The sequence below is a fragment of the Coptis chinensis genome, chromosome 9 (assembly GCF_015680905.1).
Source record: "Coptis chinensis isolate HL-2020 chromosome 9, ASM1568090v1, whole genome shotgun sequence".
In the NCBI taxonomy this organism is placed as follows: domain Eukaryota; kingdom Viridiplantae; phylum Streptophyta; class Magnoliopsida; order Ranunculales; family Ranunculaceae; genus Coptis; species Coptis chinensis.
In genome coordinates this window covers 72,139,108-72,283,286 of record NC_141464.1, presented here as the reverse complement: position 1 = coordinate 72,283,286, position 144,179 = coordinate 72,139,108, and the positions used below count along the sequence as shown (strand labels likewise).

The window sequence follows — 144,179 nt, the reverse complement described above, 5'->3', positions numbered from 1 at the left end:
GACTGAAACTGAGCAGTCTGCAGTAATAAAATCAAACCTTTACTCTTTTGTGTTGATTCCAAAACCATTAGAATCTAGACTTACAGATATACAACCTCATACTTTGACCCGAGTTCATACTCATGTTTAAGATTATGAAAACTGACTTCAATATATGATGACTGTTTGTGCACATACTCTGGACATGTAACATTGTAGGAAGTGTATAGGACACTATACTTTGTAGATTTGTGTGAAACCAAAACCTAATGAAACCTTGGAGAGTCTTTTATCCGACTAAGTAAGCCTCACTTAATTTGGATGAGTGATGGAAAAGATATGACCTCAACAATTCTATGCGTCAGATATTTTATTCGTCAAAAAACAATTTTCTGCATAGGGTTTGACCACAATTTGCATAAAGCTAAGGGGAGAGTTAGAGTTTTTGTAAAGCATGAAAAGGTGAGTTTTATGAGTCTTCTTTCTAACTTAATTGGATTGTCACATTCCGAGTTCTGTGGAGGTAGATATAATGTCAGGAAGTTTAGTTGACAAAAAACAGTGCGTCAGAAATCAGTTTATATGCACTGTGTTCAAGTCCAATTTTAATATAGTTAGAGTGAGAGTTAAAATTTTTGTAAAACATAATCGAGTAAGTTATAAGAGTCTTCTTTTCAACGCAAAAAGCCTTGTCTCGTTTGGACACCTATGGAAAGAGTTGAGTCATTCGGAAGATAGTCTGTTAGAAATCTAGTTTGCTGAAATTAGGATTTTTACCGTTTTTGACCTAAGTTTTCTTCTAGATGGGCTGAGGTTGGGACTTCGAATTCTACATGAAGAAGTAAGTATACCTATCCTAGTTTTCAAATAATCAAGTGGTGTATCATTTGGATAACTATAGAAAAAGTTATTTCTTTGACAAGTTGGCTAGAAAACCTATAGTGTTATCCTTATGTACGTGCATGAACCTGTTTTGGGAAATATGTCTAGTAATGAACTAAGAGTCTCTTAAAATCTTCTTGGGTGTTTTATATAGTGCTTGTAGCCTACTTTTAGAATGTGGTTTTATTTGGAACCGACATGGTTCATAAGATTATTATTTTTTTAGAATCAAAAGTAACGAAATATCTATTTTTGAGTTTTTGGATTTAAAGGTTCATAGTGTATCTATGGGTATGAAACTTTACGTATATGATTGTGGGAGTATTTGAAACTTTTTTGTATGTGATTCTATATAGTATAATTGTTGTTTTTCTTAAAGGTACATACAAGAATGTTGATATTTATTGGTTAAGAGCTACGTAAGGCTTGATTCCAATCTTGAAAGATTTGGATACGTAGGCAGCTTTGAGCAGAAGTGCTACCACTATATTATATATTAATTTTTATATTAACTATATGTATATAATGTTAGTATTTAATTGTGTACGTGATTGTGGATGTTTGAATTGTATTTGATTGATGACCATTCGTATTGCGTTCAATGATATTTAAATGCGTGATTGATTTGCATTGATGAGTGAAAATAACTTTTTGCATGTGTGATCAATTGTTTTGCATGATTAATTCTAGTACAATGATAAGTGAGCTGAGAATAATATTTTCAATGAGTCGACCACACCGTTAGAACTCTCCACGCCTCAGGATTTGGTAATGATATATTATGACTTGAGATGTCATGTGATAGAAAGGTATTCATTGAATGTGCCATGAATGACCTATTAGTGTTATGATAGATATTCCTTGAATGTGGCGGTAATAATGACCCAAGGTATTCATTGAATGGTGCTATGAATGACCTATTAGTGTTATGATGGGTATTCTTTGAATGTGGCGAGAATGACCAAAGGTATTCATTGAATGTGCCATGAATGACCTGTTAGTGTTATGATGGGTATTCCTTAAATGTGACGGGAATGACAGAAGATATTCATTGAATGTGCCATGAATTACCTGTTAGTGTATGATGGATATTCCTTGAATGTGGCAGGAATGACCCAAGGTATTCATTGAATGTGCCATGAATGACCTGAGATATTGAATGCCCATAAGAGGCTGTGATTATGCACATGGAAAGTCCAGAGATGGTTGTGACTCACAAGTTATGTGTTTGCAAGATGTAAATATGTTCCTGGAGGCGAAATCCCCGCTTGGGACATATGTCTTGTAATGGTACTCGGTGTGAAAGAGGCACACAGGTATGAGTGATTTGGCAAATGTACGAAGTGCAAATCGTGGAGTACGAGCTAAAGGTGAGGTTAATAAATAAGTGATTAATAAACAAGATACATTGTGGAATTGAATGAACAAAAAGTATGTGAATTTGTGTGATGTTATGGATGTGAAGTGTAATTGTGAATAATATTAGTGAATGTTTGTGATATTTTATGTGATTGTGAAATGACTATAACTTGATATATTATTACGAAAATATTAATGACTTGTGATAGTCAGAGATTTATGGTTATGCACGCGAAAACTTTATGACGTAATGATGTCATGTGAATGATTACCCTTGATATATGTAATATGATAAGTGGTATTCTCCGAATATACGAGACGAACCAGGTTGTATCAATTAGACTTAAATGTCTTAAATGAGGTTTGATTATGAATGGAAATTTGACTGGCTGAGATATATCATTTTATTGTGAAGTCTAACTCTGTTTTGCAGGATGGTAGGATCTACTAATCTTTTATACAGGACGTAAATATCCTACCCTAAGACGATGTGTTGGCTTAAAGGTAAGGTGTATCAAACTCATATTTAATTAGGTTAGCATATGTGCATTTAATAAGTGGAATGTAAGTGGTATTTATGTTGTGAGTTATTTTGGAAAATGGGAATGATGAGTACTGTTATATGAGATTCTTGGAATTGTATATTGGGGGTGAAATCTTATTTGGGAAGAAACTACATATGATAAACGTTAAATTGTGGTTTTGGTTTTACTTAAGTCCGAGGTCCACAGTCCGAAGACCAAAGTCCAAAGTCCAAAGTCCATTGTCGTCCGTTTAGTCAAGTTAACTTACTCACGTGGGTTTGGCAGGATAGGCCGAGTAAGGGATCGTCCATACCTTAGGGTTCGACAAGGTTTACAACTTGATTTACAACTTTTGGTGAGTAGGATTTTAGGTTATTTAGTTAGTTTAAGTAAATTAACAGTAATGCGATTAACATAAATTAATAGTGATTGATTTCAACGTAAATAAATAGAGATAGAGAAACAGGGGAAGGGTTAATCGTACTCATGCAAGAATCAGTTTCAACAGTTATATTACCACATCACTACAGCTCTAATCCGTCTAGAGTTCATAGACAAACCCGAGTCGGCGTCAAGTATTGATCCCTAGCGAAATGCACACATCTCTTAGCTCATCTCACTAGCATAAGGAGTTGAACTAATATTTCATCTCTGGAATATTATTTCAACTCCTGATTCGATTCTACATCACCTGGACAAATCAGAGAGCTATCTGATACCATAGAGTCTCGCGCGAGACATTTTGGGTCTCTCGCGAGACTGTTCTGGAGCATCAGCACTCCAAACTTTGATAGTCTCAATCATTTTGGGACCGAATGTATAATATACACCTAATTCCTAAGTAGTGATTCTGGAACATTAAAGCGTCAATCCGAATCCTCACACGGGTATCATAACCCTCCCCCTAAGGGGGGGGGGGGGGGGTTAGCTCATAGTCATTGGATGAATAATTGAACTTGCTGTATAAAATAAATAAGTAAATGCAGAACAAGAATTAAACTTGAATATAAATAACTTTTATTAAGAAAGAATAACTTACAGTACTGAAGCTGGTATGAAGCTACTGGAAGGGAAAGCAAGACAACGTACTGGAATTGAAAGCAGAAAATGAAACTACTATAAAACAAAAACAAAAACTATAGGCTAAAACTAAAACTGAAAAATTGCAGCCTGGAGACTGGAGACCCCTTCACATATATATAGCCTTCATCCCCTTCTCGTTAATCCTTCCCTTTTAATTTCATTTTGTCCTTTGTTTTTTTCTTGTTTGTATTCCTTCCAAAGTTTTGTTTACGAAACAAAACTTGCAATTAATGTTTTTTTTCTTTTGCCCAAATCAATTCAAACTTTGAATTGATACGTCTTTTCCTTTTGCAAGGTGGCACAAATTTGTGACCATCACTTGCCACCTGCGTATGTTGACTCGTCATGCCTTTTGGGCCTGCAAAGTGGGTCTACATGGTGTGTCTAGTGGCGGCGCCGATTTTGGCGTTTTTACAACTTTCTGTCTTTGCGTAGAGTTCGTCGCCCTGGTTGCTCTGGCAGCTCACTAACCAAAGTCGGCGTCTAGGTTTGAAAGATGTGAGCTTCGGAAGTTTGCTGCTCCTTTTCATGTGGACCCATTCTGTACTGGTTTTGTCCCTTTGGAATCTTCGGCTCTAGTCAGGCTTTGTTGGGCTTCATCAATGAGTGGGAAGACTTCAAGTATTCCAAAGATTCCCGTGCCGATGCATGTTTTATCATCATATTCACGTTAACTTCGAAAACCTGCAAAAGTACGAAAATATAATTATTTCATGATTATTAAACACATAATTAACCAAAACACTATGTCTCTACGGGGTTTAGTATTACAGTTTTAGGTGCTTATCACACCACCCCCAAACAACACTTTGCTCGTCCTTAAGCAAAGAAGAGACATTAAAATGATAAGTGGCCAAAATTGTTTTGTCCTAAACTAAATCTCATTCACAGAGTGCGGTTGCATTGACCGTATGCAACAAGGCCTTAAACCACTAGGAATTCCCTAGTGGACGAGTTATAGCCTCATGAGAGTTTTCCAGAGAAGATACTCACAAACTTCATTTATACTACAACAACTCAGTAATAAAAGCTTGTTTCCTTAATTAATCTCAGATATCTATACATCTCACTAGCGGAGGAAATAAGGGCTAATGCTTTCGAAATTCAAGTTAATATATATACAATAATCAAAACATCTACATATGTGCATGCATGCAGTGATCTTTTACAATGAAATGTACGAGCTGGGCCATTTTTGGATCCTTTGGATAGCGTCCTTAAGTAGGTTCTCACAGGTATGTGTCGAAACACAATTTCTCTCTTATTTTTCTACTCAAATTTTGCTAACTCCAGTGTACAGTGGGCACACGTTTCCTCACATACTCAATGATAGTCAGAGGAGCCGAGGTCGAGAATTCACAACTACTACTTATTATCATATCACATTACTTCTAATTGAGCTAGAGGCCTTTATTAGGTTTTATGGGGCTTAGGTGGTAGTGTAGAAGAAAATGGAATGGAAAATTCAAAAATGATAAGTATGAGAGAATAAGGTATTCGAGATATTTATACTAGAGAAATCCTTATTTTCTTTCCTGCTTCTAATATGGGTTTCTATACTTGGCTTTTTTAAGCTTTTGTATTCCCTTTTTTATTTGATTTTGGGGGAAATTCTAACTTTGATATTTCTTTTGATTTATTTTGGAAACATATTTCTATTTTTCTTTTTCTTTTCTTCTGAAGCAGGTAACTGGGTTTGATTTGTGACAAGTTTTTCTCTTCATTTTCCCGTACTTCATCCTATTTCTCATACTCATCATCTAGGTGGGCTTATTTATTTGTGGTTAATATATGGGTAATGAATTTTTTTAGTGAAATGGAAAGGATTAATGAAAGGTTCAGTGGGGCGACTAGTGGTAAAATTTTTACAGGTGTGAATTTTTGGCTATATCGATCCAAATAAGGCCTAAATTCTCGCCTAGGATTCGGGTAGTGATTAAATAAGTAGACGTGTGAATTCTCTATTCGGAAAAACTACTCCTCTGAGTCATTACTCACATATCACACATTTTGAGGCTATTTAGTTAGATTTCACAGGATATGGAATTTAAGTTGTCTAACCGTGGGTCCTAGAAACTTACTGCTATGTACATTTAATGATAGTCAGTGCATGAATGTTCATGAAAAGATGTAAAGATTATTGCATATGTATTAACTTAAGTTTCTAAGAACAAATCCTAATTCTAATGCTAGAGTGAGATTTCTAAATATTTGTCATCACAGAAAGGAAATGAGACTTTGTCACTAAATACATTTATTTAGACATAAAATAAAACTATCTACAACTATGCATGCTTAATTTTTGCGAAAGGTTCTCACCACCTCCAAACAGTCGGATGCTGTGTCCTCAAAGTGTCAAGAGGAAGAAAGAATATACCTGAGAGGCTTTGAGCAAAAATATAGTTGACATCTTCCACAGAAAATTATGATAACACACTATATATTATACAACATAAAAATGAAAGCACACTGTTAGGTTATTTATTTTTCATATCAAAACGTAAAACAAATATGTGCATCAACTCACATTGCCCCAATTACGAACTGGGGGTAGGTCCATTCTTGCTTCGTCTTTGTAGAAATGTCATTCCTTTGCATCACGCCAATCTATCATAATCTTCCAGACTTCGCTCCACTTCCTCTTTCTGGAAGTGTCCAGATGAGCTATCATCTTATCATCATCAGGAAAACAACGAACTTTCTTTAGATACCTTGCAAGGCACCGCCATACCCGAAATTGCAAAGAACAAATTATCTTGTTTGTTGGACACATAGAGTCTACCTTTACCCAGTCATGAAAAGTGGCTGTAAACTATGGGAAATACATCCTCATTATCCTGCATGCTGTAATTGGCAAAGTGATATAGTGTTGCCGAAAAGACCGAGCCCTCTTAAGGTTCTAAATTACTAGGTCTGTGATGTCGAAGGCGGTATGTTGCTGGGCCAGGGCATGGAATGTCTTACAAGCTGATTTTAAGGCAGTGGAAAAATGTCAATCCCCTATGATGTTCAGAAGAATAAACAACATGGCAGTCCTAACATTCATGGTCATACTGGCTAGTGGAATAATGATGTCTGGCCATCGGCCAGTTTCTGCACGTTCAATGACTTGGGCTAGGCCATCGCCATAATGGGCGGCGAAATCTTCCCAAGAATAGTCATTAAAGTTGTTTTGTATCATGTATTGAATGGGGATGTCTGGCTGAAGAGGAGGAAGGTCCAAAGCCATAGCAACTGCTGGCTCGTAAAAAGGGTGTCGGGTGTTACCAATACGGATTACAAATCCGTTCAACACCAAACCATGTACAGCAGGTAGATCCTCCATATGATCATAGAAATAAGTTGCCAAACCTGGAGAGTATGTCTGCTCAGGGTGTAATATGAAGGAGTTCCAACCAACTTGTGTGATGAAGTATCTGAAAAGATGTCCATATGCAGGAGAATTCAGCAAAGCATGGAAAGATTGTTCTGGAATCATCTTTGGAGATGCCATTGTAGAAAACGTGTGAAGAAAGATGCCACCCTTGTGCTCCTGGAGGATCCAGAGTAGGTGGAGGAATGTCTTGTTGATGTCCGATGGCTTCGAGGTGCCAATGACGTTCTGTCCCAGCCATTGAGTCACGACCAACTGGTTAGGTCGCACCGAGAGCTGATAAGCGCATTTCTCATCCATATTGTACTCGCCCTCGATTACCGTTGATAGGGTTATATACTAAAAGCATTATTTTTGTATTAACTCTAATTCTTTATATTTTGAATGAGAATCATATAGGCAAAATGTTATGCATATTATATATGTTATTAGTTATATGCATGCGTATAATACTTTATGTTGTAGATGATATGGTGTGTGGTGACACACAGAATATCATATCATCAGTACCTTATAAAGTATAAGTAAACGTTCACAACTTAGATGGATTTAGACAAACCATTGGTACGGTTGTAGTATAATCTGGTATTAGTCTATCTTGACTACAGGATTACACAAGTACACTTTGTGTGTATTGAACAGGACCAAGTGAGGTTATACTGACTATATAAGAGAACAAATACATCTGTTATTATGGATGCTTGTCCTTTTAATCCGGATATAATAACGGGCACTTACGTGCATTGTACATTGCATTAAATCATCAATGAGTGAGATTCATTTGTGAATCAACAAACTCGATGGATTGGGTAATGACATTGTATGTAAGGTGTGTTATTGATTATAGAAGGAATCCGTGACCCACAGGAAGTCGGGTTGATGATGTCCCCTTGAGGAGCTCATAAGGATTGTCATGTAAACCCTGCAGGTGGATTTATTCCGACATGACAATAAGGTTGAGTGGTAATACTCAAGGAAATAAAAAGTTGATTAATGTAGTTGTCAGTAACTTGCCTTAATCAATGGGGATTCGATATCTTAAACACAGGGAGATCAACAAGCATATAATATGGAGCATATAAATGTAACACGTAATTTGGGATTAGGGCGGTATTGCAACAATAGACTTTAATGGAATAAGCCATTTGTTAACAGACTTGGGCCGTGTGTTTTGGGCGAACATGGGATGCCCAAGCCCGTCAGGAGGCCCAACCCTAATTTCTCCTCATGGTCCCTGTTGTAGCCTATAAATAGAAACCTCTTTCTCTGGCCGTTTTTTACACAAGAAAAACTCAGGTTTTGCTCAAGGAAAGATAGATCCAAAATCGGTTCTAACTTTGTGAGTGAGAGAGGCCAAGAGAGAAAGAAGAGGTTGGAAGATCGTTGCCCACACAACGTCCATTCTAAGGATAGGAATACAACAAAAGATCAAGAAGTTGCTGATTCATAGATCTTGGATTCTCAGAGTTATCTTAGCCAATCTAAAGGTATGAATTCCTAAACCAAACTGTGAACACCCTTTATTCCGCTTCCATGGTGGAGTCAGACACGCATTTCTACTTGACACTCCTCCATACTATGGCTCAACAGTTCATAAATCATTCGGTGCGACCATAACGGTTCCTACAAGCGAGTCGAGCATTAGGTCGTAAGTCCATGGATACACGGACTGCTGCTGAGTCAGCATGTGGTCGACCACAGGTATGCCCATTACATTCGAGATCAAAGCGGGTGTGACTTTGCGGCGCACACCATCGATGGTGACCCAAAATTGGTCGCCATTAAAGCTCCTATTGTCATAAAATTTCAACACCAAATCTGTTGAATAGAACCCACAATTGGAATATAACAAATACTCCCATGCTCTAGAGTGTATTTCCATATCGAAGAATGGAGCAAACATCCCATTTTCAAATAGATCTCCAAAAAATTTCTCTACCGAAATTCGCCTGTTTCTGGCCATTGGTGATCGTATGAAGAGGATGGATATTGATTTGAGATGAGGGGGAGAATTGGGAGTTGCTTACGGAAGGGAAATCGATTCTGAGTTGTGGGGGTCTCGTGCAAGACTTGGGTTTAACGTGGGTCTGTCTCGTGCGAGACTAAATCATGAGAGAACAAGATCCAGATTTTGGGGAAGATGAAGGTTAGAATTATGACGCGTGTGGTTGGGTGTCTCGGGTTTAAATGGGCCGAGAATACGAGATTTGGTTGGGCTCAAAAAATTTCCCAAGCCCAAATCAAGCCTAAAGCCCAATTTAAGCCTAAAAAAATATAAATGCTCACCCACGACTCGTTCGGACTTCGAATTGGATAAATGAGCTATCGAAATGATCGGCACAAAAAATTGCATCCAATTATATGAGTCATTCTCAAAGGTCACAAGAGTTTTTGAAAAAAAGGAGGGGTGTTTTATTTATAAATAAAGTTTTTATTTCTATACAAGGGAGATTAATGTGAACAACACTGGATGTCGAGAAGAGTCCCCATCTAAATTCATAGACAACTATCATCTCGACTCTGGAGTGAACCCAATCTAGCCAAACTGTGGCTTTACCTTTATTTATTATGGGGTTAGGGGTAGGACGGTACCATCCCGGACCGTGCGCGCTACGGTCTAATAATATTGCCCTTATTACATACGGCTATCCTCAAACCGCCCTAAAGGGAACTCAAAGTAACCAATTCTAGGGTTGGTCTGGTGGAATCCATTGCCCGTACATGTTCCAAGTATACAACATCCGAGGTTGAACACGAATCTCTATGTGCACAACTTAATGCAAGGAGAGTTTTTTTAAAAGGCAACAATATATACATATCTACAAGGTGAGTCTTTTCATGTCAGATCATCAAGACAAATCGAGTCTTTTAACGTCAAATTCTTAAGACGTTTGCGAGTCTTTTAACGTCAGATCCTCAAGATGATTCCTAGCCCGTGGGAGAAATGGCGCGGCAACAAAGTTTATCCTGCGCAGCTAGTGTCAGACAAAAGTATACCTTATACCGGCTAGTATTGGAGAGGAAGTCAAGACCTGGACAGAAAGGTGTTTGACAATGCATACACCACCCCATCCTTCGCGCATGACGTTTACGAGCAAAAGTACTACAACCATTACCTATACGTGATGGGTGAGACTTACACCAAATGATTAGATGAAGTTTGCGAGGCAAAGAGTAGAAAAAGGAAGAGAAGGAAGGAGGCGAATTTTTTGGTACCCATCGTTTACCAGTAGGAACATTTGCTCGTGTTGCAGAAGACATTTATACTCAGTTCTGAAATAGAGTTTTTGTGGACTATGGTTCCGGCGCTTGCAACCACACAATTCAAAGAACTTTGAGATCATAAAATAGAAGATGGCCCGGCTACCAAAATGGCATACCCTCTACAAAAACAAGATTGAGTACAACAACGAAACATCTAGTCTAAGTAGACTGGATCCTGAAGAAGAGTTTGTTCAATAGTTGGGGAGCGTAACTCGTGGTAATATTTGAGGCGTTGTCCATTTACTTGAAATTCGTTGTTATCTTGTGGATTAAGCAAAGAGATTGCCCCATAATGTGTCACAGCTGACACAATGAAAGGACTAGACCATCGTGTTTTCAATTTACCAGGAAAAATGTGTAATCTGGAGTTGTATAGTAAAACTTTTTGGCCAATTTCAAAATCTTTACGCAAAATATGCTTGTCGTGCACTCTTTTCATATTAGCTTTGTAGGATTCTGAGAGATCATAAGCATCACTCTGAATCTCCTCAAGCTCATTTAATTGCAGTTTTCGCTTCTCGCCTACCGCGTTGATATTGTAATTGAGGCTTTTGATGGGCCATAGGGCACGATACTTAAGTTCAACTGGCAGATGACAAGGTTTTCCAAAAATGATGCAGTAAGGAGACATCCATATAGGTGTCATAAAGGTCGTTCAGTATGCCCACAAGGCATCTGATAAACAGAGAGACCAGTCTTTTCTTGATGGATTGACAGTTTTTTCCATAATAGACTTTATCTTTCTGTTGGAGACTTCCACTTGGCCACTCGTCTGTGGGTGATATGGAGTAGCAACTTTGTGAGTCACTCCATATTTCTTTATTAAAAACCCAAAAAATTTATTACAAAAATGTGTACCCTCATCACTGATGATAGCTTTGGGGACACCAAACCGAAAGAAAATATTTTCTTTTACAAATTTCACGATAGTTTTATGGTCATTTAAGCGACATGTGAGTGCCTCAATCCATTTGGACACATAGTCCACAGCGACTAGAATGTAGAGAAAACCTTGAGAAATAGGGAAGGGTCCCATAAAATCAATCCCCCAAACATAAAAAATTTCCACATAGGATTTAGGGGCATCATATTGCGTTGGGTAATTCGACCTAGGTGCTGACAACGAATGCAAGCTTTGCAATGTTCGTGTGCATCGCGAAAAATGGTAGGCCAATAAAAACCACATTGTAAAACCTTGGCCGCAGTTTTCTTCCCACTGAAATGACCACCGCAAGATTGTTCATGGCAAAAAGATAACACATCGGTGTGTTCCTAGTCGGGAATGCAGCGACGAATGAGTTGGTTGGAACAATACTTAAAGAGGTAGGGGTCATCCCAGAAATAATATTTTACAGTGGATAAGAAATTTTTATGATCAGGACGTGACCAAGAGGAAGTAACTTCCTCAGTAACTAGGTAGTTAATGATATCCGCGTACCATGGAGAGGAGAAAATGGAGTACAAACATTTGTCTGGGAAGGAATCACATATGGCTTCAGAATCATTGTTAATGTCACCAACTAGCCTTGATAAATGGTCGACCACGACATTTTCGGTTCCTTTCTTGTCTTTGATTTCTAGGGTGAATTCTTGCAAGAGAAGGATCCAGCGGAACAATCTTTGTTTCGCGTCTTTTTTCGCGAGTAGGTACCGAAGTGCAACATAGTCAGTATATACGATGGTGGATGATTCAACTAGGTAAGGGCAAAACTTATTCAAAGCATAGACAACAGCTAAGAACTCTTTCTCAGTTGTTGTGTAATTACGTTGAGCATCATTAAGAGTTTTACTAGCATAGTAAATGATAATGGGTTTGTCATCACGTCGTTGGCCTAGTACGGCGCCAATAGCAAAGTCGTTAGCGTCACACATCAGTTCGAATGGTTGAGACCAATCAAGGGGTTGAATGATAGGAGCGGTAGTCAGTGCGGTTTTTAGAGTTTCAAAACCTTGTTGGCAATTGAAATTGAAGTTGAATACCACATCCTTAAGTAGGAGATTGGTTAAGGGTCGAGCAACTTTAGAAAAATCCTGAATGAATTGCCTGTAAAACCCATCGTAGCCTAAAAAAGCACGGATATCACGAACTGTTTGGGGGAAAGGTAGCGAAGCAATTTTAACAATTTTGGCTTTATCAACCTCTATCCCGTCTTCCAAAACGATGTGACCTAGAATAATTCCTTTGGTCACCATGAGATGACACTTCTCCCAATTCAGTACCAGATTTTTCTCTTCGCAATGCATAAACACTTTAGAAAGGTTGGATAGGTAGTCTTCAAAGGAATTTCCGTAAATGGAAAAGTCGTCCATGAAGACTTCCATATAACGTTCCACTATATCACTGAAAATGTGAAGCATGCAGCGTTGGAAAGTTCCTGGGGCATTGCAAAGACCAAAATGCATTCGTTTGTATGCAAAGGTTCCAAAGGGACATGTGAAAGTTGTCTTTTCTTGATCGGCGGGATCAATGACAATTTGGAAGTAGCCGGAATAACCATCAAGAAAACAGTAGTAAGCATGACCAGCTAAACGTTCTAGCATCTGGTCAATAAATGGAAGAGGGAAGTGATATTTACGTGTTTTGGCATTAAGTTTGCAATAGTCAATGCAAATTCTCCATTTTAATGGAATGCGAGTGGAGATGCATTCACCATTTTCATTTTGTACAACTTGAATGCCGGACTTTTTGGGAACAACGTGGACAGGACTAACCCAGTCACTATCAGAGATAGGGTATATGGTACCCGCATCAAGTAAACATAAAACTTCCTCCCTCACTACCTCTTTCATGGTGAGATTAAGGCGATGTTGCGGTTCTCTCGATGTTTTTGTGTCGTCATCCAGATGTATGTGATGCATGCATACACTAGGATATATTCCTTTGATATCATCTAAGGACCAACCGATAGTGGAGCGGTGAGCACGAATGACATGAATCAAACGTGCTTCTCTGTCGGTAGTCAAGTGAGAAGAAATTATTATACGGTGACTACCATCGGGATCGAGATGCACGTACTTCAAATCAGAGGGTAGGGGTTTTAAATCCGGAGTTGGAGGAGTGGGGATCAAGGATTCGTGAGGGGCTGTCTCTTCAATGGAAAAGAGCGATTCCGGTTCTTCTAAATCAATTGGTAACGCAACAGTAAGGTCAAATAGTGGTACTGACTCTAATAATGCGTGGACATCCTTAATGTATGAGTCATCGTCAAACTCATCAGGATTATCAAAAGAAAGAAATTGGTATACCTCGTCTGGGGGAAAAGAGTTTGCAAAATATTTCTGTGCCAGACTATCAACCAGGCTAATCTCACCCTCCATTATAGGATCGGGAAATTGTTTCATTAACTTAAACACGTTGACTTCGACAGAAAGGTTCTCGAAAGATAATGTCATTGAACCATCCCGACAATTGATGAGAGCATTAGTAGTTGCAAGAAATGGATGTCCCAAAATGATAGGAATGGAGTTACAAGCTACTTCAGTATCTAGAATGACAAAATCAACTGGGTAGTAAAAATCTTGGACTTTAACTACGAAGTTTTCTACTATGCCCTTTGGGTACTTGATAGAGCGATCTGCGAGTTGCAGAGTCATATTGGTAGGTTTTAATTCATAAAGACCTAACTGCTTAAATAAGTAGTAGGGACGTAAGTTAACATTGGCGCCTAGATCTAAAAGTGCGGTAGCGGTATACTTGTCGCCCAACGTGCATGGTACAGTTGGTCGACTTGGGTCTTTGTATTTAACCACACCATTGGTAGTAGTAATTGAGGGAAACTGCTCAGTGAGAAACACTTGTTGAGGAACATTCGTTCGTCATTTGTTGGTGCACATGTCCTTCAAAAACTTGGCATGCTAGGGCAAATGCTTAAGCGCATCTAGAAAAGGTAGGTTTATAGTCAAGTTTTTGAAGGTTTTATGGATCTCATCGAAATATTCGTCAGGTTTGTTCTTTTCCAAACGGGCAGGGAATGGAGCTTTTGGGCGGAATCGCGCATATGGATCAGTGACGTCTTTCCTTAGGGACATGGATGTAGATTTGGAAGAAACAACTTCGTCCGCTATAGGTTGCGAGGTAGGAGTTGGAAGGACCTCAGCCATGGCTTCTGTCGATTCGACGTCTGGCATACGTATATGATTGTCGATGGTTTGGCCAGAACGAAGAGTGGTAATGGCATTTACCTCACCCTAGCTGGGAATACTAGATCCGGGTGCATTGTTGAGTTCAAATGCAGTGTTTATAGGCTTTGGGTTTAGAACTACTTGGCTAGGAAACACGCCCTTTTGACTTTTATCCTGTGCTAATAGCTGAAGAGACTGTTGGATAGATGCTAGGATTTGATTCTGTTGATTCATGTAAGTCAGAAAAGTTTCAGCTGTTTTATCGTTAGTGGATTGTACCAGTGGAGCAGCAGGAACAAATTCACGGTTATTGTTTACGGGTTGATTTTGGTAGCCATATCCTTGATTAGTGGGAACAAGGTTGTGGTTGTTTTAAAATGACTTTGCCCTATATTTGGTACCATATATTTGCGTTATTGGTACCCTATATTTGCGTTGTTGGGAAAATGACTTTGCCCTTGCTGGAATTATAAAGGATTTCCTTGACGGTAGGAATTGTAGTTCGCGGGTGGTCGTACAGGAGCGTTGTTGACACCCGGATGAGCTTGTTGTTGGGCAGGGGGACCCCAAGCCAAATTCGGATGTTGTCGCCAAGGTGCATTAGGGATGTTGAAAGCACAAGCCTCTTCGGATGGTTGGCCGGGGAGGGCACTCGTATACCAAAGGATAATAAGAATCGGCGTGCTCAGGACTTAAGCAAAAAGGACATGGGGAAGCGTTGGCAGCCATGACTTGTTTGGGTTTTTGATCATTTACTTGAACCGAAAGAGCATCGACCTTTTTGGTTAGGGACTCAATTAGAGTTTTTAATTCCAGATCAGGTTTGAACCTAAACATAGACGTAACTTTAGTAGGAGTGTCTTTAGAAGATCTGGAAGAATCAGTGTTACCCCAATGGGTGCTTCGTGAAGCCTGTTTCTCAAGAAAAGTGTATGCTTCAAGAAATACTTTGTCTATGAAACAACCACCGCTTCATGATATCTAATGTTTCCTTTTGATGGTCGATAGACCATTAAAGAATGAACGGACTAAGACAGCGTGTCGAGTTGATGATGGGGACATTTGAGAAGCGGTCCAAGAAATCTGCTCCATGCTTCCAAAAGGATTCCTGGGGGTGCTGGCGAAAGAATTGAATCTTCTGAAGCATTTCTGTAGTTTTCTTCTGAGTATAGAACTTTATCATGAATGCTTGTATGAGTTTGGCCCATGTGTCAATGGATTGCAGCACTTCGCCTGCGAGCCAAATTGAAGCTTTATCAGCTAAGGTGAAGGGAAACAACCTAAGCAAGACTTGTTCATTGGTAATGGTCGGATGGCGGAAAGTGGTGGCTACTTGCTGCATCCGACGAAGGTGATTGTATGGTTTTTCATGGTCTAGACCATGGTAAACAGGTAACAAACTGAAAATGTTTGGCGGAATGCGAAAATCTTCTACAATCTCATCAAGTTTAATGTAGGAAGCAGGTCCTTCTTGTAAGGCAGTATAGAAATCCGAAAGGGGTTTCTCGACTGTGGAATTTTCCTGGGCCATAACTAAAGGAGATAATGGCAACGGAGATACTTGACGAGATTGGTTTACGGAGGAAGAACTATATATGTCTAGGAGATAACTTAAGCAGTTGTTTATTGTATTTCTGACGACGATATGTAAGTTCTAATTCCTTATTAGTACCAGACCGTAGTCTCATACAAACACAAGTTTTAATTTTAGGCTCATAAGGAACGGATTATGACAGGGGAATTGAGAATTAAGGAAGGAGGGAGGTGAAGCACGTCTTCCTGAGTTGTTGCTAACTTGAGCAGGTAGGCTAGGATAACGTGTAAATATTCCAGCAGCCAGGTCACCTAAGAGAATTGAGGGAGGTTGTCCGTGCTAGCGCGTTCCTTAATTAGGTAACCTCATTCTCGCAAGTTTGCTAGGTGTATTATACGGAGTATTATTAAGATGATTATGATGAAATTTTTATTATTAGGATTTTTTTTATTATTTTATTATTATTATTTTATTTTTAGTATACATAATTAATGATTATGGAGACGTGATTACGAAACATGAAATTAAAGATGAGAGATGCAAAAAAAGAAGACGTACTAAACATACAATTAACACATGCTAGTTTTACACAGGAAGTCTATACATGCAACTCTATATTACTTAGACGTGAATAGAAATACGTCTTACACATGCAATAATCTAGAGCTACCGATACGTGTAATTATATGCGAGCTAGGGGAATGTCGAGAATGAACTCGTGCAAAGTAATACCGCATACGTGAATTGATGTAATATACACATATAAAAATAATTAATCTAAGAAGGTGGTTTGAAATTACGTAGACATCCAAATATATTTGAATCATTTTAAACGTATTAATGTCAATATGTCATGGCAAACCACACTTACGTAGAAAAGATTCTATACATGCAAAGAGTTCTCATGCCAACACACAAATATGCAAGGTAAAACAGGTTATAGCAATCAACCAAATAATATCCTCGACAAAGTTTGAGGAGTTTTAAGAATTCAAAACCTGGCGTCCCGTGATTCCTCGTATAATGATCGAATTACTCCTGAGCTCGTGAACTTACTGGATGGTGGATAAACAGGACTAGAGAGTCTAAAATAGTACTGAGAAAGAAAGTGGCCGGTACCTGAAAACCGGAGTGTTGATACTCCAGGTTAGTCTCGCGCGCTACTATTATAGTCTCGTCCGAGACTGTAATATAAGTTCAGTACTTCAACTTCCTACAGAATACTTAGACTGTGCTAATAAAAAATAAACAAGATTTGGTTCACAGATATCTGTTAGTAGAAAAAGAAAAGTTGGGACAAGCAGGTCCGTAACACGTTAGTATCGCAAAAAAAATCGAAATAAAAAAGATGAGGGGGTAGGGGATGGAGGGGGTTTTTACGTGATGTATTCCAGTTATTACGTTAAATGTCCAGAGTCCTTCGGTGTGCAGCGGCGCCATTTGATAAATGATAAATTGTGGTTTTGGTTTTACTTAAATCCGAGGTCAATAGTCCGAAGACCAAAGTCCAAAGTCCAAAGTTCGTTAGTCGTCCGTTTAGTCAAGTTACCTTACTCACGTAGGTTTTGTGGGATAGTGTAGGAACCGTTATTTTCATAATCAATATTTCTACAAACCGCGAGAACCATGCGCAGCGGAATCAATGGGTTCTCACGATTTGTGATTGGAAAACATACCTTTTAGATCCGATTTTGATAACTCTGAGAATCCAAGCTTTATGAATCCAAAATCAACCCCTTGATCTTCTGTTGTATTCCTTTAGGACAGATTGGACGTTGTGTCGGCAACGATCTACCAATCCCCTTCTTTCTCTCAAGATCAGAAACGAATTCAGATCTACTTTTCTTGCCTCTTTTTAAGAACAATGAATAGTGTATTTCGGCCAGAGAGAGAGTATTCTATTTATAGGCTACAACAGGGACCATGAGGAGAAATTAGGGTTGGGCCTCCTGACGGGCTTGGGCTTCCCATGTTCGCCCCAAACACACAGCCCAAGTCCGTCAACAAATGGCTTATTCCACTAAAGGCCATTGTTGCACTACCGCCCTAATCCCAAATTACATGTCTGCGTTTATGGGCTCCATATTATATGCTCGTTGATCTCCCTGTGTTTAAGATATTGAATGTCCGTTGATTAAGTCAAGTTACTGACAACTACATTAATCAACTTCTTATGTCCTTGAGTAGTAGTACCACTCAACCTCATTGTTATGTCGGGAATAAATCCACCGCGGGGTTTTACATGACAATCTTTTGAGCTCCCTCAAGGAACATCATCAACCCGACTTCTTGCGGGACACGGATTCCTTCTATAATCAACAACACACCTTACATACAATGTCATTACCCAATCCATCAAGTTTGTTGATTCACAAATGAATCTCACTCATTGATGATTTAAAGCAATGTATAATGTATGTAAGTGCCCGTTATTATATCCGGATTAGGAGGACAAACATCCATAATAACAAAGGCGTTGTTCTCTTATATAGTCAGTATAAAGAGAAACAACCTCACTTGGTCCTATTCAATACACACAAAGTGTACTAGTGTAATCCTATAGTCAAGATAGACTAATACCAGATTATACTACAACGGTACTAATGGCTTGTCCAAATCCATCTAGGTTGTGAACAATTACTTATACTTTATAAGGTACTGATGATATGATCTTCTGTGTGTTCACACCATATCATCTACAACATAAAGTATTAGACACATGCATATAACTAATAACGTATATAATATGCATAGCATTTGCCCATATGATTCTCATTCAAAAAATGATGAATTAGAGTTAATACAAAAGTAATGCTTTTAGTATATAACCCTATCAGATAGGTCGAGTAAAGGATCGTCCATACCTTAGGGCTCAGCAAGGTTTACAACTGGATTTACAACTTTTCGTGAGTAGGATTTTAGGTTATTTAGTTGGTTTAAGTAAATTAACGGTAATACGAGTAACGTAAATTAATAGCGATTGATTTCGACGTAAATAAACAGAGATAAAGAAACATGGGAAGGGTTAACCGTACTCATACAAGAATCAGTTTCAACAGTTATATTACCACATCACTACAACTCTAATCCGTCTCGAGTTCATAGACAAACCTGAGTCGGCGTCGAGTATCGATCCCTAGCGAAATGCACGCATCTCTGAGCTTATCTCATTAGCATAAGGAGTTGAACTATTATTTCATCTCTAGAATATCATTTCAGCTCCTGGTTCAATTCTACATCAGTTGGACAAATCGGAGAGCTGTCTGACACCATTGAGTCGCGCTCGAGACATTTTGGGTCTCTCGCGAGACTGTTCTGGAGCATCAGTATTTCAAACTTGGACAGTCTCAATCATTTTGGGACCAGATGTATAATATACACCTAATTCCTAAGTAGTGATTCTAGAATATTAAAGCGGAATCCGGATCCTCACATGGGCATCATAACCCTCCCCCTGAGGGGGGGGAGGGTTAGCTCATGGTCATTGGATGAATAATTAAACTTGCTATATAAAATAAATAAGTAAATGCATAACAAGAATTAAACTTGAATAGAAATGACTTTTATTAAGAAAGAAGAACTTACAGTACTAAAGCTGGTATGAAGCTATTGGAAAGGAAAGCAAGACAACGTACTGGAATTGAAAGCAGGAAATGAAACTACTAAAAAACTAAAACTAAAACTATAGGCTAAAACTAAAACTGAAAAACTGCAGCCTGAAGACTGAAGACCCCCTCACATATATATAGCATTCAGCCCCTTCTCGTTAATCCTTCCCATTTAATTTCATTTTGTCCTTTGTTTTTTTCTTGTTTGTATTCTTTCCAAAGTTTTGTTTACGAAACAAAACTTGCAATTAATGTTTTGTTCTTTTGCCCAAATCAATTCAAACTTCGAATTGATATGTCTTTTCCTTTTGCAAGGTGGCACAAATTTGTGACCATCACTTGCCACCTGCCTATGCTGACTCGTCATGCCTTTTGGGCCTGCAGAGTGGGTCCACGTGGTATGTCTAGTGGCGGCGTCGATTTTGGCATTTTTACAACTTTCTATCTTTGCGTAGAGTTAAATCAAGCCAGGTTTGCTCTGGCGGGTTCACTAGCAAGTCCCGTCGAGTTTGAAAGATGTGAGCTTCGGAAGTTTGCTGCTCCTTTTCATGTAGACCCGTTCTAAACTGGTTTTGTCCCTTTGGAATCTTCGGCTCTATTCAGGCTTCACTGGGGGTGAGTGGGAAGACTTCAAGTATTCCAGTATTCCCGTACTTCGATGCATGTTTTATCATCATATTCATGTTAACTACGAAAACCTGCAAAAGTACGAAAATATAATTATTTCATGATAATTAACCAAAACACTATGTCTCTACAGGATTTAGTATTACAGTTTTGGGTGTTTATCAACATACCATTTTGAGAAAACAGAACTAACTTGTCTTCCAAGTTGAAATGATTGTAATAGTATATTCCTTTATTTGAAATATTGAACATGTTTTTATTTTAGTCTTACTCATACCAACAAATTCAATTTGCTGACCCATGTTTGCTTTGTTTTACAACGTGGATGTGTTCTTGGAAATATAGATGATGGAGTATAGTGGATGAGGACACTTGATTTGGATTTGTTCTTGGAGTTTTCTGGTTTAAGTTTTTCTTAAGTGTATGGTTTTGTTTTGAGACAAATGTAATAGAGTTAGTTAGTTTCTTTGTAGTTTAATAATATGATTGAAGGATTGTTCCTTTTGGTTTTAAATTTGATCTCAGATTTTAATATCGTGGTTGATAATATGTTATTAGGATTTCATTTCATCCTGGGTTTTTAGATGATTGAATAGGGTGACGATTGAGATAATTATATCTTGGATAATTCCCTATTTTAAATATTCTAGAAATTTTGAGTGTGACATTTGCTATCTGATCTAATTAACTATTGAACTTCATTCCGATCCCACCGGATGTTTAGGTATTTATCACCGCTAGTATGACTCATATGAACGAATCGATATTTCCAGAGCCATCAAAGGTTGTTCCACAACGATTTGAGAACCAAGCATTGGTACCACCTTATTGCTTTATATCATTCGGAGGAGGTTCATGTATGTGTCTTGGGAACGAGTTTGCAAAGATCACAACTTTAGTAGTGATACATCACCTGGTTGATCACCCAATTCACATGGAAGTTGTGCTTCAAGGATGAAAAAATGACTAGGAGTCCGATGCAAATGCCAATATTCGACTTGCCTATCCGAATTGAGCCAAGGAAAGCAATGTATAATCGCTAAAATTCATGTAAATCTTACAGCATTTATTGTCATTATTGACTAGCTAGAATGTCGTCTTGTCACAATAAAATGGATACAGTCCACTAGTAATATTATGCTGTGTAAGATGAACAGTCCTAATTGTGATTTGGTCTGGCATTGTGTTCATGGGTTAGTTTTGGTTATTATTTGGTCGCGGTCTTTTATTTAGGTGATTTAATCGGGCACTCATCAAATTGCATTGGGCAACCTCCAGCCCAAGCCCGACAACTAAGTCCAACAACAATAGCCAATACACCCCACCCCCCCCCACCTTAATGCATACCGGCTACATGGTGAGGTTGGTTGAGTGTACGCTCAAACTACATGGTGAGGTCAGTTGAGTGTACACTCAAACGACCTGGCGAGACCGTTTGAGTGTACACTCAAACGACCCGAGGGGTTCGTTATGGCGAGACCGGTTGGATTGGTTGTTAGGCCTGGGCTTTGATAGCAAACTTGTAATATTTCTTTTTTTGGGGGGGTTGCCCAATCCAATTTGATGAGTGCCTAATACAGGACCCTTTATTTATGTTGCACAATAACACCTGTATGAACTTAGTGTTGTTGCAACTTGCAACATCATTTAGAAAGCTTGATTTCTTTATGTGAAATGGACATCAACAGTTATAATATAAATTATGCTAATATCGACCAGTTCATCTACACCAAGGAAAATTATTTAGAATTTTCTCTTTTAGTTATATAATCGGAAAAAGGTTTGTGCAATTGGTGCCTCAAAAACACTGGGAGGTTAAAGATAACCTAAGAGATACAGTTGGGCTGCCATTACGCAATGTAGGCAATAAGAAAACTAGCACACAGTCTAACAACCAATGCGAAACAATATGCAAAAGAAACCAAAAGAAGAACTAATTAATAAATCTTTCACTTATGGGAAACATAATCAAACACAAATTGGTATTTAATTTGATCTTTAAAGGCTCTCTGCCATGTCCATTGTAAAGGTTATGTTTCGTTAACCTTACTGATATAGGTGATTGGAGGGGAGAAAGGTGTTTAAGGGATTGAATTGGCTGAGTTTGTGTGGACGAACTGCCTACGTATCAAGTTCTCTCTCTGCTGGGGGAGACTTGAATCAGGTCAAACATAGTTCCTCATCCTCTTTATATATAGGCAAGGTTCCCGTGCTTTCCGCTCTCCCACATCATGTCAGATCCAGGTCTCGCGAGCCATGATGACGAGTTAAGGGCATTTATTGTGGTGTGTACCTGAAGATCCAATCTTGAAGATTGTAATAAAGACATACGTTATGAGCCGTTGCGGAACAAGAGGAGTGAGTGCTATGCAGGTCGTGGTTGGACGAGATCGTCCACTCGACTCGAGTCACTTTGAAGTGAGCTCGCAGGACGAATGGGTGAGATCAATTGGTGGTGTGGTCACTCTGGGTGTGAGTTGAATATGCTGTTTGCCTGATTTTAGTCACTATGAAGCAAACTATGAGGACGAGAATACGAAGTTGGTTAGTAGTTATGTGTGCGTTGGACACGTGTGTGATATTCATTGGATGTGAATATTACTCCTTCACATCCATCATATCCTTCACAAAGATGTTATTGGAAAATACCCTCCAGTAAGCACCGTGAGACCGCAAGATCTTATTATAGCTTCTGAAGTTTATTTATATGTAAAGGTTGTTGCTTATGTATCTATCTAATAAAACAGAAAGGAGTGGGAGGACAGATTCCATGTCATAAGGTGAGACGTGGTCGACACGTACACCCCCTAACTATAGCCACTAAAAAATCATAGAGGGTGAATTAAAAAGCTTTTATGGGGTGAGTTAAAAGGTTTTTCTCAGCTCACCCATCCCACACAAAAAGAGTCAACATTGGACAAAATTTTTATGGGTTGAATTTTTTATGGGCTTGGAAATATGAGCATGGGCTCAATTTAAAAAAAATGGTAATAGTGGGGGTAGGCATCCAAAAATCAGCCAAAAGTCAACAATTGTGGCTGAGCTTATAAACTGTTGGGCCTCCAAATTTGACATGGTACTGCATAATTGGCTGACCCAATTGATGTTGTTAGGCTTATGGATAATAGGCAATTGGGCTGGCCTTGAGCCGCAACTAGTTGTTTCGCGCCGAAGGCATGACAAGTTGTTTCGTGCCGAAGGCGCGGCTAGCCTTGTGCCGAAGGTGTGACGTGTTGTTTAGTATCGAAGGCACGCCAGACGCCCTTTGCTACCGACGAGTTGTGTCGGGGTAGGGCGGCGAAGCGTCGAGGTCTCGCGGGCGTGAGCAGGCGGGCATATCCTAGTATTTAAAAAGACACAAGGGACCAATTAAACTAAACTATGGCAGTAAACCAGGAACAAGCATACCAATAATTCAGCAACTAACAAACTGTTGGGGAATAACGATTTTAATCGATCCCTACTACACAGATAACTTGTAATATGAAAACACACAACTACTCTAGACAAATTCTAAATATCCAATACAACCAACATAGCATGCCCAACTCTCTAAACAACTATTAACAACATATAATAATGCAAAGAAAATATAAAGCATACCACAACACACAAATGTACCGTGGTTCGGCCAATGATGCCTACTTTCACAAGAGCTAATCCTTTTATAACATGGGAAGGAAGATTACAATCACTCCTCTCAAGTCCCTCCACCTTACTAGATCACTCCTCTTTCTTTACAGGCTTTTCTCTCTGCAAAGGTTTTCTCTCAATCTTGATTGCTCTCAAAATTGGGTTTCAATTTGTGTTGCTTAGGTTTTCCAAAACCTTGTTTTTGGTTTTTATCCCAAAAAAAGTTGATTCACGGTTACTGTAGATAGAAACTGCGAAAATAGACATGAGCGCAGGCGCGCTCTCGGCCAGGTCAATTCGAGCGCCTGCGCCCTCTTCGAAAATCTCAGGAAAGTCTAGTACCGATGTTTCTGAAAAAGTGAGAAAAAAACTATTTTCTTTTTCTCTCTAAGGCTCCCTTGGGCAAGACCACTTCCGAGCTTTCGCTCGTTAAAACTTTTTCACGCAAACACCTCCGGATTTTCTCCTTCTTCCTCATGTGAGGGATAACTCCAACAAGGGGGGATACCTCCATGTAATTTCCAAATCAACAGGAGGAGTGTGCTACCATTTCGGCAGTAGCACAACAAACATCAAACCTACCTTTCGGTAAGACCTTGGTCATCATATCCAACCCGTTCTCGTCGGTATGAATCTTCTCAATGCATAAATGCTTGTCTTCGAGTACTTCTCTAATCTAATGATAACGCACATGTATGTGCTTGGATCTAGAATGAAACTCGGATTCTTGCTTAAATGGATGACGCTCTGACTGTCACATAAAACTACAAGATGTTGCTGCTTTAGCCCTAGTTCATCGAAGAACCTCTTCATCCATAGCATCTCTTTGCAACACTCGATGTGGCATAATATACTTTCGGCTTCTGTGGAGAGGCAAGACACTTTTACAACTTAGATTGCCAAGAAACTGCTCCCCCTGCAAAAGTAAACAGATAACCGAAGGTAGGCTTCATCGAGTCAACATCATCTGCCATGTCTGCATTAATGTAGCCTTCAAGTAAGGGCTTACTTTTACCAAAACACAAACATGCTTTGGAAGTGCCCTTGAGATATCTCAATATCCACTTAACACCTTCCTAATGCTTCTTACCCGAATTTGACAAAAATCGGCTTACAACACCAACGGCGAAAGCAATATCTGGTCTTGTATACATCAAGCTGGCCACTGTGGATACATAAAGAATCTTTTCCATTTGACTATGCTCATGATCACCCTTTGGACACATCTCTTTGGTCATGCGGAATTGTCCAGCAAGCGGACAACGGACTGGCCTCGCTTTATCCATGTTGAATCTCTTCAACACCTTCTCAATGTAGCTTTCTTGAGAAAGTCACAACTTCCCACTCTATCTGTCATGAGTGATCCGCATCCCAAGTATCTGCTTTGCTTGACCCAAATCTTTCATCTCAAAGGACTTACTCAAGTCTTTCTTCAGCTTGGATATCTTGTTGATGTTCGGGCCAACTATCAATATATCATCCACATACAACAAGAGCACTATGAAATCCCCATCTAGAAATTTCCGAACAAACACACAATGATCAGAAGCAGACTTCTTGTATCGTTGCTTCGCCATAAAGGAATAAAACTTTATGTACCACTGTCTCAGTGCTTGCTTTAACCCATACAAACTCTTTTTCAGCTTGCATACTAGGTGTTCCTTTCCTTTGACCTCAAACCCCTCTGGCTGGTCCATGTAGACATCTTTTTCAAGGTCTCCATGAAGAAAAAATATCTTGACATCTAGTTGCTCAACCTCTAGGTTCATACTTGTGGTCAGACCCAATACCACCCTGATAAAAGTCATCTTAACTACAGGAGAGAAAATTTCATCAAAGTCAATACCTTTCCTTTGACCGAATCCCTTCACGACAAGGAGAGTTTTGTGCCTTGGGTGTAGATTATTCTCCTCATGCTTGACTTTGTAGATCCACTTATTCTTAAAAAAAATTCTTCCTTTCGGTTTCTCAACTAACTCATAAGTGTGATTCTTATGCAAATAATTTATCTCATCATGCATGGCCTTCAACAACTTCTCTTTTTCTGTACCTTCAATAGCCTCTTAATAGTACAGAGGTTCTCCACCATCAAATAGTAAAATATACGTATGAGGTGGATACCTGGTTAAAGCTTGTCTCTCTCTGTCAGACCTCCTTACCCCACCTTCTTATGGCTCAGGAGAATGCACTTCTGCTTGCTCAGGTGGTAGTTCATGCACTTTATCTACATCTTCTATATCAATAGATTCTATCCCATCATGAGCAATAGGATCATCATCATGAACTTCAAACCCATGGTTTTCTGCATTCTCAATGCCTTCTGCACGTTCCACAGTAGGAACTTCTGGTTCTTAATCAACAAGATCATTAGTGAAAGCTTCTAGCTTTTTACCATCCTCAAAATCTACTATGGTTTGGTCTTCCAAGAACACAACATCTCGACTTCGGATTACCTTCTTGTTAATCGGATCATAGAGTTTGTAGCCAAACTTCTCATCCCCATAACCCAGAAAAATGCACTGCTTGGCTTTGTCATCAAGATTAGATCTCTCATCCTTGGGAATATGAACAAATGCCCTGCACCCAAATACCCTCAAGTATCCATAATCAATATCTTTGTTTGACCATACTCTCTCTGGATAATCACTATTCAGAGTCTTTGACGACGATAGGTTGATTGCATGCACAACGGTACGCATTGCTTCTACCTAGTAACTTATAGGTAACTTAGAGTGAGACAGCATGCATCTCATCCTCTCTACAATGGTACAATTCATCCTCTTTGTTATACTATTTTGTTGTTATACATTGTCTTTTCTGTTAGACGGGAATCTTTGGAAAGACACCCTGTGTTGCTTTCCTACCAAACAGTGAGTGCATCTATTTAAATACGTACCTTATATGTCTGGCAAGGCCTTTTGTTTGGAATGAGCTTCCATGCCTTTTTATCCCATATACACAGTCTCTTATGCCATAGTTCAGAGGAAGTTTCTTCTTCTGCCGCATTTACTTCTGCTTTACACAAACTAGTATGTGTCTTGTAAAGAGAGCAAGTTTTCTTCCCTTTGGCTGCTATAATGGAACCTCTGCTCAGTTTAGATACCCTGTTACCAAACGAGTTTAGAATGCCATCATCATCTAACTTCCCAGCGGAAATTAAGCTTACTTAGCCGAATGTCAGGGACATGTCTTACATTCTTGAGTGTCAAGGTGTAGCCGACATTGGTTTCTACATGAACATCACCAATGCCTACAATCTTTGAGACTCCACTGTTACCCATCTTTACTTCACCAAATTCACCACAGTTGTAGGTAGTGAAGAATCCCCTATGCGATGTGACGTGATAAGATGCTCCTGTATCTATCACCTACTCTGTATCCTGGCATGAGGTACTAAGACAGCACACTCCACAATCTGACACAATTCCAACTAGATCATCGTCTACTAGTGTGGTAATATCTCTACATGTGTTTCCATTCCTCTTTACCATGTTTTCATGTACACAGTTATTTTTCTCATCCTTCTTCAGTGTTCTGCAGTCATACTTGAAGTGGCCCTTGGTGGCATAATAGTAACATTGTCTCTTTGCCTTAGGAGTTCTAGCTTCACCCCTAGATTTGCTTCTGTCATCACCTCTAGAATGAGATGGTTTTCTACTTTTACCTCTCCCCCGCTTCTCTGTGACAAGTATCTATGAGTGAGAGGAGCTACTTCATGAACCCCTTCTTGTCTCCTCATTCAATAATTCCCCGGTAGCCATCTTCATGGAAATAACTCCATCCTTAGCGGCTCCATTAAGAGAAACTGTTAAAGTCTCACAGCTGTTGGGTAGAGAGTTTAATAGTAACAAAGCCTCAACTTCGTCACTCATATCAATCTTCATCAAGTGCAACTGATTGATGGTATTCTGTACTTCATTAAGATGCTCAGACATTAAAGAACTTTCTTTGTACTTCGTGTTGGCAAACTTCTTAATGAGCAACACTTTGTTTCCAACCAACTTCCTCTCATAGAGGTCGTCGAGTTTCTTCCACAAGCCAAAAGCAGTAGTCTCTTGGGATAACATGGTGGAAGACATTGTTGTCAATCCACTACTGAATGTACCATATTGCTTTTCTGTCAAGCTTGCTCCACTCAGCCGCAGCAATCGATTCCGATTTTTCTCCCCCATTCTCAATAGGTTGTGCCAAGTCCTTGCAAGAGAGCAAGTCTTCCATCTTAGCTTTCCAAATAGTGTAGTTTGCTCTATTCAGACTAGCCATTCGAGTGTTCACAGAATGGTCCATCTCTACAAGCTATTTCAACTCAAACATTCTCTCAGGAATTTTGTCAAACACTTTCCGAACAAATTTTAGATAACAACCTAGGTTAATCTAACCTGGCTCTGATACCACTTGTTAGGGAATAACGATTCCAATCGATCCCCACTACACAGATAACTTGTAATATGAAAACACACAACTACTTCAGACTAATTCTAAATATCCAATACAACCAACCTAGCATGCCCAACTCTCTAAACAACTATTAACAACAGATAATAATGCAAAGAAAATATAAAGCATACCATAACACACAAATGTACCGTGGTTCGGCTAATGATGCCTACTTCCATAAGAGCTAATTCTTTTATAACGTGGGAATGAAGATTACAATCACTCCTCTCAAGTCTCTCCACCTTACTAGATCACTCCTCTCTCTTTAAAAACTTTTCTCTCTACAAAGGTTTTCTCTCAATCTTGACTACTCTCAAAATTGGGTTTCAATTTGTGTTGCTCATGTTTTCCAAAACCTTGTTTTTGGTTTTTATCTAAAAAACTGATTCGCGGTTACTGTAGATAGAAACTGTGAAAATAGACATGAGCGCGGGCGCGCTTTCGGCCAGGCCAATTCGAGCGTGTGCACGCCCTATTCGAAAATCTCAAGAAAGTCCAGTACTGATGTTTCTAAAAAAGTGAGAAAAAAAACTATCTTCTTTTTCTCTCCAAGGCTCCCTTGGGCAAGACCATTTCCGAGCTTTCGCTCGCTCAAACTTCTTCACGCAAACACCTCCAGATTCTCTCATTCTTCCTCATGTGAGGATAACTCCAACACAAACTTTTATTCTGGTTCGAGACACCAGCTGGCAGTCACCTAAGTGATTCTCGTTCAATATGTAGCCTTATATCGCTGCTAACTAAGAGCATCTTTAGGAGTGATATCAACCTAGCATCAAACACCAAATTTCCAACAATTTGGTGCTTTTTCAACTTCAAGAGAGTCACATGTTGATGAAAACACCAAAAAAATACCAAACCAAACACCAAATCGACCAATATTTGGTTCCAGCTTTGGTGCCGTATCAAATCACTCACGCGGTTTTGCCAACACCGCGTGGGCTTGGGATGCTAAATGGGCTTCTATGGCGCAGTTTTGGCAAAACCGCTTGGGCTTGGGCTTCTATTGGCGCAGTTTTACCAGCACCGCGTGCGTTTTTTCTGAAAATTAGAACTGTGGTGCATAGAACTTGAGAAATTATGAATTGTGCATAGAAGTTAAGAAATTAAGAATTGTGATCCAAAATCAAAAAAATTAAAGAAATTTAAAAATTAAGAATTGTGCAATCCAAAATCTATGATTATGATATAATATCCAAAATGATCCAAAACCTATCATATTACATAAAATTTATTTAGCTCTCTTTTGACGCCCCTTACCACTCGATGCCTCTCCTCTCTCCATTTGGATATTCCAAAACTGCTCCTCTAAGTTCCTAACCTGAGAATCAAGATCTTCTTTGTCTGCACGAAGGTTAACTACCTCAGCCTGAAGTTCCTCATATCTCTGAAGTTGTTGCGTGTGCACCTGCTGAATATCCTCATACGCTTTTCGAGTCTCGTCATACGCACATTGGGATTGCTGATATGTCTGAGAACATGTTTCCTCCCTTTCTTGGCTATAATGATACACATCAGTCCTCATCCTATCAAACATACAAATCTGGTTCTCATATCTTTCCCGAATCTCAGCCTAAAAATCCAAGAAAATGCATTGTGAGTACATATTATATATATAATGAATAAGAAAAATAAAATAACTAAACTCACCGTGGTATACTGATCAATTTGCGGCTCTAACTCATGGCAACGAGCATGAGGCACCTCAGGAATGGAAATGTAAGTAGCCTCCCCATCAGGTCCACACACGGCAAACATCTGAGGATTACCGCGCATACAACCGAAATTTGGATGATATGCATTCGAGAGGTTGTGGGTTAAAGCAGTATGGCGGATGAGGAATCGTAGCTCACGCCTCATCCCTTCTAGGCCCACAAACTTCGAAGTTGCTAGCTCGACCCGGCCGAGGGGCAACAACGGACCCATGGAGACACGGTTCCGCCATCTATAATACTGATCAGCAGTCTGCTCAACAACAAAAGAAGGCACATCCGGCCAAGGACCACCACTGGCATGAACTTCATGAACTTGAGTTCTACCCCACAACTTTGCATCACTAACATCTGGCATGGGAGCACATGGAACTCCATAACATCCAGTCATCTGCCTCCAACATTTGTCGCCACAGTATCAAACCTTACAGTCACGTGCGGCAAAAACAACTCTGTGATGTGACAACACACAAGCATGTTGCACAACTGGATCGTCAAAGGCAGTAGTCAAACGCCAAGGTCTCCACTCAATAGATGACAATGATCTAATATCAATCTGAGCACGAGCCATATAGACATTATTTCTAATTTGCCACCTGTTACGAGTCAAGTGAGGCCCTGACCAACTACCAAATCTAGGGCGAGTATCAGCAGTCATGTCTATGTTAGGACAAAAAGTTTGAAAGTACTCATAAAACCAAATCTCTAAAAGTCCTGTGAATCCTGCAATCTAAGGACTTCTACTTCCGAATGTCTGTGAAGCTTTATCTAACGCCGCTATCAATGTGGCATATACTGAGCTACCCAGGTCATAATCTCTCATAGCATGCAAATCAGATACATAAGCATAATATCTCAGTCGTACTGTAGAATGACCATTAGAAAACAAAACATGCCCAATAAAAAACAACAAAAAAACCCTAACATATACATCAGCACCCTCACTACCAAGTAGAACAGTCAAAGCTAACTCCGCTCATGTATCAGGATCCAAAAGGGGTTCCATATATGCAGTCTTAATATGAGATAGCTTAATACCAGAAGAATCATAAGAATCTGCATCCAAGCGAGGAAAACTCATAAGCATACTATCCATATTCTCATAATTTGTATGAAAAGGTATCGGTTGACCTATACCGATACTCAACCCATAAATCATAGTGAAGTCTAGTGGTGTGAACCCTAACTCCGCACAAGGAAAATAAAATGTATGAGTTCTACTTTACCATCTTTCTACTAAAGCTATGACCACTGCCCAATCAGCCTTCTCATAATCCACATCAACCAAAAGGCCACAGGTGTATACAAAATACTATCTCTAATGTGTACAAACTCATCCAAACTCTTAATGACCTTCCACCACTCTCTAACACCAAGTAAAGCCGATCTAACTTGGTAGTCAATAACATGCTGATATTATAAAAAAAAATGCGTATAAGATAAATAATTAATTGGTCCAACTCAACTAATTAATGCATAATATTCAAAATATTTAATCAAAACTAATTAATTACCTAAGTATTAGCCACTGCACTCGACACGTGTTTTGTATCACGTGTAGAAGACACAACTTCCATATCAAGTACTTCACCGAGTGCAAATTGCCAATTGAAGTCGTTCATCTGATACTCCAGTATATAGGGATGTCTATCAGTCGGCGCGACATTCTCGGGCTCTTCTCCCCCACCGTATTCTACTTCCTCAGGTTCTTCTCCCCCATCGTCAATGTCGTCTGGGTACTGCCAATCATCACCCTCGAAAAGTTCAAAATGATCCATATAAAATTTCAAGAGTTTAGGTAGGTTTTTGTTTTTTTTTTTTTTTTAGGAGAGGGTTTATAATTGAGAGAAGAGTTGAAAGTGATTGAACCGCGCGGCTTTGGTCCTGCTTATATAGAAGTAGCACTCAGTGTTTAGAACACCGCGCGGTTTTCTCAAAACCGTGTGGGCTTAGGCCTGTCAGTTGGGCTTTAGTGGCGTGGGCTATATGGCGCGGTTTATCCAAAACCGCGTAGTTTGATGTCGAAAATTTGATGTTGCTCCTAAAGATGGTTGGTGTTTTTTTAATTTGGTGTTTTTTTTATTCAAAATTTTGGTGTTTTTTTGATTGCTGTCCTAAAGATGCTCTAAGCTAGAGGGACAGAAGATACTCTTGTAGTCTTGTGTATCTAAATCTACTTCAATCCATTTGGCCTAAGCTAGAGTGTAATTAATAAGAAAAAATTTCTGCATGCCCGTATTATACAATAAGAAAATAAATGCATTAGAATAAGAAAATGAATACGTTCTTACGAAATAATCAAGTACAAATTGGTTCCTAATCTCGGATTTCTAAACTTTGATTCCATGGATGGTGTAGACAAAAACGTACAGCTCACAGGGTTAATACTTAATGGAGCTTGTTTCTCCAGATACAGTTGACTAAGTAAAACAAAATATGGAATCCTCACTGGATGCTTTATAACGTATCTAATAAAAAACCGTGGGACAGACATAAGACCTTTATTATTAATCTAATATATGTAGGGTTATCAAAAAAAATAAATAAAAAAAAAATTCTAAGACCATATAAATAAACCAACTTTTTTTTAGTAACCTTTATTATCATTATGGACGCAACTTGCAAGTCTGATCCAGACTTTAAACAAACTTTAACTCAATCAAATAATTCATACTAAGGAAATGTACTGTTAGTGATTCAAAATTGACCTGTCAAGATTTTTGTTGTAGGTGTCATATTAAAAGTCTGGGGCTCGTACTCCAGTATCTTATTTAAAACAGGCTTGTCAAAAAAAATTACCTGTCAGTTGAAACCAACGAATGGGCAATGTATCAAGTTCTCATTTCTGGTATGTTGCTAAAAAAAAAAAAAAAAAAACTTAATTCCATTTAACTTGAAAAATGCTCTACAAACGCTGCCCAAATTTGATGTGTCCAAATTGTGGAGCATTTTTAAAGTAAATGTCAACTATGGGCTATGGCTATAAAAAAATGGTTCATGCACACACTCAAACTCGCCCTCCCTTGATCTAATCTCTCACTCCACCTACCATGGAAGTTGCATTTTTCTTCACTGCAATTCTTCTCCCTCTCCCCGTCGTCTTATTTCTCTTAATTAAAACAACAAGAAGACATTCATCCAACAGACTACCACCTGGATCTTTAGGTATCCCCATTGTTGGCCATAGTATTGCCTTCATTCGAGCTAGGAAGGCGAATAGATTCGAGAAATGGATTGAAGATAGAGCGAACAAATATGGACCAGTTTCAAAACTTACCCTCTTTGGGACTCCAACAGTTTTTATTCACGGACAAGCTGCAAACAAGTTTGTCTTCAATAGCTACGATACGCTTAATACACAGCAGCCTCAAGCGATGTCAAAAATACTAGGGGAAACGATGATGTTGGGATTGGGTGGCGAAGATCATACGCGTGTCAAGGGTGCAATTATGACATTTCTAAAGCCAGAAGCATTGAAACAATATGTTGGAAAAATAGATGGAGAAGTAAGGGAGCACCTTGGATTGCATTGGCAAGGAAAGCCTGAGGTCACGGTAAGTCATAAGACTCATAACTGCTGCACCTTGAAATGTTTGTGTTTTTGTTTGGAAATGCTCTAGTGTTAACTTTTCTAGATGTTAATAAACTATAAACCTATATCACATATGGAATATGTCACACTCTAAATTTCGACAGAATTCGGAAAAACAATATTTGTTCCCGACTCTTCGATCTTCGAGGTGTGACGCACTCTCAACTCCCAAAAACCCATAAACAGTTTAAATATGCGGATAATTAAAAACCAATAAAAATTTTAACTTAAACAAAAAATTTCTTCATTACAAAAAATTTACAAATGAAAATACAAATAACATTGTCTCAACTGAAAATCTATATCACCTCAAGGGAAAACAAAACTTATCTTGAATTGCGACGCTAACGCAAACCACAAGCGGCAACGAACCTTATTCAACACTAAACCGATCAAGACTTATCAACTATATTCATTTAATGAACACACCCGATAAGCAAACATGCAATCGGGTTGACGATTATAAACAATCTTTGGTGTGAGTAGCTCTAAAATACAACATATACTTATACATATACATACACAATCCATAAGGCGCTTAGTTCCTCCACCGAAAGCCTTTAACTTCCAACAACTAATCGACATTCTTAACTACAATAAGTAAGCCGGGTAGTTCCTCTACTAAAGCGCATTAACTTCCCACTAACCACACAACAAACCATAATGCGATAATAAAAGGCATTTAGTTCCTCCACCACGGTTTTAAGTTCTAACTAAACTAATAACCCGTCAAGCATATTTTATACTTACGCGATTTCATGCTCAATTCTGAGTGGGTTCGCCTGCGAAGTAATTAGTTTGACCTACCCTTCTTTCAAAACCATATACAATCATCTATCTAAAGATATATCATTAACCAACATATTACCATAATTATATTAATTAAGACTTTCTTTAGCGTGTCCCTAAAATCACGCGTCGTATCTATGTCTTATCTAGTTTCCGCTACCACAATCGCTTCCTAACGCCCGAACATGTACATCTACATGTCTCCCCTTACATAACGAACCACTCGTGCGTAACTACCTCGAATCGGGATGCCGCGACACTAGGTAACCCTCACACGAAAGCCATTATGCAAATCGCCGCCACTATTCGGCATAAAATATCGTGGCATCTCGCTCTAATTTTGCGAACGGAATAATCAAGCCACTATTCAAATTCGCCCGGAAATTCAGATTCATTTGAACGCCGGAAGGGCCAATCACATTATTTACGTCCGAAGGGCCATTCATTTCAAGCGCCGGGAAGGGCCAATCATATCACACATACCATCACAAGGGCCAAATCACATGAGTTGTGGTAGCTAGGTTCTAAGATTTTTGTTCGTAATTTATTCAAGTGTCATATATTTATATCTCGAATAATTCTTATTCTATCTCATGCCAAGATATATTTAATTGTCTTTGAAGCTCAACGTTTCCGTTATAATACAATCCACATTATCACATGCCAATACTATTCATTGCGATATCCAAATATCTATATATCAAATCTCCGAAACTTATTATTTTACGTGCCAATTATATATTGCCCTACACCATATGGAATATCTCAGCCTTCATACATTCTACAATTCATTTAAGTAGCAACTCATAATAATAATCAATCATGAAATCTATTCGTTCAATATATTTATGTGAACTCAAGTCACCCTCAAAGCCCAATACTAAAGTCCATGAATCGAAGTCTGTATATAATTTAATTCTCATAAAAACGTATATATCTAAGTCTTATAAGAATTCCCCTCTTGTTACGTGGCAATATTTATATGTTTTATACACTACTCACGTCAAATTTTAATTAGATAATGACAAACAAAGTTATACTCTTTTCGACAATATTTTATTACTACCTTTGTCCATATTCTTAATTATGTGAAAAACTGAAAAAAGTCAGCATTCCACAGTCAACGGTCAATGGTCAAAGTCAAAGTCAACACGTCATTGTCAAAGTCAAACTGTCGTTTCCCTGTTCAACAGGTTTAGGGTCATAGCCATGGTTGGCTAAGGGCAAAGGTGTATGGTTCATGGGCTCATGGCTAAGGTCATGGTTCAGACCCATTAGCCAAGCCCAAACCCAAACCTTATAACCCAAAAGTCTAAATGTTGAAAGACCCATTTGGATCTCTATTAAATCCTATGGACTGGCTACAAACAATATTAGAAACTGGCCCAAAACTTAAACTGAACTGGCCCAAAACACCAATGGGTTCGGCCCAAAAATTTGAACTGAAACCGGCCTAAAAACTTTAAACAAAACTGGCCCAAAACTAAATATGGAACTGGCCCAACACACTAATAGATTTCGGCCCAAAATAAAATAATAGAACTGGCCCAAACAACTAATGAAACTGGCCCAAACAATCAAGCTAAACTGGCCTAACAACTTAAACTAAGGTGGACCGGGCCAAACAAAACAATCTAATCTCTGGCCCAAAGAAAACAAATAAAATGTTAGCCCAAACAAAACAACCAAGGCCCAAAAATTGAAACTGGCCCAAGGCCCAACCGGTCATCTTCTCCATCAGCTACCACCAGCTCCCTCCACCAACCACCAAATCGAGTTCTCCTCCTCCTCCCACTTCATCATATTGGTTTTGACCCAAATAAAAAACCAACCAACTTTCATAAACACAAAATCCTCAAATCATTCAATCCATATTTTTCTTCAAAACTAGATCTAGAATTTTCCGACGCCATTAACAACTTCTTCAAGCTTCAATCCGCCCCTTTCCAGCACCCATTCAACCAATAATAACCAAACAAATTTAACCTCACCACAAAAAGTTCAAACCAACGAACAGGAGGATGGGCGACGCCATTAACGCCTGTCGAAGCTTCCAACTTCCAACAGTACCCAAATCCGGCATTCAAACCTCCCAATCCAACCACATTTACCTTCACACACACAGTCCATCCAACCCTACAATCTTCTCATACAACCCGACAGTAAACCATCAGTTTCAAACCCGACATTTTAACCACCGATCTCCCAACCCGACAACACCAACTCACCATCAAACCAAAACGCGAAAACGCATCTTGAATATCTAGATCTACAAAGTTAATTACATAAATCCCTAATCGATTAATTTCTCCGATCTTTATCGTTGGATTTGGACAAGTTCTCCTGAGATGACTTGGTTCTTAAAACAATAATCAATATGGTAAAGGAAGTTAACTTTGAAATAATATCTGATTACTAAAAAACGAATCATAACACACCAAAAGCGAAATCACAATACAATATGTCAACGAAAAAAGAAATCGACAATGAATCGAGAACCATAAAAATATCTTGGCGGAAACAAAACTCCGGCGACAAAGAAAGCTTTTTCAAGAGATTCGTTGAAATATATTTAAAATATAACTACTCACTTTAATTAACAGCTCGATGAATCCCTCTTAGTCCGAATCGTCGGCGGCTCCGGCAAACGGCGAAGCTTTTATCTTCGCCTCCATTTTTATTTTAGTTTTATCAAAAAACCCTATTCTATAGAAAAATATGAATATATACTTGGGTTTGAAACCCAAACCCAACACAGACTCGGGCCCAGAAACCAGACCCACATATCCCAAATCCAATCCAATCAAATTTTAAATAAATTAATTAATTAATTAATAAATAGATAAATACTTACGGCGTACACATTTTGATAATTATACAGGTTGTTCCCCTCGTGAAGACCCTCACGTTTGACGTGATTTGTTCTGTTATATTTGGAGTGGAGTCTGGAACAAGGAGAAAAGAATTTCTACAATTGTTTGAACTAGTGTCGAAGAGCCTGTGGTCCGTGCCAGTGAACTTACCTTTTACCCGATTCAATCGTGGCTTGCGTGCAAGCTCAAGGACCGAAAACATGCTCAAGGAGATTATAAGTGAGAAGAGACTTGCTTTAGAGAAACAACAGGTTTCTCCTAGCCATGATCTCATCACTAGCTTAATTAGCGCGCGTGGAATAGATAACGCATCATTACTATCAGAGAAGGAAATCGTCGACAATGTCAGGTTTGTCATGCTTGCTGGATATGATACAGCCGCTGTCCTCATTACTCTCTTCATTCGGTTTCTTGCCAGTGATCCAGTTGTTCATGCAGCTATACTCCGAGGTATGTGTTACACTCATATCTGATATCTAAATGATGACGTCTACTCAGACAGCTGATTCAGGACCTGTCCAAAAAGTAGACAGTCCTTAATTATAATTTAACTCTACCACATCACCGAAAAGTTGTCGTATCGTTCACTTTTTACTTATCGTGGTTGCTGTATTTTGGGCGGACCTAGAATCAGCTGATCTGTGTTGTTGTTTTTCTTGGGAATGTGTAGGACTTGCGAATAAACAAAAAATCTGACAATTTATCAGTTGAACGCAGAAATCAAATTTTGTGTTCTTGATCGATCCAATTAATAAGGCCAGAACTGTTACTTGAACTTCGATCATGTCTTCACATGACAAGAAAACTTAACTTTTGGAGATTCCGGTAATCTCTAATGTGGCTGAGGGGCATTGGTTAACCAAAGTGTACTTTTCGTTCTTGTCTTTCTTGTTGTTATAATTATTAAGTGCTTTTAAGCTAATACAATGATTGGAGAATTGCAGAACAGGAAGAAATAGCAAAAAGCAAGGCATCAGGAGATTTTATCACATGGGAGGATATTAACAAGATGAAATACACATGGAGTGTAGCAATGGAAATTCTGAGAATATACCCTCCTGTAATTGGTGTCTTTAGAAGGACCTTAAAAGATATTGAATACGAAGGTTATCTGATACCCAAGGGATGGCAAGTAAGTCTTATGCCTGACTTACTCTGTTTCATCTTTGATTATGCCTGACAGTACAGTTTATTAGTTCTAATTATTGGCTAACAACTCAGTTTGCTGAAGTTTGCTTTTGTACTACTTGACGTACTTTTGTACCTCTGTGCTAGCTTTGTAATCTAAGTACTGAACTTCATTCCCACTGGATGCGTAGGTATTTATCACCGCTAGTATGACTCATATGAACAAAGAGATATTTCCAGAGCCATCAAAGGTTGTTCCAAAACGATTTGAGAACCAAGCATTGGTACCACCTTATTGCTTTATGCCATTCGGAGGTGGCTCACGTATGTGTCCTGGGAACGAGTTTGCGAAGATAACAACTTTAGTCGTGATGCATCACCTGGTCACCAGGTTCACATGGAAGTTATGCTTCAAGGATGAAAAAATAAGTAGGAATCCGATGCCACTACCTATATTCGATTTACCTATCAGAATTGAGCCAAGGAAAGTAATGTAAGATCGCTAAAATAAGATCGCTAAAATATATTTAATCTTACAGCATTTGTTGCCATTATTTACTAGCTAGAAAGTCTTGTAACACAATAAAGTGGATAAAGTCCACTGGTAATATTATGCTCTGTAAGATGAACAATCCTAATTTGTGATTTGGTCATGTATTGTGTTCACGGGTCAATTTCGATTATTACTTGGTCGCAGTCTTTTTATTCATGTTGCACAATAACACCTGCTTGAGATGAACTTAAGTGCTGTTGCAACTTGCAACATCATTTAGAAAGCTTGATTTCTTTCTGTGAAATGGAGAGCAACAGTTACAATATAAATTATGTTAATATCGACCAGTTCACCTACACCAAGGAAAATAATTTGGAATTTTCTCTTTCAGTTATATAGTCGGAATAAGGTTTGTGCAGTTGGTGCCTCTTAAACACTGGGAGGTTAAAGGTAACCTTAGACAATAAAGAAAACTACCACACAATCTAACTACCAATGCGAAACAATATGCACAAGGAGTACGTCAATGTCACTTAAATCCAAAAGGAACTAATAAATCTTTTACTTATAGGAAATATAATCAAACGCAAATTGGTACCTGATCTTTAAAGGCTCTCTACCATGTCCATCATATATATCCTTCACAAAGGTGTTATTAGAAACTACCCTCCAGTTACCACCCTGAGAACTATTTTGAGTATTTGACTGTTATTGTAGCTTTTGAAGCTTTTTTTTATATGTAGAGGTTGTTGCTTTTGAAAAACTCAAGTATGTTTAAAAAGACCCGAGGGATCGATTAAACTAAACTGTGACAGGAAACCAATAACAAGCATACCAATAATTCTGGTTGGAGACATCAGGTAGTCACTTGAGCAATTCTCGTTCACTATGGAGCCTTACATCGCTGTTTTTTTTTTTTTTTTTTTAAGGCAGACCCCCACCTGTTTTATTAAAAGTTGAACCTTACAAGCCTCCCTAAGAGTTAGATCATTAAAAGGAGGTACACAAAGACTTACAAGTTCAATCTACAGACATCAAACCTGGCATACATGAGAATGCTCACGACACATACCACAAAGGGTCCTTAATAAAGTAGTGCTAGGAATGCTCTCTCATCTTCTACTTTCTGGCCATAACTTGCTTCACTATCTCAAGATGATCCTTCCAAAGATGAGACCGCGCTTTCTCGTAGTCACAAAACAAACACCCACAAGCACAACACAAGTAAGTGAGTCCTAGAGTATCATCACAAAACCCTTTGGTGTAGTCCTCAAGATTCTTCATCCTTTTGTTTTTAATTTGTGACATTAAGTAAGAGGGGTAGAAGTTTACTAAATAGGGGCACCAAATATCAATATTGCAAGAAAAGGTAGTCTTGTCTATCGAAAAGCCTAGAATGTAATAGAAATGTCCTCACTCCTCACAGAAAACCTTGTCTCTTGGTGCAGTAGATTCGATCCATGTATGAAGAATCTTAGGTTGGGTTACTTAATGATATTCCTCTAGAATATATGCTATTATTGAATTTGTTCATCAAGATCATGCTGAGGGAGCTCTTTTTTTTTTTTGGTAAGTTAAACTTTATTGATGAAGCCACAAGAGGCATTATTACAAATTGGATGAGAGAGCTACTCACACCAATACATAACATGACAACAACATACAAGTCATCAGGTAGCTCTAAAAAGTGAATCCCAGTGCACCATTAAGTCTTCAAACCGATACTCCTGGTTTCTGATCGCTCCACCAATCCAATACCATGCCAAAACCTTTACATTAGTGCACATGCGATCCCTCCTAACCTGTTTCTGCTTGAAGACCACATCATTCCTAGTAGTCCATATGATCATGCTGAGGGAGCTCTGATAATCATCTTGTTCCATTTAAATCATTACATTACTCGTAGTTAATTGTACTTTAAATAAACTCCTTAATAATGCATTAACCCTATCAGCTGTTTTGTCCACACATCGTCCATGGAATCTGAGATTATTTAAGTTCTAATTTGCATTTGATTCAACTAAAACATGAAATGAATTGGTACACCTACCACCTTGTCCATCCACGGGACTTCACGCCCTGTCCTTTTCCGGGTACCTTATGATCCGGCTAGAACTGACCCGTAACCACCTATTGCTGATGGTTACTTACAACTTAGATATATCTCAAATATCTATACCGACTTTATATCTTGATGTGTGAATTGCAGAACAAGAAGAAATAGCAAAGAGCAAGGCCTTAGGAGATCCACTCACATGGAAGGATCCAACATAGGTACATAGATGAAGTACACCTGGAATGTAGCATTGGAGATTCTTAGGACCATCCCTCCTGTATTTGGAAATGTGGAAAAGGTCGTAAAAGATGTCGAATTTGGAGGTTACCTGATACCTAAGGGATGACAAGTCAGTGCAATACTATTTACATGAGTATGTCCCTCGATCATTTGTGATTCTAAACTTCTAAATACTGTACGAAATACTGAAATTTTTTGTTTGATCCTTAGGTATTTTGGGCTTCTAATTTGACTCGTGAATGAGTCAATGTTTCTAGGGCCGTCTAAGATTGATCCGATACCATGTTAAATTATTAATTTCTCCATAAACTCGAACTTATATGAAATATCAATTTTATTAATACTAGTAAATGAGCACGTGCAACGCACGTGTTACAAAGATAATTATCTGGGAAAAGAGTTGAGATGGCATGTTATTTGCTAACTCATCAGTCATTTACACTTGAGAAAATTTTGAGGGTAAGCATGTACTGCTTTAGAAAATACAAACAAAGATTTGCATTTTTTTACCAAAAACACAAAGATTTGCATTTACATTGAAATCCAGTATGCTCAAGCAAGTTCTGAATGACATTCTTACAAATAAACTACTGTTTAATGTTTAATATATTTAGTTACAAAAACGAAATTGGCATAGCCCTGCAAAAAAAAAAAAAAAAAAACTTCACATTGGCGTTCTCACAAAGATGCTACTGGCATTTGAGACTCTCATAGACGTCGGATGTGACCCATATGGACATGTCGATGAATTTCTTTGCCTTACTGAAATAGGGGAATTTTAGGTTCATTCCTTGGGTGTTTACAAATGCCGCCTTGGGGTTACTATGCCACAGATGAACGGTTCATTGTCTCCTGGTGAATGTGGAGGTTTAAATGCCTTGCATCATAAGAATGGAAAGCTTCAGGCATGTATGTCATAGAAAATAAAAATCCACAGAAATGGCCAAGAATCTAAGATTACCTTAAACTATGCATAAGTCCTACTTGTAGAAGCTCATACCCCATTAAAGAAAAGTCTATTTACATATAGATGAGTTACAAAACTAATTTCTTGTTATTCTAGTGGGATATATATACGAATGTGGCTTTATTTGTTGTTTAGGTGTACTCAAATGGAGCAAATATTTACTTTGTAATACTTGTGTAAACATCTAATAGAGGTGTGCTCAAATGGAGCAAATATTTACTTTGTAATACTTGTGTGTAAACATCTAATAGAACCATAGTATAAAATTAGATCATGATGGTATTACAAATCTATAGCAATAAATACAAAGTCTTAATTAATATTTTGACCAAGATGGTGTTACTTGGTTGAGGGTCTTCTAATTCTAAAACAGTGGCAGTCTTCTAAACATAAGTTCTAATGCAAACTTTTGTACCTTTACAGTTTTTGCATGCATTCTAAATGTAGTTAATAAATATAATTGTGGATTGCATGCAGGTCAACTTGCAATAAAGTTCAGCTATGAGTATCTAGCTAAGTTGACAAAACAATATACAACAAAATTTCGAAGAATCCAAGATAAGTACCTTAATTAAATTGTGCATATATAAGTCCTACCTGTATAAGGTGATAGCCCCTTAGGTAGCGAGCCTGAGAGTCACAAAACTAATCTTATTTTCTTTTTTGGTCCTTTGTCTTTGTCTTTGTCAGTTGTTGGTCAGTAATTTTTTTCTTTTAATTATAAGCATTAAAACAATAAAAATAAAAACATACGTACTAACATGAATAGTAAACAATTTCTGTTTGGAAAGCATGTTGTGTTCATTATACTAAATACATGACCGGCCTGAAGTTCATAGGACATACATTTTGTATAAGCCACTCTTAAACAGTAGAATATTTCTTTATGGTAATAATCATATAAATGCACGGCATAAGAGTAATCAATGATAGAAAATGTGTTAAGGTGCATTCAAACCTACTTACCTGAATAGGGGATGTTGTATGCTTTGGTTTTTGACCAAGCAAAAATCATTAATCACCACCCTTCAACCCTCTGAATTGGGACGACGGCGACCACTGCAACAACACGTTCATTCGAAACTCTGAAAACCATAATCAACTTAGAAGAGATCTTTATTTGCAGCACATATTAAAGACAAAGAAACCTGTCAAATGAAGAATCAGTGTATCCAATATCCACTAATATGCTATAAGATGATAAAACCATGCCTTACGATCAAATATATGAAAAAAAAAATGCAACAACAACAACAACAACAACAACAATTTTCTTTTCATGTGGCCCATTGGAATAAAGTCCGCTAAAATATGAGTAAACCATTTTTCTGTGGCAGGTTATGACCTTTAAAGGTAAATGTTGCCTTCTCACATCCGTACAATACCGTTAATCATTTTAGGTAGACCAGCCTTCAAGAGAGCACAAAATTTTGAACAAAACAAACAACCGAATTGTAGTTACTCAAAAGCAAAATTATATAACAAATAATACACTGCAGTTCTTATAGGCCATCGATCTATGTTGATATTTTTCATAAAAATGCAACAGGCTAATCATTTCTAGAGGTTTGTATTTAGTTCATCGTTGTATGCTAGAATTTTATGCAATAACAAAGGTACATTGTTTGAAAATTCATTCTACATAGCATTTCACATTTCCAAAAGATGGACATTCATTGAATCAGAGGAAATTAAAGAAATACCAAAAATATTCACTGGTGCAATTTATTATGTTGGTATAGGTAATCTAAACTATGTGCCTGGTCATGGTCAGAGTACGTTAAAATTTCTAGCTAGCATACAAAGAAGTTACTCAACTCCTCTCTATTTGGGCGTCTAGTGGTTGTCAAAAGGATCTTATACTTCAAATTACGATAGAATATTACATGATGTCAGTGGTTGATAAACAATCTTCAACCATGGGATCAAAGAAATGGTCAAGGTCATTCTAAACCATCCAAATAACTGGGCACTTGGCATAATGATCATGAAACAAAAATTGCAGTATGTATCCCATGTCCAATAATTCTACTAAACAACTAATATGTGAGTTGCAAACAAAAGGTCACCCATTAATGAATAAATTTATACAATCCAGATTTCAAGTACATTCTTAGGTTCTCAAAGAGACCCAAGCGGAGATTGTACTGAAGTGGTACATGTGAAACTCAAAAAGAAATTTAGTTTGCACTACTCTTGTGTCAAATAGGTGGTAGTGCCTAATAGACACAGCTGTTAGAAAATTAAAAATTAAAGTTCATGTCGGGCAGTCAAACCTATAAGTATAATCAGTTGGCAAACAAAACATATGACAGGAAGAAAATAGAATATATACATGATGAGAATGAACACTCACTAACCTTGATAGTCTGCTTGTTGGTATTGAAATGGGTATAAAGCGATCAGTGAACACTTCTTCTTGAGTAGGTTCAGAAGCATCTTCTCCTCAACTTAATTCTTCGTGTAATTGATTGAGTAGTAACGCCTGTTCAACCTATAAATCAATTACTTGCAGATGATGTGATCAACAAAAAAAAATAGGTTAAGGTTCATTCACAACTAAGTTCATTAGCAATTAACAACACATTACATTTACAGTCTATCAATTTCCATCATAACAAAGAAAATACATAATTATGTGAACTTTGAAATAAAATATAATGAAACCAGCCAAGATGAATGACGACGTTATTTACACCTTCCACATAGTGCGTCACATATGAAACCTTCATAAATACTCATAATGGTGCATGAACATAGATCGGAAGAGATATGAATCCAAAGACATAATGCAAAATTTATAACCAACTCAAAACAATGATTATAGAAGCACAGGCTAAAACTGCAAAGAATAAACTGAAGTAAATATAAAATTTTAGCCATAATGTATATGTATTGAGAACTAAGTCCAAATATACCTTAGAAACGGTGTGGCCATGCCGTTTGGGACTAAGTCCAAATGGTGTGGCCATATCGTTTGGATTTGAACTTGGATAAAAAATGACTTGGCTGTTTTTTTGCCCCTTGACCGGTGTGGGTCCAAACGGTGTGGCCATGTCGTTTGGGACTAAGTCCAAACGGTGTGGCCACACCGGTCAAGGGGCAAAAAAACAGACACGTCATTTTTTTTATCCAAATTCAAATCTAAACGATATGACCACACCGTTTATAGTGTATGTCATGGCATACACTCCATCTCCACCGTTTATAGGTGGGCGTAGATACCATCCATCTCCAATCACTCCATTTGGTAGCAATGATGATATGTCATGGCAAGGTGAAATTTCATGGACCTTTGAACCGATGGGGTGGCAAGAAGGTCGTAATGATTTGGGTGCAGCGCTTAGTCCATGGGAGGCTTCTTCGACTCCATTGGGTAGTCAACAGGTCTTTCGGCGTTCGGCTAATGATTACTCTCTCTCACAATCCCAATGGTTACAACCGTTGTGCTAATCCTTCTTATGAAACTTTTTTTTTTGGTGGTATGACTTCTGGTGGAAGAATTGAGCTTCAAAGCTTTGTCGCTAGTCATAAGAAGTCTCCAAGATTTGTAACAATGGGAGCTATAAAGGAGAGTGACGGTGATGGTCGTAGAGTTTCTTTAGCTGAAGAATGAGATTCGGCCTCTATTAGAGTCCAAATTCAATCGTTATGTCAACAAGAATAGAATCAAAGATGAATCCAGGGGAAAAATATAGGGAGTTGTATACACCACCTAAACTCTCATTGACATTAGCATGAAGCCTAATCCAAATGAAAATGGCGAAAAATACAACAGTCAACACATACACTATAAAGAGGTTCAAAAAAGAGCAAAACATAAAATTCATCAGAGAAAGCATTAAAACAAGACAAATCACTTGGAGAAACATTCAACTCAACAAACATGCCCCCAAAATTATTAAATCGACCTCACTCAACTACGCGGGAAAAAGATCTAAACATTAAGCCTTAAAGGCGGACTTTATCTCCAAATTTTTCCCTCGTATCTACTCATAAAATCGCAATACTAAAACACAAAACTTCATCGATTTTGTAATCCTTGACGTGAAGGCCTTCCTCAAGCACCATCTCCAACGGATGCATCACCCTTGTAGGTACCAAGGGTGGCCTCGAAGTTTGCCTTACACCTTCCGAGGAAGGCGGCTGGCCTTCTCCACATTTTCCACTTTTCCGACCATGCCTTGAGAGTACTTCTGGCTGGAGAACGTCCAAAAGGAGAATGAGAGTGACCATGGCTTCTTTCCTTTGAGTTTGGTTCATTGCATTAAGGTTAATTGTGGCACGCTCTTCATTCTCACGTCACGACAAGAACACCACCTGCAGAACAAATTGGGGGCATTGTTTGGTTTGCAAGGCACACACTGCGTATTCAAAGAATGACCTCTGGGGCTACCTTCTTGGCATCGAACCGGGAGTCACCATGTTGGGCTTCAATAGAGTTCCCTTGAAAGCGAGAACCTTGTGGTCATTCAATGCCTTGTAACAAAGCGACAAGTACTCGCTTCGATCCACATCGACAACGGTCAATGTCATGAGATCCATCAACCAAGATCTCTGGCTCAACGATTGGAACCAAACCATTTTCTTGACAGATGATGGCATACCCGCCAAACCATTAGCATTCTCATTAATTGATCTTTGGATAGGCGCTTCCCAATTGTTCCAATGGACTCATCGAAGAAGGATACCCCTTCGGGGTGTACATTGGCAATGAGTTCATCTACAAGGTTAGAAAAAGGAGGATTATTAAAAATTGAAAAGACACAAATTAATGGATATATAATCATAGCCTAAAACCTTAAAAAGTAAATAAATATTTACAACTGATTGATTAGAAACAAACAGAAATCACTTGATTAGCAAACAAAATAAACACTGCATCATTTCTTCTATGGATAAATTGGAGAAAAAATAAAAACAAATCAAGCCAAACAAGAACTTGCGTAAGCAAAGAAAAGACATTCAACCTACACCCTGAAGCCACTAATAACAATTTTAAAACAGGCTATTTGAAATTTGCACATATTCAAGTTTGCAAATTTCCATTTTATATTAGTAACAATAAATAAAATGTGGACGGCTATGGAAATAACAATAGATAAAGATGGTCAAATCAACCGCTGCAAATGAACTCTCACAATAATCACTTAGAATTTCACATTCTTCCAACTACTACTAACATATTAAACAGTTTACAAAAGATCTAAATCAATATAAATTTAATATCTTGAACATTTTACAACATATCTAAATAAAAAATAAAATAAAAAACATTAGATCTTACCATAGACAGTATTGATTTCAATTTCGGTTTCCATTTTCCATTTTCGGTTTCGGTTTCGGTTTTCAATTTTCTATGGGTTTGGATTTGGAGATTGTTTTTAACTTTTTAGATCCAAATTTTTGTGAGGAGCGAGCGAGTGAGTGAGGAGAAGAAGATGGGGGAGAGAGAGATCCAAATTCTGTTGGAGAAGAAGGGTTGGGCTGGAGAAGAAGTCGACCAAAATTTTGGATTTGAGATTTTTGTATGAAATGACCGATATACCCCCATTTGTTTTTGTATTGGGCCAAAGATTTTTAGCTTTTAGATCCTTTGAGATCAGGATGTAATCCGACGGTTCAAGAGGAGTATGAGATAAGAGTGTCACTATAAGAGTGGCACTCTAGACAAACCGTGTATATATATATATATATTTCCTGCCTACCCAATTCAATTACTGCTCAAACCACCTGCATTCATTTTGTAGCGCCTAATCTTTTTCCATGCTATCTTTAGCTCTTGCAAAGCTTTAAGAAATTCCATCATTTCCAGGAGGATGGGCTCAAGAATATCAAATAAGCCGCACAACACCACGTAAGAATCTATAGTTATGCTCTTAGGTGTCATCACATGTCTCAATTTAGCAGACTATTAATACCATACCACATGGTTTATTGGTTTTGATGCAAAAGTCATTACTTTTTGAGAATGTCAAGCAACAAAATGTTTGATCAATACGGCAAGCACTCAACGAACAATGAATTTACGATTTAAAAGTTGAGTTTGACTAATGAGTATACTACAACTAGGGCCATCTACAACACTAGAATTTTCACTTAAATCATTACATTTCTTATTAAAAAAATAAAAGAAAAATACAACAAGTAAAACCTCTTTAAGTATTCCTTTTGATTTTTCTCCATATAATGTGTTGTATATATACACTTTTATATACACACATTATATGGAGAAAAATCAAAAGGAATACTTAAAGAGGTTTTACTTGTTGTATTTTTCTTTTATTAGCGCTCTGAATAAAGGTAAAATTTTACGTAAGGCGCTTTGGCACTCACGCTTCCGCTTCCGCGCTTACGCATTGCGTTTTGGTTGCTAAGGTCTCCACCCATATTACACTACATACAACTGGATAAGTAGGATAACATAGAGAAAACAGGATATCCACATTAGTAGATGCTTAAAATATGGACTTAAACCCAACATTAGTAGATGCTAAGAACTGGCTACGTTATATAAGCACCTTATATCTTGAATATGATGACTAAAATCTTGAAATATTACTAAAATGCATAACACCATCTCTAATCACCTTACATGAGCCACTCAACTTATGGAGAACCAGCTTACCACCTTCTGATAGGTACTTGCCTTTTCAAGATGCTAACTTCCACTTACATCTCTCCATCACCAGTTCCAAATAGATTTAGATCTCTACCCACCACCCAAGGTTAACTCAACAAGCTTTCCTCGTTAAGGAGGAGAAACCATTTATACTTACGATGATATGTTCTTTTATTCTTTTGAGAACATAAACTATATCATGTATTCCAATAGAAAGGTTCAAACAACAAAACTAAAAAAAAGACCAGCTAAGAACATGAGTCGTTATCTGAATACTACAAATTAGTTGATGAGCATGTTGAAGTGGCAGAATCTAATATTACCTCTTAGTTGAACATACTTCCAGCTTTGGAGGGACCTTAGAGTAGGCAACTCGAGTATCCCCGAAAGAAGAAACATACGACTTGAAGACCAATAAAAGAGGAATCACTGATTTCAGTATCTCAAACATATAGTTATGTTCTAAATGCAACATAAAAGAACCCGTTGATTTGTTTCCGGAAATGAGATCATAAGATACAACCTGAGCACTGAGCTGATGTAGGCATATGTAGTGATTGTGGCCAAAATTGTCTAAGAATGTCCACCAGAATCCATAATTTGTCTTCTTTATTTGCATGTAACTAGTCTATTGAAATGTAGACGTTAAGAGTCGGAAAGGAAAATGTCAACAAAATAACAGTGATAGATATTTTTCTGGTTAAGTAATTGGGTGGGTATTCTTTAACTAAGGGAGTAGCTTCACTCCCAGCCAATCTCAAGTGCTTGGTTCAATAAGTAAAATCTCCGGATATTTCATTTCATTGAAAATTTTCAATGAGGGGCTTAAAAAGATAGAAACAAGGCTATGGTACACGCAAAAGCATCATTAAAACTTATGGCTATGTAGTGGAGGCTCTAAATATCCTTTCAGTTCATTTGATGTACGACTACTCAGTACATAATGACCCCAAAAAGAACAAAACACGCAAAAAACATAGAAAAAGCTGAAGTATAGAAATAGTATAAGATGCAACTTTTTTCGCATAACAATATACCTACTGAATAAATCTTCAACAGCTTCACAATCAGATGAATTGTAAAACCATATCCCATTAACTTCTTGGCCGGGCTGCATTCTTATATAGCAAATATGGGATCGTCATCTCGTATTCAAATTCTCCCAAGAGATCCTCCACCAAATTATCTGAAAGAACATTACAATTTCAATTGTCAACCAACCAAGCATGCATGCTTAAAAAGTAAGAATATCATTCAAGAAAATAAGTAAAAAAAAAAACACCTGTATTTTTCTGATTCATTACAACAAACTGGATCTAAAATAAAGAAAATCAAGAAAAAAAAATTATTCTTCGTACCGTTTAACAACAAAGAGTGATCCTTCAACATCTCCACGTCTCTGTCAAACAAAAAATAATAATATTAAAACCAAGAATGGAAGTAAAGAAACACTAGTTAGTAAGTAAAACGAACCCATTCATTCTTATCAATGTTGAATTTGTAAAAAGTTACATGACCAGCTGTGATCAATATCTCTTCAGTTGATGGGTCGATTCTTTGTATAACTACCTTAAACATCCAATATATTCTTTGAGACTTCACCTCGACACCGTCACTAGGACCTGCAAGTGTGCACTTGGGGCTGCCAGAATATGCGTCCCATACTTGAACAAGCCCATCAAAACTTCCAGAAGCAAGCAATTTCCCATCAGCACTGAAGGCTAAACTGGTAATGGAGTTTGAATGACCTGCATAAAACAAATGGAGGTTTACAACAAAAAAAAAAGCCAAAACCTCCAAAGAATGAAATGGCAATCCAAGGATATACCTAGAAGCTAGTGAGGCTGATCTCCCTGACCAATGCTCCACAGAAACCCCATATCATCTTCACCCCCTGTTGCCACCAATGTTTCAATTGTAGGACAGGATTGGATCTGTGCCCATACAAACAGTAAGCAAAAAACCGAGACTTGAAAAAGTAAAAAAAATAAAAAAAAATGGGTGGAGCCCCTTCACCGAGAAGGGGGGTGGTAGTGCCTCGATGACAGGGGGGGTTCAGCCTCAGTGAGGGGTCGTTTTTCCCCTGCCATGTCCTCAGCAGGAAGTGGGGCGGTGGGTGGAAGGTGCCTCGTCGGCATCTGTTTCTGGTATCAAACTTATTAAATACGTAATAAACACTGTATAAAAAGACGATGTGGGACTAAAACATGTTTTTTTTTTTATAAATGGCAAAATATAATTCCAAATCTCTAATTCACCTTTCTTCTCCATTGTCGATTCACTATTGAATAATCACGCTTTGCGAAATCTCCATTCTCGAATTTGAGGATCAACAAATCTCCATCCTCAATTTGGGTGGAATCGCCAGAGAGAGTGAGAGTGGAGGTCTCTTTTTTTTTTCTGTTTTTGAGAAATGGGGACGAGGGTGGAGGATATCTGGTTTTGGGCTTTTCTTATTTGGTTGTGGGCTTTTTTTTTTGTTTTAACGCAATAATTGTTTTCAAACGAGACGACCTTAACAATCATATATTGAAAGGATGACATGTAAATAATCTATCCTACGAAGGGTAAAAAAGAAATTTCGCTGAATTGGGATTCTTAAAATTTCATACACTTCCACTTTTTATTCCCATTTTGCCCTTTATATTTTCATTAAATGACATTGTTAGAATAGCAGAATTAAAGTAAATTAAATTTTAAACAAGGGTATATATATCTTTTAGAAAAAAAAATCATTTTTGCCATTAACACATGGGTCCCATGTGTTGGCCATCATTTAATTAATGCAAAATCTAGTATTTAATTAAACTAGATTGATGCACGCACCTTGCGCGTTTTGCTTAAAGCATAGAAGGGTAATATCATCAGTCTACTAAAAAAATAAGGGTAAAATAGTAGATACAGTGATATTTTAGATGTTCCTAATCTTATTAGCGAGTCTATCAGTCTATGTCGTATTTTTTACTTGCACCACACTTCACTTATCTGAAATGGTTTCATTTGGCTTGACAGTTATTAGATTCACTATCTGATGATGTTGAATGGACGAATGTTTTTTGCACCTTGCTGTAAATGTACATGTGTCATAGTTTATTTGAGTCAATCCAGACCCTTGGTCTTAAATCTTGATTACCATTACTTTCTTTGATTCTACGGGATCGTGATTTTTGTAATATAGGAATGGTTTCTTCTCTTTTCCATCCATTTGTTTGCGTCTTATTTTATTCTAAGACTGTCACCCAACATATTTTTACTACCTAAGCCGTGCTTAAACCAATATACTGTCACACCAATTATATCTCAGATAGAGAATTAGGATACAACAAACGCCCAATCTACATATTTGAAAGACAAACTTACTGATATTCTATAGGTGTAGAGTTGTAACATTATAATTCAGGACCATCTTGTTTGTAAGACTATCAACTATATGTCTCATGCTTTAGAAAAAGGGCTAAGTTGTGTAATGACTATATGAACAAGATTAAAACAAACCTGAAATCACAGTGCGGCTAATTCAGTTTCAACTAGAAGCAAGGGCACTAAGCAAATTCCCGGATCACCAGTAACAATAATATACACATAAACACACATACATCAACGCCAAGAGTGATGCATCCAACACCAAGATTGGCATAATTCTATCACAATTTCAAAAGACGCAGTGTATTAATCAACATAATATAAAAGATCAAATTCGAATGGAAACACCCTACACATATTAAGTTATCAAAAATTCAATAACCTAACTTCTAAAAGTCAATATCCATTGTCCAGACTACTAAAATTCAATTTACATACTAATTACCATATTCCTTTTATGAACCAACCAAAGTGAATTAGCAACCAACCAATCATTGTTACTCTCATCCAACCCCCGAACAACATAAGAAGCACCAAGAATCCAAGATAACAGTGTCTAACAAAACAAAACATCAATACCACAAATTGGCTAGAGTAAACTCTAAGACTATGAAGTTTAAAAACACCTCTAAACATCCACAAATTCCTTAGAAACATTTGTGGGATCTTTTTTCTAACTGAACTCAATTTTGACTTATTTAAATTACCAAAACATAGACTTAACTTGCACTCACAAATACTAACTTAGCTCCTGGTTTCCCAATTACATAAATGCCTTACTCCATATGGTCGATTGTGGATGTATTTATTTGATATTTAAGGTATGGTTTTGTTTATAGTTTAATTGTCTTGGAGCTTAGTTGGGTGTGCCTGTTAACTGGGTTTAAGGAAAAGTGTGGATGGCATTAGTGGACTTGGTAATTGTGGTTAGTTTAATTGTTTTAGAATCTAGTAGATCTTGTTGACTGGTTGGCAAGGTACTATTGTGGTGGGTGTAGTGTGAATGTGTGATTGGGAAGGTGTTATTATGCATGTAGTATTTTGATTTTTTAATTAGTTATTGATTTTGTTCTTGTTTGATTGTTTTGGTACCGGTAGGTGACTTAACATGGGCTCTCACAAATCCCAAATTCATAACTCATGGCTTCCTAAATATATGAAGCAATTACTCTATTATCTATCACATATTTCCATGATTTAAAAGAGAAAGTTAAATTAGATTAAATTATAATATAAAGGAAAAGGTAGAGATTAGAGAATATACAAACAATTCGACATATTTAACAATGAAATAATAAATTAAATTATAAAAAAAAGCTCCTGTTTTGAGGGAGAGGGGATCTATCTACATACCATTGGTTGATTACTTCACTGGATAAACTTTGTAGGAGATCGAAGCAACATACTCTCGTAACTCCATTACCTAAGTCATTATACTATCCTCGAGTTTTGAGGGCGACCAAATACTTTTGGCTATTGTTGAGTTTTGAGACCACGCCATTATTTTTAATAGTGTGTATGTTCTTAATAAGGTTCTTAGCTTTTGAGTGGGAGAGGGGACATGACTATTGAAGAAAAATGGATGAATATATAGAACTCAAGACCCACTTCATTGAATGAGGTGATTTCAGAAAAAAGTATTGACTACCTTTGATGAATGAAGATTGAAGAGTTCACTAGAAGCAATTGTTAATCTTACGTACTTCACCGTTAGATTATGCCAAAATTGTTTTCTCCTTGGCAATCTAATATAACAATTTCAAACTTGAATCAAACTTGAGACATCAAACTTGAGGTTCTTGAATGAGGAAACTGTAGCCTATCAAAAAAGATAAAAAAAAAAATTCCAAACAAACTAAATAAAAAATAATAAAAAATAATAAAAAAAATATAAAAAAAAACATAGCGCACTTGAAGAGATGGTTTTTTCTTTTTGTAAGAAACCGATCGAATCAAATTTCTTTGTAAGTAGTCAAATTTTTAGAGAAGGAAATAAAATGTTTATTCGTAAAAGCCTTTTTTGTTGGGTTTAGCTTTCCTTTTTGGGTAGGAAGAGTTTCAATCCGGAAGGACTGCTTTGGTTTAACCTGTTTTTAGTAGTATATACTAAATAGGACTCTCAAAGTATTTTTAGCACAAATCCCGAAGAAATCAGGACCACTACTTAAGTCTTTATACAAAAGTGCATACAACATTTTTGTACTAAACAATATCACGCTAAACAACTAAGCATCTAAAAAAAAAATCCTTAGGATCTCCTTATGCAATTGATACTTTCACGGTTTTACCAAATGAAGTTCTCTAACAGTGCAAGAGAATTCATCGCCCGTTCCAATAATACCGAATGATATTGCACCTAGGGCGACTCCGTATCAAAGCAATTATATTGGAAGTGGTTCATTCTAATTAAAGCCTTCACCCGTAGTAAAAATAGTTCAAGAAGAATTACTAAATTTCCTTGGATAGAATGGTCGGGGGAGTTTCAAACCAAGGCATTGTACACTACCATTCCATAGGGAAGGCGCCCGTTACAACTTTATTTTAGTAAATTATGAGCAAATGAATGCCCTAAAAGAAATAAAGAAATAAAGAAAAAAAAACAAACAAACAAACAAACAAAACAAAACAATTTTAGACGGAACGATTAAGTTAAGGTGTTTTTTTTGGTAGTTGGATTATTGCCAGTATATAGAAGAACAAACAAAATACAATTCATTTTTCTTTGGTTGATTAGAGCCTAAAATCTACTAAGAAGCATATTATTAGTCTTTTGGACGGAGAAAAACAAAGAGAAGAAGAAGATCGAATTACACTATGGAATAAAAGCAAGACAACCAACTGAATTTCACTTTCACAATTAGGACTCATTACTGACGGTTCAATTACTATCCTAAAAAGAATGTAGTGGTGGATGTTGAGATTCCTACATGGGAGGTTTGTTGGCAGTATTGATCTTTGTGATGCCAAATATATATGGTACGGTTTTTATCAGGCCAGACTATAATGGTGCTTCTATTTCTAAAAAGTATCCCAAGGCAGCAAGTTAATTTTTTGAAAAAGGTATGCATACGGAATCACCATGGCTTATGTTTTGAGGTAATTAAAGTAAGGAATCATCTTAAGCTTAATGTTATAGATCAAGGAAACACAAAAACAAAAACATATAATTTCATATATTATTAGATTATTATTGTATGGAACTCCAAATTAAACATGCATCAAATATGGGATTGGATACCATAGTTATATAAAGTTATAAACACAAACTCCCAATTGACCATTGCTCGTTTAAAAATCAATACTGGGGTAGTGGATGAACTACAACTATAAGATTGTATAAAAGGAACATATTTACAAAATTGACCAGACCTGGAATAAAAATTAATAATCTCCCGTTCGAATTGGTTGGGGAGAAAATTCAGGGACATCATGCACTTTGCCAAGACATACGTAAAATTGATTTTCAGGACAACTAACGCTCATCACCTTGCAAACTCAATCATTAGATCTGATTTTCATCTTGAAAGAAGCTTACCACTGAAGAAGATGAACCAAAGAACGTAAGAAACTTTAAGCCTTTAATAAGGACTTAAAATAAAGTTATGGAAGAACTATTTTTGGGTTTCTAAATCAATAAAGATTAGCGAAAAAATAAGGACTCTTAAAATAAAGTTATAGAAGAACTGTCCTTCAGGTTTCTAAATTAATAAAGATTAGCGAAAAAATAAATCAATAAAGATTGCTTCCTAGATTGTCTTGCACGAGCTTTGATTGATATATATATATATATATATATATATATATATATATATATATATATATATATATATATATATATATATATATACTAGCTAAAACTCGTGTCTACCACTATTTCCTCAAAGACACCTCTAAACATCCACAAATTCCTTAGAAACATTTGTGGGATATTTTTTCTAACTAAACTCAATTTTGACTTATTTAAATGACTAAAGCATAGACTTAACTTGCACTCACAAATACTAACTTAGCTCCTAGTTTCCCAATTATATAAATGCCTTACTCCATATGGTCAATTGTGGATGTATTTATTTGATATTTAAGGTATGGTTTTGTTTATAATTTAATTGTCTTGGAGCTTAGTTGGATGTGCCTGTTAACTGGGTTTAAGGAAAAGTGTGGATGGCATTAGTGGACTTGGTAATTGTGGTTAGTTTAATTGCCTTAGAATCTAGTAGATCTTGCTAACTGGTTGTACTATTGTGGCATTAGTGGACTTGGCAAGGTACTATTGTGGTGGGTGTAGTGTGAGTGTGACTGGAAAGGTGTTATTATGCATGTAATATTTTGATTTTTTAATTAGTTATTGATTTTGTTCTTGTTTGATTGTTTTGGTACATGGTAGGCTGACTTAACATGGGCTCTCAGAAATCCCAACTTCATAGCTCATGGCTTCCTAAATATATGAAACAATTACTCTATTATCCATCACATATTTCCATGATTTAAAAGAGAAAATTAAATTAAATTAAATTATAATATAAAGGAAAAGGTAGAGATTAGAGAATATACAAACAATTCGACATATTTAACAATTAAATTATAAAAAAAAGTTCCTGCTTTGAGGGAGAGGGGGTCTATCTATATACCATTGGTTGATTACTTCACTGGATGAACTTTGTACGCCGGAGAAGCAACATATTCTCGTAACTCCATTACCTAAGTCATTATACTATCCTCGAGTTTTGAGGGCGACCAAATACTTTTGGCTATTGTTGAGTTTTGAGACCACGCCATTATTTTTTTTTAATAGTGTGTATGTTCTTAATAAGGTTCTTAGCTTTTGAGTGGGAGAGGGGACATGACTATTGAAGAAAAATGGATGAATATATAGAACTCAAGACCCACTTCATTGAATGAGGTGATTTCAGGAAAAAAAAAAAAAAAAAAAAAAGTATTGACTACCTTTGATGAATGAAGATTGAAGAGTTCGCTAGAAGCAAATGTTAATCTTACATACTTCACCATTAGATTATGCCAAAATTGTTTTCTCCTTGGCAATCTAGTATAACAGCTTCAAACTTGAATCAAACTTGAGACATCAAGCTTGAGGTTCTTGAATGAGGAAACTATAGCCTATCAAAAAAGATAAACAAATTTCAAACAAACTACAGAAATTTTCGTAAGAAACCGATCGAATCAAATTTCTTTGTAAGTAGTCGAATTTTTAGAGAAGGAAATAAAATGTTTACTCGTAAAAGCCTTTTTTGTTGGGTTTAGCTTTTCTTTTTGGGTAGGAAGAGTTTCAATCCGGAAGGACTGCTTTAGTTTAACCTGTGTTTAGTAGTATATACTAAATATGACTCTCAAAGTATTTTTAACACAAATCCCGAGGAAATCAGGACCACCACTTAAGTCCTTATAACTTGCTTAAAAATTGAACGGTTTTGTATTATAGACTAATATTTGCCCTGCGCCGCGACGACACATACACTTCGCTTCGCACCCCGACCGCATCCACCCCATGCGGCCACGGATCGATGCGCTTTGCGATCCGCTCCCCTATACTACAGATACGCCGCCGCCTCCCATTACAACACAGATATATCATGTTACTTCGAGCGCCTAACGCTCAAAAACTCCAACCGAAGCCCGACTAAAAAAAACTCCAATCGAAGCCCATTAGAAGCCCAACAAAAAAACCCAACCGAAGTTCACTCAAAGTCCAGCCACATTTGTTGACTTCAATAATGATTAAACAGCCCACACCTCATAAGCCCTAGGATTTGCCACCTCATAAGCTAGATCCAAAGGTTAGGGGGTGATGTTGGATGTCCAGCACCACCCTTCTTTGTTATATAATATAATATATACTAGAATTTAACCCGTGGCTATGCCACTCAAATCATTATGGGTGAATTTAGCAAAATAAAATCGTATCAATTTTTTATTTTAACCCCAATTTTATTGGGAAAAAATCAAGAGCAAAAAAGAAAAACAAATTAGTTACGTTAAAATGAATACTAATGTTGAATCTTTCCAGAATCATGTTGTGTCCATGGTTGAATTGAGTATCTAACCATTTGATAAAACCGTATTTGTAAGGAGTGTTCCTACCAAGAAGAGAGTAAAATATATAGAAGAGGAAGAAAATCAGAAGATGAAAACAAAAAATATTAGAATAGAGTTTTCAGATAAAAGCGAAAAATATGATCCTCTCCATCAAACAGAAATCATTGTGTCAATCTTGCATTCTCTCCATCAAGTTTTTGTTCATAACCAACCATAAATCAAAAGTTACTATCAACAGCAGGATTGACAAAGGTTACACCAAACAACACTATACAATTAAAATTAACTCTGCGAGCGTGTATCATTGAAGGGGCCAAAGATCCTATTTATGATGCAACAAATGCCATGCAACATACGAACCCATATAACCATTACATCTTATAAGGGAGGGGAAGCGCTAAGCATTACATCTTGAGAACTAAAATAAAATACTGGAAATAGTTTTCAAATTCTAATTGAAAATCTTAGATATTATTGACCTCTATGAACCGCAAAAAACGAGATATGGGAGACCGAGAGGCAAGATTTGCACTTGAACCACCGCCACCAACACTTGTTGCCTTCTCGAAAACAAAGCAGTTTTAGTCCCAAATGTTGTAGTTGGTGTACAACATGGGACATCCTTGGCCTCACAGATGGGACATGTTAGGTGCAAGCCTATACAAGGTCCACGACCTTCAATGATCCCAAGTTTAGGAACATCTCGAGATTAGTGGATCCAATGATCCAAGTAGCGATGAGATCGCACCAATGGCGAGCCCATTCGAAGATACTCGCCAACCCACGTAATCAACCGACCGTGCGGGCCGCCCCCTAACCGACAATTTCAAGTAGCAAAGACACCAAAACTATAAACATTACTTTTTGTAGTAAGTTCATTTCGAAACAAATTCGAGCAAGGTAGCCATATGTAGCAGCCACCACTGTTCTTTCGTGCATCACTTCCCATGGCACAAACTTTGAGAGGCCCACCCCCATTAGATGTGCACCACACATTAAATCTCTTTAGCTGAAGCTTTGAAAACAGTTGTCACAGCACTTGGAAATCTTGCAACTGAACTTATCCTCTGAGGTTGATCATCTACAGATGAATGCCGAGTAGATGTAGAAACCACATTACGAAGACGTTTCAAAGTGACCTTAAACTCCATAACGGATCTCGCATAGCAAAGTGAAGGAGATATGATGGCGTGGGGCACCAATAGATGGATTGGAAGGTGCTTCTCTCTACTAGACATCAACAACAAAATAAGATAAATTTGGACAAAGTCAGCACAATATCTTGAATTTATTCAACAAATTTGGTTTTGCCTAAGAAGAAAACTATAACTTTCATGGTCCCCTCCCACCTTTAAAAGAATAAAAAAGAAAGATTCTCCCCTCGGCTGGTTTGAGAAAAGGTAAAATAATTGAATACCAACCTTGAATCGATTTAATGGTAAGTTGTAGAGCTACACACCTTCATCACAAAGATAGCTTTGAGTATTATTTGACTGATATTAAATTAATGCAGACCTATAATTTTGTATATGCATACAACTCATATCTTTAGTTCTTTTACTCTTTTTTTAAAAATACAACTCATATCCTCCACTATCCTTTTATAAACGATAGCTTTAATCTATCGTATATAATTCTTCAAGGCAATATATATGATGCACGGAGCAATATTATATGGATGGAAAGATGTAAAAATTAGACAAACCATGTAAAAATATTTTGATGAAAAGATGTATATCGAGAACAATTATTAAGAACGACAAATCTTATTATCTCTTTATTCAAACTTACCCGAAAAAAAATCTCAATATCTTAATATGACCAAAACCTTCCAAGAAACCAATATAGATCCCTATTAATCAACAACCATTGATTGTAAATTCAAGGAACAAAACCAACATTATTAGTCACCCTAGCGAAGGACCTCTTGGTATAAAGAACACGCAACATAATTTTGCGCTTCACTGCATATCCCGCTAGCGGCTTGACCACCATGAAATGGAGATGCTTTACCAAACCCGGACAAAAAGTCCAAACCAAATAAGCCCTTAAAGATGACCTGGGTAAGTTTAGGATTGGGTGATAAAGAAATCTTAGGTTTAGAGTTATTAATGTAATGGAATAGGAAGTCGAAAAGTATAACAAGGCAATCAGGCGACTAAGTGTGGTATTCCTTCGCCATTGTGTGCCAGTGTCGTTCGTTGCTAAATTGAATGCTGGTGACTACAGGGAGAAGCAAACACCAGCAAAGAAAGCTATGCCAAGGCGCAGAAGTTTTCTCTTTCCATACACTTGCAAATTAGAAGATAATCGGCAACATGACTGGTATGGTTAAAGGTGGACCTAGGCCTGATTTTGTCTGAATCCATTGATCTCATGGAATAAAGTTTAAAGGAATATTAATGCTTCGAGCGATGCAATTATATGGTCAGGCGAACTAATTTTAATAATATGCAAAGATGCAATAGACAATAGCATACCTTGATTGCTCTTCTGTTCTCAAGCTGTACAAGGAATTCCGCAGTTCCGAATTTTCCGATTGGAATAGTTCTTGTGTGAATTCCTTCAGTCCATCTTTAGGATATTGTTTCAGAAAATGTACTTACTGAAAATATTGTGACAGATTTCTATGAGGGGTGAAGATCATGAAGAAGGCTATAAAAAGAAACAGATTTTCACCTCTCTTCCCAAGCTTTCAAAGATCAAACAAAAGTCTTCTTCAGTAAACAAAGCAACCAATCTCCCCGTTGCTTAGTGTCGGTTGGGAGAGAAGTTCCGAGGAACTGTTAGTGGGGCAAAGCTGCAACGCCTAAGTGTTGGACAATCAAAAGTTGAAAGTGATGCAAGTCCAGTCCTCCCTCCAAGTCCTTAACATTGGAGGCATGAAAATTGGGAGCCTCATCATGATTAATGGAACCCTCTCACGCCACGTAAATAGCATGTGAGGCAGGAAGCTTGTCTTTTGGCTCGTGTTTACTTTGACCCTAGGCTGAAATTTTCTCAGTAGTGCTCACCTGCGATAACAAATATCATATGTTGAAAGTGGTATAAAGTTAGAATATATCTATATGTGTAAAGCTTCAAAATGGAAACTTCGGTTCATGTCTTACCACCTACAAATGGATTCATGGATGAAGTCATCAAGCCCAAAAAAAATCTCTGCAGTCTGAGAGTAATTAAATTACCAAGAGTACATTAAAGTCGACACCATAACAGGAAAAACTAGAAAGGACAATTATCGAAATTTGACACAGGAATGAGATTTATGAGTCCATACCTCTTTTTCCCCGATCTTGTGAAACCTGATTGCAAGTCTCCATGAGAGATGGAGATTGTTGACTCTGAATGTAAAGTATCTCTGGAACCCAAATACTCTTTATCCGAGAGATGTTGGGACATAATGTCCAATTGATGAAAATGATGCTAAATTAAAAGGATTTAATTCATAATTTCATACCCGACCTTCATCATAATTTGGTTCTTTGGATCACCAAAGGAGTAACCTATGAAGTAGAAAATCTGACCCACGATAAAACCAATCCAAGAGCAACAGAAATGAGGGATGTATACACAAAACTTATTTGAGAACACCGGTAACATAGAAAAATAAATGCAAGAAAAGCAACACCTTATCTCAATTTGTTCCTAAGGAAAGGTTAATTGAGGAAGGCGTGAATTTTTTTTTTTTTTGATAACATTACCTTTAGAGAAATTAAAGTAGCACTTCCGATAGACAACATTAGTTGTGTCGCCCATAGAATCTGGTGGAAGGATGACACCGATTCGCTTTGAAGAAGTACATCTAGAAAGGGCAACATATAACCGCCATGACTAAACACGAGGTTCCGCAAATCAATCCCAACATACTTAATGATTGTCCTTGCGATTTGTTTATTGTCATTGCATATGAAAGGCTTAACTGAAAATTGAAGTCTAGTCATTCAAATGGCAGTTCTTTTGATGACGGCGTCAAAGCTATTATTGGGGATGCAGCCGAAATTCCCTGCCTTCTCTCGGTTAAATTGGACTTGGATGACGCGTGGCTTGCAACTCACAACCATCAAGCTGGTGCCATTACAGAGACCATCTCTCGGTGCGATATTCCTTAGCAACATTATCGGGAATCCTTTTTGATTTGAAGCGAAAATGGTGGCAACCCCGGAAGATCAAGAGAGTTGAGGTACTCATTTGGATAACGGTTTGCAAAGAGCACCGCCGCTAGGCTTTCAATCTCCAACTTGTCGAGCCAAATAAACAATAGGTTCTCCACCAAATAAATCTAATGCGGCGGCCGAATTAATCAACTGCGACATCATCATTATGCGTGAAAAGAATTGTTCATTCGGTAAGAAAATTTTGGTCAGTTTTAGGATCACACCCAATTGTGGATAAACCAAGATATCAATTCTTGAATATCTCTGCATTTCTGAATTGTCGATGGCAATTAAACAACTTCTTTATGGTTCGTCCCAACCTAAAAAGTCGTAAAAAATGGAAACTCTTAGGTTAATGAATGCTTGAAAAAAACATTTATAATGGACAATATAATGGACAACTAAAAAGAATTTGAGTAATTTATGCTTTACCTCTATTAAGTAATTGGCAAATGCCACATTTTCAGGTAACGAACTATCCAATCTCATATTCTGCACCAAAGTTAAAACATTTACATGTTTCCAGAACAATGACCTTATCAATGATGCCGCTACAACCATTTCTCGGCTGCCTTTCGATATCACTGGTAATATTTGGCGAAAGTCTCCACCCAATACTACTGTGATCCCACCAAATGGTTTCTTATTGTTGCAAGCATCTCTAAGCGTGCGATCAACTGCTTCAACACAGAACCTATGTTGCATTGGAACTTCATCCCAAATTATTAGATTCGTTTGTTTGAACAGTTTAGCTTGGAGTGAGTCCTTTTTAAACCCACATATAGAGTCTTCCAATACTTCAAACGGAATTGAAAAAGTAGAATGAGTTGTTCTACCCCCGTGTAATAAAAGTGAAGCAATACCAGATGAGGCAACTGTAATAACAATATGACCAAGAGTGCGACATTTGTCTGCAATTGTATTGTACAAAAATGTTTTACCTGTGCCTACCACTCCATTTAGAAAGAAAGATTTCCCCTCGTTCCGAATCATAGAGTCAACTACAACATCATACACATTTCGTTGTTCATTATTAAGGCGTTCAATATTATGGTTTACTTCTGCCTCCTGTACATCAAACTGAAGTTGGCGTTGCTCCCATATCAACTTATTCTTAGTCACTATTCCCCAATTTCCAGTTGATCGTGGCATTGGTGGAAAATTTTCTAGAGTTTTACCTGATTCCAAAAGATATTGTTCCAAAAGATGCAACCCAAAATCTCTAACTTGCTCCTCTGTTGGATTGGGATATTGATTGGGGAAGATAGTGTGTATCTTGTGCGCCAAATCGTCACATATACTTGCTGAGAATTTTGCCCATAACTCATGAGGTTGTGTTGGGTTGCACTCTAGCAAAATAATACCTAAAGCCTTCCGAAATGGGTGTCCCATAGTCATTATAGATGCTTCCTCTAGACATTGTATCCACTCCTTATCATCTTCAAGAAGTCCACGTGCAACACATGTTGACTTGAAAGTAGGGTGGGGAATACCATCAACCGTTCGCAGATTTTCAAATGATGTTGGACCCTTCACAACAGATAAGAGTAAACGCAGATAGAACCTCTCCCCTTCGTTGGGTTTAGCAAAATACATTCGTCCAATTGCATATCCCTTATTTTGTTTCCGTTTGGTCCATATCTTGTCTTGTTTATGCCAAACAAAGTGCTGAGGAAATTCCTGGTAAGTATAAAGCCGGGCTTCAGGATTTGAAGCACAACACTCAAAGAATGCAGTTAGACTCGACTTTTGGTTTTTTGCTCTAGCGCGAATCTTCTCGAGTGGATCTTTTGGGTTATACACAACATGATGCATTCCTTCTAAATGAAGGGCTAGACGTACAACAGTGGGGAACTTTTCATGTAATGAATATCCATATATCCTCCAAGCAGCTTCTGATGGTCCAATATATCTAGCATCAATGTATTGCTGAATCTCATCTCCACCAGCCAACACTAATGTTGTTCGATCATGACCTTTGTATATGTACTTGTGGATATACTTCACACAATGCAAACCGGCACAAACTTCAACATTGATATGACAGTTAAACATTCTTGCTAATTGCGGATTTTATGGGACGACGTTACCATTGTCAACTTTTTTATCCTTCACGTAGTAGACACGCTTGTCATCACGACGCATATAGAGGGGATATCCATCTTCAGCTATAGTTGTCACATCAGTAAAGGCATGGGGGTAATGTTTTGTGCATTTGTCATTTTCCATACACGGCGAGCTCATGTTTCTCTCACCACATGGACCGTGTATCATGCAAGTTATTATCGTTTCAAAAAGCATTGGATCTGCATTTGGATCAGGAAGTTCCGCAAACACGACATTATCAATCTGGACTGGAGTGCGTATTTTGTCTTCGTGGTGAAGGAAAAAGAGTGCATGCATGTGTGGAAGACCACGCTTTTGAAATTCAATAGTGTAAACATGTGCTACTTCACGACCAAACACATTCTTATCTTTGATGAATTTCATTAAGGCTCTTCTCTTTAGTTCAAACACACGGGCAACCAGCTCAGGTCTGTCTGTTGCATTTTGATGTTTGTCGAGGGCATCTTGTATCTCGGGCCACCTAGGATTTGCCATCATCGTAAGGAATATATCTGGATGCTTGTTGTAACGTGTTATGGCCATTGAATCTTGAAAAATCTCAAACATGTGTCTTGGACTTCCGGTAAACGATGAAGGCAAAATAAATCTCTGACCAATCTCATTTGGATCCACACCATCCTGTACATCTGTCAATCCCATGTACACTTCCGCACGAAGTTTATCCTGATTCATTCTATAGTAATTCAAGCGATTTTGCTCAGTTGAAGCCCAAGCATCACACATAAATTCTTGAAATAGCTTTCCACCATGGAGTATTGGTGAGAACTCAGTGTGGCGCTGGAACAAACGATACGCATAAAATACCATCTGAGTCATTCGCTTCGAGTTATCGTTTCCAACATCATATATTTTCATTTCACATGACCAGCCCAATTCCCCACGAGGGAAGAATAGAGGATAGTGTAGCGGAAGATAAGCAGGATTACATTCATCTATGCGGTTCAATGCATTGCCAGCTTTATAACGTAGTACAATATCTCTTGTACTACTCATTTCAGTTCCATCCCCAGGTAAAACAACTGCAATTTCATTTGTTGATGGAAGGTTGTATCGTCTCCGGTTAGTTGACGAATTGTAGTGCAAATACGCTGTGACACTATCATCCCCGACCTCATTTGCACTCAATATATCATGGGATTGACGGAGGGTATCCATAAATCTATTACACTCTAGTAACGTGGTCTGGATAATGTCTAGAACATCACGCCTCAAATGGGGATTTCTGCGGTGACGAACATCGAGTTTGATGATGGGTCATAAATATAAAGTTGAGCATACGTAGGTTCCTTTCCCGGTTCTGGAAGTAAGGATCCAATTTGATGGCGCAACTCACCATGTACAGTGAATGGGATAGGACCCGTCCCACTGAAAAATCTGTCATCTGCTTTGGAACCGAGACTGATGAACGCATTAGCCAAATTATATTCCTGAGTGTGTTCTCTAAATGATCTAGCCTTTGCATTGTTTCCAACATATAAATCTTGAATGGCGGAAGGCAGCGGATTGAGCAAAGGGAGACTGATTTTCCTTGCTTACAACATGATCCAAAAAGAGGACGTTTCGGTGATGACCTTGCCAGCCTCTCATCTATCCAATGAAGAGCTCCACAATAAGGACACTCCACATCCATTTTGTCAAGATAATGACGACCATCAGTATGCACATCAATAGAAGGTTGTACAACATCATCAATTTCCATAGGAGGTTGTTCATCATTAGTACCCATAGCACATTCTGGACTTATGCGTATTTGAGAATTCCTTGAAGAAAAAAAAATGATATGTTAAGGATAATAGAATTAGAATATACTATATAAGAGTACTACGAACGATAAATAAAAACTTACAATTGATCAGAAAGAGTATTTTGGCTAGAAGAATCATTTCCAAGGTCGTGATTACCAGTCGATAGTGACCCAGTAAAACATGCACCTTTAGTTCGCTTGGGTGGAGTGAGCAAGACTGCATCACTCGCTTTGTTCTTCCCATTATGTCTGAAAGACTGAAACCAACATTTGATGTAAAATTCGGTGCCATTACTGTGTGTGGACCTGTTGGCATGAGTTGTTGCATTTGTTGCTCTCTCTCTCTTAAGGTAACGCGTGCCAATGAGCCGAGAAGGTACGAGTTGATGGACACTGCAGTGCGTTGTATATGCTCTTGTTGTCTTCTTGCACGCTGTCCCAATTGGCGTTTGGAAGGTAATTGAAGGTTAGAGGGATGAGCTGGTGGTTCTTGTTCAGCTTGGTGTCTTCCATCTTGGGCAACAACCTATAGTTTATTGCAAAATTGAAATAATAATGCAACTTAGGCAAAGTATAAACAAATAGAAATTGTTAAAGCACGAAACAAACACAATACTATATAGCATAGAATCAGGACTTCGTACCATGGCTTTGGCTTGAAGATTTTAGTGAAGTTTGTTTGAAGGTTTTGAAGGTTTCTCTTCTCTGTAACCTCACTCCAATCCTACCTCGTCTTACACTCTAAAAGTCAAAAGTAATTAAACCTATCAAGCCAAGTACTCAGTACATTATCTCATGTATTCATTAGAAACTAATAATGCATATGCATAAAAGTTTCATTCAAGAGAACGTAACAATATGAAAAGTAAGAAGACTTACCCATGGGGATATGGCCCAGGGCTTTTAGAGTCAGGCCAGATTCTTTCATCCCTTTCACTACCTTCAGACCTACCAAACGGAAACACTCTATGTTACATTGTGGACGCCAACTTTACATCAATATAATCAGTAATTGTATACACAACTTATTTGAATAGAACTATGCCGATTCCATAATGTAAAAGTACATATACCTCGATGGGGCAGGCGCAGAAGTGGTTTTTTATAGCGGTCACCGAAGACATACTATAAGGAGGAACAGAAAACTGCAAAGACATGATATTATTCATTTGGAAGCATGTGTAAAACGCCCATCCTTTGGTCTTCGTGAGTATACCAAAGAGACCCCTCAGACCTGCCAAACGAAAATACTCTATGTTACATTGTGGACGCCAAGTTTACATCAATATAATCAGTAATTGTGTACACAGCTTATTTGAACAGAACTACGCCGATTCCATAATGTAAAAGTGCAAATACCTCGATGGGGCAGGCGCAGAGACCGCAATAAAGAAAGAGAGGCAGCAAGCTTCAAAATAAACAGAGACGAAGCAGCAACACCAATAGCAGGAGAAGCAGTACTATGAGTAGCAGCTAAAGTTGATGAATAAATAAACAGAGACAAAGCAGCAACACCAATAGCAGGAAAAGCAGTACTAACAGTAGCAGCTAAAGTTGATGAATGTGTGTGGATATTTGGAGGTCTATATAGAAGATGAGTGGCAAGATAGGATTGTTTCATTGGGTGACAGTAATAACTTTTCATACGACTCTCTATTTCCTAGGACTCTCTATTATCCTAGGACTAAGTATTAATATATTACCTAGATTTTCTCCTAAATTCAAGAATAATGCTAAGAATTAGCATTAGATAGGAAGAAAAGAATTACATTAAGAATTTAATTGGACTACGTTAGAATAAGAGTTGTCTGATCAAATTTAATTGGATTTAATGTCGCCAATTCCATTCGATCCCCTTTTTTTTAATAGCAATCTTCAGACGATCAGAATCTAATAGATATTAGGAAACTCTAACTACACATATTTCTCCTAAATTCAAGGATAATGCTAAGAATTAGCATTAGATAGGAAGAAAAGAATTACATTAAGAATACAATTCAATAATGTGGGATATATTTTAACATCTTGAAGATGACCTTTTTTGTCTTTTATTCCAATGTCGGTGTAAAGAGGCTTCTCTTACGTGGTGTAGGGTGCCAAGTGCAAGGTTCGGGTTATGTTCTCAACATTCCTTTGTATGTTCAAATTTTAGTGTTACAAACTTCACAATTTTAATGCACAGTGGTTTCTTTATGACTGCAGATTAAGAGCAAATAGAGCAACATTTAAACTTGGAAAACATGCGTTCTTGGAACCAACTGTGGTAATGAAAATTATTTTTTTTAGTTTTACCATTCTCTTTATCTGTGTCTCTTTCGACTTGAAAAATCTGAGTATGTAAATATGCAATTTAGTAGTATCTGTACGTACTTCTTTTTAAGAGATGATCAAAGCATTTTCAGTTGTGTTGAAGCTCCAATCCTTAAAAAATACATAACCTTCAGTTCAATACTAAGACCTTTTTTTTTGTCAGTGGACAATGGATTTATAGATCTATTCAGAAATCTTTTAGAACACATACATGAAAATAGGCCTCCGCCTCGACCGACCAAACACAAGGAAACCTGAAACTCCGTTACAAATACAATGTTTTAGATAATTAACTACTGTGGCCTCTGAGCTACAAGACCACAACGATACCTAACAGATGGGTGCAGAGTCGTAGAACTTTGTGTTGTGCCAACACAAATATGCAATTTGGAAAACAACCCATAATCTTTAGCAAATAGTTGCACTCAAAAAATTTGCTAATAATACAACACGATAGATAAGACTGATTCCCTCATCCAAACAAAAGTGATACAAGTCCAAGTCCTCCCTCCAAGTCCTTAACATTGGAGGCATGAAAATTGGGAGCCTCATCATGATTAATGGAACCCTCTGGTGCCACAGAAATAGCATGTGAGGCAGGAAGCTTGTCTTTTGGCTGCATGTTTACTTTGACCCTAGGCTGAAATTTTCTCGCAGTGCTCACTGCTGATAACAAATATCATATGTTGAAAGTGGTATAAAGTGGTATAAAGTACTAAGCCCTTATAACTTGCTAAAAAACTGAGCTGTTTTGTATTATAGACTAGAATATAACCCGTGGCTACGCCACTCGAGTCATTACGGGTGAATTTAGCAAAATAAAATCGTGTCAATTTATTATTTTAACCCCAATTTTATTGGGAAAAAATCAAGAGTGTTTCCACTATTATTTTATATCTAAATTGAACTTTTGTGCATCATACATACTCAATTTCACACGGCAATATGCCTATAAAAGTGATGCACCCACAAGTGCTTCAAATCCCATGAGTAAATATGTCTTACGCCAACAAAACCTGAATAGTTGTTAAGCCCCTTTATACGAATTAGAAAAATAAATAAAAAGTCAATAGCAAACTCCTATAATCCAAGGTATATATTGCTATCAATAAAAACCTAAAACTCAAGGGTTATACAAACACTGTTGGAGCACTATTAGGCTCTTAGTGAGAACTTGTCGCACATGTGTATACTTAGAGTGAACATTGAAGCACACCCTATCCGCGTCGTTAAGCAAGCAAATGCAATTTTCGCCAATGACAATCTTCTTGAGAGAAATTTTGTGGGTCTTTTGGTTTACTTGTTTTTAATCTTGCTAAATACATAGCGAGATTAGCTTATTCATGAGCACATAATTATTATCATCAATAGTTCTGCAGATAGTCCTACAGTAGAACATGCTTGGATCAAACAACTAAGATCCCAAATTGATATCAAATGTTTCCTGCTAAAGGACATGTTTGCAAGTCTGCAATCCAATAGACTGCCAAACGAAATGTCAACAACCAACAACAAAAGCAGTAACTAATATGAACTGCTGAAGTAACAAAAAGTTCTCAAGTTTTCTTGATTTTGTCAACATCAAAAGTTCAAAGATAGTAGCTAAATGAATTCAATGTATCTAATTAATCATGTTCATTACACAATTACTACAAAAATGCATAAGAGATCATATGTAAGATGCACTACAAATTATGTCATTACATTGAACAAAAAAAGATATTTCAAATGACCAATATAGAGCCCATGGAGCTACAAATAGGCCCAATTAAAACATGACTATTGTAAACAAATTTATAAGTCTGCTACTCAAATATACTACTGTGCTGGGAATAGTTCAATCTACCACTCAAAAATATCACTGGAAATAGGTTTGCTACTTAAATGAACTTCCAAAATTTGCTCTTAATGCCTCTAATGCCCAATTTGCAAACTTCAATGGGTGGGGAATCTGTCAGTTGCCAAAATATTGTCGTCTTTATTTTCTTCATTGGATAGTTCCTGCATAAATATAATAATAGTGAAAGTCATAGATCCATTAATAAGTAAAAACAAAATGGATCCTTACTAAATCCAACATATATGCAACCAACACTACTGCGTAAGAAGCTAAAGACAGCCCACAACCAATGCTCAAAACAACATGGGGCATTTTAGTAGCTAGCTATTAAGAAGTGAGCCCAATTGACAATGAAATATGATCTTCTGTAGCCACTTCCTGTAAACTAAATCTTAATCACAAAACCATTGCCAACCTTTCACAATGCAATGATGAAAATATAATATTTTGTCAATCCCACTATGTTAGTTAGACAATCCAAGGATATAAACCATTAGCTTTTAAACTTCGACCGAATATGCAACTCAATTGTATCCGATTAAGAGGATGCTTTCTTGCCTACCTTTATAGCCTACATTTATCTACTTGTTCCGATCTTAGTGTGAGGTAGTCTTCATGTGTCACATTCTCAAAATGTTGGTTTCAATTCAACCCACAATCCTTTGTACCTTGATTTAACTTAATTAATAACTGTCAAATGATAACTAAATTCATATACTCACTACAACCAAACATCACTTTTGTGACGGCTAGGAGGCGTCGAATTATTTTTGTGACACCTACAAGGCGTTGGAATTTAGGCGCGTGTTTGGTGTCGAAATATTTGTGACGTAAACTGCCGTCATTAATTGACATATTTATCTTTTATGCGACGTCACTAAATATGCATTACTACTTGTCGCCATTCACTAAATTTGCATTCTTGGCCTGCATGAATTAATTATAAATTTTTTTTTAAATGCTTACTAACGCTTTGTCGTTGTCTAATTATTATTTATTTATTTTTTAAAATATATTTGTTTTTGGTTTCCATCATAATATTTATATTTTTTCCCCCTGAAATCGCCTGCATAAATACAACCACATAAACCCCAAACACATAATATAATTAAGACTTTACAAGCAATTATACACAAAAAAAATCTTAGTAATAACCATCACCAAAATTTGACTAAGTATATATATCACTTAATGAATAACATGTAAATTAAAAGATATAGATATATGGATATAGCATAATCTACCAACATACTATTTCAATATAATTCCTATACAACAACTCAAGATCACATCTTAAGAAGCAAGAGCATGGGGTCCTTGACTTATTCTCCCCGGCGGTCTCGTTCTAAAACATACACACCCTGGACCAAGCTGGCAGCTACAAATCTTCGGTGATATTCATTTTTCCTTCATAAAAAGAAAAACATTCATTTCAACTAAACCTTAGTCAATACAAGCTAAGGAACCACTAAAACAAGCTATTGACTAGTCAATATACACAATTTTCACTAACCGTGCAGTCTCTTTGACGATTCTCCTGGCAGTCTCGCTCTAAAACATACACCCTGGACCAAGCTGGCAGCTACAGATCTTCGGTGATGTTCATTTTTCCTTCATAAAATGAAAAAAAATTATTTCAACTAGACCTTAGTCAATACAAGCTAAGGAACCACTAAAACAAACTATTGACTAGTCAATATACACAATTTTCACTAACCGTGCAGTCGTAACATAATATGCTCTGCCACATGCATGATTTCACAAAAAAAAAATGAAATTTACTAGCATTTAGATTGTTAAGAGTAGAACCTTTTCAGCATTCCTAAACCTCGGCTTCCAACCACAAGAGAATCAAGCTTCAAGTCATCAACTGCATCACAAAGTTTATCCCTCGGGTGAAAACACTTGTAGATACTTTCTAGCTGGGAAAGTAATGACATACCTTTCTATATTCGGTCTCAGACAGCCGCAGTTCATTTCTCTTCCTTAAGATTTGTGACTCAATCTCTTTCAGCTTCTCTGAGGTATCCTCAAAGGATTTTGCACAAAGAAGCTTCAATGGTATAGCTAGCAGCCTTGAAAAAATTGTCCCCTAAAGAAAATTTAGATAGAAATTAATAAAATGTCCAATATACTAGTACCAGAACCTGAAGCTAATTAAATAGAAGGGAAATAGTTTAGACCATAGACAGCAAATATGTGAATGCCAGGTTTTAGTTCAGAGACTTCACACGGTTGAAGACCTTCCAACCTTTTACAGAAAGCAGCACTTGGTCATTTCCATAGCAGGTACAGAGGCATTTCCTCTAGCGACACCACCAAAAGCGACAAGCAAAGCACACCAAAAGTCCATGGCAGCAGGCCCGGCACCACCGCCGAGAACAACACCACCCAAAGAGCGATGAGGGCACCACCACCTACACACACACACACACACTCTCTCTCTCTCTTTCTCTCACACACACACCAGCTAGCAGTACACTCACATTACCACATGCACACACTCACACACTAGCTAGCAGCACATTCACATTACCACATGCACACACTCACATCACCACCTGCACACACTCATGCACTAGCTAGCGGCCAGACTGGAAAGCTGCGGTTGCAGCCAGCACCAAAGACCGATTACCACCACAAAATGAGAACGAAGTTTATGCAAATAAACGGAAAATCCAATCGACCACTTAAATAAAGGCAATTAAAATTATCATACAGTGGCAAAAGGCAAAAGGGTTTACGCAGATTTCCAAGCTCTAGAGGAAGGGGTCCTCCAAGATTATTGTCTTGCAAGAACCTGCAAATAATTTAAGTTGGGTTAGTATAGTATAATTGGCATTATACGATTTTACTCTTACTCATTTTGGAATCTTAAAGTTCTTCCAGAGTAGCGATACTACCGATTTCTCTTGGAATGGTTCCACTGATAAAGTTTCCCAACAAAGACCTGATAATGTAATGTAGATACTTATTATACTTGACTAGTATAATACAGTTAAATAAATATGCAACTCTTAAGTTAAGCCTATGAAGGAAAAGTAGTTACAAAATGACGAGAGGAAGTGAAGCTCAAGTTCTTGGAATAGACCCATTCAAAAAGTTTCGAGTCAGGTCTCTGCATGAGAGAGAAAAATCAAGACCCAACTTCCATTTCAAGTATTCTCAAATAGTCAAATGTGAGGGAAAGAGTTGTTGGGCCAAATACAGTGAGGCCCATGAAACTTGAGTCTGGGCCTCGGATAGTATAGCTTATAATTGGCCTTGGTAAAACTCAATTGGGAAAAATGATCCAGGCTTACATTTCGCGCAAATAAGTGAGGTTGGCCAAGTCAACTGGTAATTCTCCTTCTAAGCTCAAACTCTTGAGCTAACCGAAATTGAAACAAAACACAACTAAAAAATGTAGAACATATTATGTAGCAATTGAAAACGTTGTAGAATCATTTGATCTTTGTGTAAATTAAGAAAATTGCATACATGTTTGTGACATGGCAAATGGTGGAGGCGTTGAAAGTACAATCACAAGTGACATTGTTCAAGGTATCCGGCCGACCACCACAGTGATTATACTAAAACCTTGGCCCGTGCTCAAAGAAGAATTCTGGTTCACATTCCATTGTCGATTCCCAATTTTGTGGATATTCGTTGAAGCGTTTCAGTCACACCATTGCACACTAGTACACCATCACACACCGCACAAAAACAATCTACACACCACCAATCCACACAATACAAACCACCAAATCCACCACGACACCGCATTAATGCTTGACACCACCCGTTCACACAATGCACCGCGGCCCGTCCCACCACGACACCTGCACCACCGTTCACACAATGCACACCACCAGTCCACCACCACCACACACTACACACCATCGGGTTCACACATCGCACCACCAAATCCACACAATGCACATCACCGGTTCTCCACCACACAATGTGAAATATAAATGAACTAGCGGCTTAAGTAAAGAGACTTGAATAATTAATAGGATGTAATGCAAGGAATGAAGGTTGATGAAAACATCGTGACTTACCTTGTATCCCGGAAATACAGTTTGAATTCGAATAGTTGCAATGTCCTCAATGCTTCTTTCGTGCTCTTCAGCTCGAAGCATATATTCCATATTACAAAATCGCGACTTGAATTTCAAAAGAAACCAAAGCAAAAGATGTACATGATGTTTCAAATAATATTTTCTTAAAAAAAGACCCCAGTGTGAATAACTAAAGTGAAGGATTGAGATTTACTTGTGCTTAAGATAAGCATAGAAATTCACAGATAAAAGGCAATTGTTGTGAGAAGAGATGGCAGAGATCAGTTTGTAGGAAACTGATTCGCAAAGGAGGGCTTGAGTTTCTAGGGTTTGCCATTTGCATGATTGGGGAAAAGAGTAAAGTTTAGAGATTTTTTTTTTTGGGATAAGAACAGTGAGAGAGATGAAGTCGTGGGAGCTGATACTTTAGACGCGTCCCCGCGTGTTGAAAGCGTTAACTTTTTTTCCAGAAACCACGCTGGCCTGCCGTCACTTTATTTTTAAAAACTCTAACAAATAAATTCCGTAATTATCTGATTATTAGTGACGGTTTTAGTTCACTACTGACGCCTATCTGCCATCACAATCTTACTGACGCCTTACTGGCATCACAAACTGAAAAAGCCCAGTGTCACAAAAATACAGTTATGGTGTAGTGACTGTGAGGTACGGTTATAAAGTCCTAATAAGTGCACACAAAGTCACAATACAAAGAGGCGGAAAACATCCAAGAAACTACAACCTTAATATAAAAATTTATCGAAACTAAAATATCATATTATAAATCATGAGGATTCAAAAATCTTATAAGAAGAGAGGATATTGATCCTCGATACTCGAGTGATGATATCATAAAAAGTAGAAGTTCTACTTGTGCCTTGACTTATACTCTTTTGGTTGTTGTTGCATCATTGACCATGCACTTATGCAACACAATAAACATGGGAAATGAGTCCAGCACAAACATTTGGGATTGGGAAACGATACATTCGTCTGCATTTAGTCTCCCACTCAACACATCTTTACAACTAATAAATGCACAAAATAAAGCATACATCTACAAACAAATAAGACATAGCTTTTCAAATATAAATAGTGAAAAATAATTTTTCCAATAACTTACTTGCTTCCATTATAGCTAATTCTTCACTCTTACATTCTCTTGTAACTCAAACACATTCTCAGTCATGTTGACTGAAAAAGTTCTCATTCAACAATACGTAAACCTTCCATTGATTAGTTCAATCTTGCAAAAGAAGCGTTGAAGTCTCTGCACTCTGTACATACCAAAATGAATGTAGATTTTTTGTTGTTCTGTGCATAGAAATAATTTTGAACAATTAAAAGGAAATGACGTTAAAATGTACTTGCCTTTACAACTGTCGTTTAATCCCAAGGAATCTTATTCAATAGAAAAGATTTATTCACGTATCAATGGATTTGTCGAAATCCCATCCCGCCGAAATCCAAATTGAGTGTTAAAAGCATAGTTTTCATTACCCCCATAAAACTATGCATTGAACCACTATGTAAACTAAATACAAATTAATATTACCTGTTGAAGAAGAGACTTAGAGTGGTAGAGAGAGCATGGCACAGTGGAGAGAACCGAGATAGATAAATCATGTTAAAAATTCTTATTGAAGAGAAGAAGATAGTATTGAAGAAGGTTACTGAAAAAACAATGTGGAAAAAGCAACAAAACTCACTGACAACGAAGTAATGAGAAGAGACAACATCATTGGATTACTAAAAAAACATTGTGGAAAAAGTAACAAAACTCACTGACAAACGTTAAACTGAGGATTGCATCAGTAGATCCTTGCACTCAAACGTAACAGGGTGAGAAGAAGGGTGTTACCTTACTGGTTAGGAAGAAGAAAGAGTTGTAAGGTATCTTTGTGAGGAAGAGGAAAGAGTGAAAGAGTGAAAGACGTAGGGTTTTTTTTTCTTTTCTTTCGGTAACTAAAAGTGATTTGTTTATTGGTAATGAAAAGAGATTGGCCCAGAATTCTTATTTCCTAATTTCGTGGGTATTAGTAAGTGTTATAATTATTGTCAGATCATCCCAAAACTAAAAGTGATTTGTTTATTGGTAACTAAAAGTGATTTGAAGGAAAAAGAGAGATTGGCCCGATGAAGGATTCTTATTCTTATTTCCTAATTTTGTGGGTATTAGTAAGTGTTATAATTACCGTTAAATTATCCCAAAATTGTTTTCTCCCTGACCGCTTTATATAAATACATAAAAAAACCAAGGCTGCTTTATTATTTAGAGAATTTACAACACCCGGAAAATACTCTCCGAAGAGTTTGTCAATAAGAAGGCTATGAGGATTAATATCATCAGTATGTTAGAATTTTTCATAAAGATTGTTTCCTAATTGAAATCAACTTACTATTTAATCGTGTCGGTCTACTGTCAGATGTACTGATTGTATTAACTATTAGATATCTGATGTAGACTTCACACAAACCACTTAAAACCAAGCTGTTTTATTATATAGATATATAGATTAGAAGAGACTTGGGGGACACTCATATATGTCAACAAGACTACCACGTGGGTCTTTGGTATCCCCATCATAGGACAAAGTTTGGGATTTCTTCGAGCCCTGAGAGCGAACATAGCTGAGAAATGGATCGATGAGAGAGTAAACAAGTATGGGCCAGTTTCGAAGCTTACCCCTTGGGACTCCTACAATTCTCAATTTCTCATTCATGGACAAGCTGCAAACAAGTTCGTGTACACTAGTGATATACTAAGTAACCAGCAGCCGGGATCCATTTCGACATTATTGGGGAGGAGAAGAATTTTGCTGGAACTGAGTGGTGAAGATCACAAACGTGTGAGGAGTGCGCTTATGACATTTTTAAAGCCAGAAGTGCTGAAACAATATGTTGGGAAGATGGATGGAGAAGTAAGGAAGCACCTTGAAACGCATTGACAAGGCAAACAAAAGATCAAGGTAATTTTGCCATCGACTTTCATTGTAGTTATGTAGTGTAGCATACGACACACTCATGATTCTTCTTGATATCAGTCCAGAATTCCAGATATCGAATTTCAAGTTTCAATATGGCTGCAAAGGGATATCTCATGGATAATGAATATCTAAGTTCATGTAAAATCAATATCTGGGCCAGAAAATGAATATCCAATCGATTTGCAGCTGTTTTGTCAACTCATCATTATTGACACAAGGCCACTTCCCTGCACTCATCACAACCTTTCAACAGCTGAGGTCAGATTGAGATTATGTTGTCGTTTCTATCTGGTTGCAGCCACTAGAAAGCCATTCGTTGAATGGTTCCTGTCTGATCGAATAGCTTCATTATTTTTATCCTTGACAAGAATCTTATAAAACTAATGATCACTAAACATTTGGCTTTGTGAACCCTTATCTTTTTCTTTTTCAGAAACAGAATATATAACATGGGAAAAAATTATATGCAGGTATTCCCACTCATCAAAACTCTTACATTCAACATAATTTGCTCTCTTTTGTTTGGGTTGGAGCATGGAACAAGAAGAGAGAAATTGGTGGAGTTGTTTGAAGAGATGGTAGAGTCCAGAGGGCCTGTTATCAGTCCCAGTGAATTTACCTTTCACCACCTTCAATCGCAGCATTCGGGCAAGCTCAAGGATTCAAAACATGATCATGGACATCATAAGTGAAAAGAAATTGGCTGTAGAGGAACAAGTGGTTTCTCCAGACCAAAAAGACCTTATCACTAACTTACTTAGCATGCATAGAGAAGACAATTCAGCATTGCGATGCACTACCTGGTCACCCAGTTCACATGGAAGTTATGCTTGAAGGTGGAAACATTGTAGAATCATTCGATTCATGTAAACATCCGAACTGAAATCAACGTTGTGGTTAAAAAAAGCACTAGCTGTGTTCAAAGTTCTTCAACCGAACATTTGATCTGTAAATTCCTTGCGGTGATTTCTAGCCAGGTTCTGGAGCATATGGCTGAAGAAAATGGATCTGTAAACTTTATGCTGATCTACTTAGTACTTAAGACGCAAATACTAAATATTAAAGCAATCCACAGTGTTTAGTTATTAGTACTCTACAGCGAGTTATTTATACCAAGCATAATCTGGCATAATTATTGAAGCTTTATTTCAAAGTTTGCCCTCCGAGGACGAGCTGCAAAATATAGTAGACCCACTATTGACTGACTGCTAGCCGAATTACAATTACAGAGGTAGATAAATAGCTAGGACGGTTAAATGTAGGTTGCAAAAAATAGTTGGCAATTTAACAAAGTTTCCCGAACTGTGGCGTTAGTGGTTCAACATCCTATTATGGCTGAAATACTGTTTTGGTACTCTCTTATTAGTCTCTTCTCCTTGGCTTTAGGCAGAGCTATTACAGTAAGCTACAAAGCAAAACATACTGATAGTGCTGCTGGAAATGCAAAAGAAAAGAACAAAAAAACTTCTTGCGCTACCAGTTAACAAAATAAAGAGACGAGTCAACTTACGTTACCCTTCATGTCAGTTCAAAGAAACAAAGAAAAATACAACCAGTCCCATTAACTACAACGCTGTAAAACTTTGGGAATCAGAAAACTAAGTATAAAGGACCTTTAGCATAGCTGTTGGGGTAAATTTGAACATCATTACAGAAATTTGGTTTTCATTTGATACAATTCCACTTCGTTCCTTCAGTCTTGATCAATGACTAGAACAAAATCTGCGCTCCATATGCAGATATGCTCACTCTGCTTCATTGTTTAGCCACATCACCTAAGCACAAAAACTTAATGTGTATCATATCAAGTCTCCGATTCGGGCTGATGTGGCTGAAAAAGTGCAGCTTCAGTCTTTTCGAGAAGGCTACCATCTTCAGTTCTGAACTATCAATAACGTACAGAACAAGAAAAGGACACGAGGAAGTCCATTACTTCTGTGTAACCACCAGGTTTTAGTACAGGCAGTTGTTGTCCATTGGGCACCTTTTACATCTTTGTACAACTAACACTACACCACATGACTACAATAACATTGCATCACTGCCTATGACTAGAAACAAATATGCACAAGAAACAATAAGGAGATGAAGACTTTCAACAATTTTGCACCCTCCTGTAGTCTGGAGGCAGAGACGGGCACCTCTCATTCATATGGGGATATGGCTTCATGGTGTTATATCCAGGCAGTTCCATCCGATACTTCCCTCGGATTTGACAAAAAGGGAGTTTCACACTGTCTCCTGCGTTGCACCATTTTGGCAGGCGGCTAGGATTGCTCTCAAAAAAGTTGAGGGTATAGGTGTCTTTTATCTGCAGTTTGCAAGAACATATCAATAATGAAAGTGGGAACAACAATAAAGTTCTGACACACGGACAATCAAAAAGACTTTTTTTATTTCTTATATTCTATCTAAAAGACTAAAGGCCTACTTCTACAATGCCATAACTATTACCCTCCAGACAACAATCCACAATCTTTCTTATCACACGCGAGTCAATCCATTGCAAATGAATGCAAACAGTAATAGCCAAGTCATTATATCATATTCAGCAAGAGCCCCCATCACTACCATGGCCCATGGGGAAAGATGTGACTGACAGTAAACAAGTGATACACTTCGAGGCCCTCTTCGCCTAAGTGATGCATGTTTGGGGACAATAAATGCTACACACAGAAGTAAGACGAACTGTAGGACTTCGGATTGGACAATGGGTTATGTATCAAGTTTGGTTTTCTGGAATCTGGTTAGTTTTCTCTTACTGGGAATCTGATATGAGTTTCGGGAAAGTCTTCAAACTAACCACATACATTTTGACAAGTTTTAGGTTCAAGAACAATTATAACAACAACAATTCGGTTCAGAACTGAATATTTGAAATTCAGATATCAATCAGCAAGTAAGAGTTCTGTGATGACAAGATAAGAAAAGTGTTACTGTTACTTAATTATCTTCCAAAAAAAAATTTACCGTGAACTCCGTAGCCTGTATGGAGCTAGCAATTGGATCAAAGAGCCCTGCCTGTTTGTACATTTCAAGAATGAAGACAACACAAGAGGTTGATTTTCCATCGGAATACACCCAATTATCTTGTTCTGGAATAGTCAACAATTTATCAAAAGACAATCCACGCTTCTCAGTTTCTACTAGAATGTCAGGAAGATCAAGACCCTGCAGGATAACATAGAAAACATATTATTGTTTCAGAATAAAGATATGACCAAGGACACACAGAGCATAGACTTTGCAAGTGATCTCTAGTAAGTAATGTAAGAAGCTACTGGTGATGTAACACTGATTTTGTGAAACCGTGACATTGTTCAAAGAACATATGTGAGTTTATACAAGTGTTCAATGACCTCACCAGTAAGCCATAAGATCAATCCGATCGCCAGTCAAACCAACATAATGTACCTCTACCAATAGACGTAATTCCAAACACAAGCAGACTAGTATCTGTTAAAGTTGGGTATCCAACGCAAAACCAATTGGCAATGAGTGGAGCAAACCAGGATTACTAATTTTTATGCGAGGCTTTAGAGCAACAGGCTGCACTTGTCTTCATTTGCATTCTTGAAACATACTACTTATTATCTTATTTGTGATGCTAAACAAATGCAAATAAGTTCAAAACACAAAGTGAAACTCTTAGTAGCAACAGGCTGCACCTGTCTTGATTTGATTTTCCGAAAGGAATTCTTCTAGAAAATGACTGTATACAGAAGTAGTACAACATGTAATCAATAAATAAGCACGAGGATACCTTGGTTCCAAGTCGCTTGTTCAAGGCTTCGTTCCACATGTTGGCAGCATAAGCTGGCTGTATATGGTTCCAAACTGTCATAACAGATGCAACCTGTTCAATATTAAAGTCAACAATCAGATCAAACTGATGAGTACATAAATAATTAAAGTAAGAGAGAAGTTCCCTTTATAACATTGAACAAAAACCTCTGGATGTTCAGTAGCAATTTAGCAATTAAGAAAATTTCCATGGCACTCTTCTTTGTTCTAGGCCAGGTCAAACATGATCATGTCTGACCTTTCTGTAGGGAAAAACAGTAATAGCATAAAATGGAAGGATGTAAATAATCTTTATAACTACATAAAAAATTTCCAACAGCAAGGCTCTTCTTCACCTTTAGAGGTGTTTCTTCCATTTGCACAAGAAGTCGATGAAACATAAACCTTCACCATACAATTAGGTTTCAACAAATAAAGTATAGTGCAATCAAAACACATATCCTTAATGGATTAACCTATGGCACTCAAGTTCTAATTCACTAACAAATAACAATGCAGTGAGGGGTTAATGTGGATTATTGAAGATCCAATGATCCATTCTAACACACAGAACAATAAATTATCAAAATAATAATAATAATAAGAGCTCGTGAACACTAAGAATTGAAAATCATAGCTCGTGGGATCAAACAATGCGCTTTTAAGAAACCAATAAGATATACATCACCATTTCTAAGAAAAGAACATAAAAAGGATTTTCTTAAGGCCTACTAAATGTGTACACCAACGATAAGCCGTTCTATTCGTTTTTGAAAGAGTATCTACAAGGCTGTATCCTATGATGTAAAGAATTTGAAAGTTCATTGACAACCAAGAAACTTTCTATGACGAAGCAAATTGATTGTAAGAATGAAGAACAATTGTCAACAGAAAAACAAAAAAAATTAAAATAACCAAGAAATTTAATACCAGATGTGCATCCAAGGGTGGAGGGTAGTTTCCATCAACAGTGTCAATCCAACTAAATATCAAGTTGTGATAACCATATGGTTGGCCAGACATGCTTTTCGCATATTCCCAAGCTGCAGACTCATTAAACTTGGCTCGGAGATCAGGACGCAATGGCAATAATGCAATCTGAGGGTTGGCGTCATCTTTGGTCAGCTCAAACTCCCACCACTCATCCCATGGCAAAACAGCAACAACATCTTCTCCCTTTGACAAATGAGTAAGCAACAATTCAGTAATAATCTCATATGGAAATTCTTTTGATTAAGTTAGAAAAAGATAACTACGGAATAAAGCATGTATGCGTAGCAATGATGGTGCAACCGCACGATGAGAAAATTTCTCGCTTTTTTAGAAGACTTTATACTAACATAAAACGGAAGAACCCAGATTCAGCTGCCGTACTTTCAAGACACAGAATAACCTAAAAATAAAAAAGCAGACAAAGAGGGAGAAAAAAAACTGTAAAGACAAAACCTAATGATTGAATACACTATGACTAATTTCTCCAACTGAAACAAACACAGCAGAAGGTAGTCCTTCCACTGCTTAGACCAATGGGGACTTAAGGCCTTTGGTGGCAATAATTACTGCACTGCAGAGGTTAATAGTTCTTCCCTCAAAATGCTTCAAGTAACATCCCAGCCTTAGGTTTCATTTGATTCAATACGAAATAACTCTAATATATCCATTTGCTCTGAGTTCTGCTGTCAAAGGCAGCGTTTTTTTTTCCAGGGCACCTTGCCTACCTGTCACAGTGCTTTTCTCAAGCCCTGGCACTTGGCATCAACATGGAAGACCGTCCTTGAGTAAGCAAGGCGTTTTAAGCAGTTTTGAAAAAAAGGTCAAACGCTTTAACGTGTATTGTGTAAACCCCATCCCCAAGACCCCAACTGATTTGTTCAATTTGTGTTCTAAATTTTATACCTAAAATCCCCTCATTTACCTCTTTCAATTGCCAAATTCAAGCCAACATTTTCATTTAATACTTTGATGATGAAGAATGAATACGAAATTTCATACTGAACATAAAATTTTCATATTTCAAACAATACTGCAGTATATCTATGAACAGATTTGATGCCGCATAAATCAAGCCTACAAAATTTTCAAGATATTATTTTGATATGTTTCAGTGTTTGTTCCCCAGAACTGATGTCAAGTTCACAGTAACAAATCATAGGAATATGTGTTATTAATTCTAAGTTTAGCACATGTATATGGCATCAGAAGTTTTATCAACCAACATTTTCCTACCTTTTCATTTTCATGTCCAGATTCTCCAACCCAGAGTTTCCCTTCCGGATCCTTCAAGAGAACTGCGGTATGACCAGCATAAGCACCAGTAACCCACTTCTCAAGAGTCTCAAAACCACCCCATCGTCCCACGGATTTTGATATGGCTAAGAAATCTCCCCGAGTGGACATCTTCAATGGTAATATTTGTGATCCATGGCTGAGGACGTTCATCAAAGGATGCCTGCATGTGTTTCTTAAGAAATGCAATATTTGAGCCTTCACCCCATCCGGTATTTGAGAATAAAGGGAAGACATCCCATAAAGCTTGAAGAGTCCCTAGCATTCCTGATTCCATGAGGAAGATGGAGACACCTTTATTTTTTACCTGATATAAGAAAGTATAGATGAATGGTCAACGGATGCACCCTGCCAGAGAATTAAAATAGGCTTGACAGGAACAACAACTCACATATTCATACTCTTCCTTTCCCTCCCATTCTTTGAACTCAAGAGTATGCTGCCGACCTAAGAAATAGTAGTCCCATGTCACACGGTATGGGGTTGCGAAGATGTAAAGATCCATACAAGTCCAACTGTGAGCTTTGGCAGTCTGCAATCCAGTAACCAAAATAAATTTATAACACGGATCACTTCAATCCAGCAACCAAAATCACAAATCACGCATTAACCTAATCTAGCTCCTACTGTTTATATTAAATCCATTTGTTGGTCATCCAAATGTAAATTAACACTTAATGGGCTCATCTAGAAGGTTTCCTACACACAATGTGTTCCAAACTATTGGGAATTCAAAAATATAACCCAAACCCTTCACTATTTGGCATAAACAAGAAAGCTAACAGAAACAATATCAAACAGCATAAAAATCTCTACTTTACTACAATTACACCAAAAAACTTAAAACTCAAATGCCCAAGTCTTAAAATGATTAAAAGAAACATAATTAAACTCAAACCAAGAGTTTCATTAACATTTTTTTTACCTTAATATGAAGTGTACCCCCACCATATTCACTCCCACTTTTATTATGAAACTCCATCCAAGCTGTAGTATTATAAAAGCAAGCACCTTTCCAACCCAAAGTAACATTAGGTGAAGAAGCTGAACCAACAAAAGTTGGTAAAATGTCAACTGCACTATTTAAATTGTTTAACAAAAGCCATGAAAGTTGTCTTGGTAAGAATGGGAGAATGTCTTTTGGATGAAAGGGTGTTTTTGAAACATAAGATGATGTTGTTATGTAGAATATGACTGAGATAAGGAAGAAAATGGAGATGCATGGCTTAACTGTAGGTTCCATTGATGAACAAGAACCAAGGAAGAGATATGAGGAGAAGCCTCGTTTTTGATGTTTTATGTTTTATGTTTTAACTGATACTCAAGCTTTGTTTGTTGAAAAGACGAAAAAGGACATGTTTGATGATGTGGAAATTTGTTTGTTAATTGTTTTCTTTCTTTTTTCACGTGGAAAACAAACTCTTTAAAAAGAGATGCTTCTATGAATCACCATACATTCTTTGTATGAACGAATGTGTAGTGTGTACCATAGTACAAAATATCAGGATATGGGTATTTATCGATACTCAATTTCTGAATATGTATCGTGAATATATCCCTCTCTTTGGGGATATTTGACATTGTTTCACATGTAAATATCGTAGATAAATCCAAAATATCGACAAATATCGTGGATATTGTGGATATTTCTTGATATATCATGATACATTATTTATATTTATTTAAAATATAATGGTAAATATTAAATAAAATTGTTATATGTACAAAATATCGTTAAATATCTCAAAATATCGTAAAATATCTCTAAATATCACAAATATCGCAAATATCGTCAAAATATCACCGATATTTACAGTTGTATATATCTCTTAACATATCGTGATATTTATATATCTTTTTCTGAAATCTAAATAGATATCCCCAAATATCGCGATATATCGGGATATTTTGTACTATGGTGTGTACTCCTCTTTCTTCCATTTTTTTCTTGTTAATTTTAGACTTTTTTCTTGTTAATTTTAGAAATCTCAGTCTATGAAAGAGTGCAACCCCAGCGATTGTTAGACGTATGAAGTGGTTATGCTTTATTATTCAACAAGGTCATCAAAAAACAGAATCTAAACTGCATTTTTAGGACTATATAGTATATGCCACATAATAGAATCTTTAGTATATAAAACATACACTTGAGAGTTCCACAGAACAAATTTTTGTTACTTTCTCCATATATAAAAACATTTAGGTTATTATATACTTTACGGTGTAAACTTTATACAGTATTAGTTTTAGACTTTTAGAACTACAGAAAAATAAAATAATATAGAAATTTGTTATTTATAGATAGGATTGAAGACTACCAAAAAAATGCGAATCGAAAAGGTTGATACGTTTTTGGGGAAGATTACAAAAATGCAAAATCTAAAGGTTGTTCTTGTACGCTTCTAATATGGGCCACATGAACACGGAGTAGTTATACCTTGGAAGGTACATTCAAACTTATGTTCATTACGACAACGACGTCATTGTCTTTAATTTTGACCACTCTCACTGTCACATAGCACATTTGAGTTGTATCGTGGACACAAAATGGACCAAACGCCGGAAAGATGAAGTCCACCACATCTTGCGTAGACAGTTTATTGGATCTGCATATAACTTTCTTGCAATTAGCCCAAGCCTACCAATTCTGCGTTAGGTATGCACTAATGCACTATGCACTATGCACCTTGAGGGCAAACCGGCAAAGTAATAAAGCGTTGAATACTAGCCTAAAAACTAAAGATGGATTCGGCATTAGAATGAGTTACTTGACATTTGAAATTTAGAATCATGATTAGTGCGTTGCGAGGACTTGAAAACTGAAATATTCGTGATCAACGACAGTCATGCTCTTTAGTATATAAACTTCAGTCATGTTATTTGCGCTTCATTTTTGTAGGATATATATAGATGAGTCTGGTCTATTATTTATCATAGTGATTTCTAGTGTCACATTATATATAATGGTCATTACCTAAAATCAGATATGTATTATCTGCATAGCTTAATGGTCAATTCATTTTCAAATTTTTTTTTGGGATATTGGAGTAAATTGAAATAAAATTAGGAATTACTTATATGCATATATCTTGAACTTTTTACCGCAAAAAGAGAGCGGTTACACCGAAAACTATACATGAAAGTCAGAAGGAGTATGTGTGTTGTGAAGTAGAAAGGAATTGAATATTGGTATCGGAGCATCATGTAGCATCATGTTCAAATCTAAGTTTAGTGGTATTATGAGAGATATCCCTAAAAATAGTATACAAGAAAAAAAATTCAATTCTTTTTCATTTTTCAGTATTTAACTTTCAATTTTTCTCATAAGAACAGACCAACAAAGTAAGTCCATCTGTCTTGATTCATAGGCACGCGCCCATCTATATGAAATAGTATGTTTCCGCTGGTATTTGTTGATCTAGTCTTCTCTTTCTCTGGATGAACTCTTTTTGAAAGCTCCTTGGTTGACAAAGTTAAAGTTTATTTGTCTTTTATTCTTTTTAGTGGTATTGTTTCTTTGAGATGGAGACTTTCTTTTCTGGCGAGCAGATCTGATTCTATTCTTTTTATGCTATTGAGTTCACTGTTCATGGCACTATTCACCGTACTGTTTGCAGTACTATTCACTTCACAATACTGCTCATGGCACTATTCACCGCCACTGTTTGCAGTGCTATTCACAGTATTGTTCACTGAGGTACTGTTCACAGGCACTATTCACCGCCAATGTTTGCAGCACTATTCACGATATTGTTCACCGCTGATTTGCTGATATGATCTTCCCTTTCTCTCGATGCACTCTATTTAGAAGTTTTTTGGCTAAAAAGCTCAAGCTTTCCACGACTTGTTTATGTATATATGTTTCCGCATCCGAAAGTTTTGTTAGAATCTTTTACCTATACTTTGTGGTAGTTTTCCACTTCCTCTGAGTATCTCTTGCCATGTTTTTCGGTGTTTGTTAATTTTTATAAGTTATGAGAATATGGCTATTAATGAATACAATATTGTTATTTGACGTGGGCATTGGTTGATCTTTGGTCGTATAAATTCATCTTTACTTTTTTTTTTGAAGTGGGCCGGTATTGGTTGATTGTATTACTTTGGGGATGGTCAATCTATTTATTGTGTTGGTATTTGGTTTCCTTTATTTCAAGTTCAAGTTGGAATAGACAAGTTTTTGTTTGTTCCAACTTAGATTTGTATATTCCAATTTTAGGGGGAGAATATGGAGATATGAAGACATTGAGTAATATATGAGGCAAGGACAATATGGAGACGTATGTGGAAGAGTACTCATGTCTTTGAGTACTCACTCTAAGAGGGCGTGCGCTTGACCCCTTTGCATCTCAACAATATGAGCAATGACATCCCCACTATCAAGTATTCATCTCTCATGTTATAGTCACGCCTTAACTGCATTATTCAGTATTCAGCTCTCAGGTAGCAGTTGCCTAAACTGCACTCAAGTTTTCGGTATCAATTATGCCTAAATTGCACTCATCTATTAAGGTAGCAGTCAAGCCTAAACTACACTCATCTATTTAGGTAGTAGTCAAGCCTAAACTACACTCATGTTTCAGGTATCAGTCATGTCTAAACTGCGTTCTTCAGTATTTCAGGTAACAGTCAAGCTTAAGCTACACTTGTGGTTTTCCGTATTCAAGAGTACCCAAAATAGTATTTTGTTGACTTCAACAATGATATTAATAGTAGTCGCCAAGAAGCTAGCGCACATCAAATTAGTGTTTTTGTTTGCAATTTACATTATAAATGACCCACAACACCGAATGTAGTGAGCGGAACCAAGTAGTGCACCATCAAACCAGTGTTATTGTTTCAGTTTGTGATTGTGGTACAACTTCAGTATTCAGATTATGCTATTTCTTAAACCGACAGTTTCACTTTCCAGAACGTCTCAATAGTTGTTCGAGTTCTTCAACTAAAGACAGTTTTATGCAAAAGGAAGAGCAATATTCTTATCTTTATTTCGGTCATCCAAGTTATAATATGCATAGTTTGCGTAATTACAGTTTGAGGGGGAATGTTGAAGTATTTGAAGTATGAGGGTGTGCTCCCCTTATTTGCTCCTTAAATGAGGAGGGGTGCCCCCTATATATTGTTTTTTTTCGATAACACGGTGCCCCCTATATATTGTTGACGTATGTAAAGTCTCACGTTTCTATAAGTATGGACTATCAGTTTGGTATGCCAAACTGAACCGTATTTAGTCTTTTTTATTCTTATGTATTGGGTACCTTAACACCCAAAGGCAGGTTAAGTATATATATGAAACTCTGGGTAGAGTATGAGAACTCTCTAACCCTATTATTCTAGCATCCACTCTTCTCCATTCTCCTTCTTGGTTTATTTATTACAACAATGTCACAACTTTCCTAGCATTACCACTAACAATAATTTTATCAGTATATCTCTTTAACAATGACGATGGTTAAAGATGATAAAGTTGCAAATCTAAAAGTTGTTCTCGTAAGTTTATATCTACAGTAAATATTACATACATTGAACTATGGAAGGTATATTGAGTCATAGTACAAAATATCCTGATATATCGCGATATTTGGAGATATATATCCAGATTTAAAAAAAAAAATGTATAAATATCACGATATGTTTTGAGATATATATGACTGTAAATATCAATGATATTTGTGATATTTTGAGATATTTGGTGATATTTTGTATATATAACAATTTTATTTAATATTTACCATTATATTTCAAATAAATATAAATAATGTATCATGATATATCAAGAAATATCTACAATATCTACGAGATTTGTCAATATTTTGGATATATCCACGATATTTGTATGTGAAACAATGTCAAATATCTCCAAAGATAGAGATATATCCACGATACATATCTAGAAATTGAGTATCGATAAATACCCATATCTTGTACTATGTATTGAGTTATTGACTATATCCTCATAAATTGAGTCATTGTCTTGATCAGCTCACATTTGAGTTGTATGTGCACACAATTGTTTGCTGATGAATAGTATACAAAAAGAAAATAAAACTAACATCCTTGTAGGCCTGGCAAATCTTTCTCAAGAACTTTTCTAATATGTGACTCAGGTTATATGTAAGCAGTGAGCGATATTCATTACCCCACGCAACAACCATTGAAACCACACCATACATCACAGTATTTTTCTTATCACCGCAAGACGTCCTCAGCAGTCAGCACCACAAACACAACCACTACCTTTACTCTTATTTATTTTGCAATTCAATTGTTTCAGTCCTCCCTGAGCCCTCATTTTTATCCAAAATGTATACCTTACCTCATTATAAGTCCTCCTCCTTTTAGATACTCAGTTTATCCAAAGACGTGTCAAATGCGCACTACTATACGTGTAAATTCATCGTTGTCAACCATTACTCGTCGACCGGAGGCAAAGAGGTGGTACTTGAAGAAGCTCAAGTAATAACACCAACTCCTCTAGTCACATCCAATCAGCGACTGGTTATTAATGACCCTAGCTTGCGCTCTACATGGACTCATCGAGCATGGGTTGCGAGTGGGTGCACCTCTGTACTAGTTGCCTTAGCCAAGTCCATAGTTAATTTAAATGTGGCGGACACAAATGTGTTGGTTGAGCCCATCCTCGCTGGGCTAATTGGCTATGTACTTGCTGACCTTGGCTCTGGCGTTTACCATTGGGCGATCGATAACTATGGTGATGCATCAACTCCAGTATTTGGTTCACAAATTGAGGCATTTCAAGGTCACCACAAATGGCCATGGACCATCACTAGGCGTCAATTTGCTAACAATATACATGCACTAGGACGCGTCATAACATATACAGTTGTTCCCTTAGACCTTGCACTCAATGACCCTGCTCTACTCAGTTTTGTTGGAGTGTGTTCGGGGTGCATTATGTTTAGCCAGCAGTTTCATGCATGGGCCCATGGTACCAAGAGCAAGCTACCTCCCGCTGTCGTGGCATTACAAGAAGCTGGAGTAATCGTATCAAGATCGGAACATGGTGCGCATCATCGACAGCCTTACAACAACAACTATTGCATTGTGAGTGGTTCATGGAACAAGTTTTTGGATGAGAAACACGTTTTTGAGGCATTTGAATTGGTTCTATTTTTTAAGTTGGGAGTAAGGCCGAGGTCTTGGGCCGAGCCTAATTCTCAATGGAGTGAAGAAACGGAGGCTCATTTGCCCCATATTGTGTAGAAATTGCCTTTATGGGTACCCTTTGCAACAAGGTTGTATCACTTGTATGCGAAATGTAGATAGAATTCATCATTCATGTAATCATGTCGCAAAGATTTGTGGAGGAGTTTCGTCTTCTCGAAAAGAAAAAGGAGCTGTAAGACAGAATATTTATTTGTTTCTTATCTGGCTATTGCTCACTACGTACTGTCCAGATTCTAATATTCTATTGGGTAAAGCTCAAATTGTACCAAAATAAGTTTATGCCCTGTTTAAATCATTTTACAATGAAGAATGGCTGTAAGTTCTAAACGTGGCATAGGCCATATCTAGTTATGAAACATGTATGTAATTCCCATCTCCTAATCACTGATGCGCGTAAATAGTGAGACATATCAAACCAACAAATTGTCGAGATCATCTTCTGTTTTTAGCTTCCTAAATAAAGTTTCTAGTTTACTGCTACTACAAAGAGTACTCTAAATGGCGTCTAATGAGTAATGACCCCTATCTGGCTAGCTGGCCTATAAGCGCGTCAGGGGGTATATATGGATTTAGCCAATTGGAGGGTCACAAAGAGCCAAGTCACAACCCCTGCTGGCAGCCGTGTTGGACAACGTTGCTCGAAGCCTTATCATCAAGAGACATGGGGCTAGGATGAGCCGCCATGAACAATACTAGCTAGCTAGAGCTACATGGACTAGTGGAGTTGTAAAAAGGAGAAGGAAAAGGAGAAACTGGCCGGTTTACATTGCTCCAAGGCACTTCAAAGCAAACAGATAAGAATTTGCCATGGTTTTCATTTGCTTCTATTTCTTTACCTAGGGTCTGCAAAATATGCTAATGAGTAATGAGTTTGGTCCGGACTGTATATGTGGTGTATATATCACAAAACTAAAATTCTCCATTGCTACCAAGTTTTGTTTTCCAGGCACAAGAAAAAAGTTATTTAAAGATACAGTTAGAAGGATTTTAAGAATTTTCTTGTTGTGTGGTACCACCGTACCACTAATACCCCAAACTTTCCCGTCATAACATCCGGATATAAAAGAGCGCATCGCCTTCTCAATGCACTGTACAATACTGATGAACATTTCTGATCATGGAAAACGGCAACATTAGTCCAGCACAATCACATCCTCACCCGAACAAGGATAGGGATCATAAAATTGAGGATCGCAGCGTACTATCAACATGCGACAACAAAGAGCATGGCTTGCATGTGGATGCCTAACTGTGTTCATTTGAATCATTTCCTTAACCAAATCCATAACTGGTGAAACCAATTCAAATTTGTGGCTCAAATCCATCATATCAGACTTGTTGGGCTACTTACTTGCTGACCTTGCCTCCGGAATATTCCATTGGGCTATGGATAACTATGGTGATGCTTCCACCACTTTTTTCGGCTACCACATCGATGCATTTATTTTTCACCACGAAAAACCATCAATGATCACAAGGAACCAATTTGCCAATCTCAATTACCCTGTTGCGCGTGCTCTATCATTCGTTGTTACTCCAATAAATATTGCTGTTAACAGCTCTGTTTTTCTTGCTTTCGTCGGAATCTTCTCTGGGTGTTCAATGTTTGGCTTGCAGTTCCATGCTTGGGCTCATGGTCACAACTACCTCGCGTAGTTGTGGCTTTGCAAAGTGTTGGTGTGCTTATTTCGCCAGGGAAACATGCCCTGCACCATAGACCACCTTTTGGAAACAATTATTGCATGGTGAGTGGAGTGTGGCATGAGTTTTTGGACAAGCTAATGGTGTTTAAGGCAATGGAGATGATATTGTTCCGCATCTTCGGAGTGAGACCACTGTAAAGGTGTGATGTGATATTCCCTTACAAACAGTCGCTGGGGGACTGATATGGATGGATGGGTGAGACCGAGTTCGGCTTTTGGAGCCCGGAAACGCCACGATTCTCTCTCCGGGTTTGGGCTCGAGTAGAATCGTCCGGCGTGGATTCATAGGAGTGGTATTTATAGAGATTGAAAGTGTATCCTCACCCTCCACGCGTGTAAAGGATGTCACCAACGTGGGGTGTGGATCATGGGAGCACGTGAGAAATATCTACATAGGTCCGGCTGTGATGATGAGGAGTGGCGCAGTCGGCGGGCGGTAGCTTTACGGCGTGACCGATGGTAGCCGATTAGGATGAGTGCAAGTACACCTTCACCATGATTGCTTATGGATAGGGTCGTATCCATCGCCTGCACGGCGTAGTTCATGATGTTGCGATCCGTCTGTGGGCGCGATGTTGGCTCATGGATGCGACACGGACCATAGGTCGGTGCATTAGTTCCACCATGTTAAAGCGTCTTTGGATAGAGAATATCACTCCCCTACCGCCCCCCTCTCGGTAGGTTGTGGTAACGACTGGCCGAGAGAACGCGATACGCTGCTAGCGTACTATGTGATATTTGGGAAGCGGCCACGATCGGTTAATAGAAACGGTGTTAACCGCGTCGCTTAGTTAGTATGATCGTGTGGCGTGTGCGACGCGATGATCCGAGGATCTGGCGATTCGCGAAACGCGTGGCGCCCGTTTTTTCGATGCGAAAAAGACAAAGACGCTTACTTGGAAGTCGTGGATGGCTAGGGCTAGGGTGTAATCATAATGCCTTGGAAACCGGAGGGGCGGTTGTTCAAAAATCCTACTTGCGTGGACCGGGACTTCATTTTCTTTGCCGGTTGGTAGAGAGAACTTCATTAAGCGCATCAATCTTCGTGTTAGTGCTCGCCATTTTGAACCCGTTTCCCTTGTTTGGTGCTAAGCTTACGTGCTAGAGTTGTTAGGGTACTCTGTTAGATACTAGTAGCTAGATTTGATAAGTTTAGAGGAGAAAGATGTCGGATTCGATGACACTCGCTCGAACGAGATCCGCGTGAAGTTTCCCTTGGTTGGGAGGATGAGGAGGAGACGATGAATCGGTTGGTATCGCGGGTGAGGTGATGAGGTTTCGAGTGAGGAAAGGCGATGCTCGATCTATTACGTAGTTCTTGGACGTTGGCACTTCGAGACGCGGTGAGAGGTCGTCTTCGAGCGAAATTACCAACTAACTAGGTGGATAAACACGCTTTGAGGGCGTTTCCATATCGAGGAAAAGATATGGTATAACTGTAGACGGTCTGGAGATCCACGAGCCTGATCGAGGCGTACTGGTCTTTAGCGATAGGTACGTCCCACCGCACCACGGGGTGATCGTCTGCGAGGGGCAGCTGAGGGCACATATGACGATACCATTTTCGAAGTTGGTTTGTCAATTTTGAACCAACGCGGCAAAGCGCTGCGCGGTTCGTTGGTAACACGTGGCGGTTGTTGAAGGTGTTCGACCTGTTGAACGCCAGCGGTGAATACCGGATCGAAGTCGCTGATATTATTGAGCACTTCACCTTGAAGCGATCTAGGGCATATAACTTTAGCTTGCAAACCCGAGCTACTCACAACCCGTTCGATGGAGTGAGTAACGAGTCTTGGGATAAAAGACCGTTCTGTTAGTGGGTAACTACCGCGCGAGTGGGTTCAAGGTTGACAAGAAAACGCGTGTGATTTCATCGGTGGGTACCGATGACGTTTTCTTAGGTTTTATCTTGATAACGATTGATCCCCGTATTGATCTAATATTTGTTATGTTGTCTTTTATGCACAGATAACCGCCCCGCCGCGGAGACTAACCGAAAGCGATGATCGAGAGCTTCGCTAGGTTGACTCGGGGCGAAAATTGCGAAGTTGCCGAGGTCGCCCGAATTCTTTAAGGAGCGTGGAGGGCACATGCCGTTCGGAGAGAGAGAAGGAAGCTCGGAAAAGTAGGGCTCGTGGTAAGGGCGCCCAAAGTGCGTGTTATGGAGAAGCGTGGGAGTGATCCGGTGACGAGAGGATAGAAACCGGGCCGTCTTGGGGTGAAGCGACCCTGGAAGTCTTTGGGGCCTCGGTGCAGGTCGGGATGGGTCGGGAGGATGCTCCGCTCGGCGTGGAGGACGCCTCCCTCCGGCGTTCGTTATACCCGACCTGCTAAGGCTGCGCGAGGGTGGCCCGGCCACCAATGAGTGGTGGTGGGTTGAATGGGTGGGAGGGCAGCTCGCAACCCGAGGTCGAGGCCGATGCCCGACTTCAGCGTTCTGGTTGAGGACGGCCCGGAGGTTGTCCCGGAGGTCGTTCGACCCCGTGTTGTTGGAGATGCCTCAGGCAAGATGAAGGGGAAAGTTGGCTCAAGAGATGCTGGTAAGGGGCCGTCCAGTACTGGAAAGGACGAGCTGGAGCGCAACCTGATGTACATTGACGAGACAACTGGGAAGAAGCGCTATGTGAAGAGGTCGGACTGCAGCTACAAGTCCGCACCCATAGCTGCTTGCTTGCTGGAGGGGATGACGCTTGATGGTGATAGGAAGGATCTTGATGCCAAGGAGCTGGAGTCGAATCTGAGAGGGGTGGATAAGGCGATTTGTCTGGTAAGTGATCGCGTTGTTACTGTTTTTGCTATTACTTATTGTACAATCGCTGCTTATCGTTTGTTTGTGGTACTATGTAATGCGAAGCTCTTGCGGTGATTGCGGGTACCGAAATTGAAGACAAACCGCCTTGTTTGCCGAGATGGAGAAGTCGGAGGTTGAGTCCTTGAGGCTCGAAGTCTCCGATCTCGGCGATAGCTCAATCGGAGAAGGTGGAGCTGGATCTGGCTGAAGGCAATAACCGGTTCTGTTGTCTCTGGATAGGGCGTCGGCTGTGAACGAGGCGGTGGGCCGAGGCATGAGGTCGACGATCGAAGAAAAAAAGCTGCTGCTATCTAATACGCTCGCGTTGTAAAGCTACTGCGATGGAGGCGAGGAGGCCTATCTTGCTATCCGTCTTTGAAATAGAAGAACCGGAGGCAAGATCTGGCTGACCGCCGAGTGCCAGCGCATGGACCGGCAATAGACCGGCCAGTCGATTCACTCGAGGTCGGTAGTCTTTCCCCGGGTCGTTTCTTACCGCCGGTGGTGGTGGTTGGGGATCGACCTCCCGTCGTTGGCGGTCCGGTGGTGGTGCGTTAACCCGGAAGGAGTGGTGGCGCCCCGGTGATCCGAGCCGTTCTCAAGTGTTGGGCGTCCCTCTTGTGGAAGGCTTCGCGGTGGTATTTGAGAGGTCGTTATGCGGTTTTTGTTTGTTATGCGGCCTCGGCCTAAAACAATAGAGCTGATTTCTGGGGTTACAGGCGGTTCGTCCTTTTCTTTGTCTGTCTTTATGATAATCGATGTTTAGTTGGGCTGGATTTTCACAGGTAGACCAATTGACTCGGCTTATCGGGCGACTGGTATCGGATTGCGGTCGTCGCCAATTTGCTAACCGCTTTATATTAAGGCTATATTGTTATTCTTTGCTTTTTCTTCCTTAAATCTTGTATGTGCTTTTGATTTGTATGCCTTTGGGTTGGTAGACTGTGTCACCCTTGAAATGTTTTCGCGTGTAGCGGTGTTAGCGTCCTCTAGCTAATCGGTATAAAATACGGTTGGAGCGCCCCGTGAGCGATGGTCACTTCCATTCTGATCGCGTCTTTGCCGCGTGTCGCGGAGATGAAGCGGTCCGTGAAATATGAAATGATGGTTGCCGGTTGATTTTGGCGTTTGGCGCCTCGATGCCTTAATGAGTTACCTCGGGAAGAGCGTTTCCTTTGCATAAATAAACCGCTTCGGGGCAACGCGGCATTTGGACTTCCCTGTTCTCACTTTGTCTTCGCTCCTCTGAACTTGCTTGCTTTCGTCGGTCATCTTCTTAGGTATGTTTGTTCTTTCATTCTTTTGATAGTGACGTTGTATGCTGTCTCTCGCTTATTGGCTTTGTTTTGTTCCTTGTGCTTTAGATTTTTCTATGGCTCGGTGTTACTCTTTTAGTAGGGGAGAAGGCAGTGTGCGAGAGAGCTCTCCTCTACTGATGGAGGAAATGGAGTTTCATCCTCACGTGCACGAGGACCGTGGCAAGAGGAAGGCGGTAGCGTCGGGGTCCAAAAAAGCTAAACGGCCCCGGAGGTCGTGGCGCCCTACTGGAGGTGTTGTGATCAGGTCGCCCCACCGGGAGGACGGCGTCCCTCGGGTCGCCGAACGGATGGACGACCTGGAGCAGGGGGGCCACGTCGCTAGTGGGGCTTTCAGCGCCCTACCGGGGGGGCGTGGGGAGTGAGTTCTTCTACGTCGGGGATGTCGGGGAAGAAGGCGTCTTTGTAAAGCGCTCATTGCGGCTTCCACTCTGCGCTATAGCGGCGAGTCTTCGAGGGTATTGTCTTTGGGCCGGGGACAAAGCCGAGGTCGAGGGCGACGACATGGATACGCTCTTGGGGACCATGGACATGGCGAAATTTGTTTGGTGAAAGTGCCGTTTGCTATTACTTTTCGGTTGTCCTCTTTGATTGATTTTCATCGTGCTTCATTACTTGTAGTTTCTTCGGCTATGATGATAAAGAGGGTTGTCTGCAACGCCCGATCGCGATCTTGATGCCCGAGTCGAAAATGGATGTCTGCGAAATACTTTCGGGTAGCCGATAAGAAAAGGGAGACTATGTTGGCTAGATGTCGTCTTTATTCTTCGATGAGAATCACGAAAACTTGCCTTTGCGTCGATGGCTGATCTGCAAGTGGAGATCGCGGAAGTCACCGAGTACGCGAAGCAATGCCAGAGGGTTGCCCGTAAAGGCTCGGACGCGCGATACCACCAACGCTGCTAGTGAGTGCGCCAAAATTGGACGAAAATCTTGTCGGCTTAAGAAGGCGGATGGTGCTTTCGAAGGCGGTATGCGTGTTGTTCTGCGAAACGCGGGCATGTTCCCCACCACCGATCGTTCACGAGGATAAACATGTGGTCGCTCCGTGATGTTGATTCTGACTATTGGTGAGGATACGTTTTTCGTTTTGTTTGATTTGACCGCGTGTTTTCTTTGCCCCTAAGAGGGTTAAACATTAGAGCTGCGTTTTCGGCTTGTCCGAGCAGCTCGCTTCTTTTGATTTTTGGAGAACTGGTTTCCACGAAAGTGGCAGTTCGTTCCCTTTGGTATTTGTAAGTTGGTAATCGACCTGGATTTTCTGGGTAGACCCAGCAGGTCGGTGCTCTGTAGCTGATTTCACTGGATCCGCTATGTGTGCTTCTTTTTGGTGAACACCTGATTAATGATGTATATGTTGTGGTCTGATTTGTTCGTGGCTTTGATTCTGTGTATGAATTTTGCATCTGAAATGTATTCTTGTTACATGTTATGCTGCTATGACAATGCCTGGGAACACGCTATGTAAGTGTTTGATCTTTTACGGCGAAGGGGGGCCTTGCCCCCAAGCTCGTGGGTTATGGTGCTCACTGGGAGCGTTCTTCGTTGGTGAACCCTAGGAATATCGGTTCTTGTCTAGTGAGGATGGAAGAGGCTACGAGCCTGTAAGCTCTCTAGGACGTCCTGCTCGGATGAGAGTTTGTTTTAGTCGTTGAGGGCGTAATGCTCCTGAGAGCGTTCTCGCTTAGTTGATTCGAAAAGTGTATGCCCCAACTTAGCGAGACTTCGGAGAAGCGTTGAGCTGTAAGCTCTTGAGAGGCGTCCCGCGGCGTATGGCGCGTGTTTAGCCCCTGGCGTTTTGCTCTGAAGCGTTCTCCTTTAGTTGATCCTAGAAGTATAGGTCCTCAACTTAGCGAGACTTCGGAGAAGCGTTGAGCACGTAAGCTCTGGAGGCGTCCCGGCGTATGGCGTGTTTTAGCCCCCGAGGCGTTTTGCTCTGAGGCGTTCACCAAACTTAGTTGATCCTAGAAGTATAGGTCCTCAACTTAGCGAGACTTCGGAGAAAAGCGTTGAGCTGTAAGCTCCTCGAGAGCGTCTGGCGGCGTATGGCGTGTTTAGCCCCCCGAGGCGTTTTGCTCTGAGCGTTCTCGCTTAGTTGATCCTAGAAGTATAGGTCCTCAACTTAGCGAGACTTTCGGAGAGCGTTGAGCTGTAAGCTCTGAGGCGTCCCCGCGGCGTATGGCGTGTTTAGCCCCCCGAGGGCGTTTTTGCTCGAGGCGTTCTCGCTTAGTTGATCCTAGAAGTATAGGTCCTCAACTTAGCGAGACTTCGGAAGGCGTTGAGCTGTAAGCTCCTGGAGGCGTCTGGCGGCGTATGGCGGCGTGTTTAGGTATGGAGCTTGCTCTGTGAGAGGTGTGGTTTGGAGATGTGAGTAGGTCCGCCATTTATGATACCAACTTGAGTTTCTTTCATTTGAACTTTGTTGTGCCTGGGAACAGGAATTACAATGCGTAATACAACTATTGGTAAAATTGTTTTAGCAAGTATGTGTTCCATGGTCGTGGCAGCATCCTTCCGTCTTGGGTTTTAATCCAATACGCGCCGTTGCCAACGACGCGTTCCACGATGTAAGGGCCTTCCCATGTTGGTGCTAGCTTAGCATCGTCTTGAGTTTTCTTCAATACGAGATCCCCCGTTGAAAAGATCGTGGATGTACTCGTTTGTTGTAAGATCTCTTGAGGACCTGTTGGTAGGCTGCCACTCGGACGGCTGCTAGGTCGCGCCGTTCCTCGAGGAGGTCGATCTCTCGAGCTAGAACTGAGTCATTAAGGCCTGTTTCGACAAGTTCAGATCGGGTTGTCGTGATTGTCAGCTCGGTGGGTATGACGGCTTCTGTGCCATAGCATAGGGAGAATGGTGACTCGCCGGTGCTTGAGCGAGCTGTAGTGCGATGCGCCCAGAGTATGTTCTCCAGCTGATTGGGCCACTGGCTTTTGTTCTTTTCAATTTTCTTTTTCAAATTCTCCAGAATGGCCTTATTGCTGGCCTCTGCTTGTCCATTGCTTTGAGCGTACTGTGGTGTAGAGAATGCATGAACGATCTTCCATTTGGCCAGAAACTCTTTGGTGTTTTGCCGCGGAAATCGGAGCCATTATCCATCACCAGTGTATGTGGTAGGCCAAACCGGGTGATGATATGAGTCCAAATGAAATTTCTGACATGTGATTCTTTAACGTGTGCTAACGGAATTGCTTCAACCCACTTAGTGAAGTAGTCTGTGGCAGCAAGGACGAAGCGGAAGCCGGTGCTCTTCTGAGGGATGAATGGTCCCATAATGTCCATGCCCCACATGTGGAGCGCCGAGGACTCGCGATGTTAATCGGTTAGCGGTGGTTGTATGATGTTGTGACCAAATGTTTGGCATTTGACACATTTGAGGACATACGCTTTAGCATCGATCGCATCTGAGGCCGGAAGTACCCGGGAGATCGCTTTGTGGGCTAGTGACCGACCTCCAGTGGTTGCCGCACTCTCCTTCATGAATTTCAGCAAAATTAGCGGCCTTTGCTCGATTGATACATCTCGGATGATGGGGTCCCCGCGGATTTCGCGGAATAATCTGCCGTTCACCAAACAATAGCTACGTGCTTGGTGTGGAACCTTCTTGGCTTTTGTGCGCTCCTGCGGGAGTGTGCCGTCTTTGGATGTCTTGTATAATAGGCTGCATCCGGGGCGCGGCGCCCGGGATCTTGAGAGAGTGGGAACAATTAAGCTAATTGTCAAGACTTGGTCCCCGGTAAGCGATCGGTCGACTACTTCGATAATCGGTTGTCGAGGGACCGCGTTCGATTGTCCGAGTGGCCGGGTATGCCAAGCTATCTGCGTGGCGGTTCTCGTCGGCGCGCAAAAATGGTGTATCGTCGCTAAATGCTAAATGATCGGAAGCAAATTGTTAATAACTTGAAGGTATTTGGAGAGGTTACCTTCACCGGTAGTGTACTCTTTTGCAACTGGGGCGACGACCGATTCTGCGAGTCACTAAAGATTTGGATCTCCTTTACTCCGAAATGGATCGCCGCAAGATTCCCATTATTAGTGCTTTCGTTACTTTCGCCGTTGTTTGGCGTTGCGAAGTCTATCCGAACTGCCTTCTCTACCATAGCTCCCGGGGGGACTAAGGCGATTCCCATACCACCTTCCGGGGTTCTTTGGAACCATCGGCGTAGAGGGACCAGATTGTTTGCATGCTCGCTTTCTTGGAGTGCGACCTCGTTTCACCTCCCAATTAGGTCGCCGACCGAAATCTGCTAGGAAGTCTGCAACGACTTGACCTGTGATATCGGGCGGGGCCGAAGTCCACGTGGTGCTTCGCCGACTCTTGACCCCATATTGCCATCCTGGTAGTCTTGTTTTCTTTGTGAAGAATCCTCTTCAAAGGGAGATCGCTAAGCACTTTGATTGGATGAGCCTGGAAATACGGTCTGAATTTTCTTGCCGAGTATAACAAAGCAAGGACCGCTCTTTCTATGTAAGAGTAGTTCTTCTCGGCTGGAGTGAGTGTCTTGCTTGTGAAGTAGATCGGCTTTTCTGAATTGTGTTAGATCGCTTGAATAGGACCGAACTGATGGCGAAATCGGATACCGCCAGATAGAGCCCCAAAGTTTCTCCGTCGGTTGGTTTGGCTAGGACGGGAGGTGTTGTGAGGTACTCCTTGAGGGTGGCGAATGCTTGGTGGCATTGATCGTTCCATGAGAATTGCTCGCCTTTCTTGAGTATCTGTAAGAACGGTCGGCATTTGTCTGACGCTCTGGATATGAATCGGTTGAGTGCGGCGACCATACCTGACAACTTTTGTATCTGTTTCTTTGTTTGCGGGTCGGGCATGTCGATGAACGCCCGGATTTGGTCTGGATTAGCTTCGATGCCTCGTTGTGAGACCTGATATCCGAGAAATTTTCCGGAGGACGCACCAAAGAGACACTTGTCTGGGTTCAGCTTCATTCCGGTTCGTCGTAGTCTGGAGAACGCTTGCTCGAGGTGAGTGAGGTGGTCGGCTGCTTTTTTGCTTTTGACAACCATATCGTCAATGTAGACCTCCATGGTATCGCCTAACATGTCCTGGAACATGTTAGTTACTAGCCGCTGATAGGTCGCTCCTGCGTTCTTTAGTCCGAACGGGAGAACGTTGTAACAATAAATTCCTTGCTCAGTGATAAATGATGTCTTCTCCTGATCTTCTTCAGCTAGTGGTATCTGATTGTACCCGCTATACGCGTCCATGAATGATAGCAGCTCGTGCCCACAAGTCTGGTCGACTAGTTGGTCGATTCTTGGTAGGGGAAGCCGCTTTTGGAGTTTCTTGATTGACGTTGGTGAAGTCGACGACAAACGGATCGTGCCATTCTTTTTTGGGATCGCCACTATGTTAGCGATCCACTCGGGTAGTAGTCGACCTTCCGGATGAAACCGACTTGTTTGAGCTTATCTACCTAAATGGATTGATTGCTTTTTGAAGCGTAGTGACAATCGTCTAGGGATTTGTCGAACCGGTTTGGCGCCGGGGTTGACATTTAACCGATGGCATGCAACACTAGGGTCTATACGAGTACATCGATATCGACCAGCGAATACATCTTTATTCATGGACGTAAAATTTACAAGTTGAGCCTTAAGTGTGGGGTCAAGGTTGGCTCCCACATAGACGAAGTTTAGGGTCGCCTTTCGGTTCCTGTGTTCACTTGCCGCTTGTCTTGAGTCGGTGCTTGGCTCTCAGGCGTTCTCGCTCTCTGCGGAGGATTGTTCTTTGTAGAGTCCGTGCTAGTCTTGTTGGTTGGTCAGTAGTAGTCGAGGAACTGGGGCGTCTTCGTGGGTTACGACAACAAGTCGAAGTGACCATCTTGTTGGGCGTGACAACAGAACCTGGCGATTCCTCCTTTCTTCGTTGGAGAGGAGGTGGTGGTGTTGCCACGAGACTTTGCTTGTTCGTGATGCTTTCCATGGGGCGGCCTCCGGATTTGTCTTGTTGTTACGCTTCTTTTTGATGATAGTGGTCGAGATCGGGGCGTTATTACGCTTTTTCTCGCTTAGTTCTTCTCACTTCCACCACTAAATCTTTGGCCATTGTATAGTTGGTAGGTTCGCTTCTTGGCGAGATGGGAGGTTCCGTGGTCTTGGTTGCGGCAATGATCGGTTGCAATGATGGGCCTCGAGTGATTGCTTGAAGCTCCATCATTCCCTCTAGTCGAAAACGGATGACCGATGCATGGCGTGGATGGATGCGGCACGATCCGATGTATCCAACGCCGTCCTAGAATTGCGTTGTAGGGCGACTTGGTATCTAGGACGCCAAACGCGTGTTGAAGGCGACTTTGTCTTCCCGGATCCCACCGACCGGGAGGATGATGTCTCCTATTGGGTCGGCTCGAGCCGTTGAATCGAAGAGGGTGCAATGGGGTCTATGAAGACCGACTTTGGTAAGTTCATCTCTTGGATCGTGTGGTAGAAACGTAATATCGCAAGAGCTTTCGTCGGTCGATCAAAACTCGCTTGACGGTCCAGTCACTGATTTTGACGTGGACCACGAGTGCATCGTTGTGCGGGAGGCAGACCTTGTTGAGGTCGGCCTCTGAGAAGGTGATGTCTCCTATTCTTCGCCCTGAACTGCGTGGCACAGCCGCAGCTTGTGAAGAGAAATTGTATACTTCATGGAGGGCGCCGACGCGCCTTCTTTTCTCCCGTGAACTTGAGACGGAATCATCTTGGAGAGTGATCATGTGGATGGTTCGTCTTTTAGGCGTCGCGCCTCGGATGGCTGGACGGCGAAGCTTGATGGATGCGTTCGAGGCGCCCTCGGCTATGAGGCGACTTTGAGACCTCGGATAAACTCCGCCCACGGGTGGGGACCTGCTTCGTATCCTGCGAGCCATGAGTTTGTGGCGCAGGTCGCCGTCAGGTATATTAGTGTACTGCTTGATGTGCCCAGCTTCGATCAGGTCTTGCAAGTAATGCTTAAGCCCCCAGCAGACGTCGGTCTCGTGGCAATTGGCGCGGTGAAAAGCGCAGAGGGCTGATCCAGGCGATCGTTGGCTGCCTTTATCTCCGGTCGGTAGAATCAAGACGCTTTGATTTTTCTAGTATGTGACTAGGAGATCCGGTGAGCAACGGGCGAATTCCGATCATTTCTTGGTTTGGGTCTGGATGGTTGCCCTTGTTGTCGGGGTCGCTTCCTAGAGGATGATGCTACTTCGTAAACCTGTCCCTCTTCTGCTGCTTCTTCTTCTTCTCGTTTCTGTTTTAGCAAAGCTTCTTGCAGCTTGATGTATTTGTCCACTCGAGCGCATACCGCCAACGCGTTCGGTTGGTCTTTCAAGAGCGACACTGGTTAGTCGGTGTTACGTGCGGCAGCGGTTGTGAAAGCCACTGCGGCAAATGATTCCTTGAGGCCGCTTTCCATGTCCAAGAGTTCTGTTTTGAACCGGCTTAAGAAGGAGCTGTAGGTTTCCTCCCTGCCCAGAGTGAGTTGGAAGAGTGAATTGAGATCACCCTTCTTGCGTCTGGTTTGTTATGCGTCTTGGCTTGCGACGCAGTCGGTAAGTCGTTCGGCTTCTTATGGAGTCCGCCTCGCGGAGAAAAACCAATCGAGTGGGCCGCCCTTTGGAAACTTGGCCGGAAAGAGCCTCGCATCGGAGATGGTCGAACTCTGGCGCTACCGTAAAGTCGCGAGGCTTTGAGCATATCGTGCTATATGTTGGCTTTGGGCATGTCGCGATCGTCATATAGTGGGAACCGTGGTTGGACAAAGTCCGGAGGGGAGACCTTGTGAAGTACTTCGGCAAAGAAATGGAGATCTTGCGATAGGTTTTCAACATTTTCTCGCACTATCATGGTGGAATCCTTCTTGACCGCATTCTTGTCGAGCCTTTGGTTTAGCTCGGTGATCTGTTGACTGACGTTGATGACGTCGTCGTCTGCGGTGCCAGCAAGTGGGCTTTGTGTATCTACTTGTGCACGTAATGTGACGTTTTCTTGCCTGAGTTGGGCAATTTGTTCGCTTCATTGTTCCTAGGCGGCCGCCAAAGTGTTGAATTGAGTTTGAGGCTTACCATGCTTCCCGTGGGCTTGAGAATCTTTTAGTTTGGTTTTTGTTACCGATTAGTGTGAAGGTGGTTTGGTTTCTCAAATAATCGAGACCACGCATCGCCAAATGTAAAGGTGTGATGTGATATTCCCTACAAACAATTATTTGGGGGCGAGATATGGATGGATGGGTGAGACCGAAGTTCGCTTTTGGAGCCGAATCGCCTCACGATCTTTCTCTGGGCCGGGCTCGTAGTAGAATCGTCCGGGCGAGTTCATAGGAGTGGTATTTATAGAGATTGAAAGTGTATCCTCACCCTCCACGCGTAAAGGATGTCACCAACGTGGGGTGTGGATCATGGGAGCACGGGAGAAATATCTACTACATAGGTCTCTGTGATGATGAGGAGTGGCGCCGCGGCGTAAAGTAACTTGGCGGCCGACCGCTGGATCGATTAGGATGAGTGCAAGTACACCTTCACCATGATTGCTTATGGATAGGGGTCCGTGGTCACCGCTGGCGTGGTTCGCATGATGTTGCGATCGTCCCCGTATGCGATGTTGGCTCATGGATGCGACACGGGACCATAGGTCGGTGCATTAGTTCCACCATGTTAAGCGCGTGCTGGATAGAGAATATCACTCCCCTGCAACCACGATCATGGACTGACAGCGGATGAACTGTTTGCGCCTCCAATAATGTTACTCTTTAAAACAAAATATCTTTGAAGTAGGTAGGTCTTGTATGAATCGTCATTCCTCGATCTAGAAATACTGCAATATCACAATAAAACGTTAGTTGCTTCATTTTTCTGGAAATGAAGTCTACATTCAATTTCTATTTTGTGAAACTACATAATCATTGCAGGTTTATACAGTTTGTGTGTTAAACTCCATTGAGAATATGCTGTCCTTCGATTGTACAGTATTACAGATCCACTTCTTGGTTATGCTTAAGTCTCTGTATTACAAAGCTGCAACTCTTAATATGGTTTGTTTCTGCGTTACATACTGCTTACAGAGTACCTTGTAATTTTTCATAATGTGTGTTAGAGCAAGTCTAATGGCGGCTATATGGGCTCCAAAATGCAAATATAAGACCCCAACTACAAAATGTCATTCTAATGGGATTTGCTAAAAGGGTCTTAAATTTAAAAGAGTCAAAAACCCAGCCAAAATTAAGACCTTCACTAGCCGCTGCTATTGCTATAATAAGTTCGGGAGACGGACGATATAGTTTCTGCCGTCCGTGTGTTAAATTTCGACGGACGTCAGAAACTATACCGTCCGTATCATTTAGCACTTCAAAACAGAAAACGCTGATGGATTAGTTTTTTATTTTGAGTGCCAAATTTGGCTAGACAAGCTAAAAAACCTATGTGACATCTTTTAACAGCCCAATTTAGCAGTTCTCCATTGGACTTGCTTTTACATTGTTACTTGTTTATTTCAAGAGATTTAACCTAAAAAAAAAGGTTCTACTCATGGTAATTTTTTTTTGGGGACTGTGAGTAACAACTGGGTAGGTACATAAATCAAGGACATGTTTGGTTGGAAATCAATAAATCATCCATTAGAAACGTAATTAGACTCTTCAATTTTTGGTTTTTGTACATTTTACATAGTCACAACTGTTACAAAGGTGTGGTGCCTTTTGATTTTGGCATGAGGGAGGCGTAACAAGAAGTTTGTGTTGTAACTAGTAAGGAATCATACTTTTGCATTTTTGGTAATTCTTTTCATACAAGCTGGGATTTTATAATTTCCAGTTTATAGTTGCATATATACTATATAGTGCCGAATAAATAAATTTATTCAACTCAGTTATGGATACAAATAAGTGGTTTTTAAGAGAGATTGGAGAAATTAAGGTATTGGAGAATATTGAGATAAAATCACAGGTCAACAACTTATTGATGTTCAAGCCGAAAAAGTTTAGAGGAATCTACAAGTATAACGAAGAAATTACAACAAACTAAAACATGCTAAGCTTTCATATATCTCAAAATACACTCGTCAATGACAATGTTGTTCATTTGCATCTAGGAAATTGTGTGATCATCATGTATACTAATTGCGCGGATTTCTCTTCCCTAAATCGGAAATGATTACTAAATGCAATCATTTTCTCTTCCCAAATGAAACTTTAGGGCTCAAGATCCAACTAAATCACTTAACTTTCAGTTTATTTTTCTTGGTTGTTTCTTCTTTTACTTTTTTTTTTTTCTTTCTTCCTTTTTTTTTTTTTTATTTGTTATTTTTTTCCATTTATGCATATGGAAAAGCCGCTTCATACATATCAAATACTTACTACAACAGTAGTACAGTACATGGGTTGAAATTTGCAACTCAGATAAAAACAAAACATAGCAGGTTTTTCTATCCACACCAGAAATAAGAACCAAATGGAGAGGAAAGTTTGCATTAAGTTATTCACAACAGGAATAAGAACCTAAAAAACCTTACAACATCATACAAGAGAAACACCAATCAATGAAGCCAGTTTTCAAAAATTGTGGCCACAAAGTAATCAACAGATCCTTCCACCATAAGCAGCCAATAAGTTCCGTTTTACAAGCCAAACAAAAACGTCAGCAAAATGACCAATACCTCAAGCCGTGTGAGAATAATTACTCAATAAGTTCCGTTGTCCTGCATCTCTTACCCTTAATCCAGTTGTGCAAATTCAGAACCAGGACGATTTCAATTAAGAAACTCGTGCAGCGAGAGGATCACCGGATTGGGTGATACTGAGCAGATACCCTTTTAGGTGGCAATTTGCGCAAGATGTATAGAACTAGTGCTGAAGGTAGAATCTCAGCAAGCTGTTGAATTAGCAATACAAAGTCATGATATAACATGAAAAATGTAATAATGTATCTTTTCCCACGAGAACTGAAGTTCTGAATTATTAGGCATAGAGTTAAAAAGAAAATCATTACCATGTAATATATGAGGTTCAAAACTGGATGATCCAAAACATCTAGAGATGCATCCATGTCGAATGCAGATAATGCCACCTGTCATTGAAGCGTGTCTTACTTATAATGTTTAACATGGCGAATCATACTTCTAAAATAGTTACACTTTGTCATGAATATGGAGTTTAAAACCCATTTAATAAATATCATTAGTTATCGAACTTGGATCAACGGTCCTAAAATATCTGTTCTTATCCATTTAGATCAATGCACCTCAAATGAAAATGTTGGTGCATGTGGAATTGAGTGCGTTAAGATTTCTTTTTCTTTGTGAACATGGAATTCAGAATTATGAACCAAGAAAAGCAGTGTGGATAGCATTAGTCATTACTGATTTCCAGAATATAGATACTGGAAGTCTGGTAATAGTTTGACTAAAAGGTGTAATGAAAATTTCAATTTTAAAATAAGAAAAACGGAAATTGGAAGCCAACTAACAAATATAAGAATGAAGTAGCCAGTTCAAACTATTAGTTCATTTATAGAACTATAAACTTCTGTTAATTGTTCACAATACTGCCCAAGATCAAGTATCAGATGATATGGTTCCTTGGGTCTCACCTAAAATTTCAAGACCTGAGTCAATAAATAGTCGTTTGAGGGTGTCCTCCGATCCTTGCACAAGTGTACTCCTCAACAAGTACTCGATATTGTTTAAAACTAATTTAAGTAGTTTCAACAGGATTTCTACATGTGAAGGCTCAAAAAGGAGTACTCACCACAAAGCATCTGATCACGAAACATGTGAAACATATTGCTGTAACAGATCCAACCTGCAGCAGATCCGCATATTAGTTCAGTATTTGACAAAAAAGGACTTCACAAAGAGAATTGTCGCAATAGCAAATTTGTTCGATAGATGACTAATGGCTAATAATGGAAAAGTACGCACCTCATGAAGCTTCTTTCTTCTTCCTTTGGATTCAATAGGAAATCGCCTTAGCATGAAGAAAAGCCTGCAATTACAATACTTGATATGATACCACCACTTTATAACAAGCCATACAACATAGGTATGTGGATTGATTGATAGATCGGATTCTTTAGCTGACAAATAGGAAATCAAGACTCACCTTCCTCCATACAGCAAGAAACCAAGTGCGGCAATAAAAGATACCACTGGGAAAACAAAACGAAGAAAAAGAGAAGCAAATTATTTCTGCAGACTAAAAAAGGTTAGTTGTTGATATATGAGGTGAAAAACAAAAGGTGTGAAAATGGACCAGAATCTATTTATGAGGCTTCTAAAAACAATAATGAAAGCCATAAATTACAAAGCTGAACCTGCAATAAATATCTTTCCAATTGTCTCCAGCACACTGTTGTCATTTATCCATAGGTATATCCAGAGACAAACCTGTTTCCAAAAATTGGCTATGTGAGTTCTTATGTAAGTAGTGGAAAATAAGAGCGGTTGCTAGAAATCAGAATGTTTATGATTCAATGTCACTTTATATTGTTAACCTTGGGAATATATATAACTCAAATAATATTGTTATCAAGTCAATGGGTCTATTTGGTGTATTATAGATGGGAGAACAAGATCGTTCTTCCTGCATCTTCAGTTGATAAGAGGAGACATGGCAAGTTGTCTATTCTTCTTCTATAGCCCACTAACATGGATAGAGTATAGAAGATAGCTTCAGGGATCTAAGGGGGGCCTCTTTATCTTACAGAGATAAGCTAGATCGCAACATGAATGAAGAGGGTATGGTCCTCTTTAGTATTAAGCAAGGCAGACACGAGCAGGTGGGCTTCTTTCAAATACATTTGTATTAAGGAAAAGTAAGATATTTTGCAACTTGAAGGTCATAGCATACATAAAGGAGAGCACCTGATAATCCATTCCAGACCATACATGCTTTAAATTTATATGGAAATACTAATTTAGTCAGAATGCGAAAAATCTGCCAAAGCCATAGCAACATAACTGTGCACAAGCTGGGCATACCTTCGGTATTTGCCTTAGCGAGCGACAGGAAAATGCCAGTTCTCACTTAAGGCCATTTTGTCCAGTCTCCAATTGTCAAGGAACGTTCATACACGGAGTTCAGATTCGTAGTTTGGCTGTGCATGTTAGGCTTCAGTGTTAGTAAGGTGTAATACCCCTGGGCGAGGCCCGAGGAGGGGGTATGATGGAAAGGCTCCTAGCCCGGGTATGGGTGACGGTTGCACCATGGTGTGATCCCACTTCGCTTAAGCGGCTGTCCAAAGATCCTGGCTATGAGTAATTGATCCTCCAAATCCTAACATCGAGGCTTTTTCCGGATCGTTTGGCTGTGGGGTTGGTGAGAACTCCAGAGTTAAGTGTGCTCGAGCGTAGTTTTCGGGATGGGTGACCTCACGAAACCGGTGTTCGAATCCGAAAACCCCCACATTAATCGGCCCACACCGCCGGGAGGTCCGATGGTTAAGTGGGGACGATATCAATGTGGTAGGATGGGGCGTCGTTAAACAAGAAGTCTCCAATGCTCGAGAGTGGTTCAATGGTTCTTGTATATTATGGTTTTATCCGGTATGTGTGTAGTATTTACCATACCGGGAAGTATGAAAGGGTTCATCCCTCTAGATGTGATATAAATAAAATCCTAAGTTACATAGACACAGATATGAGTCGATTAAAACGACACGCGGATCTGAGTGTCCGACCACGGGCGACCTATATGAAGTAGGACACGAGACACATCCAATTTATAAAGAAAAGTGTCTCCTTACAAATAAATAACTATGAAAGTGAGATATCATGGAGTTGTAATAATGTTAATAGTTTCCTTTTGTAGTCTTTAAGGGTATAGAAGAAACCCTAGTTTGAAATCGTGTGCACAATGTGCCTGTGTGTCCGAAACAGATATTTTTAAGAATATGAAGTGTCCATGTTACCAAGATAAAATCATTTTCCCCATCAATAAAAAAAAATAGAAAATAAATATATATATATGATTGCGAAGAACATTGGAAGATGGCACGAGAACATTGTATTACTAGTTATTACAGACAGCAGAAAAACTTTATTGGCTACAAGTATGCAATGAAGTACGTATAGGAGCACCTGTATGAAATAAACTCCGCCGTTAACCGAAATATACATGATCTTGAGCTTGTCTGTTGGAAGACTTCTTGCCTGTCAACAATAAAATGGAAAACTTAGTTAGAATAGTTCTTCATACACCGAGACTAGTTTCTCCTTAATCAATACAACAACACTAAAGAACCATAACATCAACGACACTAAACTTAACCACAGATTCCACAATATATCAGTGCACATTTAGTTGATATATATCTCATGCAAGGACTTGAAACATTCGAATATCACGAATCACCCAGAATAATATGTAGAAGTTATTTCACTTGCCTGACGATATATCTCTGCCCAAAATAGAACAAGTAGGGTGTATGTGGAGAAAAACAGGAGTCCTGGAAGGTCCAATAAGATTAACGTAAGCACCTGTGTCAGGGACAGATCAGCTTTTTATCAATAAAAATGAAATATAATGTAAGCCAGATAAAGTACTTTTATAATGCTACTTAACAAATAAATACCGTGAAAATGGTATATGAATGGAAAAATGAGGCCAACATTCGACAATCAGAAACAACAGATTAGAAACTGACAGTTAGAATAAGCTGTGATGATAGAGGAATAGAAAGGGTAATAAAAACAAATGTATCCAAGAAGTCATAGAATCCTTGGGATGATGAAAATATTCTCAAGAAAATAGTCTGAGTACTTCAATGGCTTCAAAATAGAGATGAAAGAAAGCGGAAAATAAAACTAAAAGAACAAGAAAGCGGAATCACTGATTCCATGTGCTTAGCAGAATATATCGATAATGTTATCATATCAGGAAACAAAATACATAAATCAAATGACAACCCTATTTCTTACATCCCAAGTGTTCAAAGTTCAATGTTGTCCAAGTGTAAAGAAAAGAATGGAAAACCACAAACCACATATACCAAAGCTGTGTATTGAGCATTAGATGTTCATGTAAAGTTTCCCTACGGAATTGTGTAGGTTATGTTACTGTTTGAGATATTAATAATCGCATTCAATAGGGTTAAAGGGACACTCTATACTTAACCTAGCTCAGTATGTCTTACTCCTCATATTCATTCCAAGACAACAAAGTAAACAATTCTCAACTAAAGATAGATAATACTAGAAAGTATTGTAATAAAGCTCAAGCAACAAAAATATAAAAGTTTCATAGAATAAAAACAACTTTTAAAACAATAAACGTATACCTTTGGCTTAAAAAGAAAAACATGCATATGGAATCCAAATAGAACAGCACGAACTGCACACAATCAAGTTTTCAATTAAGTTACAAAAAACATCAAACCTATATCCAATTTACCAAAACAAATATCCAACATACAAAATAATTTACCTCCATTCACAATGAAGTTCATAAGATGAAAAACCTTCTGCGTCGTCCACCCAAATTCCGGCACTCTCACTTCTATCCTTATTAATTGAATCTACAATAAGTACACCACTCACTGTCATCTTCAAAACCAACACTTCAAATATCACTTAACTGATATAATTTATAAAAATTGATAAAAATTTGAACTTTATTACTAATAAAACTAACTCAACTCCAACAAATAACAGATAAACACTGGAAATCAAAATAATAAGCAAAAGAAACAATACCAGAGCTATGATGGAAACAAGAGCATAAGCAGCACAGAGAAAATAAAAGATCCCATCTTGCCAATGAGTTGACTCATTAATTTCATTCCACCAATCATTTGAAAAGCTTCCAAGTTCAGCCAATGAAACATTCAAGGTTAATCTCGTCATTTCCCAACACTTCTTCTTCTCTGAAAAACAAACAAAAAAAAAACAGTCAACTGATAAAAAAAAAAAACAAAAAAGAAAGCATGGAATCAAAAAAAATCAAGTACCGGAAAGGAGATGGTGTCTGTTTTTGTACCTAAAGTTTGAAAAAGATGAAGGAGACAGTTAAGGGGTGTGTTTGGTTGGTGGTTAAAAAACAGTTTTTTTTATTCTTTGTGTTCTGAAAAACAGTTGATGCAGGAGCTTGAGAAATGTTTGTTAGTTTACGGTTTTGTCCTTTGCTTTGAAGTGAAATAGCAAAAATGACACTGAGGATTTGGACAAGATCGGTGGAAAGTGAGTCAATGTACAATATATGGTCGGTAAAGGAATTTTGAAGTTTGATATTATGCAGACTAGGACTGTTCAAAATCAATGCATCCTTCATACTTCAAATTTCAAAATTATTAATACAATTGAATTATTAAGACAATCTGTAATATTGTGAGATCATATTGGTTCTCAATTTGAATTCTAGTTTGCATTTTGAATCCGACTAATTTTCATATAGTACTTTACATAAAACCAATTTGATTAGTAATATATTTTAGAATATTTTTTTCGTTTTCGTTTGAAAAGTATTTCTTGTTGTTTTATAGAAAACAAGATTTGACGAAATTGGAGATGTGATAATCCTAAATCTCTCTTCATGGCCAGACTCTTCTAAATTTGGTTTGCTCCTATATCTCATGAAGTATTAATTTGTATGGTTCTGAGTTATCATCAAAATCGTATCTAATTAGGATTGTGGTCATGTTTAAAATGAAATGAGGCTTATAAAATTGTATTGTAATATGTCCAATATATATAGGTAAAATGAAATGCCAACACAATGAACATTGAGTGCAATTTAGTCATCAATTTTTAGTTCATTTATAAACCAATTTTGTATGACAAAGTTTCATACTTTCATTACCACATTTGTTCATAAGTTATATCCACACAAATATGTGAACCGTGTTATGCATCGGAACCCGTCGCTCGAGATCGATAATATGTAGCATAATTTTCTCATATTCTAATTCTAATATAAGAAATTATATATGAATGTTAGAGGAATAATTACATAATTTAAGTGATTGGAAGAGGTCATGCAAAATTATTTAAAAGGTGGAGATAATTATATAGTTTTAGTGATGTGAGGGAGGTTTTTATAATTTTTATTAAAAAAATAGAAATCCGATTATAAATTTAGTGGAACGAGGGATGTGTTTCTTTTTTTTTTTTTGGTAACAAGGTATGTATTACTATTTAATTTTTAATTTTTTTTAACGAAGTATATGTTTCTAATTTGTATAAAGAGAAAAAAATTAAAAAACCATGTATGTAGACTATGAAGTAATGTAGAGATAGAATCCATGTATGTAGAGGATGAATAATTAATAGTTAAGTACTTATTCAATTTTGGATCCTTGGTGTAATGGTAGCGCGTCTGACTCGAGATCAGAAGGTTGCTCGTTCATTTCACCTACACCATTTTATTTTGATATATTTTAAAATTTTGTTAAGTACTTTAATTAGGGGTGCCAACAGGTCAGTTTTGATTTGGGTTTTACTATTTGCGGTTCTATCGGTTTTGGTTTGAATTTTTCTATTTACGGTTCTATCGGTTTCGGTTCTCAACAGTTTTAGTATGAAAATTATTGAACCCAACCCAAAAACCCACGATTTTTTATCGGTTTCGATTCTAATTTGGGGGGGTGGGTTTGACTATCAAGTAATGTAGTGATCGAATCCATGTAGAGGATGAATAATTAATAGTTAAGTATTTCTTCAATTGGATCCTTGGTGCAATGGTAGCGCGTCGTAGGGTTCATTTCACCTACACGATTTTATTTTGATATATTTTAAAATTCTGATAAGTACTTTAATTAGGGGTGCCAACGGGTCGGTTTTGGTTTGGGTTTTACTATTTGCGGTTTTATCGGTTTTGGTTTTAGCGGTTTCGGTTTGGGTTTTTCTATTTATGGTTCTAACGGTTTCGGTTCTCAACAGTTTTAGTATGAGAATTATTGAACCCAACCCAAAACCATCAAAACCACCATTTTTTATCGGTTTCGATTCTAATTGGTATTTATTATTTATTATAATTACTAAACAATTTCAATCATTTAAACACTAAAACTTGTTTTTATTTTTATTTTTATTTTTTTCTTTTCCTACATGATAATATTTTATGTATAATTAGTGATGTATCAACAATCATATTTACATCAATCTATGAACATATATCAATCATACACGTTAAAACAATTACTATTCATGTGATAATTTCAAGCTTTGATATAGAAATTAAAATAATCAAATGTCTAACCCCAAAAAGTTGATTTTTTTTTGTGCATACACATATATTTGTTTCATTGTATTAACTCGATCGTGTGCACGTGCAATTACATATATTTGTTACCTTGATATATTTTGCATGCATACACATATATTTATACACGTGTAATAACTCGTGTTTTAAATCGAATATGCGAGTACATGCACCTTTTAATTACATCTCATCACTAATTTTTAATATGAACACTACATATTGGTTTATAATAAGTGTGTGTACCACAATATATCAAGTATGTGCATAAGTTAATAAATATAAAATGTATTAGTTAATTCATAATATACACGTTGACATTATTATTAACATCTATGATACATTTGTTTAACGTATTGTTATAAAATATGCATTTAACAACACACATTCACTATTATGCTATATATATTTAATAGACTTTTACACGTAAAAAACATATTTTATATTATAATGTATGAGTTTGATTATCTTCAATATAATATAATACTAAATTTTATATATCGAAATTATAATAATCGGTCCGGTTTTCGTTCAAAACCCAATGGTTTTTACTATTTGGTTCTACGGTTCCAATTTTTTTATCGGTTCGGTTTTTAATGACCTGTTTTAAATGGGTCTAACTTTTTAAGATCCAGAACTGGAAACATTCCGTTTCGGTTTCGGGTACTTGGGTACCCATTGGCACCCCTTAACAATAATCGAATTTTAATCTTTTTTATTTGACAAATCCAGTAATGCAACATATATACTCCAGGAAGACATTCTGGAATGAACTCAACTTTTCTGGAACCAAATACATAGTATATGCGAATGTTGTTACCCTTTCTAGAAGATGTAAAACGTTGTGCTAAGTGCTAACAACAAGTATTATATTAGGAAAAAAAAAATCGTTTGTTTTTTTTATCAAAATAAAACAAAATTGGCTTATCCTTGGCAATCCTAGAAAAGGGTTCATATCTCACGTACAAATTCTTGAGTGTAAACTACTTATTATGTAGTTGATTGTTATGCTAGCCTAGATGAGAAATCAGTTAAAACATAAATGATTAATTGAATCAGGTTCAACTTAGTGCCAAGTGCTACACCTCGAACACTACTGTTTTGACTTGTGAGGAATGCTAAATATGAAAACTCTCGAACCAAGCCAACTCTCCATCATGGTCAGGCACCAGGAGCAGTCCATCTCAAACAGTCAAGAGAGCGGGGCGAACGTTCAGGGCTGGGGAGGAGATATGGCCCAAATGTCGTTTTTCTGGTTTTTGTCTAACTATCCTCAATATCTCTTATCTTCTTCTTTGCCCCAAACTCATTTTCCCTCTTCCTCCTTCACTCTCCCGCCTCCACCTACCCTCTCCGCTCATTTCCCACTGTTAGCAGTTATATTAGTTTATCCTGAAGTGAGTTTTGGGCCAGCAACACTAAAACTTACTTGTCCGTCTGTCCACAAATTTTTGTCTTTTAGTGTAAACAAAACAATAACAAAATCGCTCATAACCCCTATCCTCATCTTCTTCTTCAATTAATTTAGGATTTAATTGATTTTATAGTTTTTGGTTCGGGTCAGTTTGGTTTCGGGTTGTAATATATTTTATCGGTTTGGTTCAGTTTCGAATGAAATATAATATTATCGATTTGATACGGTTCGGGTTCACAATTTTCTTATCGGTTCAGGTTCGAATTTTTCAAAACCCGACCCAAACTGATCCATTGACACTTTGAGAGTGTAAGTGTGAGATTGAATCTATTTAGAAGGTGAATCATTAATAGTTAAGCAATGTTATAATTGGATCCTTGGTGTAATGGTAGCGCGTCTGATTCCAGATTAGAAGGTTGCGTGTTCGAGTCACGTAGGGTTCATTTCACCTACATGATTTTGTTTTGATATATTTTAAAATTCTAATAAGTACCTCAATAATCGAATTTTAAACATTTTTATTTGACAAATCCAGTAATGCAACATATATACTCTAGAAAGACATTATGGAATGAGCTCAACTTTTATGGAAACAAATACACATTATATGCGAATGTTATTACACTTTCTGAAAGATGTAAAACGTTGTGCAAAGTGCTAACAACAAGAATTATATTAGGAAAAAAAAGTATCATTTGTTTTTTTATCAGAAGAAAACAAAGTTGACTTATCCTTGGCAATCCTGGAAAAGGGTTCATATCACACGTACAAATTATTCTTGAGTGTAAACTACTTATTCTATAGTCGATTGTTTTGTTAGCTTGGATGAGAAATCAGTTAAAACATAAATGGATTAATTGAATCAGGTTCAACTTAGTGCCAAGTGCTACACCTCGAACACTACTGTTTTGACTTGTGAGGAATGCTAAATATGAAAACTCTCGAACCAAGCCAACTCTCCATCATGATCAGGCACCAGGAGCAGTCCATCTTAAACAGTCAAGAGAGCGGGGCGAACGTTCAGGGCTGGAGAGGAGAGATGGCTCAAATGTCGTTTATCTGGTTTTTGTCTAACTATCCTCAATATCTCTTATCTTCTTCTTTGCCCCAAACTCATTTTCCCTCTTCCTCCTTCACTCTCCCGCCTCCGCCTACCCTCTCAGCTCATTTCCCACTGCTAGCAGTTATATTAGTTTATCTTGAAGTGAGATTTCGGCCAACAACACTAAAACTTACTTGTCCGTCTGTCCACAAATTTTTGTCTTTTAGTGTAAACAAAACAAAAACAAAATCACTCATAACCCCTATCCTCATCTTCTTCTTCAATTAATTTAGGATTTAATTGATTTTATAGTTTTCGTTTCGGGTTAGTTCGGTTTCGGGTTGTAATATATTTTATCAGTTTGGTTCAGTTTCGAATGAAATATAATATTATCGGTTTGATACGGTTCGGGTTCACAATTTTCTTATCGGTTCAGGTTCGGATTTTTCAGAACCCGACCCAAACTGATCCATTGACACTTTGAGAGTGTAAGTGTGAGATTGAATCTATTTAGAGGGCGAATCATTAATAGTTAAGCAATTTTATAATTGGATCCTTGGCGCAATGGTAGCGCGTCTGACTCCAGATCAGAAGGTTGCGTGTTTGATTCACGTAGGGTTCATTTCACCTACACGGTTTTGTTTTGATATATTTTAAAATTCTGATAAGTACCTCAATAATCGAATTTTAATCATTTTTATTTGACAAATCCAGGAATGCAACGTATATACTCCATATACTCCAAGAAGACATTCTGGAATGAGCTCAACTTTTATGGAAATAAATACACAGTATATGCGAATGTTATTACACTTTCTGGAAGATGTAAAACATTGTGCAAAGTGCTAACAACAATAATTATATTAGAAAAAAAAAGTATCGTTTGTTTTTTATCAGAAGAAAACAAAGTTGGCTTATCCTTGTCATTCCTAGAAAATGGTTCATATCACACGTACAAATCCTTTAGTGTAAGCTACTTATTCTGTAGCTGATTGTTATGTTAGCCTAAGAAATCAGTCAAAACATAATGGATTAATTGATTAAGGTTCAACTTAGTGTGCTACACCTTGAACACTACTGTTTTGACTTGTGAGGGATGCTATAAATATGAACTCTCTAACTAGGCGAATTCTCCATCATGATCAGGCACCACAAGTAGTCCATCTCAAACAGAATGTTCTGAACTGGGAAAAGGAATGTGGCCCAAAATGTTGTTTCTTTGGTTTCTATCAGACTATTCTCAGTCTCTCTTTATCTTTTTCTTCGCCCTAAACTCACTTTCTCTCTTCCTCCTTCACTCTCCGCCTATTCTCTTTGCTCATTTTCCACTGCTAGCAGTTATAATAATTTATCCCAAATGAAGTAAGTTTTGGGCCAACAACTTGTCCCGTCTGTCCACAAATGTTTGTCTTTTAGTGTAAAAATAACAAAAACAAAATCGCTCAGAACCCCTCTCCTCAGCTTCTTCTTCCTTTCTACTTCATTCAGTCGCCCACAGGTATACCAGTCACTAAAATTCTAAATACAGTGATTAGAAATTTCGACACTGATATAATGCGACACATACTGATATTTGACAACATTTCATCCAATACGAAATGTCGAACTAATAAATAAATGAAATAAATAAAACAAAACATTTCTTCCATTCTAAAACCCTAAACCCCAGCTCTTCACCATGTTCCTCTTTTCACGCCTTCGTCTCAAACCCATTTCCACACACCGTAACTTCTCCTCAATTTTAAACCCAGACTCAAAACCACCTTAACAACTAAACAAAAACAAGAACAGCATTAACTCTTCTCAAAACCGAAAAAAACCCCGAAAAAATCCTAGACATTTGCCGTGCAGCTTCTCTAACACCAGAAAACCATCTCGACCGTGTCGCATTTTCACTAGCCATCTCAAATCTCAAAGAAACACAATCATTTGAACTCATTAGAACGTTTCTTGAGGAATTAAAACCCGGCCCGACCTTAAAATGACCGGTTTTATTCACATTCTATTGTTTTATATGGACAAGCTGGTATGATTGATCATGCTAAAAGGACTTTTAAGACAATGGGTGAAGGGGATTTCCGGACGGTGAAATCGTTGAATGCTTTGTTATTTGCTTGTCTTATTGGGAAGAAGTATGATGAGGTGAAATCTATTTTTGTTGAGTTTCCTAAGAGATATGGGATTCAGTGTAATTTAGATACTTTTAATACTGTTATTAAAGCGTTTAGTGAATCGGGTAATACTAGTTCTGTTTATTCGATTTTAGCTGAAATGGATAGGAAACGTATTGAGCCTAATGCAACTACTTTTAGTACTATGTTAGCTGGTTTTTATAAAGAAGAGAAGGATAAAGATGTTGGGAATGTTCTGGTATTGATGAAACAGCATGGGGTGAAACTAGGTTTGAGTACTTATAATATTAGGATACAAAGTCTTTGTAAGTTGAACAAGAGTGGGGAGGCGAAGGCGCTGTTGTTTGAAGAGATGTTAGCGAGGGGTATGAAACCAAATGCGGTTACTTATTTTCACTTGATTTTTGGTTTTGGTAAAGAGGGAATGTAGAGGAGATATGGAGACTTTATGTTGATATCGTAAGAAGGGTATTGAACCGGATGCTAGTTGCTATTATACTCTTGTTTACTATCTTTGCCAAGGTGGGGATTTCGAAAATGCACTTCGGGCATGTAAGGTTAGTATGTTGAAGCAATGGTTCCCGAATTTTGCAACTATGAAAATGCTTGTGGATGGGCTTGTGAGCATTTCGAAGGTCGAAGAAGCTCGTGAACTTGTTGGGAAGATGAAGGAGAGATTCACAAAGGTTGATATGTGGAAGGAAATTGAAGAAGGCTTACCTCAACCTCAGTAGGGATGGAAACTCGTGCAATTTTGGTAAGGCACTAGAATTTGGTTATGGAAAATTGCATTTACAATGTCCTCGTTTTTGTTTTTATTAATGAATTATATAAAAAGCTTTGTCACCCTGCTTCTGTGAAGTCACAGAGAGATAGTGCCTGTGGGCTTGTGGAATGATGCTTTTGAGTTCATGGTCTTGCTTCGTGATCCATGCTAGTCTTATATAACTAAATATGCTGGCAATAGTTTTAGCTACATGTTTGGTTTTTGTGTTTTGTTTGTGTATCCTCCGAATCGTTTCTTCCTATTTTGTTATTTCTGTTGTTAATGTTTGCTAGAACTTTAAACTGAATTTATATATACCTAAGGTTAGTGCATTGAATTCTTTGGATCATAGGAGATGAATTAACGTCTTCTCAGGAAGCTCAGATGTGATAGATATGAATACACCCTCTCTACCAGTGGTGAACTGTTTATGTGTCTCACTAGTTTTATAAACTTGCCGATGTTGTTCCGCAGGTAACCACTGCTCTAGTCTTTATCCAAGCAAATTTACTTGGATGGCTCTGACTTCTGAGTAGTATCTGAGTAGTGAGTATAACTGTGTAAGCATATGTCTCTGACAAATTCACTCGAAGCCACCATACCACTTTAAATCACAAACGACAGAACTAAGGAAGAGGGTTCTGATTGTTAGGCCCACCTAGAAATGAAATTAGACTCGAGGATTCCCGTTCATGTTACTTAGAACTCCACAGCTATGATGAATTGAGAGAGACAGAGATATTGTCTGAGCCTCAAGTCCTCTACTCTAGTTGGTTTTTGAGAGAACTTGCAAGAAACCTTTTCACCATACTTGAGAACTGAGATAATAAGCACGCGTTTGAAATACCAGTTTTGATATCTTAGGTTTCTGACTAAAATTATCTTTGCTAACATGTAGTTATATATACTTCAAGACAATTCCAAGATTAGGTAGACATTTTCTCTAATAACTTGAGTTTGGTTCCAATATGTAGCTACTGCACTCTTTTCTGTGTTGACCTCATCAAGCATTTGTGCCATCCCTGCAGAAAGCAATCTGGTGATGTGATTTATGGAAATGATTAGAGGACTTTTACATTTTTTTTTGGGTAAATGATAAGAGGCCACTACGTTATAACCTGAAGTTCAGACTACAATTTTGTACAATATGCTTATCAAGTTGATAAGTCTACAATTAGATCATGTGCTTAGTGTTAAAAATCATGGTTTGCCACATATCTTTGAGAATTTGAATGACATGAATAGTTTTTTTCACCAGAACCATCTAATCTTCATTCAAGCATGCTAGCATTTTAATATGGATGTCACAAGTAACTTCATATGCTTGTCCACCCTCTCTTTCTAATGAAAAGTCCTTCGTGATCATGCATATTAGCTCCTCATCCATCTTACTCATGATCCTTAAGGATTGGATTTTTATGGACCCCTGGAGACCCTTGAAATATGTCTTTAGAAAATCATTGGATTACAAACCGCAGACCAAGCTTGCTTCAAATCCCCATTAACGTTAGTCCTGATAAATCCGTCACCCTTTTGGAAATGTAGGCCAAGGGAAACATTTGGTGCTTGTGTCTTGTTTCACCGTCGTGTAGGATTGTCAGAGAATGAAGGATCCCTTTCCCCCCTTCATTTACCTGGTCAGACCTAACTATTTTGACCATATTATTTTCACTATGTCGGTCAAATTTCACCATTTTATTTCCAAAAACCTTCAAACAGGACCTACATTTTCAAATTATTAAACAAAACACATTTTCCAATTAACACAATGTTCAGTTTCTATTTCTTAGACCGTTTTCAACTTTTCATTGCTTTCCAAATGTGTACCAATAAATTACACATACATACCACACATGCATAGAAGTTTACTCATCCAAACTCATACGACATAACCACAGATCCAAGTTTAGCATACTATGAAATCAATGCACACTATCCTGAGGTTCTAGGTGTGTCCCACCTAATCTTTACTGTTGTTAATTGATTACTAAAATCAAGCAAGTAACTAAAGATTGCTCTGACCCTTAGACACCTGTGTAATAAACACGTGTCAAGCTATGAGAGCAATTTTGTTGCTTAATTTTAGAAAGGATAAACTAAGGTTTGGCCCCTTGTACTTTTGGTCAATTTTCAGTCTCCCCTTGTACTAAATTATCGACTAAAAAATCTTGTACTTTAAGTTTACTTTCGATTTACCCCTTTTCCATTGATTCTGGCCAAATTCAGGTTGATTTTCTCAATTCACTTTCCTTATTCTTATGAGTCATAAAATTCCCAATTCTTAAATTGTTTAGTTTTTAGGTTTCTCTTTCCAGTAATTTGTAATTTGTAATTTCAACATCTACTATCTCATAACACAAAGTCATCAAGTTCTCTCACTTCAATTTCACCAAAAACATTTCAATTTCATGATTTTAGGGATTTATGGTTTCTTTCACTCTCTTGGAATTATGAAATTTGGACCGAAGTCAACGGGAAGGGGTAAATTGAAAGTAGACTGAAAGTATAAAGTTTTTTAGTTGATAATTTACTACTGAAAGTATAAGGTTTTAAGGGGTGATTGAAAGTTGACTGATAGTACAAGGGGCAAAACCTTAGTTTATCCTTTTAGAAACCAAATAACAACAGTAGAGATTAGCTGCCATGGGAAGGAAGTCCCCACTATGCTCAGTCCCACTTATGATATATTCTCTTTTTTTTCTTTGTTTTTCTTTCCTCTACATCTCCAGGGGCTTCATCCTTCTTGGTAGAACTTTCACTCAAATGGTTGCTAGTGTTATAGAAAGAAAGCATAAACCATTTGAATGGAACTTCTGCAGAGAATGATGAAATCCTAAAAATATGAATGAGAGAAAGAGAGAACGGACATTAAGTCAATAAGAAAACAACTAAAGAGGGGGACTGCAGGTAATGGAAAGTTCTTTTTCGTAGTAAACTTGGATGGTACATATGATTATGTGGTTAACTTAGATGTGCGGTTGGATGTATAAACTTCTTTGTAATGGTAGGTTATCTCGACCTACGGTTCCTTTGATATAATACAATTTAACTTTTACCGAGAAAAAAAAAAAAAAAAAAAACTTCTTTGGATGTGTGGTTGCCTGGTTGGGATGTGTATTGGAAAACAAGGAAAATGGTCCGGCAATTTGACGATTAATGTGTTATTTGGAATATATTAGAATTTTGAAGTGTTATTGTTGAATATTTTTAAATTTTACTTTTTTTGAAAATAAAATGGGCTTACTTCTTCATTGGTTGCTTGGCGATTGCAGGCTGAAGTCTGAACTCACTTTTGCAAGCTGTCACTACTCACTACTATGCTTGAAGTAGGCAACTTACCAGTCTTCTCTTCCTCTTTGTTGCAGAGAAGATAGGAAGATGGATGCACTGGTCCAAGTTCTGGGGAAATCAACAAATAATTTCATCTGCGAAATTTCGTTTTGCTGTGCAATATGCTTAATTGCTGTCTGACTTGGACACTTAGAAAAAGTAAAGACCATTTGACCCTGGAATCTTGAATCATAGTGCACTTAACGCCGGGTCGGCTTTTAGTACATGTTCAACAGTTGTGTTGAGTAGATTTATCTGCAACATTTTCTTTTGTTGCTGTGTTGGATGCATTGTTTTGTAGCTACCAATTCTTCATTTTTGGGGTGGAATTCCTCAGTTGTTGAACCTACCAATTTCGCACATCTGCACTGGCGTTGTGTTGCAGAACTTTTACAACCTTCATCTCGTTTTTCATATTATTGGGAAGTTTAGCGACAGAAATCTCGTTTTTGTATTTATGGTGAGCGACAGAAATCTCAGAAACTGAATATTTTCTTTTTCCTTCCAGTACTAGTTTTTGTTTATTTTTTAATTTATTCTGAAGAACTATATTGGTACTATCTTTGCTAATGGAAATGTTAGCTGTAAGTTGTTGTCGAGTACTCATCAGAGTTGTGTTACAATCATACATGGGCACAGGTGACCTTGAAACAGCCTGCTAAGTCCAGAAATCCCCATCAGTATTCAATAGTCACTTACCTGACTTTTAAATACGCACTGCTGCTATATTCCGACATATCGGTCAATTTTCTGCCCAGTACCTTCATTGATGTACGCTCCAAAATGCGAGATTGGTAAAGGTTGGCACGGTGCAATCTATAAATGGGTTGTCTGTCACTTTGTTCTCCTAAATTCTGTCTAACTTCTGAGAGTACTGGATCAACCATGAGATTCTTTGAAAACGGTTAGTTGAGATATGAAAGTTAGTTAGAATACAACAAAATGGGAGTAACTGTACACGTATGTTTGTCCAAAGAATCGGATATTTAACAACAACACAACTAAAATTAGCACATTTTGACTTGTCAATTACCCTGTCCGAATTGAATGGTTTTGAAAATATTAAAGAAAACAGTCTTAAGTTTGTTCCTTAGGAACCAGAAAAACTTTGTTCTTCAAGGGATATATGTTTTTCTGGTTTTCTCAGAATCCATTACAAACTTTCCCATTCGGAAATCGGTTTTGGTTTGAAGTACCTGGTATTTATTGAATTGTATATAATCAAGAACATTTGAATTTAGTGCGTGGTCAATAAGGCTGTGAATTGTATATAGGGAGATGAGTTGTTTTTCTTGTTGTAAATCTCGATTGGAACGGGACTCTAGACGGGACTGTGGACGTGCACAGAGATCGTCGAATAAGAGCAAGGATATCGACCAAAGGATCACCACGTTGTCGTCATTTATTAAAACAATCTCCTTCAAATCAGGCAAGCTTAATCGAACATTTAACATAATTATATATGGTTGCATTTGACAATGCAATTTCTGATTTTCGGATTATAGATTCTTTTGGCTTTCTGGGAAACCTATGCATTTGATTCAATGCCAAGAACTTGCTTGAGTTATCCATGAAAATTGTTTTCCCCTTGGCTAGATTGGAGAATCGCTGGATCCTTTCTTCCTTCTTTACGATATTTACTCTTTGCAGCAAGATTTGTTGTTACATTTTGACATATGAAAAAAGTAGTTCGCTCATAAGTTTCGACCTATGATTAGAACTATGAACGCAATGCTTCTCCAGAGTATTGCTTCTTTAGAAGAAATTTGTATAGGTATTCTTACGCGTAATCTTATAAGCTACTGTTGATAATTAACACAAGTCTAGTGTCAGAAATCTAATGCTTTGAAATTTTGCAAACATCCTGTGCCTAAATTTGATAGATCAAAGATGTTTCGTCGGTAAGAATTGTAACCATCTTTGTTAGCGGTTGTTCTTGAGGGGCAGGGATATGTTTACAGTTATGTCAATCCAAAGGACCAAGAGCCATGTGTTTTTTTAATAGCACAGTTTAGGCAAGTCTTTTCTTCCAAGTTTGTGATTTATACATGGTTATGGCCTCTTTATCATGATGTAGAATGTGAAGGTTATAGAGTTAAATTAATCAGGTCTGTAATCACAAACTAGCTTCTTGAATTGCTTAATGTTGTATACCATACTTCTTTTGATTAAAACTCCATTGCACATTTAATCTTTACAATATGTTTCACTGATCAGCTAGTGGAAAGCAAAAAAACTTGGCTGAGGAGATACTAAAAGTTGGAAATGGGAATATTTCTGCAAAAATCTTCACATTCCGTGAGTTAGCAACTGCAACACAGAATTTTAACTCAGATTCTCTACTGGGTGAAGGTGGTTTCGGAAGGGTGTATAAAGGACGCGTACATAATGTAAATCAAGTACGGTTGCAGCTTCCCTCAGCTCAATTTTTGTCATTGTTACGCAAGAATTCAACACCTTTATACATGACAATGAGTAACCTTATATTTGATTTATTTTCCTTAGGATGTAGCAGTTAAGCAGCTTGACAGGAATGGTTTGCAAGGAACCAGAGAGTTTCTTGTGGAGGTCTTGATGCTTAGTCTTCTTCACCACCCAAACCTTGTAAATTTGATTGGGTTTTGTGCTGACGGGGATCAACGTATTTTAGTGTACGAGTACATGGCATACGGTTCTTTGGAGGATCACCTTCTTGGTATGCATCATTGGTTCGTTTTTCCTGTGAAATACTTGATATGCAGTACTTATGCACTAATACCCTTATGCCGTTACAGTAGTCTACCCAACCTCAAAATCGAATGTTTATTGATCAAGTTTTTTGTTGTTTCACTTTCAAGTTTCAACTACTCTGATTATCCACAAAACTTTTGTTTCGAACAGACGAATCTGTAAGTAAGGAGCCTTTGGATTGGAATACCAGAATGAAAATAGCTGGAGGTGCAGCCAAAGGACTTGAATACTTGCACGACGCAGCCAACCCTCCAGTCATCTATCGCGATTTCAAAGCATCGAATATATTGTTAGATGAGAACTTTAATCCAAAGCTCTCTGATTTTGGACTAGCGAAACTTGGCCCTACTGGTGATAAGAGCCATGTATCCACGAGGGTGATGGGGACTTATGGTTACTGTGCTCCCGAGTACGCAAAGACAGGCCAATTGACAACAATGTCCGACGTGTACAGCTTTGGAGTTGTCTTTTTGGAGATCATCACAGGGAGAAGAGTTATTGATACAGCAAGGCCAACATGTGAGCAGAACCTTGTTAATTGGGTATGTTATATGGTTCAAGTAATTCAATCAATAGCAAATGGTTATACTGAAGTTAAGTACTTGCATATTTAATTTGGCATCTTTAAAACTTTAAACGTAAACACTAAACTCGTTGTTGGCTAATTCTATGAACTGTTTTGAAGCTAAAGCTTGCATTTTCACAAAATTGATTGTGTACAATACTGAATTCCAATACTCGATATGGCAGGCGCAACCACTGTTTCGGGACAAAAGAAAGTTCACGCTAATGGCTGACCCCTTGCTCAAAGGTAATTATCCCTTAAAGGGTCTCTACCAAGCTCTTGCAGTAGCAGCAATGTGTCTACAAGAGGAAGCTAGTACTCGGCCCTTAATGTGTGATGTTGTAACAGCTCTTGAGTACCTGGCAGTAAACGAAGATGATGGGGTTATTAGTAATGATGTTTCAAATTCCTTCCAATACCAGTAGAGATTTAAGTGATGTTTGATAAAGAAGTTGTAAATGAGTACTGTAAAAAAGTTACGTTGTTGAAATTTGCTAATTGAATGCAGCATTGAGAGGAGAGAAGGCGGCATAGCAGCTTTGCTGCACTGTGTGTCAAAACTCGTGACAGTAACTGTTGTAAATGATAAAATTCTCCCACCCAGAATTGGTTTGTAATGAGTTTGTTGCCATGCAGCTTCAGAGTTCCGATGGCAATGGCTTAATCCATATTGAGGAGTATGATTAGTTTTCATTTGATATGACAAAATTTAGTAGATTTTTACATAATGTTAAGGGTGTCATGGATGTCATTTGATAAGAATTGGTGGTAGCCGTCGGATAGAGTTCACAAAATCATGACATGTGTCCTAGATGATTTGAATTCCAATTGTGTCTTTGCCAAAGTCATAGGGTATTTATATAATTATACCTAAAAAAGGGTATTAGAGTTTTTTAATTTGTCTTGACCAAAAACATCACAGTCAAACTCAGTTGACTTAGATGTGTTGTGGTCTTCGGGTGTAAACTTCTAGATGAAAGAACTGGGGGTAAAGCTAATTGGCCTAAGTTCTGGAAAGGTAAAACTAGAAAACTGTTAAAAAGACAAAAGGCAATGAAGTATTTTAACATGTATTGACCAAAAAGATAACAGTCAACTATGGTTGACTTGGATGTGCTGTGGTCTTGGAGGGTAAACCTCTAGATAAAAGAACTGGGGGTAAAACTAATTGGCTTAAGTTCTTGAAGGTAAAGCTAGAAAACTGTAAATTAAAACAAATGTTGTATCTATCTAATAAGCTAGGGTTTTTTTTTTCCCACTACAAGACAAAATAACACACAAAGGACGGTCCAGCTCATTTTGAGCAAGATCAAACGACTGTTGAGTGCGGATCAATTATTTTGTTCAAAACTCATCGTCAAGCACTCGAACTCCCAACTCTCCTCATTCCGTTCTTCATCTTCACTTTTCTTCTCATCCTTCACTAAAACACTAACCCCACTTTTCAATTTCCCAAAACGCACTTCCTCATCTACGCGTATCATTCGTTTCATCTCCATCTTCTCCGCCCACCGCAATGACACATTCTCAGACAAATTTCTAAAATATTTCTTACGATATTTAATAATTGCCTCGGTTGCTTTAAACAAGACTACGAGATTTCGGTCTTGCCAGATTCTTTCAGAGGTAATAATTTTATTTTAAGGTTTTGGATTGTTGAAATTTTAGTGATGAGTTTGTTTGTTTGTTTATAGATTATATTGAGGTTGCCAAATTCATGTTAAACACCTTATATGATTAATTATGTTGTTGTTATTTTTTTAGGTATATTACAAGTTTATAACTGTTACCCCAAATCAGTTTATAATATAATATTAGGCCCCTGATTTGACTAAATATGACTCGACTGTGTGCTGAATAAGATGCCATTTAGTCATGTTTTTTTGTTAACTTGAAAGTCCATTTTCACAAGGTTTAGTAAGTAGTCTAGCTTACAGTATACCATTATGTAGTTTAGCTGCCATTAGATTTTTTGATTAATCTTTCAGAAAATTTTAAGCTATGTTAAGTGTATTTATGTCTTTCGAGTTGCATTAGTATACAGAAACCACAAATTTTCATATACACTTAGTCCAAATCCTTCCTTATAATTGCTCAACACATGAACATATAATTTCCCATTACTTTCATACTAACCCTAATCACCTCCTTCATTCGATGTGCCAGTGACTGTTTCAGAAATATGTGAGCATATTTTCTACATTCAATAGACCCTTTTACAATATTCTTCAGTGATTAAAATGCATGTTTTTTATAATTATTATCTTCTTTTTTCCAATGATTAAACTCCTATAACTGTGGCGAGATTACAGACACATCTTCACTGTCACTATAACACAAAGTCGTTTCACCTAAAACACAGTCAGGGATAGAATGGAATATTCAAAACCCTATCTAAAGAATCAAAACGCAAAGATTGGACTTTTATCAATCCACTTTGAATGACAAGAATTTGTGAATCCAGTCAACTTCAATACCAACAATTACAACTGGATGAGCAAAACAGAATGAAAAACGCAGATATCAATAAAATTTACAAGTTTTAGAAAAAAAAAGATAACATGTTTTTCTCCATCTTCGCAACCTACATTTGTTACAATTATGGGTAATTATGATGTTTTTATTTGTAATAATACTATTATTAGTCTTATGTTAAGTTAAATGAGTATGATAATGTTATTAAGTTTTATTATGAACATATGGTTAGGAAAGGGGTTGGGCATAATCATTATACTTTTTCCTTTTTTAGTTAAGGTTTGTGCGGAACTTGGGTTGGTTTACGAAGGGAGAAACGCCATGCTAGGATTGTGAAGAGAGGGTTTACAGTAGATTTGTTTGGGCGGAATTCTCTAATTTATATGTATTCTTCGATTAGGAGAATTTGGGATGTGAGGAAGGTGTTTGATGAGAGGTGTGAGTTGTTTTTGGTGTCGTGGAATTCGATATATGATTGCCGGGTATGTGAAGAATGGGGAAGTTGGTATTGCAAAGGAGTGTTTTGATGTGATGCCTGAAAGATATATTTGGAGCTGGAATTCGATGATTACGTGGTATGTTGGAGTCGGCGATATGGAGGCTGCTCGAGAGCTTTTTGAGGGGATGGTGGTTAGAGATGTTGTCAATGTGCTGATGCTTTGTGTTTACCTATCGTTTATGACATATTACAAGTTTGTTAGAGTATTTGTCATTATGCGTTAATGTGTTGATATTATGTGTATGTTGTACTACAATACTATTTTGTGTTTTGCTTTGGACTGGTTTATATTGGTGCTGCTTTCGTTAGAATTTATCAAACCTGAATAGAAAAAAGAAAAACATAGATTTGGCAAACTGTTTTACTTCATGTTATTAGTCAATACCATTTTTTTAGGCAGTATTTGAATTTTATTTTTTACTTCCAAGTGAGAGGATTGGAGTAAATAGCTTACAATAAGGACTATAGTGGTGCGGTTTTGTTGACAATCACTCATCTGATGAAATTAAAATCCCATTTTTTGTTCAGGAGGATATTCATGAGCTTCTCGAGTTTCACAGAAGTTGGTTAGAGCTCCCCTAAACCAATATTCCAAGTATAATATTTCACCCGCTTTTGTTCTTAGAACTCCCCTTATTAAACCATCATTTCAATTATGATACCATTTAACTTTGTGCATAAATGGTACACAAAATCTTCTTTAATGTTTAATGAGTTGTCTTTTAGTTTTAGAAGTAATTTGTGTTATGTATAAATATAAAGCTATATATTATGGTATGGTTGATCTATGAGAATTGTATTGTTTGATTTTCAGGTTATGACAGGATTTAGATTTTTGAAATGTTGAAAATACAAAGGAGACTCTGCTAGATTTTTTTATTTAAAAAAAAATGATGATGCTCTTAATTGAAGACCCTCTCCCCTTATTTTCCTCATTCTCATTCTGATATGTGTCGAATTAATGAATGTGTAAGGGTATGTGTAATGAGTTAGTTGGTTTGTGAGAAATGAAATGCATAGAATTACAATAATTAAGCTCACTTGAGTATACGTATGAAATAATTAATAAGTATAAAACTGTTGAAAATGGTTATATCATCGATCCAATGCTACCATAGAGATGGTCTCTTGGGGTGTTATTCAAAAGCAATGTGTTTAGAGTGCCGACTGGCACGAGCATTCACTAGTATTACTATATTATGCAGAAAACTTGATGGTGAACTTCTTCATATTTTCTCTTTTATCTGGTGTATTAATTATTATTAAATTTCAAATTTAAATTGTACAAGCCAAATGATGCTCAACCAGATGAATGCAATCTCCATCATCATAGGCGCCGCCAAAGACACGTCTGCATATAACCTAAAGTACAGTTGAAGTAAAGTGAAGAAGATTAGCACCACAAAACGATAAAAGTAGTTAATTGCATGGCCCAAAATATCGCCGAGATATCCGAAGTAAATGGGTACACCGATATCGATGCACCCTTTTTTCCGATTATATCGAATTTCCGATATGAAAGTTTATATCGCCTATATAATCGATATTTCCGATAATCGAATATATCAACTTTTGACCAATTGTTAATAATTTAATATTGAAATTTCCGAAATATCCGATATATCCGAGATATATCGGGCATCCGGTGATTATCAAACATAAACTTTGACCGGGTCAAAAACCGTATCCGATTATCCGATATATCTTACACCGATATATTGACCGATATCGAAATTTTGGGCCTTGGTTAATTGACTACCAAACCTGATGCATAAGAAGAAAGCAACATGATCATTGCAATTTTGTGAACATATATTGTAAAGGTGTTATTTAGTCTGGGCTTTATAACTTGTGATTAAGGTGGAGGAGATGGGGATAATTGTTTGGAAAAACCGAGTTCGTTCTGAGTGAACTGCCTATGTATCTATCCCTCACTTCTTGGGGGAGAGTAGAATCAGGTCTGGCATAATTCATGTAGGGGGTATTTATAGCTGCTGAATGTGGAGATCTATACAACACGTGTACTGACAAGCACAGATGTATGGTTGAGATTGAGAAGGAGTGTATGTATGGTGTTGGTAGGAATTCTGTAATGATTGGGAGTGGTTACGGTGGTTCATATTTTGCGAATAGAATGTGTAAGTATGGCTTTGGTAATGATTGCTTCTAGAAGATAGGTGATGTCATAAGATATAACATTCTGCGTGAGGATGTGCGAGCTGAGCTACTTTGGAGCAATCTCGTAGTTCGGGTGCACGAGCTAATGATGCAAGTCGCTCTAAAGGCAGTTCAAAGGACGAGGGCATGAGGTCGGTATGGTATTTTCGTTATGCTGGACACGTGCCTGATATTCCTGAATGAGAATATCTCTCCCTCACACAACCCCCTCTCAGTAGGTTGTGGTGTACATTAAAGCGATCTGCCGAGAGAAAATGGTGGCGCGTGTTGAGCATGAGTGATGAAGCGAACTGGCATGAATGGAAATACCCACTGTGCTACGGAGGTCGGTTTGTGTTGTATGACGAACTGATGTGAGATGGTAGGTGGCACGTGGCTAGCACGTGAGAGAATCTGAGCAGTTGGTGAACAGAAAAATGACCGCCTCATTTTCCAGGATTTTGAAAAGACAGATCTGTAGGGGCGTGTTGTCTAGAGTTATTTTTCTCTGAAGGATCGGCTGTATAAAACCAAACTGGAAATCTGAAAAGTTATTTTTTGTTTCTCCTCTAGCAAAAACGCAGGCTAGGTTTCTTCAGGTTAGTGCTTTTGCCATTGTTGCTCTTCATTTTTTCTTCTGTTCTAGCGTTGTGTGTCTAGTAGTTAGGTCGGCTTTAGCTTTTGTTGTTTAGGTTTGGTATTTGCTAAGAAAAAGGAGATGTCTAACACTGATATTACTCGATCTGAAGAGATTCAAGAAGTGTCTCTAAGTTATGGTGAGTATGAGGAAGATAGAGAAAAGTCAGTGAGGTGTGAGAGTGAAGATGATGATGAGGATGAGGCTAGGGATGAAGAGGTCGCATGATATGATTATGTGGCTGCTGTAGCTAGCACTTCAGGTCGCAAAGAGGGGTCGTCGTCTATTGGGTTGCCCCTTTAGGGTTGCAGATAAACGTGTTATTAAGGCTTTCGCCGATCTGAGGGAAGCTTATGGGATAAATGTGAGCGACCTGGAGATACACGAACTGGGAGAAAATACCAACGTGTTCAGTGAGAGGTACAATTTGGCGAACTACGGGGTAGTAGTCTGTGAGGGGCAGCTGAGAGCTGGTATGAGGATACCATTCTCGAGGATGGTTTGTGAATTCTTGAACTTTTGTGGGAAAGCGCCTTGCCAGTTCATGGATAACACCTGGCGGTTGCTTAGGGTGTTTGACCTGCTAAATGCGAGTGGTGAATATCGCATAGAGTTTGTTGATATTGCTGAGCATTTCTTTGTGAAATGATCTCGAGCTCTTAACTTTAGTTTGCAAACACGAACGAGAAAGTCTAGCGTGCTAGACGGTGTGAGTAACAAAGCTTGGGAGAGAAGGCCGTTATTATTAGTTGGGAACTTCTGCGCTGGAGGATTTGTTGTGAACACTAAGGTTTGCAACTTTTCGGGTGGGTACCAGTGTATTGTCTTATTGGTTTGATGTTGTGTTTGTTGACTTTGTATTTGAACTGTTTCTTGGTTGTTTTTGCAGAGATCGTTATCAAAAAGCGAACTAAACGTGGGGTGATAGAATCATTTGCAAAACTCACTCAAGCTCATAAGCAAAAGAAACTACTCGAAGTAGCGAGCTACTTTGTAGAAAGAGGAGGTCGTGCTATCAGGGAGAAGAGGAAAAGCCAAAAGAAAAGGGCTCGGGGTTTGGTTATCCGTGAAGCTTCTAGTGAATCAATGATGGAGAGGAGGAATGCGAACTGGTGACGAGGGAAGAGAGGATCGAAATCGTTCTAGCCAGAAGCGACTCGTAGGTGGCGCTGGTGGGTCGAGTAGGCAACCTGAAGGGGGGAGAGGTTCTGGTGGCGCTTCTTTTGACTTGGAGGAGATTAAGTTCATTCCTCGGCGAGGCGGAGCGCTGAAAAAAAAGGAGGTCGATAATGGGTAAGCCAAGAGCGGCTAAGATTGCTAGGGCTGCAGCACTTGTGATTGGGGGCAGCTCCGGTGCTGGAGGTTCGTCTGGTGGTGAACGAGTGGGGGGTAAGGCCTCACGTAGTTCTAGGTCGAGGGATGCACCCGACCTGAACATCTTGGATCTGGAGACCTTTAGGGTCGGTCAGAGCCAGCCACCAGTGCCTCGGGAGCACAGCTTGTCGGTGAGGTTGAAGGTCCCGAGTAAGGTGAGTAGGAAATTTGCTATGGCTGATGATGACTTGGATCGCCAAGTGGTGTATGTGGACGACCAGGGGGTGCAGCGAAAAGTAAAGTGAACTGATTGTAGCTACAAGTCGAGTAAGATTGTGGCCTGCATGGTTGATTATATGGCTTTTGATGGTAATCGCAAGGAGCTGGATTCGAAAGACCTTGTGGAAAATCTGAGGCGAATGGATCTTGCTCACTGTTTGGTAAGTGATGTTCTATAGAGCTTATTCATTAATGTTGTTCTTGAATTTCATAAGCTTACTATTGTGGTATTTCTGCTTGTGCAGATTGTGAGCGGATACTAGAAGTTGAAAGAGATCGCTCAGATTGCTGATTTCAGAAAAGGAGTCTATAACAAAACTGAAGGAGGAGCTGAGGAATATCCATGACATATATGCGCTTAAGCTCAAAGAGCTTGAGGACCTGAAGAAAGAGCATCAGAACGTTTGTTTGGTGAAGATCCTGATGAGCACTGAGCTGGATGGAACGAAGCTGGAGCTTAATGCTACGAGGGGGGGCTTAATGTTGCGAGGGTAGAGATTGACATGGTGGCTGGCTACGCCCAACACTGTAAAAACGTTGCTCAGTAGGCTATTGAAGCTTACAAAGTTCTTCCTCGAGCTGGAGGCAGAGTATAAAGCTTTCAAGGAGGAGCATGAACGCGGGGCTCCCAGTACACCGGTGGAACACGTATTGGGAAATGCATGTGATGCTCCTATCTTATCTAGAAATGCTTTGGAGGTCGGTGATTCCCAAATTGAAGAGGTCGCTCCTTATGTGCATGTGGAAGTGGATGCTGCTGGTACCTCAACTATTGCTGGTGACGAAACTATCGCGAAAGCAACCTCGCTCCCTTGTCTACTGAAAATTTGTCTGTTATCTCTTGAAGTGGAGAGTTGTGAGTGTTTTTGCATGTTATGATCTTGTAAGCTATGATACAATAGAGCTGGTTTCCTAGGGTAACCTGGGCAGTTCGCCTTACTTAGTAGGTTTTCTTTATTGTACTGCGAATGACCTGGCTTCCAAGATTGTTCTGGGGAGTTCATGGATTGATAAGTGGTGGCTAACCGAGTTGGATTTCCCTGAGTAGACTCAGCAGCTCGGTTAGTAGATGAACTGGGGCCTGAGTTTGGTCGAGCACTTCGTCTTTTTGCCTTTATGAAATGCATGTTTATGCTTCTTGTTTATTTTTGTGATATTGTGAATGCAATCTTCTTAATGTTATTGTACCTGTTTAGCATTATATGCTTTCTCTGGTAAGATTTGATGAGGCTGATTAGCCTGTGATGCTAACTGAGCGTCCTGCTCTTTAATCGGTCCTATTGTTGTAGGTCTAAACAGTGATAGGTATTAAGGCCAAGTAACCTGGGAGGTCGGGGGGAACGTCTTGTGCATGTGGAGCGTTTGCCATGTCGGAGCGTTCTGCTGAAAAAGGACCCTAGCACGTGTGGTAATACGAACAGTTGGAGATCCAAAAATGGTAGTTGCCAGGTGGTGTGCCGTTTGGCGTTTCGATGTATTTATGAGGTGCCTTGGGAAGGTATGTAATTTGAACATAAAAAGAACTGTTGTAAGAAGTTTATGGCATTTGTTATGCATTTTCTTCACGCTGCTTCTCTAAGGTTCTTGTGCAAGTTCCTTGATCGTTCCAGGTTGGTATCTTCCCTTTGTTTGTTCCTTCTTTCTTGTTAACTTACTGATCGTTGGGCTATCCTTAGGATATCCGATGGCCAGGCGACGTGGAGATGATCATGGTGATGGAGGGGCGAGGGAGGCCTCTTCCCTTATGATGGATGATATTGACTTTGTGCCACGTCGGCAATGTGATCGCGGTAAGCGCAAGGCGGTCGCTTATGGCTCGAAGAGCTTCAAACGGTCGAAAGCTGAAGGTCGCTTTACCTCTGGTTCGCGCGAGTGAACTGGAGGTATAGTGTTCAAGTCCCCTAGTCGTAGGGATGGTGGCGATCTAAATACTGAGGACCGTGGCGTGCTGGGTAAAGGAAAAGGTATTGCTGGTGAGAACGCTACGACTGGGTCTTTGGAGAAACGTGCTGGAGACTTGGGGAGTGAGTTCTTCTATACTGGGAAGACAGGAAAGAAACATATGGTGAAACGTTCTGATTGTAGCTTCCATTCGGCACCCATAGCGACTTGTATTCTGGAAGGGATTGTGTTGGATGGCGATAAAGAAGAGCTTGGAGATGAAGACCTGGGGTCGACTCTAAAGACCATGGACATGACATGTTGTTTGGTAAGCTCTTCATCTGGTATGGTTTCTTGTTGCTTTGTTGTCGAATATAACATTAATGTTCTATTTGTAGTTCCTTGCTGGGTACGATAAGTTAAAGAATATCGTCCAACGTGCTGACAATGGCGAAAGCGATGTAAGCAAGATCAAAGAAGAGCTGGTGAGCATGCGAGCTGCATGGGAGGCTGATAAGAAGAAACTGAAGGCTGTGATGAAAAATCATCAGGACGCTTTAGATGAGAGGCCGGTTTTGGTTAGCTCAATGATCGATCTGCGGGAGAAGCTGGTTGTAGTGACTGAGTATGCCAAACATTGCCAGGGCGTTGCACGAAAGGTGCAGGGTGTATATGACCGCGTATGTGGAGAATATGCAAAGCTGGAGGAGACGTACTTGCAGCTGAAAGAGGAGTGTGATCATGGGGATCTTGGTACAAGTGTGCTTGTCGTACCAAGAGATGCGAGTAACGCTCCTTCAACCAGTGCTGCTCCCGCTGATGATAACACATTATTACTGATGCTTGACTATGGTTGTTGGATTTTCTTCTTTGTTGATGTAAGTTGTGAAGTATTTTGACTACTTTGTTTATTTTCAGTGTTGTAAGAGATTACATAACAATAGAACTAGTGTCCTAGGCTTGCCTGAGCAGTTCGCCTTTCTTTATTGTTACAAGATACACAACAAACTGGTTTCCACGTAAGTGGCAGTTCGATAATTTCAAAAATGTGTAATCAGACCGATCTGGATTTCTGGGTAGACCGAACAGATTGGTGGATCTGTGAACTAGTTTCCTGAATTTGTTCAGGCAGTTCTAATTGTGGATGTTATGTAATGCGCTTATTTTGCATATGTCCAAGTGTTTGTACATATTGTTTTGTCATTTTGTTGCTGCAGCCTAAGGTTGTAGTTCTACAACAAATACAAAATGTAGGGGCTAAGAAGCCTGCGAGCTCGAGTGAGCGTGTTAGCTTAGGAAAGCGTGTTGCTCATGGAGAGCGTTCTCTCGAGTTGAGCCTAGGGTTGTAGGTCATTAACTAGTAAGAACTATCGAGGCTAAGAAGCATATGAGCTCGAGTGAGTGTGGTAGCTTAAGAAAGCGTGCTGCTCGCAGAGAGCGTTCTCGATGAGTTGAGCCTAGAGTTGTAGGTCATCAACTAGTAGGAACTGTAGAGGCTAAGAAGCTTATGAGCTCGAGGGAGCGTGTTAGCTTAAGAAAGCATGTTGCTCGTAGAGAGCGTTCTCGCTGAGTTGAGCCTAGAGTTGTAGGTCAGCAACTAGTAAGAACTGTAGAGGCTAAGAAGCCTATGAGCTCGAGGAGCGTGTTAGCTTAAGAAAGCGTGTTGCTCGTAGAGAGCGTTCTCACTGAGTTGAGCCTAGAGTTGTAGGTCAACAACTAGTAAGAACTATAGAGGCTAAGAAGCCTATGAGCTCGAGGGAGTGTGTTAGCTTAAGAAAGTGTGTTACTCGTAGAGAGCGTTCTCGTTGAGTTGAGCCTAGAGTTGTAAGTCAACAACTAGTAAGAGCTGTAGAGGCTAAGAAGCCTATGAACTCGAGGGAGCGTGTTATCTTAAGAAAGCATGTGTTTGGAGATTGTAGTTAGCAGCTTTGATACTGAAGAGTCGGTTATACATGGTAACAACAATAATAATAAGAAACACAACAGAAATGAAAAAGAACTTTATTGATAAAACTTCTTTAAAGAGTAAGTGTTCTAAGGATGTGGTAATGCTTGACCGTCCTGTGTTTTGATCCAGTAGGCTCTATTGCCAACAACCCACTATACTATGTAGGGGCCTTCCCATGTTTGGTGCCAGTTTGGAGTCATCTTTGGTCTTTTTCAGGACTAAGTCACCAGGCTAAAAGGATCGAGGGTTGACTCGCTTATTGTATGAATTCTTTAGAGTCTAATGATAGGATGCCACTCGGATGGTTGCTAAGTCATGACATTCTTCCAGTAAGTCGACCTCTCGAGCTAGAATGGAGTCATTCTGCCCAGATTTGATGAGCTCTGACCAAGTTGTGGTGACTATCAGCTCGGTAGGAATGACGGCCTCTGTACCATAGCATAGTGAGAACGGTGACTCACCTGTGCTAGAATGAGCTGTGGTTCGGTGAGCCCATATGATGTCTCTAACTGATTTGGTCATTGGCTTTTGTTCTTTTCTTCTTTTTTTCAAATTTTCCAAGACTGTTTTGTTGCTAGCTTCTGCTTGGCCATTGCTTTGGGAGTATTGGGAGTGGATAATGTATGAACGATCTTCCACTTTGCTGGAAACTCCTTTGATTGTTGTCACACCCCAAATTTTCAAAAATATAAAATAGGAAATTTTCCACACCCTATTCCATATTCTGAAAACCCAGGATGAAACTAAACCCTAATAGCCCATTACTAAACACAAATAAATAAAAAATGAGATCAAATTAAAACTGAAAGAACAAACTCTTAATTCACAAATAAAAATATTATAATCATTTTAACTTGAAAGACAAGTTAGTTCCGTTTTCTCAAAACGGCATGTAGTTTCTTCCCAAGTAAGATTTCACCCCCAATATAAAATTTCAAGAATCTCATATACCAATACTCATCATTCCCACTTTTCAAAATAACTCATAACATGAATACCACTTACATTCCACTTATTAAATACACATATAATAACATAATTAAATATGAGTTTGATACACCTTATCTTTAAGCCAACACGTCGTCTTAGGGTAAGATATTTACGTCCTTGCATAAAAGATTAATAGATCTTACCCTCCTGCAAAATAGAGTTAGACATCACAATAAAATGATGTATCTCAGCTAGTCAAATTTCCATTCATAACCAAACCTCATTTAAGATATTTAAGTTTAATTGATACAACCTGGTTCATCTCGCATATTCGGGGAATACCACTTATCATAATACCTATATCAAGGGTAGTCATTCACATGATATCATTACGTCATAAAGTTTCTGCGTGCATAACTATAGATCTCAGACTATCACAAGTCATTAATATTTTCATAATAACATATCAAGTTATAGTCATTTCGCAATCACATAAAAGATCACCAGCATTCACTAATATTATTCACAATCACACTTCACATCCATAACATCACACAAATTCACATACTTTTAGTTCATTCAATTCCACAATGTATCTTGTTTATTAATTATTTATTTACTGACCTCACCTTTAGTTCCTACTCCACTATTTGCACTTTACACATTTGCTAAATCACACATACCTGTGTGCCTTTCTCACCCCGAGTACCACTATGAGACATATGTCCCAAGCGGGGATATCACCTCCAGGAACATATTTACATCTTGCAAACTCATAGTTTGTGAGTCACAGCCATCTTTGGGCTTTCCATTCGCATAATCACAGCCTCTTATGGGCATTCAATATCTCAGGTCATTCATGGCACATTCAATGAATACCTTGGGTTATTCCTGCCACATTCAATGAATACCCATTGATAAAACATTAAATCCACGTTATTGGTTTTATACTTAAGTCTGAGGTCTGAGGTCCAAGACCAAAGTCCAAAGTCCAAAGTCTGTATAGTCGTCCGTTTAGTCAAGTAACCTTACTCACGTGGGTTTGGTAGGATATGTCGAGTAAGGGATCGTCCAAACCTTAGGGCTCGACAAGGTGTACAACTGGATTTACAACTTTTAGTGAGTAGGATTTTAGGTTTTTAGTTGGTTTAATTAAATTAACGGTAATATAAATAATACTCATGCAAAGATAAACAAAGATAGAGAAATAGGAAAAGGGTTAATCATACTCATGCAAGAATCATTTTTCAACAGTTTATATTACCACATCACTACAGCTCTAATTCGTCTCGAGTTCATAGACAAACCCGGAGACGGCGCCGAAGTATCAATCCCTAGCTTAAACGCCACATCTCTCGAAGTCGCATCGCACTAGCATAAGGAGTTGAACTAATATTTCATCTCTGAATATCATTTCAGCTCCTGGTTCGATTCTACATCAGCTGGACAAATTAGAGAGCTGTCTGACACCAGAGAGTCACGCGCGAGACATTTTGGGTCTCTCGCGAGACTGTTTTGGAGCATCAGCACTCCAAATTTGTACAGTCTAAGTCATTTTGGGACCGGATGTCTAATCTACACCTAATTCCTAAGCAGTGATTCTAGAATATTATAGAGTCAATCCGGATTCTCACACGAGCAACATAACCTTCCCCCTGAGGGGGGGGGGGGATTAACTCATGGTCATTGGAGAAATAATTAAACTTGATGTATACAATAAATAAGTAAATGCAGGATAGGAATTAAACTTGAAAAGAAATGACTTTAATTAAGAAGAAATAACTTACAGTATTGAAATTGCTGGAATAGAAAATGACACAATATAAAGTGTTGGAATGAAACTACAGACGATAACTTAAGCTTAACAAACTAATGAACAAATGCTAAAGCATAAAATGCTGAAGGAGGAATATTGAAGACCCCCATCATATATATAGGCTGGAGACCCTCATGAAGCCTTTAAATTGGTTTTGTCTTTTTATTAATTTGAGACATTCAAAACTTTGGAATACAAAGTTTTGTCTCGAACTTGTTTCCCCAACAGCGGCGCCATTTTGATGTTCACCTTTCAAGTATGTTAGAGATTTGATTCTCTAATTTGATAAAGTGTGAATACAAAGATTTTTTCCTTACTCACGATATATTCGTGTGTATAGTTTTGAGTAGGGATTTCAAACCAACCTAAGTCTAAGACAACTTACAATTTGTTTTTGCTCTTTTAGGAAACTAGTGAGTAAGTTTTAAGCTATGGTTGAATTGATACTAACTATTTGGTTTCTTTTAATGCAAAAACTGAAAACTTTAAGTTACGTAAACATGCAACTAAAACAAAGATAAAAATTTACTTCTAGATAGGTGTGGAGAGTTAGTTCTTCTCATGTGAAGATAATCTCTATTGTATGATTTTAGGTTCTTGCATCTTAACCTTCCTAGAACTCATAGACAAGTCCTAATAAAGATTAACTTGATCCCTAACACTATGACTCATCTCTAAGATCATATTGCTAGCATGTAGAACCAAAGTAATGACTTATCTCTAAGATCATCACCTTGATTCCTAACTAGACTCTACACCAACTACCATTTTGGGATAGGATGTAGGTATAGTTGTTCTTCCTAAACAACTTACTAAAATCACATCACAAAGGTTATCCCTCACATGAGCATCATTAACACCCCACAAAAATGAAGGTTTTAGCTCATGATCCTAGGGATAAAAATGAAAGATGCAAAATAGAAATGTAAAATGAGAAAGAGAAAGAAAAAGAAGAATAATAGAAGAACTCACTTGCATTAAGAAGTTTAGATTTTATTTAGAACAAGAACACAAAGGTTTCTACTATTAAAACTATTACAAGCTTTTTCATAAAAACTCAAAACTTAAACTAAACTAAAACTTAGACTTCCCAAGGAACTAAAAAAATAATACATGATAAAGGAAAAGAAGTCAAGGGAGTAAATGGAGTGCATCCCCCCTTGTTTTGTTTTTTTTCCTTCCTTTTAGAATTCTCCCCCTCATCCCACATGAAAACACACACACATATTTAATTCATTTTTATCCACCACATTAAAACAAAGTGACACCTTGCTTTTTTTCACTATTAATACCTAATATTATTAATTACATGCAAGGTGTCAACTTTGCACCAATAATTTGGCACTTTTGTCTTGACATGCTCCATGATTGATGACTCATCTTTTCTTGTGGACCCAGAAGGTGGGTCCATGTGCTATGTCCATTGGTGGGTCCGGACGTCGATTTCTGCAATTTTTGGCCTAAGATAGAGCTAGTCGTGCTGATCATCTGGGCAGCTTACTTGCCGAAATCGGAGTCCAGGTTAACGAGATATGAGCTCTGAAAGTTTACGCTTTTCTTTACATAGTCCCGTTTTGACTCGATTCTATCATGTTTGAGTCTCTGGCTTTGATCCGTCTTTGTTTAGCTTCACATAGCTGATTTGGAAGAATTCATATATACATCATTCCCCGTGCTTTAACGCATGTTCAACTAATTTTTTATGTTTACTCCGAAGATCTGCAAAAGTACGAAAATATACTTATTTTATGATTATTAAATACATAATTAACCAAATTTATATGTCTCAATGGGGTTTAATATTACAGTTTTGGGTGCTTCTCACTCCATATCAAACCAAATTTAATGTTTGGTTTTATCTTTTAGCCCAATTCAATTCAAACTTTGAATTGGTACGTGTCTTCTCCTATTGCAAGGTGACACAAAATTGTGACCATCACTTGCCACCTGCATATGCTGACTCGTCATGCCTTTTGGGCCTGCAGAGTGGGTCCACTTAGTGTATCCAGTGGCGGCGGCGATTTTGGCATTTTTACAACTTTCTGTCTTTGGGTAGAGTTCGTCGCCCTGGTCGCTCTGGTAGTTTGATAAGTATAAAAATGATAGTTTACCTACGAAATGAAAGATGAAACTCAAAACGTAAGTAAACTAAAACTTAATTACGTGTCTAAATTTATCAAAGATTTCTACTCTCAATTCTATCGAAATAGAGTGGAGTAACAAATTTGTTCCGCTCCTAGTTTTTTAGCATGGAATGATCTCTAGTCTAATTAATCGGTCTTAAGTCCTAGTGAGATATTTACGAAGGGAATTCTATACTACGAGGGGAAAACAATTAACAAGTTACGAATAACGAAATGAGAGAATGCTAAGGGTTTGAATCTAGATAAATAATTAAAGGGAATTGAATCCACCTTAACTCGACTTAATCCTACTAACAAAGACTCGTCGTGATCCATATTGAATGCTTTGCATATCAAAATAGTAATTATAATCCCTAATTATACATGGCATTTCTACCAATTCATAACTAGCATGTGAAATGATTAAACCCATTCTCATGGTGAATTAATCGGTCCTAGAGTGGAATAATTATCACGACGATTCCTAAGTTTAACAAAGATCAAGCGTCATCAAGGCTTCTTCAACCCCTGTAATGGAGGTTTAGCCTTAATTCATACCACTATCATTTCCCATTGAATTATAACTAGACATCATATAAAAATTCTATCTTTATGTAATTTATCTAAACAATAATTGAAATCTTAGGTAATAACTAGGAAATGAATAACAAGTAATAAAGGAATTTAGATCTAAACAATTGTAAATAACAAAAATCAAAATTGACAAACTAACTATTTTATTTATCAAACTAATAAAGAACAATAATTCTAAGAGTTTAATCTAAAACAAGAATTGAATTTAAACTAAACTTAATTTAATTAATGAAAACTAGATCTAGAATTATCTATAGTTTTAGGTCTAACTAGCTACCATTAACAAAGAGCTAAGCTTTTGTTTTTATATGTTCAGATCCAAAAATCGTGCATGGGCTTGGAGCCATGTTTTGGGCCAGAGAATCAGGCCCAAAACCCAATACTTTCAGTCCAAAAAGGCCTCTTCAGCTGTGGTTGGCTTCGACAGACTTTTCGTCCACTTCTACTCCTCTGATTGGGCCAAGGTTTAGACCATTGGAAAGCTCTTTCCGAGCTGGTCGTTTTGACATAAGGTAGACCCAATTCTGAGGTCTGAGTCCAAAGATACGCCTTCGAAGTTCCTGGCCGACTTGGGTGTTATTTCACTTGCGTTGACTTTGACTTTTCAACTTTGACCGGGCTTTAGAAAGGCTTTGTCTTCTTAAATCTTGGCCTTTAATCACGTAACTCCTCAAAGAACCGACCTTTGCTCTTTTATCTCGCTAAAGTGGCACATTTACGCGCATAATGGACTTTGAAACCCGAAATACATAAAACACGTGTCGGTATTAACTTTTAATTATTACTCACATAATTGGTCTAAAAAGT

General features: G+C 38.4%; 9 protein-coding genes, 1 long non-coding RNA gene, 2 other non-coding genes and 2 pseudogenes across 19 annotated transcripts; 7 read left to right on the top strand and 7 right to left on the bottom strand.

The window, feature by feature from the left end:
* Window positions 1-33,133: 33,133 nt before the first annotated feature.
* Window positions 33,134-39,172, top strand: LOC147477870 (beta-amyrin 28-monooxygenase-like). Its single transcript, XM_086584424.1, has 4 exons — window positions 33,134-33,691; window positions 37,400-37,841; window positions 38,336-38,523; window positions 38,711-39,172. Exons 1-4 carry the CDS (start codon window positions 33,188-33,190, stop codon window positions 39,014-39,016), a joined length of 1,440 nt encoding a protein of 479 aa, XP_086440550.1. The 5' UTR covers window positions 33,134-33,187; the 3' UTR covers window positions 39,017-39,172.
* Window positions 39,173-46,268: 7,096 nt separating this feature from the next.
* Window positions 46,269-46,998, bottom strand: LOC147477869 (fructose-bisphosphate aldolase 1, cytoplasmic pseudogene; annotated as a pseudogene).
* A 1,564-nt stretch (window positions 46,999-48,562) lies between these two features.
* Window positions 48,563-51,384, bottom strand: LOC147477868 (WD repeat-containing protein slp1-like). 5 transcript variants are annotated; one of them, XR_015209011.1, is made up of 6 exons: window positions 51,156-51,383; window positions 50,726-50,831; window positions 50,467-50,645; window positions 50,256-50,296; window positions 49,221-50,083; window positions 48,563-48,681 (listed from the first exon to the last, which is right to left on the bottom strand). XR_015209011.1 is itself a non-coding variant. In XM_086584358.1 (4 exons), the coding sequence occupies exons 1-4, from the start codon at window positions 51,166-51,168 to the stop codon at window positions 50,080-50,082; spliced, it is 294 nt and encodes a 97-aa protein (XP_086440484.1). In that variant the 5' UTR covers window positions 51,169-51,384; the 3' UTR covers window positions 49,791-50,079. The 5 variants fall into 5 exon arrangements, 3 of the variants coding, with proteins under 3 accessions (XP_086440484.1, XP_086440482.1, XP_086440485.1); XR_015209012.1 differs by lacking the exon at window positions 48,563-48,681 and having other exon boundaries at window positions 49,791-50,083; window positions 50,500-50,645; window positions 51,156-51,361; XM_086584358.1 differs by lacking the exons at window positions 48,563-48,681; window positions 50,726-50,831 and having other exon boundaries at window positions 49,791-50,083; window positions 50,410-50,645; window positions 51,156-51,384.
* A 7,922-nt stretch (window positions 51,385-59,306) lies between these two features.
* Window positions 59,307-64,520, bottom strand: LOC147477867 (uncharacterized). Its single transcript, XM_086586106.1, has 2 exons — window positions 62,898-64,520; window positions 59,307-59,450 (listed from the first exon to the last, which is right to left on the bottom strand). Exons 1-2 carry the CDS (start codon window positions 64,518-64,520, stop codon window positions 59,307-59,309), a joined length of 1,767 nt encoding a protein of 588 aa, XP_086442232.1.
* An 18-nt stretch (window positions 64,521-64,538) lies between these two features.
* LOC147477866 (uncharacterized) lies at window positions 64,539-65,747 on the bottom strand. The gene has a single exon (XM_086586104.1). The coding sequence runs from the start codon at window positions 65,745-65,747 to the stop codon at window positions 64,539-64,541; it is 1,209 nt and encodes a 402-aa protein (XP_086442230.1).
* Window positions 65,748-71,612: 5,865 nt separating this feature from the next.
* Window positions 71,613-72,684, bottom strand: LOC147477865 (uncharacterized). Its single transcript, XR_015208324.1, has 4 exons — window positions 72,670-72,684; window positions 72,296-72,578; window positions 72,000-72,097; window positions 71,613-71,893 (listed from the first exon to the last, which is right to left on the bottom strand). It is a non-coding gene; the product is annotated as an uncharacterized LOC147477865 (long non-coding RNA).
* A 4,389-nt stretch (window positions 72,685-77,073) lies between these two features.
* LOC147477864 (taxane 10-beta-hydroxylase-like) lies at window positions 77,074-78,536 on the top strand (annotated as a pseudogene).
* Window positions 78,537-78,969: 433 nt separating this feature from the next.
* On the bottom strand, window positions 78,970-84,916 carry LOC147477863 (uncharacterized). The gene is given in 8 exon segments (XM_086582752.1): window positions 78,970-79,827; window positions 80,487-80,687; window positions 81,280-81,372; window positions 82,230-82,475; window positions 83,526-83,684; window positions 83,686-83,892; window positions 83,977-84,117; window positions 84,511-84,916. Coding segments are annotated over 8 exon segments (1,581 nt in total). The 5' UTR covers window positions 84,829-84,916; the 3' UTR covers window positions 78,970-79,611.
* A 4,108-nt stretch (window positions 84,917-89,024) lies between these two features.
* Window positions 89,025-91,148, top strand: LOC147477862 (fatty acid desaturase 4, chloroplastic-like). Its single transcript, XM_086586103.1, has 2 exons — window positions 89,025-89,072; window positions 89,925-91,148. The coding sequence occupies exons 1-2, from the start codon at window positions 89,025-89,027 to the stop codon at window positions 90,804-90,806; spliced, it is 930 nt and encodes a 309-aa protein (XP_086442229.1). The 3' UTR covers window positions 90,807-91,148.
* A 15,843-nt stretch (window positions 91,149-106,991) lies between these two features.
* On the bottom strand, window positions 106,992-112,661 carry TOM1 (tobamovirus multiplication 1). 3 transcript variants are annotated; one of them, XM_086584563.1, is made up of 12 exons: window positions 112,524-112,661; window positions 112,241-112,410; window positions 111,972-112,062; window positions 111,826-111,878; window positions 110,933-111,025; window positions 110,627-110,698; window positions 108,862-108,934; window positions 108,651-108,696; window positions 108,470-108,533; window positions 108,297-108,350; window positions 107,539-107,616; window positions 106,992-107,421 (listed from the first exon to the last, which is right to left on the bottom strand). In XM_086584563.1, the coding sequence occupies exons 2-12, from the start codon at window positions 112,388-112,390 to the stop codon at window positions 107,329-107,331; spliced, it is 867 nt and encodes a 288-aa protein (XP_086440689.1). In that variant the 5' UTR covers window positions 112,391-112,410; window positions 112,524-112,661; the 3' UTR covers window positions 106,992-107,328. The 3 variants fall into 3 exon arrangements, with proteins under 3 accessions (XP_086440689.1, XP_086440690.1, XP_086440691.1); XM_086584564.1 differs by having other exon boundaries at window positions 112,495-112,652; XM_086584565.1 differs by lacking the exon at window positions 112,524-112,661 and having other exon boundaries at window positions 112,241-112,480.
* Window positions 112,662-116,525: 3,864 nt separating this feature from the next.
* On the top strand, window positions 116,526-116,597 carry TRNAW-CCA (transfer RNA tryptophan (anticodon CCA)). The gene has a single exon. It is a non-coding gene; the product is annotated as a tRNA-Trp (tRNA).
* A 1,149-nt stretch (window positions 116,598-117,746) lies between these two features.
* TRNAW-CCA (transfer RNA tryptophan (anticodon CCA)) lies at window positions 117,747-117,818 on the top strand. The gene has a single exon. It is a non-coding gene; the product is annotated as a tRNA-Trp (tRNA).
* Window positions 117,819-118,977: 1,159 nt separating this feature from the next.
* On the top strand, window positions 118,978-123,629 carry LOC147477858 (pentatricopeptide repeat-containing protein At1g11630, mitochondrial-like; the record flags this gene model as incomplete). Its single annotated transcript, XM_086586102.1, is given in 5 exon segments — window positions 118,978-119,175; window positions 119,177-119,750; window positions 119,753-119,785; window positions 119,788-120,085; window positions 123,367-123,629. Coding segments are annotated over 4 exon segments (1,080 nt in total), but the record flags the coding sequence as incomplete, so codon positions are not given.
* Window positions 123,630-124,517: 888 nt separating this feature from the next.
* Window positions 124,518-127,447, top strand: LOC147477857 (putative serine/threonine-protein kinase PBL23). 2 transcript variants are annotated; one of them, XM_086583180.1, is made up of 5 exons: window positions 124,518-124,853; window positions 125,642-125,823; window positions 125,930-126,119; window positions 126,305-126,696; window positions 126,905-127,447. In XM_086583180.1, the coding sequence occupies exons 1-5, from the start codon at window positions 124,703-124,705 to the stop codon at window positions 127,142-127,144; spliced, it is 1,155 nt and encodes a 384-aa protein (XP_086439306.1). In that variant the 5' UTR covers window positions 124,518-124,702; the 3' UTR covers window positions 127,145-127,447. The 2 variants fall into 2 exon arrangements, with proteins under 2 accessions (XP_086439306.1, XP_086439307.1); XM_086583181.1 differs by having other exon boundaries at window positions 124,563-124,853; window positions 126,305-126,673; window positions 126,905-127,087.
* The last annotated feature ends 16,732 nt before the right edge of the window (window positions 127,448-144,179 follow it).

Bases quoted from the DNA above. Each gene is read 5' to 3' on its own strand.
- LOC147477870 (XM_086584424.1), top strand. From the start codon at position 33,188: ATGGAAGTTGCATTTTTCTTCACTGCAATTCTTCTCCCTCTCCCCGTC. The intron at 33,692-37,399 runs GTAAGTCATAAG...ATAATTATACAG, and splicing joins AAGGAAAGCCTGAGGTCACG to GTTGTTCCCCTCGTGAAGAC. The intron at 37,842-38,335 runs GTATGTGTTACA...GGAGAATTGCAG, and splicing joins TCATGCAGCTATACTCCGAG to AACAGGAAGAAATAGCAAAA.
- LOC147477868 (XM_086584356.1), bottom strand. The intron at 50,297-50,370 runs GTTCGTTTTACT...TTTGTTTGACAG, and splicing joins ACATTGATAAGAATGAATGG to AGACGTGGAGATGTTGAAGG.
- LOC147477867 (XM_086586106.1), bottom strand. From the start codon at position 64,520: ATGTTTAACTGTCATATCAATGTTGAAGTTTGTGCCGGTTTGCATTGT. The intron at 59,451-62,897 runs GTAAAGCATAAA...ATGGAGTTTAAG, and splicing joins TTGCCAATTACTTAATAGAG to GTCACTTTGAAACGTCTTCG.
- LOC147477866 (XM_086586104.1), bottom strand. From the start codon at position 65,747: ATGGATACCCTCCGTCAATCCCATGATATATTGAGTGCAAATGAGGTC.
- LOC147477862 (XM_086586103.1), top strand. From the start codon at position 89,025: ATGACGATGGTTAAAGATGATAAAGTTGCAAATCTAAAAGTTGTTCTC. The intron at 89,073-89,924 runs GTAAGTTTATAT...TCCTCCTTTTAG, and splicing joins CAAATCTAAAAGTTGTTCTC to ATACTCAGTTTATCCAAAGA.
- TOM1 (XM_086584563.1), bottom strand. From the start codon at position 112,390: ATGACGAGATTAACCTTGAATGTTTCATTGGCTGAACTTGGAAGCTTT. The intron at 108,697-108,861 runs GTTCAGCTTTGT...TTGTTTTCCCAG, and splicing joins TGGAAAGATATTTATTGCAG to TGGTATCTTTTATTGCCGCA. The intron at 108,351-108,469 runs GTGCGTACTTTT...GATCTGCTGCAG, and splicing joins GAAGAAAGAAGCTTCATGAG to GTTGGATCTGTTACAGCAAT.
- LOC147477857 (XM_086583180.1), top strand. From the start codon at position 124,703: ATGAGTTGTTTTTCTTGTTGTAAATCTCGATTGGAACGGGACTCTAGA. The intron at 125,824-125,929 runs GTACGGTTGCAG...TATTTTCCTTAG, and splicing joins GCGTACATAATGTAAATCAA to GATGTAGCAGTTAAGCAGCT. The intron at 126,120-126,304 runs GTATGCATCATT...TGTTTCGAACAG, and splicing joins TTTGGAGGATCACCTTCTTG to ACGAATCTGTAAGTAAGGAG.